This window comes from Abramis brama, assembly GCF_963993115.1.
Source record: "Abramis brama genome assembly, chromosome: 20".
Lineage (NCBI taxonomy): Eukaryota > Metazoa > Chordata > Actinopteri > Cypriniformes > Leuciscidae > Abramis > Abramis brama.
The window spans coordinates 17,846,487-17,977,711 of record NC_139982.1 but is presented as its reverse complement, the minus strand read 5'-3'; the positions used below and the strand labels follow the sequence as shown (position 1 = coordinate 17,977,711).

At 37.6% G+C, this 131,225-nt stretch overlaps 5 protein-coding genes, 4 long non-coding RNA genes and 1 pseudogene across 14 annotated transcripts in view; 6 read left to right on the top strand and 4 right to left on the bottom strand.

Moving 5' to 3' along the window:
• The first annotated feature begins 22,784 nt into the window (after nt 1-22,784).
• LOC311071237 (beta-1,3-galactosyl-O-glycosyl-glycoprotein beta-1,6-N-acetylglucosaminyltransferase 3-like) lies at nt 22,785-24,822 on the top strand. Its single transcript, XM_084095521.1, has one exon. It carries the CDS (start codon nt 22,879-22,881, stop codon nt 24,181-24,183), a length of 1,305 nt encoding a protein of 434 aa, XP_083951647.1. The 5' UTR covers nt 22,785-22,878; the 3' UTR covers nt 24,184-24,822.
• Nucleotides 24,176-67,562, bottom strand: LOC311071236 (beta-1,3-galactosyl-O-glycosyl-glycoprotein beta-1,6-N-acetylglucosaminyltransferase 3-like). The gene is made up of 2 exons (XM_084095520.1): nt 66,162-67,562; nt 24,176-24,198 (listed from the first exon to the last, which is right to left on the bottom strand). Coding segments are annotated over exons 1-2 (1,311 nt in total). The 5' UTR covers nt 67,472-67,562; the 3' UTR covers nt 24,176-24,197.
• On the bottom strand, nt 33,572-36,354 carry LOC311070301. Of its 4 annotated transcripts, none has more exons than XR_014603651.1 (5): nt 35,161-36,354; nt 34,998-35,062; nt 34,836-34,897; nt 34,656-34,752; nt 33,572-34,409 (listed from the first exon to the last, which is right to left on the bottom strand). It is a non-coding gene; the product is annotated as an uncharacterized lncRNA (long non-coding RNA). The 4 variants fall into 4 exon arrangements; XR_014603652.1 differs by having other exon boundaries at nt 35,705-36,354; XR_014603649.1 differs by having other exon boundaries at nt 34,656-34,756; nt 34,998-36,354.
• On the top strand, nt 45,578-47,074 carry LOC311070793 (beta-1,3-galactosyl-O-glycosyl-glycoprotein beta-1,6-N-acetylglucosaminyltransferase 3-like). The gene has a single exon (XM_084094849.1). It carries the CDS (start codon nt 45,773-45,775, stop codon nt 47,057-47,059), a length of 1,287 nt encoding a protein of 428 aa, XP_083950975.1. The 5' UTR covers nt 45,578-45,772; the 3' UTR covers nt 47,060-47,074.
• On the top strand, nt 51,022-65,820 carry LOC311071238. Its single transcript, XR_014603797.1, has 4 exons — nt 51,022-51,251; nt 51,360-51,458; nt 51,730-51,765; nt 64,653-65,820. It is a non-coding gene; the product is annotated as an uncharacterized lncRNA (long non-coding RNA).
• LOC311071239 lies at nt 52,719-55,359 on the bottom strand. Its single transcript, XR_014603798.1, has 3 exons — nt 54,928-55,359; nt 53,998-54,163; nt 52,719-52,760 (listed from the first exon to the last, which is right to left on the bottom strand). It is a non-coding gene; the product is annotated as an uncharacterized lncRNA (long non-coding RNA).
• A 29,302-nt stretch (nt 67,563-96,864) lies between the features above and the next one.
• LOC311070995 (beta-1,3-galactosyl-O-glycosyl-glycoprotein beta-1,6-N-acetylglucosaminyltransferase 3-like) lies at nt 96,865-97,373 on the top strand (annotated as a pseudogene). Its single transcript has one exon. The product of its transcript is annotated as a beta-1,3-galactosyl-O-glycosyl-glycoprotein beta-1,6-N-acetylglucosaminyltransferase 3-like (transcript).
• Nucleotides 97,374-98,368: 995 nt separating this feature from the next.
• On the top strand, nt 98,369-106,554 carry LOC311071118. The gene is made up of 3 exons (XR_014603757.1): nt 98,369-98,758; nt 103,646-103,699; nt 106,273-106,554. It is a non-coding gene; the product is annotated as an uncharacterized lncRNA (long non-coding RNA).
• A 2,044-nt stretch (nt 106,555-108,598) lies between these two features.
• Nucleotides 108,599-110,151, top strand: LOC311070478 (beta-1,3-galactosyl-O-glycosyl-glycoprotein beta-1,6-N-acetylglucosaminyltransferase 3-like). The gene has a single exon (XM_084094345.1). It carries the CDS (start codon nt 108,706-108,708, stop codon nt 110,008-110,010), a length of 1,305 nt encoding a protein of 434 aa, XP_083950471.1. The 5' UTR covers nt 108,599-108,705; the 3' UTR covers nt 110,011-110,151.
• Nucleotides 110,152-110,505: 354 nt separating this feature from the next.
• bnip2 (BCL2 interacting protein 2) overlaps nt 110,506-131,225 on the bottom strand; it is a 24,855-nt gene continuing 4,135 nt past the window's right edge. Inside the window, exons 2-11 of one of the 2 annotated variants that reach the window (XM_084094343.1) lie at nt 124,260-124,355; nt 123,763-123,836; nt 123,454-123,639; nt 117,714-117,896; nt 117,177-117,279; nt 115,179-115,310; nt 114,252-114,338; nt 114,045-114,143; nt 113,738-113,773; nt 110,506-111,513 (exon numbers count right to left, since the gene is read on the bottom strand). In XM_084094343.1, the coding sequence (XP_083950469.1) occupies nt 111,456-111,513; nt 113,738-113,773; nt 114,045-114,143; nt 114,252-114,338; nt 115,179-115,310; nt 117,177-117,279; nt 117,714-117,896; nt 123,454-123,639; nt 123,763-123,836; nt 124,260-124,355 (1,054 nt within the window). In that variant the 3' untranslated portion in view covers nt 110,506-111,455. The remainder of the gene's footprint in view (nt 111,514-113,737; nt 113,774-114,044; nt 114,144-114,251; nt 114,339-115,178; nt 115,311-117,176; nt 117,280-117,713; nt 117,897-123,453; nt 123,640-123,762; nt 123,837-124,259; nt 124,356-131,225) is intronic. The other variant, XM_084094344.1, reaches the window with a different exon arrangement.

The following is a 131,225-nucleotide window of genomic DNA, read 5'->3' as shown; positions in this document are numbered from 1 at the left end:
TATCTAGCGAATGTGTTAGGTGTCACCCAGCCCGCAGCTCTACAGATATCTGTTATTGAGGAGCCATGTGCCAGCGCCCAGGAGGATGCAACGCCTCTCGTGGAGTGAGCATGCAACCTGAGCGGGCAGGGCACGCCTTGAGCTTGGAAAAGCCAAGGCGATGGCATCCACTATCCAGTGAGCCATCCTTTGCTTGGAGACAGCCTTTCCCTTCTGCTGGCCTCCGTAACAGACAAAGAGCTGGTCTGAGGTCCTGACGCTTTGAGTTCTGTCCACGTACATACGCAGAGCGTGAACGGGACAGAGCAAAGCCAGGGCTGGGTCTGCCTCCTCCAGGGGCAGCGCTTGCAGGTTCATCACCTGGTCTCTAAAGGGAGTCGTAGGAACCTTGGGCACATAGCCAGGCCCGGGTCTCAGTACAACGTGGTTGTCACCCGGCCTGAACTCTAGGCACGATTCGTCGACTGAAAATGCTTGCAGGTCCCCTACCCTCTTGATCGAGGCCAGTGCAATCAGCAGCAAAGACTTCAAGGAGAGAGGCTTTAAGTCTGCTGACTGCAGAGGCTCAAGGGGAGCATCCTGAAGTGCTCGAAGCACCAGGGAAAGGTCCCAAGAGGGTATGGAGGGGGGTCGAGGAGGGTTTAACCCCTGACACTGCATGCCCATTGTGCATGGCACACCAGCCGGTGGCAGAGGCATCTGTGGATACAAGAGCATGCCTGGACACCTGTTCCAAGGGGACTCCTGCCCGCAGGAATGAGGGGTCTGACCATGGGCTGAAGGTCTGGCGGCACGCCGGTGTGATTGCCGTGATGCCACGCCCATCTCGGGACTCGGCCGTGAAGCCAGTGCTGAAGCGGTCTCACATGGAGCAGCCCGAGCGGAGTTACCGCTGCTGCCGCTGCCATATGCCCCAGGAGCCTCTGAAAGAATTTCAGTGGGACCGCTGTCCTACCTTTGAACGTGTTCAAGCAGTTCAGCACCGACGGAGCACGTTGCTCTGTGAGCGCGCCTGTGAGCGTGTGTGCGACCGAATCCAACTCCATACCGAGAAAAGAGATCCTCTGCATGGGGGCGAGTTTGCTCTTTTCCCAGTTGACCTGAAGGCCCAGCTGGCTGAGGTGCCTGAGCATGAGGTCCCTGTGTTCGCATAACTGTTCTCGAGAGTGTGCTAGTATGAGCCAGTCGTCGAGATAGTTGAGAATGCGAACGCCCTGTTTTCTCATGGGAACAAGGGCCCCTTCCGTGACTTTCGTGAAGACACGGGGAGACAGGGACAGCCCAAAGGGCAGGACCCTTTACTGATATGCTCGACCCTCGAACGCAAAGCACAGAAACGGCCTGTGTCGAGGAAGAATCGGAACATGAAAGTACGTGTCCTTCAGGTCAATCGCTGCAAACCAATCTTGAGGATGGATGCATTCGAAAATGAGTTTTTGCGTGAGCATTATGAACGGTAGCTTGTGGAGGCTCCGATTCAAAACTCGCAGGTCCAAGATCGGTCGTAACCCACCACCTTTCTTGGGTACAATGAAGTAGGGACTGTAGTGCCCTGACCTCATATCGGCTGGAGGGACCAGCTCTATTGCGTCCTTTGCCAGTAGGACTGTGATCTCCGCTCGCAAGACATGGGCATCGGCTGCTCCCACTGTAGTGGAGTGGATGGCCCGAAACTTGGGGGGACGCGGGGCGAACTGAATCGCATAGCCGAGCCTGACGGTCCGAATGAGCCAGCGAGACGGACTGGGGAGCACTAACCAGGGTCGCAGAGACCGTACAAGCGGGACCAAAAGGACCGTTGGCATACCCGGAGTGGGGCAGCGAGGTGGAACACAGGGACTTGACTCGGGAGGCTCTCTCTGGGAGGCGCCCGGTAGCGGAGTCTGAGTGTGCTGTGCAACACTTAGCTGGTTCCACGAGGCAGGAGGTGCAGGAGGCAGCTTGGTTGCGTTCTCGAACTGCACACTGCTGCCTGCTGGCGATAGAAGAGGCGGATGAGAGTGGTGAGGATTCAGAGGGTGATTGTATGCCAATGTGTATTGGCTCATTTTAGTTTCACTCGAAGTAGATTGGCCTCTCTAGCGAGATTCCTATCCGTTGGTCGTTGACGTGGCGACAATGCAACAATTTAGGAAAGAGTTTTTTGTTTTGTTTTTCAGCTCACTCGACTTCAAATCTGTGTGTTAACTACCTGCTGGGGAAAAACACCTGTTAGTGGAAAACAACATTGTATTCCAAACAACAGTCATCTGTCAAGCTACAAAACTGTATCTTGAAAAGTCATAAAATGTTTGATGTGAATCTGAACAGACGTTAATGCCAAGAAATTGTTCACACCCCACATGCCAAACACTGTTAATTTGCTCTGATGTACAAACATTGTATTACAGTTGATACGATGACAGTGGGTATTGCGAGGAAATGAATTAATCCGAAACCAACTGTTAAATTACAGTAGGGAGTGTCAGAGCAAGATAAATTTTATGGATTACATAGATCTCTGATAACTGTTCAGATCTGATATATTTAAATTGTCATAAAGTGCTCATCCTTGGGTTGTTACAAAACTTTATAAGATAAGATAAGATAAGATAAGATAAGATAAGATAAATCTTTATTCGTCCCACAGTGGGGAAATTTCTGTGTTAAGAAAAAAATTAAGAAATAAAAATAAATGCAAATAAAATAAAAAAGAGAATATACACATACTATAATAACAGTATATACAGTATATACACAGTACAATGTATAAATACAAAAGGGAGGGGGGGGGGGGGGGTAAATTAAAATACGCATTTCAGGTAATATTTTAAAGTGGTATTGCCCTTAATTGTGGGTACTATGGCACATAATATTGCATGTTACATGTAATATTTCACACAGGTAATGTTTATTGCACAGCTACAAAGGAATAACAGTGTATTTTGGTGACTGGTCTACTGGGAACAGCTTTGGTTGTAAAGTCTAACAGCAGCAGGGAGAAAAGACCTTCTGTAACGCTCCTTCAGACACTTAGGATGTAACAGTCTGTGACTGAAGGAGCTGCTCAGTGATGTAACAGTTACATACAGGGGGTGAGAGGCGTTCTGTTATCTTGTTACCTTGTTAAGCTTGTTTGCCTCTGTTAAAAAAAAATCACAAAATTCTAACCTTTCATTTAAGTAAAACAATTGAAAGTAGGGGGAAACTCACATTATGAAATAAATGTTTTTCTCTAGTTCACGTTGGTCATAATTATTGTTACCCAAGTTTTCTTCTATAATGTCTGATGAGTTTGGAGAACTCATGACAAAAGACCAGAGAGCATTCCTTCATACAGAATATCTCCAGATCATTCAGATTCCCAGCTCCATGTTGGTGCTTCTTCTCTTCAGTTTACCCCTTTCATTTTCTATAGGGTTCAGGTCAGGGAACTGGGACGGCCAAGGCAGAAGCTTCATTTTGTGCTCAGTGACACATTTTTGTGTTGATTTTTATGTTTGTTTTGGATCATTGTTATGGTGGAAGATCCAACTATGGCTCATTATAAGATTTCTAACAGAGGCGGTCAGGTTTTGATTTTTTAACTTTTGGTATTTGCAAGAATCCATGATACCATGTATCTGAATAAGATGACAACAAACAAAAAAATAGGCCCACATCATTAAAGATCCAGCAGTATATTTAACTGTGGGCACGGGGTCTGTTTTAACCCTGTTTGCACCAAAACAGTCTGGTGGGTGTGCTGCCAAAAAGCACTTTTTGTTTCATCTGACAATAGAACCAGGCCCCTTTTTAAGTTCCAGTAGTGTCTGACAACTGAATATAAAGGCGTTTTTTTTTTTTTTTTTTTTTCTTTGGATGAGCGAAGAGATTTTTTCTTGAGTTTTCTGGGGTGCCTCAGGGCTCAGTGCTTGGACCACTTCTCTTCTCCATCTACATGTCATCACTAGGATCTGTCATCCTGAAACATGTTTTTTCCTATCACTGCAGACAGAGCTGACAGAGCTGCTTGTGGTCCTGGCCAACCCAGCACTCCATCACAACTTCTCCATTCAGCTAGGTTCATCAACCATAACTCCATCCAAGACAGCCAGGAACCTTGGAGTTGTGATTGATGATCAGTTGAACTTCACAGACCACATTGCTAGAACTGCCCGGTCCTGCAGATTTGCTATATACAACATTGGGAGGATTAGGCCCTTCCTGTCAGAGTATGCTACACAACTCCATATCCAAGCTCTTGTTCTATCCAGACTGGACTGTAATGCTCCCTTGGCAGGCCTTCCAGCATGCACTGTAAAACCTCTACAAATAATCCAGAATGCTGCAGCTAGAGTGGTCTTTAATGAGCCGAAGAGAGCGCACGTCACACCTTTCCTAAAAAACTTGCAATGGTTGCCAATCGCTGCTCGCATTAAATTCAAGGCACTGATGTTTGCCTACAGAACAACCACTGGCTCTGCACCCCTATACCTAAACTCACTACTTCAGACCTATGTACCCTCCAGAAGCTTGCGTTCTGCAAGTGAATGGCGCCTTGTAGTGCCATCCCAAAGAGGCACAAATCACTTTCACCGGACTTTACCTTGACTGTTCCATGTCATTATATGTCATGACATAAGGATGTCTTCACTGGAATTACTGGACTAGCCACACCTGTTAATTAGAAGAGAGTTTAGTAAGACTAAAAGCCTTTTAGATAATAAATAAATAATTATATAAAAAATTAGAATTACAATAATAATTATATATATAATAACCTAATGTAGGCCTACCTGAAACCTTAAACCCTGTGGTTTAGACAGATGTTAAAATAACACTTGTGCTACAGTAAAACACTGCTGTTGTAAGACTGGAAAAACTGGAAGAGAGAGATACTCTCTGAGAAGGAAATTAACATTTGAACTCACCCTTGTGCACTATCTCACCTGAAAGTCTCACCTCCGAATCATTCTAAGCTACATTTCTTCTCCTCATCCCCTACTCCTCCTCCCTTGTTGGAAACTCAGAAGCAAAGACCGGTTGCATAAACATAGCCACAATGTTAAGACAGTGTCTTAAGTTCTAGTATGACCTACTAGCAGTTAGTCAGGGGCAGTCAGTCTTAGTTTTCATTATCAAAGTAGGCTTATCTACATTTTTATGTAACTGATTTAAAAACCATCTTAAAGAAAATAAATTTATGTCTAACTTGTAAGACTAGTCTTAGAGGTTTATGCAACCGGCCCCAGGAGACTTGGTTCTTTCTTCAGCAGGATTCTTTATTGAGAACACGAGCTGTCGCAGCTGCAGTCATCAAGTCTAACTAAGGGAACTTTACATGGTATCTTATGGGCATTCAGTGGGTTGTCCTTAAAGGTGCTGACATTCTTTGAAAGTGTTGACCTTAAACACAGCCTTAGAGATGACCACTAAATCTAATCATCTAAAGACAATAGAGGCAATTACCCCCGACTGATAATAATGATACCCCCCAAATTGTATAAACATCACATGGTCACAAGAACTAAGACTAAGACTATGTAAACATTCACACATAGTTTGACTCTCAATAAAAAGATCAAAGACTAACAAAACCCCTTCAATGGAAACTATATTGAATCTAATCAGTAAATTGATGCCATCATGTTCACCTTGAATGCCCAATGCAGTGTAGTTCACCTTAGTTTTTCATGTGATGTTTTGTAAGGAAGTAGGATCAGCAAAACATAAATCTTAAATTTGTAATCCTACAGTCTCCTCTTTGACAGTTCTAATAACTCTCACATAATATACAAATTTAAACCTTCATAAGTCCATTATGTGGTGTATGTTTGTTAGCATAAACCCATCTTCCAGTCATGTAACTTGAAAAAGTTACAGGCACATATAATCATATAATATGAGTTTCATAGTTCTTCTCAAAACCATAACTGTTGACATATACGACACAGGTGGTAAAATGTCGTATAAACTACATGATTACACAGAAAACCATGTAGCCTAAGAGTGAAAGTCTTGAAAATCCATGGCGGATGAATAGCTGTGAAGTCTGTTTCCTGTAGAGTCCATTTCCCACGTAGAGATCTTCATGATTTGAAGATGTGGCACATCATTTTATTTCAGTTGTATTAAGTGATATACTAAAAACAGGGCCTATGAGACGATTTCTGAAACAAACATAAGGTCACGTAATCTGAGTAATAATGTAATAACCATCCATTGTGTTATGTACTGTATTGTATTCTCCTTTCAAGAAAACTTGAAAAAAAAAAGCCAGTGACAAAAGTAAGCAAAAGAAAAACCTTACAGGGACCCCCGTAGTTTTCAGTTTAACAACATATCAAAAGCAAAGAAGTCACACAACAATCCTGTGCAATCAAACGCATCTGCCAGCAATTATCAAGTAATTGAAGACTTTGATTAGCTTGTTCAGGTGATTATCTTACTTTGTACAAAGTAACATTAGCTGACAAAATCCAGTACAAACGTTACTGTCGCTAGTCAAAGGCAGCTGTCACAGTTGCTAAGCGACAAGTACAGAAGTCTGTAGACTAAACCGCCCCATTTAACAACACTGAGTCTGACTTTCGGAGCCTTCAAGGGATGCAGCCTCTGAATTGGGACACAGCTATTGTCATGCCAGAAAAAGGTCCCATCCCAAAATGTCACAAACCCTACAGCAAACAATTCTTTATAATGTCATTATATGTCATGACATAAGGATGTCTTCACTGGAATTACTGGACTAGCCACACCTGTTAATTAGAAGAGAGTTTAGTAAGACCAAAAGCCTTTTAGATAATAAATAAATAATTATATAAAAAATTAGAATTATAATAATTATATATATATAATAACCTAATGTAGGCCTACCTGAAACCTTAAACCCTGTGGTTTAGACAGATGTTAAAATAACACTTGTGCTACAGTAAAACACTGCTGTTGTAAGACTGGAAAAACTGGAAGAGAGAGATACTCTCTGAGAAGGAAATTAACATTTGAACTCACCCTTGTGCACTATCTCACCTGAAAGTCTCACCTCCGAATCATTCTAAGCTACATTTCTTCTCCTCATCCCCTACTCCTCCTCCCTTGTTGGAAACTCAGAAGCAAAGCCTGGTTGCATAAACATAGCCACAATGTTAAGACAGTGTCTTAAGTTCTAGTATGACCTACTAGCAGTTAGTCAGGGGCAGTCAGTCTTAGTTTTCATTATCAAAGTAGGCTTATCTACATTTTTATGTAACTGATTTAAAAACCATCTTAAAGAAAATAAATGTATGTCTAACTTGTAAGACTAGTCTTAGAGGTTTATGCAACCGGCCCCAGGAGACTTGGTTCTTTCTTCAGCAGGATTCTTTATTGAGAACACGAGCTGTCGCAGCTGCAGTCATCAAGTCTAACTAAGGGAACTTTACATGGTATCTTATAGGCATTCAGTGGGTTGTCCTTAAAGGTGCTGACATTCTTTGAAAGTGTTGACCTTAAACACAGCCTTAGAGATGACCACTAAATCTAATCATCTAAAGACAATAGAGGCAATTACCCCCGACTGATAATAATGATACCCCCCAAATTGTATAAACATCACATGGTCACAAGAACGAAGACTAAGACTATGTAAACATTCACACATAGTTTGACTCTCAGTAAAAAGATCAAAGACTAACAAAACCCCTTCAATGGAAACTATATTGAATCTAATCAGTAAATTGATGCCATCATGTTCACCTTGAATGCCCAGTGCAGTGTAGTTCACCTTAGTTTTTCATGTGATGTTATGTAAGGAAGTAGGATCAGCAAAACATAAATCTTAAATTTGTAATCCTACAGTCTCCTCTTTGACAGTTCTAATAACTCTCACATAATATACAAATTTAAACCTTCATAAGTCCATTATGTGGTGTATGTTTGTTAGCATAAACCCATCTTCCAGTCATGTAACTTGAAAAAGTTACAGGCACATATAATCATATAATATGAGTTTCATAGTTCTTCTCAAAACCATAACTGTTGACATATACGACACAGGTGGTAAAATGTCGTATAAACTACATGATTACACAGAAAACCATGTAGCCTAAGAGTGAAAGTCTTGAAAATCCATGGCGGATGAATAGCTGTGAAGTCTGTTTCCTGTAGAGTCCATTTCCCACGTAGAGATCTTCATGATTTGAAGATCTGGCACTTCATTTTATTTCAGTTGTATTAAGTGATATACCAAAAACAGGGCCCATGAGACGATTTCTGAAACAAACATAAGGTCACGTAATCTCAGTAATAATGTAATAACCATCCATTGTGTTATGTACTGTATTGTATTCTCCTTTCAAGAAAACTTGAAAAAAAAAAGCCAGTGACAAAAGTAAGCAAAAGAAAAACCTTACAGGGACCCCCGTAGTTTTCAGTTTAACAACATATCAAAAGCAAAGAAGTCACACAACAATCCTGTGCAATCAAACGCATCTGCCAGCAATTATCAAGTAATTGAAGACTTTGATTAGCTTGTTCAGGTGATTATCTTACTTTGTACAAAGTAACATTAGCTGACAAAATCCAGTACAAACGTTACTGTCGCTAGTCAAAGGCAGCTGTCACAGTTGCTAAGCGACAAGTACAGAAGTCTGTAGACTAAACCGCCCCATTTAACAACGCTGAGTCTGACTTTCGGAGCCTTCAAGGGATGCAGCCTCTGAATTGGGACACAGCTATTGTCATGCCAGAAAAAGGTCCTATCCCAAACTGTCACAAACCCTACAGCAAACAATTCTTTATAATGTCATTATATGTCATGACATAAGGATGTCTTCACTGGAATTACTGGACTAGCCACACCTGTTAATTAGAAGAGAGTTTAGTAAGACTAAAAGCCTTTTAGATAATAAATAAATAATTATATAAAAAATTAGAATTAAAATAATTATATATATATAATAACCTAATGTAGGCCTACCTGAAACCTTAAACCCTGTGGTTTAGACAGATGTTAAAATAACACTTGTGCTACAGTAAAACACTGCTGTTGTAAGACTGGAAAAACTGGAAGAGAGAGATACTCTCTGAGAAGGAAATTAACATTTGAACTCACCCTTGTGCACTATCTCACCTGAAAGTCTCACCTCCGAATCATTCTAAGCTACATTTCTTCTCCTCATCCCCTACTCCTCCTCCCTTGTTGGAAACTCAGAAGCAAAGCCTGGTTGCATAAACATAGCCACAATGTTAAGACAGTGTCTTAAGTTCTAGTATGACCTACTAGCAGGGCCGGCGCGTGCACTTCTGCCGCTCTAGGCGAAAAACATTTGTGCCGCCCCTAGGGCTGGTCCGAATACCATTTTTTGAGCTTCGAAGCTGCGGTAGTAATGAACATCACAAATATATTCAAAGCTTCGAGAGGGTGCTGAACATATTCTTCTCTCTAATAAAGGCAGGAATCTCTATGTGTCTATATGTCCGTTTGCATTTTGATTATTTCGAGAACCGTTCATCCAATCGACTTAAGGGAGTGCAGTGTAGCATTTGGTGGTGCAATATAGATGGACACGCGAGACACGACACGTTCAGAATTAATAAACTTTTAGTAAACTACAGAACACCGCGAGCGGGAAGCGGCGCACCTCAAGCGGGCAGGGCTTATATACTTGACGCACGCTGCACTAGCAATATAAAACGCACACACACATGTCTGTTAAATTAAGCAATACTTTAAGGTAGTCTATATTTTTCTGACTAAGGGACCGTTCGGTATTTATGGAAGGGGCCACCGGAGGAAAATAGGGGAGGGTCTATATAAAATAGGGGAGGGATTACTAAAACAAAATATGTTTTAGTAATTCTTCTATAAATTACACTGTGCAAACCAAAAGATATATACCCACCGGATGAATAAAGATCGGCCTCCACAGAACATAAAATATTATTTTTATTTTATTTTTCGTGTTCGCATTTATGTGAAAAAAAATATATATATAGGCTATATATAATGTTACGGGCGTGACAGTTCTCCATTACGGACATGACTGCTCTGAAAGCGACTTTAAAAATTTCACAGAGACCTCAAACAGAAAGCACAAAGCCTTTCTTTAAAGTGAATTTCGTTTTTTTATTAATTGTATCTTAATTTTAATCAATGTTTCATCTGGATTTAATAAATAAGAAGTAAATATAGTAGAAAATAGATAATCACGGAGGCGCGGGCGAGTGAACTGGACTATTGTCTCATAAATGAACCGAAACTCAGCGTAAGGTATGCTACTTGCCTCACAGACCTGAGAAATATATAGAAAGCTTGAAATGTCTACTTTTAAACAGAACAATTAAAAAAAACAGACTGCTTTCTGCTTATGAAATGTGCATTTCTCTCTGGCGCGTTCTGAGAAGATCGCGACGCATCGTCAACTTCATCTTTGCAGTCGACACAGAAAACACTTGTTTATTAATAAACAATAAAAATGTTTCCTTGCTATATTTGACATATTAATAATAATTACTTTTGCTGGTTCTTTGTGACAGCTTTTAGATGCTTTATTGGCAGCGCCACCCACATGTTCACCATCAGCACCGAAAACATGATTTTTTTCAAATCTAAAATCAAAAATCGTGATACGAACCGAATCGTAGGTTTGGTCTATCGTTACAGCCCTAGTAAGATGAGAAAGCAAGAGTTTATGGTTTATAAAAAAAAAAAAAAATAAATAAAAAAAAAATAGCTATCTGAACATCTTTGCCAAGCGCAAACCAGTACAGAAGTAGGCTAATCAATAAATTATCGGGGAGGGTCATGCCTTTTTTCACAAACATTTTGGAGGGTCATAGAAAAATGTATTGCTGGCGAAGGGAGGGTCATGTCTTTTTGACAACAGATCTCAAAACTCCTCCGGTGGCCCCTTAAATAAAAAACGAACAGTCCCTAACAAATTACTGACACAGTAAAGGGTAGATTTAAATTAAGAAAAACAAAATTTCAATAAAGAAAAACAAAATTTAAATTAAGAAAAAAACGAAATGTAAAATTTAAATAAAGAAAAAACGAAATTTAAATAAAGAAAAAAAACATTTAAATAAAGAAAAAAAAAATAAAAAATTAAATAAAGAAAAAACGAAATTTAAATAAAGTAAAACGAAATTTAAATAAAGAAAAACGAAATTTACATAAAGAAAAACGAAATTAAGTTAAATTAAAATCGAGATTAATTTAGATTGATAATAATGGGTAAAAAGGCTAATAGCCTATATTTTGTTTCTATTGTTATATTTTCCACAATGTCAAAGCAACGCAGCTTAACCCAAAACACAAGCTCAGGCATGCACTTCTGTCCATACAAACTCCGCTGTTCTGCGCTCTAGCCAGAGAACACTCCCGTTGCAGGGAACACTTTAGGCCAAGAGGAAGCAAATATATACATATAGCCTACTATATGCGTAGGTGGATGTGATCGGGGATTTTGGCTGTGTAACATTTAAAGCCACTTAAATGAACGAAATGACTCAAATAAAGATTCGTTCATTTTTATGAACGAGATCGAACAAGAGATTCAGTAAAATTATCCGAACTTCCCATCACTCAGTCATGAGTCATGACTCGTGAGAGCAGGGGGCGGCGCAGCGGCAGCTCAGCAAATCATATAGCCTATTTTGTGAATTGTTCATTCCCGATTGGTACACATTTTGCCGCCCTTACAAAAGTGCCGCTCTAGGCAATTGCCTAGTTCGCCTATATGGACGCGCCGGCCCTGCCTACTAGCAGTTAGTCAGGGGCAGTCAGTCTTAGTTTTCATTATCAAAGTAGGCTTATCTACATTTTTATGTAACTGATTTAAAAACCATCTTAAAGAAAATAAATGTATGTCTAACTTGTAAGACTAGTCTTAGAGGTTTATGCAACCGGCCCCAGGAGACTTGGTTCTTTCTTCAGCAGGATTCTTTATTGAGAACACGAGCTGTCGCAGCTGCAGTCATCAAGTCTAACTAAGGGAACTTTACATGGTATCTTATAGGCATTCAGTGGGTTGTCCTTAAAGGTGCTGACATTCTTTGAAAGTGTTGACCTTAAACACAGCCTTAGAGATGACCACTAAATCTAATCATCTAAAGACAATAGAGGCAATTACCCCCGACTGATAATAATGATACCCCCCAAATTGTATAAACATCACATGGTCACAAGAACGAAGACTAAGACTATGTAAACATTCACACATAGTTTGACTCTCAGTAAAAAGATCAAAGACTAACAAAACCCCTTCAATGGAAACTATATTGAATCTAATCAGTAAATTGATGCCATCATGTTCACCTTGAATGCCCAGTGCAGTGTAGTTCACCTTAGTTTTTCATGTGATGTTATGTAAGGAAGTAGGATCAGCAAAACATAAATCTTAAATTTGTAATCCTACAGTCTCCTCTTTGACAGTTCTAATAACTCTCACATAATATACAAATTTAAACCTTCATAAGTCCATTATGTGGTGTATGTTTGTTAGCATAAACCCATCTTCCAGTCATGTAACTTGAAAAAGTTACAGGCACATATAATCATATAATATGAGTTTCATAGTTCTTCTCAAAACCATAACTGTTGACATATACGACACAGGTGGTAAAATGTCGTATAAACTACATGATTACACAGAAAACCATGTAGCCTAAGAGTGAAAGTCTTGAAAATCCATGGCGGATGAATAGCTGTGAAGTCTGTTTCCTGTAGAGTCCATTTCCCACGTAGAGATCTTCATGATTTGAAGATCTGGCACTTCATTTTATTTCAGTTGTATTAAGTGATATACCAAAAACAGGGCCCATGAGACGATTTCTGAAACAAACATAAGGTCACGTAATCTCAGTAATAATGTAATAACCATCCATTGTGTTATGTACTGTATTGTATTCTCCTTTCAAGAAAACTTGAAAAAAAAAAGCCAGTGACAAAAGTAAGCAAAAGAAAAACCTTACAGGGACCCCCGTAGTTTTCAGTTTAACAACATATCAAAAGCAAAGAAGTCACACAACAATCCTGTGCAATCAAACGCATCTGCCAGCAATTATCAAGTAATTGAAGACTTTGATTAGCTTGTTCAGGTGATTATCTTACTTTGTACAAAGTAACATTAGCTGACAAAATCCAGTACAAACGTTACTGTCGCTAGTCAAAGGCAGCTGTCACAGTTGCTAAGCGACAAGTACAGAAGTCTGTAGACTAAACCGCCCCATTTAACAACGCTGAGTCTGACTTTCGGAGCCTTCAAGGGATGCAGCCTCTGAATTGGGACACAGCTATTGTCATGCCAGAAAAAGGTCCTATCCCAAACTGTCACAAACCCTACAGCAAACAATTCTTTATAATGTCATTATATGTCATGACATAAGGATGTCTTCACTGGAATTACTGGACTAGCCACACCTGTTAATTAGAAGAGAGTTTAGTAAGACTAAAAGCCTTTTAGATAATAAATAAATAATTATATAAAAAATTAGAATTAAAATAATTATATATATATAATAACCTAATGTAGGCCTACCTGAAACCCTAAACCCTGTGGTTTAGACAGATGTTAAAATAACACTTGTGCTACAGTAAAGCACTGCTGTTGTAAGACTGGAAAAACTGGAAGAGAGAGATACTCTCTGAGAAGGAAATTAACATTTGAACTCACCCTTGTGCACTATCTCACCTGAAAGTCTCACCTCCGAATCATTCTAAGCTACATTTCTTCTCCTCATCCCCTACTCCTCCTCCCTTGTTGGAAACTCAGAAGCAAAGACCGGTTGCATAAACATAGCCACAATGTTAAGACAGTGTCTTAAGTTCTAGTATGACCTACTAGCAGTTAGTCAGGGGCAGTCAGTCTTAGTTTTCATTATCAAAGTAGGCTTATCTACATTTTTATGTAACTGATTTAAAAACCATCTTAAAGAAAATAAATTTATGTCTAACTTGTAAGACTAGTCTTAGAGGTTTATGCAACCGGCCCCAGGAGACTTGGTTCTTTCTTCAGCAGGATTCTTTATTGAGAACACGAGCTGTCGTAGCTGCAGTCATCAAGTCTAACTAAGGGAACTTTACATGGTATCTTATAGGCATTCAGTGGGTTGTCCTTAAAGGTGCTGACATTCTTTGAAAGTGTTGACCTTAAACACAGCCTTAGAGATGACCACTAAATCTAATCATCTAAAGACAATAGAGGCAATTACCCCCGACTGATAATAATGATACCCCCCAAATTGTATAAACATCACATGGTCACAAGAACGAAGACTAAGACTATGTAAACATTCACACATAGTTTGACTCTCAGTAAAAAGATCAAAGACTAACAAAACCCCTTCAATGGAAACTATATTGAATCTAATCAGTAAATTGATGCCATCATGTTCACCTTGAATGCCCAGTGCAGTGTAGTTCACCTTAGTTTTTCATGTGATGTTATGTAAGGAAGTAGGATCAGCAAAACATAAATCTTAAATTTGTAATCCTACAGTCTCCTCTTTGACAGTTCTAATAACTCTCACATAATATACAAATTTAAACCTTCATAAGTCCATTATGTGGTGTATGTTTGTTAGCATAAACCCATCTTCCAGTCATGTAACTTGAAAAAGTTACAGGCACATATAATCATATAATATGAGTTTCATAGTTCTTCTCAAAACCATAACTGTTGACATATACGACACAGGTGGTAAAATGTCGTATAAACTACATGATTACACAGAAAACCATGTAGCCTAAGAGTGAAAGTCTTGAAAATCCATGGCGGATGAATAGCTGTGAAGTCTGTTTCCTGTAGAGTCCATTTCCCACGTAGAGATCTTCATGATTTGAAGATCTGGCACTTCATTTTATTTCAGTTGTATTAAGTGATATACTAAAAACAGGGCCCATGAGACTATTTCTGAAACAAACATAAGGTCACGTAATCTCAGTAATAATGTAATAACCATCCATTGTGTTATGTACTGTATTGTATTCTCCTTTCAAGAAAACTTGAAAAAAAAAAGCCAGTGACAAAAGTAAGCAAAAGAAAAACCTTACAGGGACCCCCGTAGTTTTCAGTTTAACAACATATCAAAAGCAAAGAAGTCACACAACAATCCTGTGCAATCAAACGCATCTGCCAGCAATTATCAAGTAATTGAAGACTTTGATTAGCTTGTTCAGGTGATTATCTTACTTTGTACAAAGTAACATTAGCTGACAAAATCCAGTACAAACGTTACTGTCGCTAGTCAAAGGCAGCTGTCACAGTTGCTAAGCGACAAGTACAGAAGTCTGTAGACTAAACCGCCCCATTTAACAACGCTGAGTCTGACTTTCGGAGCCTTCAAGGGATGCAGCCTCTGAATTTGGACACAGCTATTGTCATGCCAGAAAAAGGTCCCATCCCAAAATGTCACAAACCCTACAGCAAACAATTCTTTATAATGTCATTATATGTCATGACATAAGGATGTCTTCACTGGAATTACTGGACTAGCCACACCTGTTAATTAGAAGAGAGTTTAGTAAGACCAAAAGCCTTTTAGATAATAAATAAATAATTATATAAAAAATTAGAATTATAATAATTATATATATATAATAACCTAATGTAGGCCTACCTGAAACCTTAAACCCTGTGGTTTAGACAGATGTTAAAATAACACTTGTGCTACAGTAAAACACTGCTGTTGTAAGACTGGAAAAACTGGAAGAGAGAGATACTCTCTGAGAAGGAAATTAACATTTGAACTCACCCTTGTGCACTATCTCACCTGAAAGTCTCACCTCCGAATCATTCTAAGCTACATTTCTTCTCCTCATCCCCTACTCCTCCTCCCTTGTTGGAAACTCAGAAGCAAAGCCTGGTTGCATAAACATAGCCACAATGTTAAGACAGTGTCTTAAGTTCTAGTATGACCTACTAGCAGTTAGTCAGGGGCAGTCAGTCTTAGTTTTCATTATCAAAGTAGGCTTATCTACATTTTTATGTAACTGATTTAAAAACCATCTTAAAGAAAATAAATGTATGTCTAACTTGTAAGACTAGTTTTAGAGGTTTATGCAACCAGCCCCAGGAGACTTGGTTCTTTCTTCAGCAGGATTCTTTATTGAGAACACGAGCTGTCGTAGCTGCAGTCATCAAGTCTAACTAAGGGAACTTTACATGGTATCTTATAGGCATTCAGTGGGTTGTCCTTAAAGGTGCTGACATTCTTTGAAAGTGTTGACCTTAAACACAGCCTTAGAGATGACCACTAAATCTAATCATCTAAAGACAATAGAGGCAATTACCCCCGACTGATAATAATGATACCCCCCAAATTGTATAAACATCACATGGTCACAAGAACTAAGACTAAGACTATGTAAACATTCACACATAGTTTGACTCTCAGTAAAAAGATCAAAGACTAACAAAACCCCTTCAATGGAAACTATATTGAATCTAATCAGTAAATTGATGCCATCATGTTCACCTTGAATGCCCAATGCAGTGTAGTTCACCTTAGTTTTTCATGTGATGTTATGTAAGGAAGTAGGATCAGCAAAACATAAATCTTAAATTTGTAATCCTACAGTCTCCTCTTTGACAGTTCTAATAACTCTCACATAATATACAAATTTAAACCTTCATAAGTCCATTATGTGGTGTATGTTTGTTAGCATAAACCCATCTTCCAGTCATGTAACTTGAAAAAGTTACAGGCACATATACAGTAAGGAAAATAAGTATTTGAACACCCTGCTATTTTGCAAGTTCTCCCACTTGGAAATCATGGAGGGGTCTGAAATTGTCATCGTAGGTGCATGTCCACTGTGAGAGACATAATCTAAAAAAAAAAAATCCCGAAATCACAATATATGATTTTTTAACTATTTATTTGTATGATACAGCTACAAATAAGTATTTGAACACCTGTCTATCAGCTAGAATTCTGACCCTCAAAGACCTGTTAGTCTGCCTTTAAAATGTCCACCTCCACTCCATTTATTATCCTAAATTAGATGCACCTGTTTGAGGTCGTTAGCTGCATAAAGACACCTGTCCACCCCATACAATCAGTAAGAATCCAACTACTAACATGGCCAAGACCAAAGAGCTGTCCAAAGACACTAGAGACAAAATTGTACACCTCCACAAGGCTGGAAAGGGCTACGGGGAAATTGCCAAGCAGCTTGGTGAAAAAAGGTCCACTGTTGGAGCAATCATTAGAAAATGGAAGAAGCTAAACATGACTGTCAATCTCCCTCGGACTGGGGCTCCATGCAAGATCTCACCTCGTGGGGTCTCAATGATCCTAAGAAAGGTGAGAAATCAGCCCAGAACTACACGGGAGGAGCTGGTCAATGACCTGAAAAGAGCTGGGACCACCGTTTCCAAGGTTACTGTTGGTAATACACTAAGACGTCATGGTTTGAAATCATGCATGGCACGGAAGGTTCCCCTGCTTAAACCAGCACATGTCAAGGCCCGTCTTAAGTTTGCCAATGACCATTTGGATGATCCAGAGGAGTCATGGGAGAAAGTCATGTGGTCAGATGAGACCAAAATATAACTTTTTGGTCATAATTCCACTAAACGTGTTTGGAGGAAGAAGAATGATGATGAGTACCATCCCAAGAACACCATCCCTACTGTGAAGCATGGGGGTGGTAGCATCATGCTTTGGGGGTGTTTTTCTGCACATGGGACAGGGCGACTGCACTGTATTAAGGAAAGGATGACCGGGGCCATGTATTGCAAGATTTTGGGGAACAAACCTCCTTCCCTCAGTTAGAGCATTGAAGATGGGTCGAGGCTGGGTCTTCCAACATGACAATGACCCGAAGCACACAGCCAGGATAACCAAGGAGTGGCTCTGTAAGAAGCATATCAAGGTTCTGGCGTGGCCTAGCCAGTCTCCAGACCTAAACCCAATAGAGAATCTTTGGAGGGATCTCAAACTCCGTGTTTCTCAGCGACAGCCCAGAAACCTGACTGATCTAGAGAAGATCTGTGTGGAGGAGTGGGCCAAAATCCCTCCTGCAGTGTGTGCAAACCTGGTGAAAAACTACAGGAAACGTTTGACCTCTGTAATTGCAAACAAAGGCTACTGTACCAAATATTAACATTGATTTTCTCAGGTGTTCAAATACTTATTTGCAGCTGTATCATACAAATAAATAGTTAAAAAATCATACATTGTGATTTCTGGATTATTTTTTTTTTAGATTATGTCTCTCACAGTGGACATGCACCTACGATGACAATTTCAGACCCCTCCATGATTTCTAAGTGGGAGAACTTGCAAAATAGTAGGGTGTTCAAATACTTATTTTCCTCACTGTAACTTATTCTGTGTCATGTCCTTGATTTACATGAGTTTCATAGTTCTTCTCAAAACCATAACTGTTGACATATACGACACAGGTGGTAAAATGTTGTATAAACTACATGATTACACAGAAAACCATGTAGCGTAAGAGTGAAAGTCTTGAAAATCCATGGCGGATGAATAGCTGTGAAGTCTGTTTCCTGTAGAGTCCATTTCCCACGTAGAGATCTTCATGATTTGAAGATCTGGCACATCATTTTATTTCAGTTGTATTAAGTGATATACCAAAAACAGGGCCCATGAGACGATTTCTGAAAGAAACATAAGGTCACGTAATCTCAGTAATAATGTAATAACCATCCATTGTGTTATGTACTGTATTGTATTCTCCTTTCAAGAAAACTTGAAAAAAAAAAAAAGCCAGTGACAAAAGTAAGCAAAAGAAAAACCTTACAGGGACCCCCGTAGTTTTCAGTTTAACAACATATCAAAAGCAAAGAAGTCACACAACAATCCTGTGCAATCAAACGCATCTGCCAGCAATTATCAAGTAATTGAAGACTTTGATTAGCTTGTTCAGGTGATTATCTTACTTTGTACAATGTAACATTAGCTGACAAAATCCAGTACAAACGTTACTGTCGCTAGTCAAAGGCAGCTGTCACAGTTGCTAAGCGACAAGTACAGAAGTCTGTAGACTAAACCGCCCCATTTAACAACGCTGAGTCTGACTTTCGGAGCCTTCAAGGGATGCAGCCTCTGAATTGGGACACAGCTATTGTCATGCCAGAAAAAGGTCCCATCCCAAACTGTCACAAACCCTACAGCAAACAATTCTTTATAATGTGCCACACCCGTTAATTTGAAGAGAGTACGGTAACACTAAAAACCTTTATGATAGATAGATAGATAGATAGATAGATAGATAGATAGATAGATAGATAGATAGATAGATAGATAGATAGATAGATAGATAGATAGATAGATAGATAGATAGAGAAGGAAAGTAAAAAAAAAGGCTGAAACTAACCAACCTGATGGCAAATCTAGTTATGCAAATACGATCACAGTACATTACAGGTCTCAGAACACAAGAGCTTTCTTCCTTGTCACACAGGTTTTTCCCGGTCTCTGTGATTCAGGCTCAGGCATTAGCCTCAGGATAAACTCTCCGCTAAATAAAGATGCGTCAGTTGAGTGCATGAAGTGACCAACATTCCACACTTCGTTTTTTCGGTTAATTAAGTAAATCATCTGTGTATTTATGGTGCTTATTTAAAGTATTTTTTCCTTTTGGAATTTTTTGTTTAAACACGTCATAGTGCACAAGTACCTGAATTGGGACACACCTTTAAAAGTGTACTATGTAAGCAATAAGGTACAAAAGGCTGTGCTGTAAGTCATGGCTGAAGGGCCTGCAACCCCTTCAGGTGTGACTTATTCATGATACAGCACTAGCCTCGAGTACCTTATTGCTTTCTACAGTTAAACAAAGACAAAACTGAAATCATTGTGTTTGGAAACAAAGATGAAGTTCTCAAGGTGAACGCATACCTTCACTCTAAAGGTCAAACAACTAAAAATCAGGTCAAGAATCTTGGTGTGTCTTTAGAGTCAGACCTTAGTTTCAATAGTCATGTCAAAGCAATAACTAAATCAGCATACTATCATCTGAAAAATATTGCAAGAATTAGATGCTTTGTTTCCAATCAAGACTTAGAAAAACTAGTGCATGCTTTCATCACCAGCAGGGTGGATTATTGTAATGGACTCCTCACTGGCCTTCCCAAAAAGACCATAAGACATTTGCAGCTCATACAGAACGCTGCAGCCAGGATTCTTAGCAGAACCAGAAAATATGATCATATCACACCAGTCCTCAGGTCATTACACTGGCTGCCAGTTACTTATAGGATTGATTTTAAAGTATTATTACTAGTATATAAATCATTCAATGGCCTAGGACCTCAATACATTGCAGATATGCTCACGGAATACAAACCCAACAGATTACTCAGATCATTAGGATCACATCAGCTAGAAGTTCCAAGAGTTTACTCTAAGCAAGGAGAGTCTGCTTTTAGCTATTATGCCAGCCGCAGCTGGAACCAGCTTCCAGAGGAGATCAGATGTGCTCCTACATTAGTCACATTCAAATCCAGACTCAAAACACATCTGTTTAACTTTGCATTTAATGAATGAGCACTGTGTCACTGTTTGTCCGACTGTTTATACTGTGTCTTATTTTAGTCTTTATTCTAAACTGTTTTAATTATTTTTAGTTCTTTCTCGTTTCTTTATTTTAAACTGTTCTTTATTCTAAACTGTTTTAATTATTTTTAGTTCTTTCTTGTTTCTTTATTTTAAACTGTTTTGTATATTCTTATTTCTTCTGATTATTTTTAATAGTATGTAAAGCACTTTGAATTACCATTGTGTATGAAATGTGCTATATAAATAAACTTGCCTTGCCTTGCCTTGCCTTTTATAAAACGGTTACCACACAATACAAATGTGACCCCTAGGGGGCGCTACAACGCACAATTTGGATATTTAGAATAGAGACCCCAAAAACCCACGCTCCCCTTTTAGATAATTAGGCAGGTTGCGTCCAATGAAGGAACAGAAATGGGACTGATGTACTCAATTATAAATTTATTAAACACTCATAAATATAAGAATTGGCAATCAGGGCAGACAAATAGTCCCCCCAGGTAACAGTAAACAATTTTACAATAAATAGGTCACAGTGAATAAAAGCCTCATAGTAAATGAGTTACAGGGTATAAAGTCTAACAATATCAAAACTACAGTGCATAAAGTCGAATAAATAGGTACTGTTCACAAAACACTGCAAAAACACTTCAAACCAATTCGGCCGTGCAAACATACACTAACACAGCATTTCACACTTCACTAGTGAACATTTCATCACAAAATAGACGCTGTTCCTAAAGGAGATATTGCTCGATGCCCATCGGCCGAATGTTGGGAGTATGACTGCCAAACAGAAAATAAACAAGGAAATAAAACAAACACAACATTTAAATGAATAGGCTACCACAAGCAGGGATCAATCCTAAGACCAACTAGGTCCGGGTCATCCAGAGAGTAGCCGCTCCAAACACACACACACACACACACACACACACACAGGAGATACAAAATACAACAGAATGATTAAGCTCAGGAAAAACAGTGGCTAGTGACCGACGTAGGCAATCCTCGTTTTTCTTTGAATCAACGCCGTATGCCCCGTAGCAATACAATTAAGTGGTGTGGATGACTAATAACTGTGCGCACTCTCATCAGTGTTGTTTATTGCTGCAACTCTTATAGGATCACTACTCCCTATTATAAAAGCAAGTTTCTGTAAGCTCGTCACTGCTGGTACCATTGACTGGACACCATAAACGCAGACGCTGGTACCATTGACTGGACACCATAAGCGCAGACACCAGACCGAGGTTGCTGCAAGACCTATGCAAGATCACTACTCGCTATTATGAAAGCAAGTTTCTGAAGGCTCGTCACTGCCGGTACCATTTACTGGACACCGTAACCGCAGGCGCTGGTACCATTTACTGGACACCATAAGCACAGACGCCCAACCGAGGTTCTCCCCCTCGCACAGCCGATACACCAAGAGACTCACTCTTCCCTCACGCCGCACCATTTTTCTGTTCCTCTCAACACCTTTAAAGGGGTGCGTCGCTTATGCCACCTGATCCCAATAATCAGCCGGCCTTAAAGATACACTTCCCAACTCAACCACTTGACCCGCTACACAAATATTAAAGCCAAAATATATATATCAAATATGTATCAATGCAACTTTCATGAAGTAAAATCACTAAAAACCTTTACTTACGCTGGAAAAATTTGATCGATATTAGATAGCGGTAAAGACCGTCTTTATGAGTGAGTCGTCAGAAGAGAAGACATTATTGATGCTATAAAAACAGGGTTTTTTATAATAAACAATAATACTTATTAAATACAGTGGTTAAATTAACCTTTTTTCTACTGGTCTTTGTTTAAAAAAAGGTTATAAAAATGTCCAATAATTATCAATACCAAATGATATGAAACATTATATCATGATACATTTTTTAGCTGTATCGCCCAGCCATATGCAAAGGTATGAAAAGAAGAGTAAATGCAGCTGATTACACATATTTAGGGCATGAGGTCGTTTTGCATGTTCAGCAACATTACTTCAGCCCCAGTTATGTGACAGCAACACTGCCAACTCAAGAAGTTTAACAAGTGCAAACATAATCCATTCACCAATAGGTAAGATAACCAGCTTCCTCAACGAGACCACTGTTAGTTTCAAAATCAAAGACACATATTTGTTACTTTAAATTTTCCTTAATGTTTAAAAAAGTGTCTCTTTTTTTCAAAACATATTGACAATCAGACCTTCCAGGAAAATAATAGTCACACCTCTGCTGAGTAATAATTACTATGTCTAAAATTTCAGCCCTTCCCCTTTGTATGATTTGCTGGCTTTCGCTTCCTGCCACATTGTTCTGGTATGTTAACCAGAGAGACTGTTTTATACCTCACTGACACAGGTCTCCTCTCCTGGCAGGTTATAATCTTAAAGAAATTAACATGGCATTTAACAATCAGAGGATTTTGAAAATTATCTCCATTCTTTCTGTGAGTACAACCTTGACCGTCCTCTTGATGAACCATCCAGAACAAAGGACAAATTGTTCAAATAAAGAAGAGCCGGTCTTGAATCACTTACTAAAGCAGGATGTTGGAGAACTACAGGCTTGTTCTGCTATTATCCAAGGAGACATGGATGGAGTGGACAAGGACAATTTCAGGAATCTCATGACCTCGAAAAAGAAAACATCCCTGCTATCAGAGTCATTTTATCTCAACGCAACCAAGGATTGTCCATCCTACATCCGAGACAGAGGGTTTCTGACACTTTCTCTCAGTAAAGAGGAGAGAGATTTCCCCATTGCTTACTCCATGGTGATCCATGAGAAGATTGAGATGTTTGAAAGGCTCTTAAGAGCCATTTACACTCCTGACAATGTGTACTGTGTTCATGTGGACCAGAGGTCTCCTGAGATCTTTAAAGAAGCAGTTAGGGCCATTGCGTCCTGTCTGACCAACGTGTTTGTGGCCAGCAAACTGGAGAATGTGATCTATGCCTCCTGGTCTCGAGTTCAAGCGGACATCAACTGCATGCAGGATCTGCTCAAGTCACCCGTCCAGTGGAGGTATCTGCTCAACACCTGTGGCACTGATTTCCCCATTAAAACCAATGCTGAAATGGTTCAGATCCTAAAACAAATGAACGGAAAGAACAGTTTGGAGTCTGAGACTGTAGAGTCTAAAAATTGGCGCTGGCAGTATCATCACAATGTTATGAACGATGTGATTCGGACCGATGTTAGAAAGTCACCCCCACCAATACAGAGCCCTATGTTCTCAGGAAATGCTTACTTTGTGGTTTCAAGAGAGTTTGTGGATCACATCATTAAAAGAAAAGAGATTCAAGATTTCATGGAATGGGAGAAAGACACATACAGTCCAGATGAGCACATGTGGGCTACGTTACAGCGGATGCCTTCAGTACCAGGATCAAACCCTCCAAACATAAAGTACGAGCAATCGGACATGAACGCAATTGCTCGTCTAGTGAAGTGGAGCTACCATGAAGGAGATCTAAAGAGTGGGGCTCCCTACCCACCATGCACTGGGACGCACAGACGGGCGGTGTGTATTTATGGAGCTGGGGACTTGAAATGGATTGTGAAGCAACACCATCTTTTGGCAAACAAGTTTGATCCAGAAGTAGATGATGTGGCAATCAAATGTATGGAGGCTTTTTTAAGGTACAAAGCTATTTATGGTCGATCATTACTAACAGTTAATAAATCTGACATTATTTTATGATGTTTTTAAAAACATGTTTGTAAATATTGGGGAAATGGATGTTGATATGTAATTGTTTAATACAACATGTTCTATGCTGGTCATATTGCAATGCAAACTATCAAATAAAATGTAAATTAAATTAATAGTTTGGCTTCATAAAATATTTGATATCGCTTTCTTTGTGTTTGTAATGGAAATTTTTATTCTAGCCAGCTTATACCATACATGGTGTTAAAGAAACTGCAAGTTGCATGTCATCTTCTTCCTTACTGCTGAAGAACGAGGTCAAAATGACATTTGCAGAAAGGACAGTTTGTTCTTTCTAAATACAGATAAGCTCGCTTCCACTAAGAGCAAAGGTGTTGCATTGGAAAATATATATTCAATTGTTTTAATGACATATGTGTGTAAGTGTGTGCATATAACCATGGGGTGTTAGAATAAGTGTGATGAGTTTTGTGTATATAAGCTGGGCAAAAAGGAGAAGTCAGTGCGCTTCTCATATCAGACTCTGTTCATTAACAGTACAAAAAAGAAAAGGTAAAGGCTGGGTCGATGATCTGGCCATTTTTGAGCTTCTGTCAGCTTTTTCAGTGTGTTATAATAATGAACATGCAGTGATTACTTAAATAAAATGCATTCTAGAGATATTTCATAGATGACGAATCCTTGTTTTTAATGATAAATGGCAAAGATAATCATATCCATCTCTCTTCCAAAGCTGTGACCACTTTTTTGCTGTGACTTCACACACTTGCATCTATGCAGCAGTTTAAGCAAGTAATTTAAGAAAGGAAATTCTTCTGTCTGTGCTTACATTGACTGCTCTTCTTGGCACATTTTAACCACACATCCTGTGTTTGCTTAATTTCATTTATCATATCTTCTATGTCAAGATTCATTTGCATAGAATAAATGAAGTTAATTTGCAAAAACCGATAAACGCCACATTTTAAACAAATAAACATTGTCACAAAAGCCAGTTTTGCCCACTGTCAAGGCATCGGGAGTTCACGTTTTACAGCAGAAACCAACAAGCAGCCTTGTTTGTGAACACAACACGATAAGTCCGTTTTAGTGACTCAATGCGTGGTATTCAGATCAGGTGACAAGGGTGTTAGTCACTTCGAAAAGACACGCTAGCTTTTTTCGCTGGTAGTTCTTTGACATCAGTTAGGTCCTGGGTTTAAGAGATTATTTATAATTTAGATGTGTGTGTGACACAATGTGCATGACCAAATACAAGCATATCAATTTATAATAAACCAACTACTCTATATTGTGCTGAATTTACATTTATTATTTGCAAATGAATCTTAACATAGAAGATATGATTCGAAACAGAAAATGGTGCATACACAGGATGTGTGACCACAAAAAAAAGTCAACACAAGCAGAGATAATCCTACACCTACATAATGTCTTACAAAACGCCTCTGAATATCCGTGTCTGAATATAAACTAATGTTTGTTATGCTGTAACAAATCCTGAAACAAGGAAACAAGCAGCAGGAAAATTCTCCATGTTTAGATCAAACATTAAGCAGAACCAAGAACATGCAAAATGTTTGATAAAATCTCTTCCTACACAGAACTAATTTGACTACACATGAATGTTATTATAGCAGGTTTACAGAATGTCTGGATAATTATACACTCTTGGAAGTTAATGTAGCACTTGAGTTCACACAATTAATCGAAATAACATTGAATAAATTATCTTCTTTTTTTTTTTTGGTTGAGTGTTTGTAGTTCAAATCGAGTCCTCGTCCAACACACAATGGGTTGTGGGCAATATTAGCCGTTGAGTGTGCCGGAAAAAGAAGACCATCCAGGTGTCTTTGGAATACTCATTTCAACATACTAGGATTTGGGTCACACTAATTTCCAAAAGGAAACACAATGCATTAAGAGCCTGGGAGTGAAAACTTTTTGGTTAATTTGGTTACAGTTAATTTTACTTAATTTGTTTTCCGGGAAACATGCAAGTATCTTCTGTTGCTTCTGATGGGCAGTACTAAATATATATATTTTTATATTTAAACAAAATAAGAAAAAATTGGATATCTTTATTCTGTTCAAAAGTTTCCACACTCCGGCTAGGGTTAGTTCCCCCAAAAAATGACAATTCTTTCATTAATTACTCACCCTCATGTCGTTCCAAACCGGTAAGACCTTCGTTTATCTTTCGAACACAAATGAAGTTATTTTTGATGAAGTCTGAGAGCTCTCTGATCCCCCATAGACTACAACCTTATTACCACTTTTAAGGCCCAGAAAGTTAGTAAAGACATTGTTAAAATAGTCCATGCTCCAGAGGTTCAACCTTAACGAGAATACTTTTTTGTGTGCAAATTCTTTTTAAAATAAATAAAGGCTTTATTCAACAATTCGGAGAATGAGAAGTCCATCGTCACATGGACTTTTTTAACAATTTCTTTACTACATTTCTGGGCCTTGAAAGTGGTAATTGCATTGCAGTCTTTGGGGGATCAGAGAGCTCTCGGATCTCATAAAAAATATCTTCATTTTTTGACAGTAATTAATGACAGAATTTTCATTTTTGGGTGAACTAACCTTTTAATACACAGTGTTTCCTTCCAAAGCATCAGTGAATGTTTGAATCTTTTTAATAGTTGTGTTAGAGTCCCTATATTGTCCTCTGTATGATTTTTTGATTCACGTTTTCACACTGTCACTGCTGGAAAGGGTTTAAATATGCAAAAGATGCTGGAAAACTGAAGAATTTGCAGGACTTGGAGGATTTTTCTGAAGAGCATTGGGCAGTTTAACTGCTCAGGACAAACAAGGGACTCAAGAACAACCATCACAAAAAAAAACTAAAAAAACAAACAGTCGTGGATCATCCAGGTAACGACACACAGTATTGAGAATTAAGGGTATGTAAACTTTTGAACAGGGTCGTTTTTATAAATTCAGCTATTTTTTTGTCTTGTGGACTATATGTAAACATATTTTATGTAAAATATCGTATTCAGGACAGTACTAAATAAAAAATAACAGGCATTTTGTATGATCCCTCTTATTTTGCTAAAATACGTAACATTTTTCAGATTCTACACGGTGTATGTAAACTTTTGAAATGTATAAACATTTTAGTTGTGGAAAAAACATAACATTTTAATTAAACATTAAAAAAACATTTAATTTTGAATTCCTATTGAAATAAATGGATTTCATGAAATTCCACCAAACAATCCTTCAACCCTGTATTTTACTCAATATTAACTTTAGATGATGTCATTGAACGTTGAAATGGTGCCAGTAATGGCGTAGTAAAAACAAATGGTATCATTTTGGTTTACAAGAAATTGATTATGTTCAAAGTGTAGTTATAGTTGATTTAATAGTGAACTAAAATGATTGCCGTAATAGGGGATATGTTTTGGCGCCAAGGTAACAAATTAGATAAATTTGTTAACTTAATGTAAAAATGGCATGGACAGCTAAATGTGCAAGATTGTAATAGCATAAAAGTTCATTTAATTACTTGTGTGGGGGCTCACGACCTATCGACTGTCAGTACAGCACAATGCACACCTGGCCTAAGATGTAGCTTATATGGCCATGGCTAGTAGGGCTGTGCTCGAAATACACTGCTCAAAAAAATAAAGGGAACACTTAAACAACACAATGTAACTCCAAGTCAATCACACTTCTGTGAAATCAAACTGTCCACTTAGGAAGCAACACTGATTGACAATCAATTTCACATGCTCTTGTGCAAATGGAATAGACAACAGGTGGAAATTATAGGCAATTAGCAAGACACCCCCAATAAAGGAGTGGTTCTGCAGGTGGTGACCACAGACCACTTCTCAGTTCCTATATGCTTCCTGCTGATGTTTTGGTCACTTTTGAATGCTGGCGGTGCTTTCACTCTAGTGGTAGCATGAGACGGAGTCTACAACCCACACAAGTGGCTCAGGTAGTGCAGCTCATCCAGGATGGCACATCAATGCGAGCTGTGGCAAGAAGGTTTGCTGTGTCTGTCAGCGTAGTGTCCAGAGCATGGAGGCGCTACCAAACATGTTACTCGCACTTCTATGTGTTGCGAAATTACTGTCAGATTCAGTCGGCACTGCATCATCTATTATTTTTAGTCTCTATGGAAAGCCTGTTGTCTTGTTTAAAAGTGAATCTGCAGTACAATAAAGCAAACAACTGAACAGTGTCTTACTGATGCAATCTTGAACTTTGTTAAAAAATAAAGTTCATCCATGCTTTCTTAAAGGGTTAGTTCACCCAAAAATTAAAATTCTGTCAGTAATTACTCACCCTCATGTTGTTCCAACCCCGTAAGACCTTCGTTCATCTTCGGAACACAAATTAAGATATTTTTGATTAAATCTGAGAGCTGGATCACTCCTCCATAGGCTTCTAAGACATTATAACTTGCTGGCCCAGAAAATGCATTAAAGACATGGTTAATATAGTCCAAGTGACTACAGTGGCTCAATCTTAAGTTTATAAAGCGACGAGAATACTTTTTGTGCGCAAAAAACCCCCAAAATAACGACTTTATTCCACTATTCATTTCCTTCTCTCTGGGCCTCGAGTTTTCACGTAGTGTAACTGCGTAGCGCTTCTGTGTTATACGTCACACGCATCACACACATGACCAGCGTCGGACAATAGTGAGCCTACGTGTGACGTACAACACAGACGCTCTGCGCAGTTATACTACATGAAAAAACTCGAGGCCCAGAGAGAAGGAAATTAATAGTGGAATAAAGTCGTTATTTTTGTTTGTTTTTTCGCACAAAAAGTATTCTCGTCGCTTTATAAACGTAAGATTGAGTAATAATAATATAATAATCATTTCAAACTGTAAACTGGCAGCTCCAGTATATGAATACAAATATTTATCTTGAACTCTGCCATGGAAACTAGCATTAACCTTAATCAATCAATTAGCAAATTTGAGCGCTGACATAAGAGGCTTGTTTGAGATGAGCAAAATCTGCGCAGAACCGATCACCGGTGATCAGCGCGAGATGCATGCCGGTTAGAAATGTGTCCGAGTGCGGTCCGCCTTGCTCTGATGTCATGCTGACGTATGTCAAAAATCTCTCGCGAGCGCAAGGCGGATGTGTCGGTCAGAATTCTCTCACATATTCAGTGAAAATATAGCTCCTTTCTTATTAAATGTCTTTAAGGAAAGCATAAACAAATCATCTCTCCCTCCTACATTATGCCAAGGGCTGATCACTTAATTCCCAAACCAAATAAATATATTAATTTAATAGATAATAATATTGGCGTTGTCACGTACTGCTCAGAGACACGAAGTAGGAGATCCAAATGCAGCTTTATTTTGTGGGGCAATCCAGAGGCGTAATCCAACATACAGGCTAGGGTCATACACAGGAAAGCAGTCCAAAACAAAAACAAACAAACAAAACAGGCAGGGACCAGAGGCAAGAGAGTAATCCAGGGACCAGAGGCAAGAGAGTAATCCAGGAAACAGGGCAAGATATCCAAAAACAAGAAACAAGACAACCAGGGAAACGCTCAGAATAGCAGTGTAACACTTAACAAGACTTCGCGGTGTGAACAAGGTATATATAGACAGACTAACAGGATGAGACAGGTGAATGCAATCAGTGAATGAGGTACAGGTGAATGTGATCAGTGATAATGAGTCCGGGCAGTGAGTTATGGGAAATGTAGTTAGTGAGTGAATATGATAGTCTGATGTGGACTGCCCTCTGGTGGCTCACAAGGGCAGCTTCAGCTGGTGATCGTTACATAGCCCCCCCTTTAAGGAGCGGATTCCAGACGCTCCTAAAAGTGTCCAGGAGGGAGGTGGAGCGGAGGCGGACCCGGGGGCGGGACGGAGGGCCAGGCCCGTGCAGCGGAAGGGGACCTGAAGACTCCGGCAGGGCGGAAGGCCAGGGCGGAGCAGGCTGTGCAGGCGACCAGGGCGGAGCAGGCTGTGCAGGCGTCCAGGGCGGAGCAGGCTGTGCAGGCGTCCAGGGCGGAGCAGGCGTAGCAGGCTGTGCAGGCGGCCAGGGCGGAGCAGGCTGTGCAGGCGGCCAGGGCGGAGCAGGCTGTGCAGGCGGCCAGGGAGGAGACGACCCTTCAGGCGACCAGGGAGGAGACGACCCTTCAGGCGACCAGGGAGGAGACGACCCTTCAGGCGACCAGGGAGGAGACGACCCTTCAGGCGACCAGGGAGGAGACGACCCTTCAGGCGACCAGGGAGGAGACGACCCTTCAGGCGGCCAGGGAGGAGACGACCCTTCAGGCGGCCAGGGAGGAGACGACCCTTCAGGCGGCCAGGGAGGAGACGACCCTTCAGGCGGCCAGGGAGGAGACGACCCTTCAGGCGGCCAGGGCACAGGAACAGACACCGGCTCAGGAACAGGAACAGACACAGGGACAGGAACAGACACCGGCTCAAGGACAGGAACAGACACCGGCTCAGGTACAGGAACAGACACAGGGACAGGAACAGACACCGGCTCAGCGGAGACCATCTTGTCCTGAAACACTGGCTCGGCGGTGGCCATCTTGTCCGAAGACACAGGCGTGGAGTCGGCCATCTTGTCCGAAGACACAGGCGTGGAGTCGGCCATCTTGTCCGAAGACACAGGCGTGGAGTCGGCCATCTTGTCCGAAGACACAGGCGTGGAGTCGGCCATCTTGTCCGAAGACACAGGCGTGGAGTCGGCCATCTTGTCCGAAGACACAGGCGTGGAGTCGGCCATCTTGTCCGAAGACACAGGCGTGGCGTCTGCCACCTTGTCCGAAGACACAGGCGTGGAGTCGGCCATCTTGTCCGAAGACACAGGCGTGGCGTCTGCCACCTTGTCCGAAGACACAGGCGTGGAGTCGGCCATCTTGTCCGAAGACACAGGCGTGGAGTCGGACATCTTGTCCTGAGACACTGGTTCGGTGGCGGAGGTCATCGTGTCTGGAGACACAGGCGCAGAAAGAGGAAGAGGAACAGATTCAAGCTCAGTATCCGGATCAGTTTCAGGCTCAGGAACAGATTCAGTCTCGGCGGGACGAGACACTTGACGGGTGGACGTGACGTGAAGCTCAGTCTCTGGATCGGCAGAAGTGACGTGAAGCTCAGTCTCTGGATCGGCAGAAGTGACGTGAAGCTCACTCTCTGGATCGGCAGAAGCGACGTGAACAGTCTCTGGATCAGCAGAAGCGACGTGAACAGTCTCTGGATCAGCAGAAGCGCACTCTGAGCTTGACGGGACCAGCGGCGGCGAGGGCTTTGAGCTGGGTAGGACCAGCGGCGAAGAGGACTCTGAGCTGGTTAGGACCAGCGAAGAAGAAGGCTTTGAGCTGGACAGAACCAGCGGCGAAGAGGGCTCTGAGCTGGACGGGACCAGCGGCGAAGAGGGCTCTGAGCTGGGCGGGACCAGCGGCGAAGAGGGCTCTGAGCTGGACGGGACCAGCGGTGAAGGCTCTGTGCTGGACGGGACCAGCGGTGAAGAGGGCTCTGTGCTGGACGGGACCAGCGGTGAAGAGGGCTCTGTGCTGGACGGGACCAGCGGTGAAGAGGGCTCTGTGCTGGACGGGACCAGCGGTGAAGAGGGCTCTGTGCTGGACGGGACCAGCGGTGAAGAGGGCTCTGTGCTGGACGGGACCAGCGGTGAAGAGGGCTCTGTGCTGGACGGGACCAGCGGTGAAGAGGGCTCTGTGCTGAACGGGACCAGCGGTGAAGACTCTAGCTTGGCGGGCATGTCGCTTGCTGTCTTGGCTTCGGCAGATCTGGCGTGAAGTGCGGGCTCGGCTGGACTGGCGTGAAGTGCAGGCTCGGCTGGACGGGGGTGCCACGGAAGGAAGCTCTCCAGACATCTGGAGAGTGCCTCTCTCCAATCCAGACCAGAGAGATCGGGGAGCTCCCTCGGGTCGACCTCCTTAGCCCCCAGCCGGTAACATAACTTAATAGCCTCGTCACCCAGAGAGCAAGAGGCAGCGAGAGGAAAAAAACCCCAGGTGTACTGGAACAGATCGAGGCTATCCAGGGCTAAGGCCGCGATCTGTCCAGCGAACTCCCGGCTCATGCTGGGAAGATCAGGTGAGATCCGTACTGCTGTATTACAGGAGGTCATAGCTGCTGGATCTGAAGTGTGGCGAAGTCTTCTGTCACGTACTGCTCAGAGACACAAAGTAGGAGATCCAAATGCAGCTTTATTTTGTGGGGCAATCCAGAGGCGTAATCCAACATACAGGCTAGGGTCATACACAGGAAAGCAGTCCAAAACAAAGAAACAAACAAACAAACAAAACAGGCAGGGACCAGAGGCAAGAGAGTAATCCAGGGACCAGAGGCAAGAGAGTAATCCAGGAAACAGGGCAAGATATCCAAAAACAAGAAACAAGACAACCAGGGAAACGCTCAGAATAGCAGTGTAACACTTAACAAGACTTCGCGGTGAGTGAATGAATGAACAAGGTATATATAGACAGACTAACAGGATGAGACAGGTGAATGCAATCAGTGAATGAGGTACAGGTGAATGTGATCAGTGATAAGTGATGATGAGTCCGGGCAGTGAGTTATGGGAAATGTAGTTAGTGAGTGAATATGATAGTCTGATGTGGACTGCCCTCTGGTGGCTCACAAGGGCAGCTTCAGCTGGTGATCGTTACAGGCGTCCTATAACGTTACTAAACAATGATTATAAAATAATTGCTTTAGTAACTGTATTAGCCAAAAGATTAAAAGGAGTATTACATTCTATTATTGCTGAAGCACAGTCTGGCTTTATGCAAAATAGACACATATCTAACAATATAAGATTAATATTAGATATTTTAGATTATTCTGATATAATTAATAATGACAGCTTAATTTTTTTCTTAGATTATTACAAAGCTTTTGATACTTTAGAACACAGCTTTTTATTTCAAGCTCTTAAAAAAATAGGATTTGGTGTTTTTTTTCTGTAAGATGGTTAAAATGTTATATGTAAATGGAAATAGTTCTATTCCGGTACCTCTCCCAGATTTGTCCTTAATCGTGGTGTTCGACAGGGTTGTCCAGTGTCCCCTTATTTATTTTTAATTGCAGTGCAATTTCTTAATTTGCATATTACAAGGAGCAACCTAAAAGGCATCACTGTAGGAACTAAAAAATTAATCATAAGTCAATTACACTGTTAGACTTTTCAAGGGTTTTTTACAGTAACTTACTGGCAACACTGTTACAGTACATTACCGTTTTCAGTTTTACAGTATGGTACTGTAATTGTGTAATACAGTGCATTACTGTAAAAACGAAGCTAATCAGTACACTACTGTAATTGTTTTTTATTTGTACTAAATTAGATTTCATAATTTTTATATATAATTAATTTTATTTTTATCCTACATAAATACTACTAACATACAAACCAATTAGACAAAGTTATTACAAAATACCATATTTTTATTTAAAACATTTCATATATATCACAAAATATACAGTCTGCCAATGCTGGAAATGATGTGTGGAATTTTTACACATTAATGGGTGAGTTTAGGGACAACGTTTTTTGTGTTAATTTTAACTCATTCATTGTGTTAATGATTTTAACAAAGTAAATATGTCAGAAAGGTTAGCACAAAGATGTGTAGACGTGTTAAATTAACACATTATGTGCTGTCCTTCACTGCACACATTGTTAAAAACATACATAAAATCATAAACAAAACGTTAGCATTTGACAAAATGAATGTAGAGTCATTGGTTGTTTAGCTTATACAAGTATTATAATGAAATATCAACCATTACATTCATAAAACTGCAGAATATAAATACATTTTTAAGCAGTCAAAAAGAAAATGTCCAACACAGGACAAAACACAGTTCTTTTCACAATACAGGACACATAACCCCTCCTTCAAAATAATTTCACTTATTTACAAAAATGTGTTGGATTCGTGTACACTGGTGGCCAAAAGAAGTATTTAAGTGTCTTAATGTTTTTGAAGTCTATTTGATTCTCAAGAAACATTTCTTATTATTATCAATGTCTGACTGTCTACCCCTCAGTCTACTTCTACTTCTACGAGTAAAAATCATCATCAAAATAATCTTTAAAAAGTCAACACAATGTTTTTGTCCACCTTTGCGAATAAATGAACTTCTCCAAAGATTGGTTCCTGTTCAGAACTTGACTGACAACATCAGAATGTTCCCTGATCTGTGTGCGTGTCCACAAACACAAATGTACTTAGTCCTTCAGAGGAGAGCCTGGTTCCAACACTATATACTGTGAGAGAGAGAGAGAGAGAGAGAGAGAGAGAGAGAGAGAGAGAGAGAGAGAGAGAGAAATAAATATTAGTGTCAACATATTTTTAATATTAATATTTAATTTAATATTTAATATTTTTACATTTTTATTATTATGTTTACAATAACTTAAGAATATATATTTGTAAACAGCTTTGGCAATAGCATATTCAAACATTTCAACTGAACTAAATTAAATTATTCCAGATTCAATTTTAATACTTACAAATCCTAAATTCTGTCCAAAAATGCTGAGATCCATAGAGAGAAAGACTGACATCGATGATTTAGCCCATTTCAGCTCATCTGCAGTGAAGGGGTCCCTGTCTGAGACAAATATACATTAAGACACATGCAAGAAATCACTGAGTGATGACCGTTCTCCTTCCTACAGTAGTTAACCCACCTGTGCGCTGATGTTAGGACCTTCCTGTTCAGGTGGGACTGCAATGGTAGAGAGTCTTCTGCCTAATAAAATATCAAAATAATGCAAAAATATAAACTTAAGTTGTTTAGAATGCTAGATTTGGTATGAATGAATTAGTGAGAGTTTTAGTGCAGTGCTTACCTGGATACATTTAATCTGGTGAGACTGAACATAGAAAATGGTCCATCTTCTGATTGGTTAATTTGCTGTGTAATAAATATAAAGTTAGACATGATGCAAAGGTCACTTATTTGATATAAAGTTAGCCAATTTTATAGAGATTTTATAAGATATTGTATGCTACCTAGTCTGCACCAGTGGCTCCAAAGCACTTATGACATATTGCTAATCATTTCAGCAAACTTATGTCAAAATATATCACAAATGGCCTAACGTTAACTTATCTCCGGAATCTTGCTAGATGTCACTGGCGCGAATTGGCGCTTTGTTGCAGTTGCCTTTAAACACATACAAAAATGGAAGTAAATATTAAATTCTATAAAAAAAAATTAAAAAAATATAATATGTTATAGTTGCAACTAATGCTAAAACTAGAAAGGTGGCAGCTAGCCAAATAAAACTTAACGTTAGCTAACATAACGTTACAATGTTATTTTCTCATCAGTAGGCCAACATTATCTACAACCAAAACAGAATTTCACATAGTTAATTTATTGTTAATGTAAACTAAGCGTTGCTTGTTGGCGTATTTTAACTCGACAACAAAGTGTGTAAAATGAAACGTTAGCGCAGTTTACTGTGGTAAAGTTCGTTACCGCCATGTTGACGAGTATAACAGGTTAAACTGGGCACATTCCTGTCAACACACACAGAATGTTTTTTTTTACCTTGCTTGCTGGTCTCTCTCTCGGTGAAGTGAATTCCGTCTCTTCCCCGGGCCAGACACGAACAGCGCGGTCCAGCAAAAGACAGTCCCAGACCAGTGATATTACACTGGATGCTCCGGCGAGACACGACAAATCCCAGACAGTGTATAGTGATGCGCCGTTATATTTCGGACGTACGGACGGTAACGTTACGAGTCCAAGCGCTCGCGCTATTTCTGGCAAGGGACAAACAGGTTTACATTTTGCATGAATGGTCCGGCCCGGTCGCTTCAATGTTTCCAATATCCTCTGACTGTTATAGCGTTGTAGACACGTGGTGTAAGGCAAAAATTAGGAAATAAAAAGCACGATGGAATAGTGCCAGCCAGAGAGGCCGTTACGTCAAATACAGTAGTATACAGCAAATTTAAAAAATACAGTAAGTCTCTGTATGTGGTGTTAGACAAATACAGTATATAGCAAATTTAAAAAATACAGTAAGTCTCTGTATGTGGTGTTAGACGTCACAGAAAATTCCCATGATGCAATGGGAAACACAGTTATTTACTGTAAAGAGAAATAGCAGTATAATACTGGGGGATTTAAAGTAAATAACTGTAGAAATTACAGAAAAGTCTAACAGTGTAGCTGATGACACAGCGTTGTTTTTAGAAGACTCCTCTCAACTCCCCGTAGCCTTAAATATCCTTCAGTCATTCTCTAGAGCTTCTGGTCTAAGTCTGAATAATGATAAATGTGAATTATTGCCCATTAAAAATTGTAATGTTTCTTCAATATGTGGCATAGCTGTAAAAAGTACTGTAAAATATCTTGGCATAGAAATAACTAAAGATAAAAATAGATGTGCAACAAACTTTAATCCGATTATTGCTAAAACAAAGAAAAAACTTAATTGTTGGCTTCAAAGGGATCTATCTATTAAAGGAAGAGTTTTGCTCACTAAGGCTGAGGGACTTTCACGTCTCTCTTATGCGGCCCAATCTCTTTATGTTGATAAGATAAGACCACATGTAAATTGATTGATAGAGGTCTGACAGATTTTGTCTGGAAAAATAAGAACCACTATATGAAGAAATCGGTTATTCTAAACAATTATAACAAAGGTGGTTTAAATTTGATTGATTTTAGTTCTTTAAATTATACTTTTAAAATAAACTGGCTTCATCGGTATTTGAAAAATTAAGACTCCATCTGGAATATCTTCCCACAACAAGCATTTTCAAAAATTGGGGGTATAAGATTTTTATTAATGTGCAATTACAACATATCTAAAATTCCCATCAAACTTTCAAATTTCCACCAACAGGTACTTTTGGCATGGGCTTTAATATATAAACACAATTTCACCCCCCATAAATTCTTTATTTGGAATAATCAAAATATTTTATACAAAAATAGATCTTTATTTTTTAATAAATGGTTTAATAACGGCTTACTTTTAGTATGTCAACTATTTAACAACCAAGGTTTTTTAATGACTTACACTGAATTTCTTTCTGAATACAATATGCCAGTTACCCCCAAAGAGTTTGCCATAGTCATGGGAGCAATACCAACAGGAATCTGTGTCCTCTTTAAAAACTGCATTCACTCTCCTGCTATAATTGCTACTTTTCCTGAGCCAACTGAAACTCCAATAGGTAAAATATGTTTTTCAGGAAAAAAAGATAGAAATAATAAAGTTAGATCCCTTTTTCTTGAAAATATAATTTCTGTTTCTCCTGCAATCTCTTATTGGAGTAATTTATTTAAAAACTTAAATTGGAAAAAGATTTGGTCCTTACAACAGAAATATTTTCTAACTAATAAAGTAAAAGAAGCGTCCTTTAAAATAATAAATAAATTCTACCCTGTTAAATATTTTATGATTAAATATAAAAGTAATATTGACACAAGATGCTCATTTTGCCAAGTTCACACAGAAACTGTTTATCATTTATTTTGGTCATGTTTCTATACTGAACAACTATGGAAAAATATTGAAATATTTATTAAAGATAATATCCAGCAAGATATATCAGTAATCTTTAAAGACATTATTTTTGGATACTTTGAGTCTGACCCCAATAAAAATAAAAGCCTGCTTTGTTATTAATTTATTTTATTTTATTGGCAAATTTTACATTCATAAATGTAAATTCACCAATAACAAACCAATTTTTATTGTTTTTTTGAAATAATTTAAAATGTACCTTAACACTATTTCATCCTCAGTAAATAAGAAAGCTATTAAAACTATTTCAAATTGTAATGACTTTAATTTGTGTACACTAAATGATGTATAAGATGTCTTACCCTCATGATTCTTTTTTTTCCTTCTTCATTTCTCTTTATTTTTATTTGTCTTAGTTATGCACTGATATTTTGTATGTTCAGATGACATTGTAGGCTACATATTATTATATTTTGTATTGACATTTTTGTAATTGTGATACAAAATTGTATATCATGTTTGTCATCTCTGTATTGTTTGCAAGCATAATAATAAAAAAAATAATTAAAAAAAAGGCGGACGTGTCGGATTCTGCAGTCGAGCGCAGTTGCTCTCCACTGACTGCGCTGATCAAAAGCACGATGGGAAACGACTTGCTTGACGACACAGCTTAATGCTCATTGGTTTAAACAACTGTGATGTATTGTTCTCTTTTAAAATGTTTGATTTTAAAACTCTGATATCATGTTTTATGTGTATATGTTATGTGTGAATATTCCCAAACTATCTGACAGTGCGATCTCTTTGGGTTATGCAATTTAATTTTTATAAAAAATAAATAAATAAAAATAAAAATAAATACATAAAAACACATATGTGTGTATTAAAGAAAAATTGATTGATAAACATGTATTTGGAATGGAATTTAATAACAAGTACTTTGGGTGTCTTGTTCATTTTATTTATTTTCATATAAAAGCAACAGAACAGAACTTGAATTGCATCCAGTTTATTAGCAACACTGTGCACGAGCGTGAATCCCGCGATATCCATCTTTGATCTCGCAGATGTCTGATCCACTACGAGAAGAGAGAACTGTCCGTCAAGCCTGCGCTTTTTTCACTGCTCCTCTCACTGCAGCCGCCTACTCTCGCATACATTTCAGGCGAGGCAAGGCGCATCTCAAACAAGCCTATTATTACAGGGTGCCAGAGGGCATGTTTAAAAAAATAACGAAAACACATCAGCCTAAATTTGTATAGCCTATTTAAATAATAAGAATTATGCCGATTTTAGGCTACTTTGTAGGCTAACCATACAAACGCACTTTGTCAGATTTGATGTTTCAGGTTTATGTGTTCTCTCAAATTTAAATTGAGCAAACAATGATAGGCAATAAAATAACATACAAATGCAGGGCAAAACCTAAAAATAACCTGCAGGGAACTTTCTGGGAAGGTTCTCTTTGGGTTATTAAATAAACTAGTGGCGCTTTTCCACTGCATGGTACGGTACGGCTCGGTTCGGTACGGCACGCTTTGGCGCTTTTCCACTGCATGGTACGGTACGGCTCGGTTCGGTACGGCTCACTTATGGCGCATTTCCACTGCATGGTACGGTACGGTACGGCTCGCTTCGGCTCACTTTAAATGGTACCACCTCTGTTGAGGTTCCAAGCGTACCGTACCGATACTAAAATGTGACGTGAAAACACTGAAGATCACTGATTGGTCAGACAGAATCGTCACTACCAGTGTCATTGTATTTGCGACACGAGACCATGCACGAGACAAACCCGCTAGATTTAAATAGCCAGTAGACAACAGCCAACGCTGTAGTTTCTTGCAGTTAAAAAGTTTCTTCCAAACGGCGCCGGATAATTTTTAACGCATGTGCTGAGGGCACACACACACATATATATATATTATTAATAAATGAGCAAAACTTGCCCACAAAATATTTAATATTCAATTATTTTAATGATCACAATTAAAGTTTTAATTTTATTAAATTGAACAAGCGCAAAATTCAGGAATCAAATATTCAAAAAGACTTAATAATAATGTTATTTCTCTCTATAGGCGCGTTTACTACGAATATGGCGATCGTCAACTTCATCTTTGCCAGACACTGACAGAAAACACTATTTTATAAATAAAAATCAATGCACGCATACCCGGATTTACAAATGCACATCTTGCTTGTTGCACGCACATTATGTCGAAATAACGAGATATTATGTTGAAATAACATTATTATTAAGTCTTTTTGAATATTTGATTGAATGCTGAATTTTGCGCTTGTTCAATTTAATAAAATTACGCCTATATATAGCCTATATATATACTATTAATAAATGAGCAAAACTTGGCCACAAAATATTTAATATTCAATTATTTTAATGATCACAATTAAAGTTTTAATTTTATTAAAACGCGTGCACTGATTTTTATTTATAGTGTTTTCTGTCAGTGTCTGTGCATGGCAAAGATGAAGTTGACGATCGCCATATTCGTAGTAAACGCGCCTATAGAGAGAAATGCACATAATGGATTACATAAGAGAGTAGCCTATTTCTTTTTGTTTTGAATTATTTCGTTTAAAGACATTTCAAGCTTTGTGTATTTGAGGATGAGATGCGCTCCAGTTAACGTACAATGCAAGTGACCGCTCGGGCGCCTCAATGATTAAATTGTCTATTTTGCTCTTATTTATTCAATCCAGGTAATTGTTTGATGAAAAAAATATTAAAATTAAGATACAATTTATACAAAACGAAATTCACTTTAAAGAAAGGCTTTCTACAAAACAAAACTTAATGAAGTGGTCAAAATTATGTCTGACTCGCTCCATGTCTCTCTACTCGTGCTGTTCACTTTTCATAATCAACATAGGCAGATGGAAAAAAATAACATAACATTAACTAAATGCGCTTTTTTAATGGCAGTAGGCTAGTTTAAAACAGTACATTAGGCCTAGACTCTCTATTTGTAAAGATTGCTGCACATTCATTTAATTCTGAATTTTGCACACACAAGTTGAAAGGCATTTGTTCAAATCAAGTTCACGGATAATTGTGCGTGCATTTATTAATCATTATGATACTAAAATCATAACAAAGTAGGCTATGCCATGTACAAAAAATCAGATGAGCCCAGAATATGAACGCAACGTTTAATTACACGTTAAGAATTTTCCTTCCATATAGTAAACCATTATAAGAACGTTTAATTTAATTTAAAAACATCCACATGCCGAGAATCAAGAGCGTTTGTGTTGTGCGTTTGAAATGTGGCGCGTTTAGGATGATGTCATGGCAGTAGAGGCGGCAACTATAACGATCAGTCCCACCCAGTTTGAAGCGGTACTAACTGCAAGGGAAAAGCAACCGAGCTAAAGCGAACCGAACCGTGCCGTACCGAGTCGAGTCGTACCACGCAGTGGAAAAGCGAAGCGAGCCGAACCGTTCCGCGCCGAGTCGAACCGTACCGAGCCGAACCGTGCCGTACCATGCAGTGGAAAAGCGCCATTAGACTCATGAACAATAATCACGTTGTTTGCATTCGCCAAAATTGATTAGCCAAAATCAAAACGTGGACAGTGAAAGGAAATTACCGTTAGCGCGAGACGAGTCCGGCTTGAAGCGGAAGCGACCAAACGGCAGAGGATGTTCGCAAATCAAACAATGATTTGTCTCAAAACAGTGATTAAAAAAGCTGTGATTGGATGATGACAGGTGTCGGTGATCATTCTCAAGTGTCGTGGTCAGCACTGCTGCTGTTGCTGTTGTATCAGTCAGTGGTTTATCAGCTTGTCAAAAAACGGGACACGGGAGGTCACGCAAGGGACAAATAAATTAGGCCCAAAATGCGGGACGTCCCGCCTAATTCGGGACAGTTGGCAACCTTAGTGACAGTATCATCCTAAACCAGCAACCCTTCGCTCAACACCACCATCTACAGGCCGATGAGTGTACAGTCACTAAATGTGCACATAAATTAATTTATTTTATACCCCCCCCATGGATGAAATTCTACGAAACTTAGCATACCCCCAGAGGATGTCAAGTTAATCATACACATGAAATATGGTGCAGTTCTGAACATCTCAACTGAAGATAGGGGCGATTAAAGCAGAATAATATTGCATTTTCATTTTTTATGGGAGGGGCGCAAATCACAAATGAGTGATTATGGGCTAGGTTGATGTGGGCCCTTAAGAGCAACATACCATAAAAATTTCTTCATCCTCGGTGCCACGGTTCAGGTAGTTATTTATATTTTATTTTTTATATATTTTGGGTTTGGGGGGGCCCAGCGAGGGGGGGGGAGTGGCCCCCGGGGACCAAACGAAATTTTTCCGTAAAAGTCTAGTGGGGCTACATGCCCACCAAATTTCATGTTCCCCGGTGTTTCGGTGTCCCTGGTATCGTTGACGAAAAATTCAGTAGATGACAAAAAAAAAAAAAAAAAAAAACTTTGACAATCCCTATATGACCGCTTTCGCTAGCTATGCTAGCGGCGGTCATAATAACCTACAAGGAACGTTCTGAGAAGGTTAAGGTTATAAAAATAAAACCTAAAAACAACCTGCAGGGATCATTCTGGAGGCTCTCTTTTGGTTATAAAATAAATAACCTGCAGGGAATGTTTCAAAGTTATCTTTAGGTTAGAATAAATAACCTGCTTGGAACAATCTGGGAATATTCTTTTGGTTGCAAAAAAATAACCTACAGAGAACGTTCAACATTCTTATTTGGTTCCCAAAAAATTAACCAAATGGGAAACATATGGGAATGTTAGGGGGACATTCTGTGTTTGCTGGTGTAACGGAGTAAGAGGCACTGGCCTCAAGAGGCACTAGCGAGTAGGACTGGTCTTTAGTGTCCTTGTTAGCGTGCCCGACTCCCACGCCAGAGACCCCGGTTGGAATTTAAATAATTTTTTGTATCTTGTGTGTGTCTATACAAAAATATACTTCACATCTTCATTGAATCAATCGCTTGTCAAAAGCAGGTTAATTGTATAAATGAAGATAAAGAATACTGTAATGGATCAGTATTCTTTATCTTCATTTATACAACTAGATGTAGCCTACCGCATGGCGGTACAAAATATGACCGCCGCTCAGGCCTGCACTGGCTTTCCACAAAAATAAATGACGTGGAGATTTTTGGCTGTATTGCGTGTTTATGTATATAAGTTGTATATTTTAAAAGACTGTCTGGAGTATTCCTGTGGATCATGGATAATTTAGAGTTTTGTAATTATTTGCCATTACTATTTAAGTTTTATATCAAAAGTCATTAGTTTAGACACTTAACATCCATAATGTGAAAACGTCACATCCATAACAGTGGTTAACAGTAAAAAGCGACTGAAGTGCCCTTGAGCAAGGCACCTAACCCCTCACTGCTCCCCGAGCGCCGCTGTTGTTGCAGGCAGCTCACTGCGCCGAGATTAGTGTGTGCTTCACCTCACTGTGTGTTCACTGTGTGCTGAGTGTGTTTCACTAATTCACGGATTGGGATAAATGCAGAGACCAAATTTCCCTCACGGGATCAAAATAGTATATATACTTATACTTATACATACTAAGTATGAAAAATCTGTGTTTTTTTTTTTTCAAAGGACCCTCCCATTCAATTTATACAAACCTCTACCAAACGGTTGAGGTGCCTGTTGATGGTAAAAGTCTGTTATCTGACTTTGGCATGGGTTTGTTGTGTTTTACTGAAATAAAAAACATTTTTTCCCCAAAAAAATGGTTTTATCTTGTAGCCCTGGTCCCAGAGTTTTAAAAAAACAATGTTAACAAAATTAAACTCATTCCCACTGTACCTAGTAGAACACTTAAGTAAATGTCCCATTGAAATTAATGGGATTTTATGGATTTAGGTGAAGAAAGTGTACACATAATACATTTTGGTCTGTACCATGAAGAGAAAACTGATTCAACTATATAAACTATATATTTTCTGAAAGCGTAGACTCTCAGGATGTGATCTAACATGGCATGAAACATGTCCCACCCACGTCATTAGTATACTGCCCAAGCATAACACATTGGGTATTGGTAAATCGGGTATATGGCTGATACCTAAAAAAAGTAGTAGTATGTGCATGTCTGTCTGTGTGTGTGTGTGTATGTGTGTGTGTTTGTGTATGTGTGTGTCTGTGTGTGTCTGTGCGTGTATGTGTGCGTGCGTACATGTGTGTGCGCGTGTGTGTGTGTTTGTGTGTGTGTGTCTGTGCATGTGGATTTGTATGTGTGTGTATGGGTGTGTGTCTGTGCCTGTGGATGTCAGTGTGTGTGCATGCTTGTGTTTGTTTGTATTCCTGCATGTGTGTGTGTGACAGTATCATCCTAAACCAGCAACCCTTCGCTCAACAGCACCATCTACAGGCCGATGAGTGTACAGTCACTAAATGTGCACATAAATGAATTTATTTTATACCCCCCCATGGATGAAATTCTACGAAACTTAGCATACCCCCAGAGGATGTCAATTTAATCATACACATGAAATATGGTGCAGTTCTGAACATCTCCCAACATCACTGAAGATAGGGGCGATTAAAGCAGAATAATATTGCATTTTAATTTTTTATGGGAGGGGCGCAAATCACAAATGACTGATTATGCGCTAGGTTGATGTGGGCCCTTAAGAGCAACATACCATCAAAATTTCTTCATCCTCGGTGCCACGGTTCAGGTAGTTATTTAGGAAAAACTGCATTTTTTGGGTTTGGGGGGGCCCAGCGCGGGGGGGGAGGGGCCCCCGGAGACCAAACGAAATTTTTCCGTAAAAGTCTAGTGGGGTTACATGCCCACCAAATTTCATGTTCCCCGGTGTTTCGGTGTCCCTGGTATCGTTGACGAAAAATTCAGATGACGAAAAAAAAAAAAAAAAAAACTTTGACAATCGATTATGGGCTAGGTTGATGTGGGCCCTTAAGACCAACATACCATAAAAATGTCTTCATCCTCGGTGCCACGGTTCAGGTAGTTATTTAGGAAAAACTGAATTTTTTGGGTTTGGGGGGGCCCAGCGAGGGGGGGGGAGTGGCCCCCGGGGACCAAACGAAATTTTTCCGTAAAAGTCTAGTGGGGCTACATGCCCACCAAATTTCATGTTCCCCGGTGTTTCGGTGTCCCTGGTATCGTTGACGAAAAATTCACGGGGGAAGTGGCCCCCGGGGACCAAACGAAATTTTTCCGTAAAAGTCTAGTAGACCAACATACCATAAAAAATTCTTCATCCTCGGTGCCACGGTTCAGGTAGTTATTTAGGAAAAACTGCATTTTTTGGGTTTGGGGGGGCCCAGCGCGGGGGGGAGTGGCCCCCGGGACCAAATGAAATTTTTCCGTAAAAGTCTAGTGGGGCTACATGCCCACCAAATTTCATGTTCCCCGGTGTTTCGGTGTCCCTGGTATCGTTGACGAAAAATTCACGGGGGCCCCAGCGCGGGGGGGGAAGTGGCCCCCGGGGACCAAACGAAATTTTTCCGTAAAAGTCTAGTAGACCAACATACCATAAAAAATTCTTCATCCTCGGTGCCACGGTTCAGGTAGTTATTTAGGAAAAACTGCATTTTTTGGGTTTGGGGGGGCCCAGCGCGAGGGGGGAGTGGCCCCCGGGGACCAAACGAAATTTTTCCGTAAAAGTCTAGTGGGGCTACATGCCCACCAAATTTCATGTTCCCCGGTGTTTCGGTGTCCCTGGTATCGTTGACGAAAAAATTCAGTAGATGACAAAAAAAAAAAAAAACTTTGACAATCCCTATATGACCGCTTTCGCTAGCTACGCTAGCGGCGGTCATAATTAACCTGCTTTTGACTACAGACAACATCTTATAATCATGTTTTTGTAGAATATAGTTCTAAATATATACCTCTAAATATAGTTAAGATCCAAGGAAATGTCACTTAATTGACCCCATAGAAATGAATCTGTGGCTGGTAACCAGAGATTTCTCCATGGATGAGCGGTCCCTACCTTGCCTACCATTTCCACCTGCCTTAGTTATTGCCACATCTCTGTGGCATATGAACCTGAGAAGCTGTTTCATACCTTAGTGGCACATTGGCAGTAGTTTCTGGAAGGTCTGGTTTAAAAATGATAAAGAACTGAAATGGCATTTAACAAACATAGGATTCTAAAAAGAATTTCCATTTTTTCACTGAGTACAACACTGTCCCTCTATCTGCTGAACTGCATAAGGAAGAATTGTCCTTCTAATGGCAAACAGGACCTGAATCACTTACTAAAGCAGGATGTTGGAGAACTACAGGCTTGTTCTGCTATTATCCAAGGAGACATGGACAGAGTGGACAAGGACATTTTTTGGAAACTAATGACCTTGAAAAAAAAAACATCCCTGCTATCAGAGTCATTTTATCTCAACGCAACCAAGGATTGTCCATCCTACATCCGAGACAGAGGGTTTCTGATGCTTTCTCTCAGTAAAGAGGAGAAAGATTTCCCCATTGCTTACTCCATGGTGATCCATGAGAAGATTGAGATGTTTGAAAGGCTCTTAAGAGCCATTTACACTCTTGACAATGTGTACTGTGTTCATGTGGACCAGAGGTCTCCTGAGATCTTTAAAGAAGCAGTTAGGGCCATTGCGTCCTGTCTGACCAACGTGTTTGTGGCCAGCAAACTGGAGAATGTGATCTACGCCTCCTGGTCTCGAGTTCAAGCGGACATCAACTGCATGCAGGATCTGCTCAAGTCACGCGTCCAGTGGAGGTATCTGCTCAACACCTGTGGCACTGATTTCCTCATTAAAACCAATGCTGAAATGGTTCAGATCCTAAAACAACTGAATGGAAAGAACAGTTTGGAGTCTGAGGCTGTAGAGTCTAAAAATTGGCGCTGGCAGTATCATCACAATGTTACGAACGATGTGATTCGGACCGATGTTAGAAAGTCACCCCCGCCAATACAGAGCCCTATGTTCTCAGGAAATGCTTACTTTGTGGTTTCAAGAGAGTTTGTGGATCACATCATTAAAAGAAAAGAGATTCAAGATTTCATGGAATGGGAGAAAGACACATACAGTCCAGATGAGCACATGTGGGCTACGTTACAGCGGATGCCTTCAGTACCAGGATCAAACCCTCCAAACAGAAAGTACGAGCAATCGGACATGAACGCAATTGCTCGTCTAGTAAAGTGGAGCTACCATGAAGGAGATCTAAAGAGTGGGGCTCCCTACCCACCATGCACTGGGACGCACAGACGGGCGGTGTGTATTTATGGAGCTGGGGACTTGAAATGGATTGTGAAGCAACACCATCTTTTGGCAAACAAGTTTGATCCAGAAGTAGATGATGTGGCGATCAAATGTATGGAGGCTTTTTTAAGGTACAAAGCTATTTATGGTCGATCATTACTAACAGTTAAAACAATCTGACATTATTTTATGATGCCAGTAGTGATGTGTTCAATAACTGTCTAGCATTTTTTCTAAATATTGTCAGTATGATTTTTTTTATTTATTTAATTAGTACTGTGCATGAATATGAAGGACAAGCAAATATAAATATACGGCCATTCACTGCCATTATCAAGCTTGGAGGAGACAGGACATTTTTTAATATAACTCTGATTGTATTTATCTGAAAGTAGAATGTCATATACACCAAGGATGACTTGAGGGTGAGTTAATCATGGGGTAATTTTAACTTTTAAAGTTAAACTATCCCTTTAAGTATGCAAGGTATTGAATTAAAGCCACAGTACAAATAATTTTGTTAAAGGGTTACTTCACCCAAAGATTTAAATTCTGTCAATAATTACTCACCCTCATGTCATTCCATACCTGTGAGACTTTTGTTCATCTTCAGAACACAGATGAAGTTATTTTTAATGAACTCCCTCCATAGGCAGCCTAGGCATCTAGCATCTAGCAAGGTAAGAAAGACAAAGTAATCCATGCAAGTCTAATGGTATAATCTTAATTTTATGACACAATGCGAGTACTTTGTTTGTGCAAATACACAATATTCCACTTCATTTACAAAATAACTGCCCTGCAATGCATTCATGAGGACATCACGAAGTATGTGTGTTTTGCTAATGCATGAGCAGCCAGTTGTTGTTCTGTGAACATTCCATAAGATTTAGTAATTTTTTTTTATTTTATTTTTTTACAAAAAGCACTCATGTTGCTTCATGAAATGAGGTTAAACCACTGTAGTCACATGAGCTTTAATGATTTATTTCATTGCTGCCTATGGAGGAACAGAAAGGACTTGGATTTCATTAAAAGTATCTTCATTTTTTGTTGTGAAGATGAAAAAAAAGTGTCATTACCGTTATGCCTTTAAGTGGAGAAGTGACTATTAAGATTACAGTCCACAGTTAAAGGGTTTATCACCCCACAACACTTTAGACAACAGCTAGATAGATTGTAAGCAAAACCATGATCAACTCAGAATAATAATAAAAAATTAAGGCTGCAGTAAACTCACACCTGTATTAATTTGCTGCATAAGCTCATCCAATTTCTTTCCAATGCTTCTTGAAGACTTGAAGATTGTGACAAAGCGTGGTCTGTAGCAATCCACAGAGCCATAAAAGTTACTCTGCAATCTGTAGATCTGTGGTGACTACCCTGTTAAACTCAAAAAAAAAAAGGTATGGGACAGTGTGGACATTTGTCAATGCATGGTCAGGCCTACAAGGCCAATTCTAAAGCCAAACCTAAACAGAATGTGGTTTCAAATGGTGGAAAAAGGGATATGTACTTGCTTGTCTCTCTGTAAAAAGAGCTGGCCACTGCTCCATCTGCATGCACAATCTCATGTCTTCGCATTGAGAAGGTCTGGTCCATCTTTGATGCAATAAGAGTTCCACTAGGGTTACATCACTTGGGATAGCGCTTTAATGCGCTACTGCCTCTCACTGGTTTAGTAACATAATTACATCCTTTGTTGCTGCTCGTTTCAAGTAAGCGTCACTCAAACGATTGAGTATAACTTGTTATTTTCACCCTGCAATTGACTGTAACTCAACAAAACCTAGTAAGAAGTATGTATTTTATATTACTGGGTAAAGTTAACTAAGTATATGTGAGTCAGGAAAGCTATTGGATTTTACAGTGATCCTTTATCTTTGAAGTTAAATAAAGTTTAAGCATGTGAAGTATCTCAGTGTGCGTTTATGTTCATATTTTAATTTTAAAACAATTAAACCTTTATCTAACAAGACACATACAAAATGACAGTTCACCCAAAAAATTTTAAATATGCCATAATGTATTCATCCTTGTGTTGTTACAAAACCTTTTGACTTATTGCACAAAATTTTAGACAGCTGTTTTCTATTCTTTAACATTTTAGTGGCCACATCTGCCAGACCACATCAGGCAGGCAGGTGGAAAATGGCTAATGGAAGAATACAACAAATCTAGAAAACATTGTGGAATATATTTTAGTACATTTACATTGTGCCTTATATACAGATTACAAGTCATTCTCAGCTGAAGCTAACCTGATAGGCCTACCAAACCTATGCAAATATGACCATCACAATACACCGCAGGTGTCAAACAGAACAAAAGGGTCACACCACATGTGTCTCTCTCGTTCAATGGTGTTAGGGAGTGAATCTGATTATGTAATCCATTATCTGCATTTCTCTCTATAGGCGCGTTCACCATATACGGCGATCGTCAGCTTCATCTTTGCAGTCGAAATTAATTTTCAGAAGTTTGTTTCTATCCAGTTGGTTATTGGCTTTTACCGATAAAACAGACACTTTAGGCTACTCTTGTTCTGAGGACAGTTTAACCTGCTGTCTTATTTGATTTTTATTTTTATTTGTTTACACAACACCTCTGAAAAAATATGATAATAAAAGGTTTTGGGTTGAACACCAAATTACAAAAACATTATTATGTTAAGTGAATAAAGTTCTCTCTCTCTCTCTCTCTCTCTTTAATTCATTAACATTAATTAATTTACTCTAGCAGTTAAGATATACCAGTCAAAAAAAAGGCCACAATAAACTAAAGGATTAAAATGTGGGTAAATCTAAAAGTAAGTCTGCTTTAAAAACATATTACAAGTTCGAACATGGCTATAATGTGCGCGTTGAGAAACACGTTCAAATTGGTCGTTTTAACATGGTAAAACTGTGCGTCTTTACACGTACTAAAGTAACGTGACCATAACTGACGCCTTAACACGACCAGAATGGGCGTGTCTACACGTACAAAAGAAACGTGTTGACCAGGTCAAAAATCACGCGTTTCGTTTAAAGACTTTTGGCCCCGTGCGCTTTCCATAGAACAGGAGGACAGTTAAGATGACAGAACAGGACGACAGTTAAGACGACAGAACAGGACGACAGTTAAGACGACAGAACAGGACGACAGTTAATATGACTGAACAGGACGACAGTAGGCTATAGGACTAACTTACAGTTCAAGTACGGAAGACAGAACAAGATGACAGGACAACAGAACAAATCGACATAAACAGAGAACACACACATCAACATATACCAATTTTTTCGAACAACTAGACAATGACTGTTGACAAGGACAAATGTGTAGTACAAAGCACAAAGCAGTCGACTCATTTTTGGCACAAATGGAACCCCATAAGTTTCCAAAAAATGTCCTTGTCCACTCTGTCCATGTCTCCTTGGATAATAGCAGAACAAGCCTGTAGTTCTCCAACATCCTGCTTTAGTAAGTGATTCAGGTCCTGTTTGCCATTAGAAGGACAATTCTTCCTTATGTAATTCAGCATATAGAGGGACAGTGTTGTACTCAGTGAAAAAATGGAAATTCTTTTTATAATCCTATAGCAATTGTTACACAGCAGAGGTGTGGCTAGAAGGTGTGATTGTCTGATGTTACAGTCAATAAGAGCATTGTCAAAAAGTAAACTTTGCACATCAAGATATTAATAAATTAAATAAATAAAAATGTTTTGAAGCATTAAGGAATATTTAAAGTAACAAGTGTCAAGTGTCAATTAAATAATTCTTACTGACACCAAATTTTTGAACGGTAGTGTTTAATGTTACAAAAGCTTTAGTTCAGATAAATGCTGTTCTTTTGAACTTTCTATTCATCAAATAATCCTGAAATAAAAATGTAAATAACTGTTTTCAACATTGATAATAATGAGAAATGTTTCTTGAGCATCAAATCATCATATTAGAATGATTTCTGAAGAATGTAATGTAATGCAGTGTAAGAAGTAATGATGCTGTTTTCAGGAATTTGCTTTGATCACAGGAATAAATTACACTTTACTATATATTCACATAGAAATTTGTAAATATTCTGAATTAAACCATTTTTAATAATATTTCACAATATTACTGTTTTTTTTTTTTGTATTTATAATCAAATAAATGCAGCCTTGGTAAGCAGAAGAAACTTATTTTAAAAACATTAAAAATCTTACCGTTCCAATATATATAAACTTTTAATATATACAATCTCTGAACCCTGAAAACAAAATAAAAATTTATGTTCGCACGACATTGTTCTGTTAAAGGTTAAGGAAGAATTTGAAGTCTTTGATAATCGTGCACCCGTCCTGGTTTATTTGCACCCCCTTGGCCCCCACGAAACCTTTTATAAGGTCAGTCCTTTTCTAGTTATCTTCAGATATGTTTGGATATGAATTGTTTTTCTGCAATGACCTGATATCTTAACGCTGCCTTATTCAATGCAAAATGTCCAATTACAGCTCAAAATTTAGCCAGAAAATCAAGTATGTGTTCAGCCTGACAGACCTGGCTGAGCTTGTTCCGATGGAGTATGTTTCCATACCAGGCTGTATTAAAGAGTAAGTATCCCTCTAGTATGCTCCTTCTGCCTGTTAGAGCACTACTTCCTGTTTTTTATAGGAAAAATCTGTTTCTACTGTGCATGCATTTCACTGGACAATGCTAAATACCTAAATTACCTTCCATACTGTTTTCTTCTCTCAGCAGTATTCCAGCTTTGTAATTATTTTATTGAAAGTCTGATCTGCTGCTAAGTACTAGCTGCTGTTGGCTGTGGTATCTTCAGAAACTCTCTATGCCCTAACCCCTTCTCCCTGCCTTTCTTCTAAGGTTTGACAAAGAAAAAAATAGGAAAAAACGTAAAAGGTATCTGTATTTTCATTCCAGAGATCCCTGCCAGATCTCTGTAGACTTCATCTGAATTGCACGAAACTAACAATTAAGCGTTTGGCTTTATTACACTGTAAAAAGAATACTGTGAAATTTACAGCAACTTGCTGGCAGCAATTAGCAAGTAAGTTGCTGTAGTTCATTTCACAGTACGCTTACTGTAAACTTAATCACAGTAACTTTAAAAAATACTGTAAACTTTTTTACAGTAATAATCACAGTACTGTGTTTCATCACCCCACATATTTTACTACTGTAATAGGGATTACTGCATTAATTTTGTGTGCTGTAAAATGAAGACACTGTTTTTGTCACAAAAATGCCATTTATTGACAACTTTTCACAATTTAAATTTCGAAATTCATAAAATAAAAATAGCATAGTAAAAAAACATTTTTTTTTTTCAATTAGAAGGTATAAAAGACAAATTAAATGATTTAAAAACAGCAGGATTTTGAACAATAGAATTTGGTCCCTGAATGTTGTTTTCTCCCAGAACTTTATTTTTCCTTAAAAAACAGGGCCTGAACTAGTCAACATCATAGGCTGGAGTCTTTTACCCGGCCTGAACTAGTCAACATCATGGGCTGGAGTCTTTTACCCGGCCTGAACTAGTCAACATCATGGGCTGGAGTCTTTTACCCGGCCTGAACTAGTCAACATCATGGGCTGGAGTCTTTTACCCAGCCTGAACTAGTCAACATCATGGGCTGGAGTCTTTTACCCAGCCTGAACTAGTCAACATCATGGGCTGGAGTCTTTTACCCGGCCTGAACTAGTCAACATCATGGGCTGGAGTCTTTTACCCGGCCTGAACTAGTCAACATCATGGGCTGGAGTCTTTTACCCGGCCTGAACTAGTCAACATCATGGGCTGGAGTCTTTTACCCAGCCTGAACTAGTCAACATCATGGGCTGGAGTCTTTTACCCGGCCTGAACTAGTCAACATCATGGGCTGGAGTCTTCTACCCTGCAGTGGAAGAAATTAATTATTAATGGAAAAGTTTATAAGCAAGACAGATGGGTTGATGACAATATATATAAAAGTTTGATTGGATCATTTAATTAAGCCAATCAACATGTAATACAATGTCCACTTCTCTATAAACCAAAACTAGGGTTGCAAATTATCGATTAATTCATTAATCATTAGTTGATAGACCTTATCGATCGATTAACGATTAACTGATAAGCGGCTATTTTCCTGAGAATGTAAATTTCTCACGGTATCAATAGTGTCTTTAACATAAAAAGCAAAATATTGCTTATATACTGAATAAAAATGCATGTTATATTGCTCAACTGATGTTTTATTGTAACAGTTGGGATACGGTACAGATAATGGCATTTATGTAGTTTAACAAAATAAATTATGCACAGAAAATTAAAATACATAAAAAAAATTATTGTAAAAAAAAATGGCATCACAATAAGTGTATGTGATTGTCACTAACATTTTAGTAACTAAACTGAATTTTATTAGGTTTAGTGACAACATGTTACAATGTTTACATGGTACAATATCTGGTAAGCTACGATTTTTTATTATTTCAATTCAATTATTGTGATTTTATTTAATATTGACTCATTTGGATAAATATTAGGTAGGCTACACACAAGATAGGCCTTAATTTTTCTCAAGAAAAAAACCCCAACTCACCTAATGCTGTAAACATACAGAAAGCCCTATCAGCTGGTAGTAGGCTATTATTTAAAGGTATAGCAGAGGATCTTTCCGAATTTTAGATAAGACCCGCCCTCTCCACTTTTTGAAAAGTTTGATTGATTCACCAGAATGATTGACAATTAGGAGGACCAATAGTATAGGTCACCCACCCGGAAGTAAAAAATCCTCCGCTATACCTATAAGGTTAAAAATAATTAAATATAATGCGTTTTTTTTTTATAATAACAACTTTATTTAATGATATAAGTAAAAATATAATAAATATGTAATATAGAACACATATTTAGCTAAAGTTTTTGACAAGATGTATATGTTTTCGTAAAAGCCTTGAATTATTGTGATAGCTACTCCATGCTTTTTCTATTTTAGATACACAGCACAACACGCAGCCCCTGGTAAAAAGCGCTGATAACCCAATTTCTAAATTACAATTTTTTAAATGTTCCTTTACCTGGGGTTAAAAGTGGGATTTAGAATGACAATAACTCAGAGTATTCAAGTTAACAATTAACAGTCTCACCTGGTATTAGTTGTTCTTCCAGTCATACTCAATGAAGTCCCTGATGAACGATGCCACGTGTGGATTGAGGGACTCGTTTTTTCTTTGGACCACCTTCCCAGTTCTTCTGCTAATCTGGACCTTCGAATTGCACTTGCTGTGCTCCGGATTTATCCTGATGAAGAATCTGTAAATAAAAACATCATGCATTACTCTATCCAAGAAAAAAAAAAAAAAACCTGTCATAAGAATGTGAACGGCCTCTGGCGAGCTACCTCAAATCAGGCCATGAGCTATTGGTAGCACGCAAGCGACGTGTTGGAGACCCCTGCTCTAGAGCTCCGCTTTGTAGGCTACAACTCGATACTTTTTTGCTACTTTTTTGCTACTTTGTAATAACTTTCTGCGGCCAGCATTTCTGGAAATGAACGAGGGTAAAACCTTTTTAAGACCTGACTAAATTAAATTTAAGACTGCGGATGACAATCTGGCCGGTTTTTAAGTGGTTTTAAGGACTTAAATTTAAAGTTCAGAATTTTTTACTTTTTAAGACCCCGCGGGGAACCCTGATAGAGGGACTTGCTGCAGCATTGGAGTGTACTACAGATTACAGTGAGCACATTTATAGAAGTGTGAAGAGTAGAGATGGGAACTTTGAGTAATTTAGAAGTCAAGTACTCTAAAAACCAAGTACTTTAGTATTAAAGTTAAGAAAAGAAAATGTGATGTCCATGAAATTTTGACTGTAGACTAGCTGTGCTTACTTTTCTACCATTTGCATGGTGAGTTAAAATAAAAGTTTGATGTTTAACAATTACACAACAGTCCATATAAACCAAATAAACACTTTGAGAAGTATTTTACTAGTCGGGTAGGTGGTTAAAGAATGAGTACTCAAATATTTGTTCCCATTCCTAGTCAAAAATATATCAACAACAAATAAGTGCTTACCTCTGGATAAATTCTAATGTAGTGGCTGCCTCCTCAGGATATTCCATGTTAAATACATAGTATGATGCAAAAAGGACAGCAAGAGCAGAAGTGAATTCGGAACAGTCACTCAGTTGGAGGACAACTCTGCCCTCGATGGAAAGCATCCACTTTTTTGCCCCCAGAATGGACTCTCCTGAAAAAATTAAGTTGACATTGCACATCATTCAATCTGATATGGTTTACTGTTTGGCAAAAAAACTTTGCTACACAGATCACTTTCATAACATCCTCTAATGAACAGCCAGGTAGTGTGCCTGCACATGTATGCACAGTGTAGAATTTGTAGACTATCTCGTATAGTGTGCCATAGTGGGCGACAACCTACGTCACGTCTGCGATGCTTCACGACATCACGACAGAAAGACTAGAATGTTTTATTTTTTAACGGTCCTCCACAATGGGTTGAGTATGTGCGCGAGTGAGTGAGTGAGAGTGCGAGCAACAGTGAGTGTGTGTGTGTGTGTGTGTGTGTGTGTGTGTGTGTGTGTGTGTGTGTGTGTGTGTGTGCGCGCGAGTGAGTGAGAGTGCGAGCAACAGTGAGTGTGTGTGCGCGAGTGAGTGAGAGTGCCAGCAACAGTGTGTGTGTGTGTGTGTGTGTGTGTGCGCGAGTGAGTGAGAGTGCGAGCAACAGTGAGTGTGTGTGCGCGCCAGTGAGCGAGTGTGTGTGAGCGTGAGTGAGCGAGGGACAGTGAGTGTGTGTACGCGAGTGTGTGCGTGCAATTGAGTAAGTGAGCGAGGGACAGTGAGTGTGTGTGTGCGAGTGTGTGTGTGCGAGTGTGTGTGTGTGCGAGTGAGTGAGAGTGCGAGCAACAGTGAGTGTGTGTGCGCGCCAGTGAGCGAGTGTGTGTGAGCGTGAGTGAGCGAGGGACAGTGAGTGTGTGTGAGCGAGGGACAGTGAGTGTGCGGGAGTGTGTGTGTGTGCAAGTGAGTAAGTGAGCGAGGAACAGTGAGTGTGTGTGTGCGAGTGTTTGCGTGCTCGAGTGAGTGTGTGTGTGTGTGTGTGTGTGTGCGAGTGAGTGAGAGTGCGAGCAACAGTGAGTGTGAGTGTGTGTGCGCGTCAGTGAGCGAGTGTGTGTGAGCGTGAGTGAGCGAGGGACAGTGAGTGTGTGTGCGCGAGTGTGTGTGTGTGCAAGTGAGTAAGTGAGCGAGGGACAGTGAGTGTGTGTGTGCGAGTGTGTGCATGCTCGAGTGAGTGTGTGTGTGTGTGTGTGTGCGAGTGAGTGAGAGTGCGAGCAACAGTGAGTGTGTGTGCGCGTCAGTGAGCGAGTGTGTGTGAGCGTGAGTGAGCGAGGGACAGTGAGTGTGTGTGAGCGAGGGACAGTGAGTGTGCGGGAGTGTGTGTGTGTGCAAGTGAGTAAGTGAGCGAGGAACAGTGAGTGTGTGTGTGCGAGTGTGTGCGTGCTCGAGTGAGTGAGTGTGTGTGTGTGTGCGCAAGTGAGTGAGCGCTAGTGAGTGAGCGAGGGACAGTGTGTGTGTGTGCGCGCCAGTGAGCGAGTGTGTGTGAGCACGAGTGAGCGAGGGACAGTGAGTGTGTGCTCGAGTGTGTGTGTGTGTGCAAGTGAGTAAGTGAGCGAGGGACAGTGTGTGTGTGTGCGCGCCAGTGAGCGAGTGTGTGTGAGCACGAGTGAGCGAGGGACAGTGAGTGTGTGCTCGAGTGTGTGTGTGTGTGCAAGTGAGTAAGTGAGCGAGGGACAGTGAGTGTGTGTGTGCGAGTGTGTGCATGCTCGAGTGAGTGTGTGTGTGTGTGTGTGTGTGTGTGCGAGAGTGAGCACAAGTAAGTGAGTGAGTGTATGTGTGTGCACGAATGAGTGAGCGCTAGTGAGTGAGCGAGGGACAGTGTGTGTGTGTGTGCGTGCGTGCGCGCGCGAGTGAGTGCGAGCAACAGTGAGTGTGTGTGCGCGCCAGTGAGCGAGTGTGTGTGAGCGTGAGTGAGCGAGGGACAGTGAGTGTGTGTGTGTGCAAGTGAGTAAGTGAGCGAGGGACAGTGAGTGTGTGTGTGTGCGCGAGTGTGTGCGTGCTCGAGTGAGTGTGTGTGTGCGCGAGTGAGTGTGTGTGCGCGAGTGAGTGAGCGAGGGACAGTGTGTGTGTGTGCGCGCGAGTGAGTGAGAGTGCGAGCAACAGTGAGTGTGTGTGCGCGCCAGTGAGCGAGGGACAGTGAGTGTGTGTGAGCGAGGGACAGTGAGTGTGCGGGAGTGTGTGTGTGTGTGTGTGCAAGTGAGTAAGTGAGCGAGGAACAGTGAGTGTGTGTGTGCAAGTGTGTGCGTGCTCGAGTGAGTGAGTGTGTGTGCGCGCGCGCGAGTGAGTGAGCGCAAGTAAGTGAGTGAGTGTATGTGTGTGTGCACGAGTGAGTGAGCGCTAGTGAGTGAGCGAGGGACAGTGTGTGTGTGCGCGCGAGTGAGTGAGAGTGCGAGCAACAGTGAGTGTGTGTGCGCGCCAGTGAGCGAGGGACAGTGAGTGTGTGTGAGCGTGAGTGAGCGAAGGACAGTGAGTGTGTGTGCGCGAGTGTGTGTGTGCAAGTGAGTAAGTGAGCGAGGGACAGTGAGTGTGTGTGTGTGAGTGAGTGCAAGTAAGTGAGCGAGGGACAGTGAGTGTGTGTGTGCGAGTGTGTGCGTGCTCAAGTGTGTCCGTGCTCGAGTGAGTGTGTGTGCGCGAGTGAGTGAGCGGAAGTAAGTGAGTGAGAGTGCGAGCAACAGTGAGTGTGTGTGCGCGCCAGTGAGCGAGTGTGTGTGAGCGTGAGTGAGCGAGGGACAGTGAGTGTGTGTGCGCGAGTGTGTGTGTGCAAGTGAGTAAGTGAGCGAGGGACAGTGAGTGTGTGTGTGTGTGTGTGTGAGTGAGTGCAAGTAAGTGAGCGAGGGACAGTGAGTGTGTGTGTGCGCGCCAGTGAGCGAGTGTGTGTGCGCGAGTGTGTGTGTGTGTGTGTGTGTGCGAGAGTGAGCACAAGTAAGTGAGTGAGTGTATGTGATAGGGCAAACAATCTTTTCCCCATCCCTAATATGCATATTTAAATGCTCACAGAGACTTGAAAGATGTGAAGATTTGAAAGTGCATTCCTCAACCTGACAATTCAAATTCACACACTTCTGAGATCTAGCTGGTTTATGTTTTGAGTGATTTCGGTACATGTGTGTCTGTAACGCACAAAATGTCTTGAAATTACAAGGACATTTCGAAATCCCACATGGATACCTGAAGTTTGCACGGTTTCTGTGCACTTTAACGTGTTTGACATATCTAGGGATTGTGTCCGAAGAGAAACAACATTGTTTGCATTTGAAAAACATTGTATGCATGCTAGTTCATGTCACTTATGTACCTGGAACGATTGCTGAGGCCTTGTCTTTGCTGCAACCTGAAAGAAAAGAACCAAATGGTAAATAAAAGAAAGAGTAAGATCTCGAAAAATCTTAATACAGTGCGAGTATATTATTATGCTTTCACGAGTCATTAATAAAACTCTCGAATGAATAAAACTTTCGAATCAGCCGTCCCGCTTAAATGTCTGATTCTTTAGGCGCCAAGTTTAGCAAGCAAAAAAAAAAAAAAAACCGAGTGATTTTTCAAACGGCTTCCGCGCCAACACATACATTAATACACAATTTCAAATAAATTTTTATTCAACAAAGCTAACGTTACTCCTTAACAAACTTGAAGACGTTATAAATGTAATGTTGCCAGATAAGAACAATATTAATACATACAGTATTCTCCCACAAATCGAGAATGGCACTTCAAATTAGGCTACCAACAATGTAAGTTAGGCTAACTTTACCCTCTGCAAGCGATGAAGTTGATGAAGGTTGGGGGAGGAAATAATTTTAAAGTTATCCTTTAAAATGTCGTGTTTTAATTAAAAGTTTTGTGGCTGCGTTTTCTTTTGACTCGGCCCGCTTAAATGTCTGATTCCTCTGGCGGCAACGTTAGCAGCAGGCAAAAAAAAAAAAAAAAAAAAAAAAAAAAAACGAGTGAGATTATTCAAACGGCTAACGTTACCGCACCAACATATACATACATAATTACAAATTCATTTTATTCAACAATGCTAAACGTACTCTTTAATCAAACTGAAGACGTTATAAATGTAATGTTGCCAGATAAGAACAATATTAATACATACAGTATTCTCCCACAAGTCGAGAATGGCACTTCAAATTAGGCTACCAACAGTGTAAGTTAGGCTAACTTTACCCTCTGCAAGCGATGAAGTTGGTGAAGGTTGGGGGAGGAAATAACTTTAAAGTTATCCTTTAAAATGTCGTATTTTAATTAAGTTTTGTGGCTGCGTTTTCTTTTGACTCGGCCCGCTTAAATGTCTGATTCCTCTGGCGGCAACGTTAGCAGCAGGCAAAAAAAAAAAAAAAAACGAGTGAGATTATTCAAATAGCTAACGTTACCGCACCAACACATACATAATTACAAATTAATTTTATTCAACAATGCTAAACGTACTCTTTAATCAAACTGAAGACGTTATAAATGTAATGTTGCAGATAAGACAAATCTTTTGTAGCAGCTAACGTAATATGCTCACACATGTCGGGAATGGCGCTTCAAATTAGGCTATCAACAATCTCTTTTCTGCAATGCGATGAGGTTCAGAAAAATCATAATCCTATGAAAAATGTGTTAAGTCTTACCTCTAGCTGCGTTTTCTGTCGGGAGTCGGCTGGCTTCAGTGCTTCACGCGCACGCAGTGTCGTCGACTCGTCGGCGGTGACAGTTGACTTCAGCAAGCAAGAGAAAAATTATCCAAGTGTACGGGATCATATTTCCGGCTAGCGCACCAACAGATAACGTTACATCACAACAGATTAATTCCAATTTAATTTTTATTCATGATGACGTTATCGAATGTTGCCAGATTAGAAAATCTATCGAAATTATGCGCAAATATATATAGATTTTTTTTTTTTGGTAATAAAATGCACACAAGACACGAGTTTACTAGGAAGTGGGCCGCTCGGTACTTCTCTCTCTCTCGGTGCACTCTTAAAGTTAAACAAATAGGTAACTTAACAAGAGTAAACTGTGGAAATAAATCATCAAAGTTACCTTTCTGAAGTTAAAATTCCGATAAAAATGTGTAATCTCGTAGCTTTTCAGCTTTCCATGGCTGAAAAAAAAAAAAATCCTCTAGAAATTGCTGTATTGTGATTCACAGAAAAAATATGTTTACTGTAGAATTTACCCGCCATTGAAAATTGACCATGATGCTTTGCAGATCTACAGTAACATGCTGTATACAGATTCTACAGTAAGCTTTTGCTGATTTTACAGTAATAATGCTGTGAAAACTACAGAAATTTGTTACAGTGTAAGTGTCCACCTATACTTGGTCATTGGCCCAAAAGTTGCTTTTTGAGTTTCTTTTCATCCTTGATTGTCATCAAGATGCTAAATTTCTTCTGTGTGCCATCTAACTATAATTATTTTGATTAATGCAGCTGTTTTGCACTTTTTAATTTTACATTGAGCACAATTTGTCACATTTCCTAAGCAAAAAGTTTTGACTTGCATGAAAAAATCCAGTGAGGCAAGCAATATTTCCTGTAGTTTTTGTCCTATCGCTGTTACAGTTTCAGATTCCTTGCTGTGTTCACCATAAAAAATTTTTTTTTTAAAAATAAAAACATCTGAGGCAGTTAATTTCTTTATAAGGTTATTGATTTATTAGAATATTTTATTTTTCTTTATTTTATTTTGGTAGACTCATTTAGTTGTATGCTAAAAACAACTACTTTTTTATGCATATACTATACACTCACCGGCCACTTTATTGGGTACACCTGTTCAGCTGCTTGTCAACGCTGATATCTAATCAGCCAATCACATGGCAGCAACTCAAAGCATTATGGCATACAGTCATGGTCAAGACGATCTGCAGACGTTCAAACTGAGGCTATGTTTACACGGAAACGATCTGAAGAGAAAACGCAAAAGTGGCGTTGCGTTATCACTTTTTATTCTGCGTTTAGACGAGCGTTATGGGGGGGAAATCTGCGTGCATATGGTGACGCAAAAGTGTGTGAAATTCGATGTAGTATGCACTCCAGGCGGCTAGGTGGCAATGTGAAGTAAGTTACGCGCGACGAGAGCCACCGTTAGCAGATCGGTGCCTTCACTGTCTAGCAGACTTTTGCATTTTTACCCTTTAGACGGGTGGAGCTTTTTTAAGATTTCCATTCTGGAGGTTGGTTTCACTTTTTTGCTTTAAGCCCCAAAAACGCCATCGGTGTCTAAACGAAAGGCACATCTGATCAAATATTTTTACGTTTTCACCCACGAGCGAGTGCCTGAGCATCAGAATGAGGAAGAAAGATGATTTGCGTGACTTTAAATGTGGTTGAACTGGTTGGTGCCAGACGGACTGGTTTGAGTATTTCAGAAACTGGTAATCTACTGGAATTTTCACACAGAACCATCTCTAGGGTTTACAGAGATTGGTCTGAAAAGAGAAAATATCCAGTGAGTGGCAGTTCACCTTGTTGAATCTATGTTATGAAGAATAGGCTATGTGCACAAGCGTCGCGACGAAGCATCCGCTGTAAACAAACAAGATGAGTGCTGCTGTTGTACGAAATAAAGAGATACTATGTGCGTGACACATCTAAGTTTCTAAGAACTGTAGGTGGATCTTACGGCCGTTTCCCACATACTCCGTGTGTGTGTGTGTGTGTGTGTGTGCGGTGCAGGAGCAGCACGCGCTATAGTGCTTCACATATGATGCCTTTGCAGTGAATAACTGATTCACGGCTGTACCACAAACACTTACTATTTTTATTTAAAATCCAGAAGTTACGCTGCAACTTTTATTTAATAAAATGTTTTTTCAGCATTGCGATTCTCTTTGTACACATAACCTACACTCTTTAAAGAGCATCTTGCAGGTTAGAAGACCCAACAAGTCAATGTATAGAAAAATAATGTAGGAACTAGATTTTCTTTAAAAAAAAATTATAAATGCGCTACAGTAGCTTCTGGAGTCGTTTTTGTGAGAAAATTTTACTTCCGCATCTGAAAATGGGCGTGACGGGCGTGACGTAGCACGAGGGAGAGCGGTCGATTCAAACAACAAGGAAAAGTGGATCGCAATGACATTTCGGACGCTTGAGGAAATTGTTGACGGACCACAGCCATACAATTATGAGCCTGCTAGGCTGCCAAGAGAGCAGGGACAGGCCAGGATTAATGTTAGACAGAACATATTGGAACTTACAATAACAGAAACTAAGCTTTGATCAGGCGTTTGTCATGCTCATTAATATCCGCCCAGACTAACGTTAGGTGATATAACTTAGCGGTTTCTCATCGAGAGACAGAGATATTTATTCCGGATACATTTTTTGTTCCATAGGTGCTTGTGTGGGAAATGCGAGGCAATGTTTACAGCTGAGGAAAGTCAGTGTTGCAGGGAAGTGGATGCATACTGGGCCTTAGTGGAAAATGCCAAACTTCCATGGTTGCAGTTAGTGTTACTACTACAGTAAAGACATGGTGATGTTGCTGATCTGTGGACACTGGATAGTTCGTTCATTCATTGCATGTTCATGTTTATTCCTGGTTTCCACGTCAGCGCTGTTTGATCCGTTAAAAATGGAGAAATGTGAATATTTCTCACTAGATCTTGCAGCGATGTTATTACTAATGTGGCGAATTCAAATGCTTTATTTACTGGATCTCGCAGTTACAGTGTTGCTTGATCAGGCTCGCGCTGCACTGGTCCAAACTGATAAACGGTCCACACAAACACAATAACGAGTAGCTCAGTTTCGTTCCGCTTACATTGCGTTTGCCAGTTGATGTTCGCGCCTACATCTGGCGGGAGAACCCGAAGATGCGTGCACTGAAGGAACCGCACCAGCTCTGAGTCTCACCCGGTTCTTACTTCGGTATCCCATGTTGAACTCCATCATATCGCCGGGACGATAATCCTCCGATCTGAAGTGAACGCTACACACGACCGCGTTTTCCGAAGCGACGCGGAAGAGAAATCCCGTCTCTTCACCTGCACAAACCCACGCACGAAAGATAGCACCGTCCTTTTTCTTGTTAGGAAACCGGTGTACTCGATGTCCTGACAGGCTGGAGTTTTTGCAAGCTCCACAAACACATAAATTTACCATGACGATGATAAATTGAAATACAAAAACTAGTGAAAACACACTGACTCACGACCGCTCTTACTGAATACCAACCTATTCTGCACTGAGCTGCAGCAGAGCACAGCACACGTCTCCCTCGTGTGACGTAAAATGACGCGATGTTGAAAAAAAGCGGTTTGTACGAGCAGTCAACTTTATCTACTAAATTGGTGTCTTTATGTCGTTTTAAAACATTTTAAATCCTGCATTATCTTTTCATATGGTATTTTCATACACGGTTATATATTCATTTAGATTTTTTTTTTACCTGCAAGATGCTCTTTAATGGACGCATGCACGTTTAAACAATTTAAACAACGTAGGGCTATTATTCCATGCATTACTTATATTAAGTTGCTCAAGCAAGTGGTCAAATATTTAACTGTAAATTGACAAAAACAGCCGACTCTCATGCCTTTTCTTTACCATTTAAATTTTAATAAAATAAATATTGCATGTCACAAAAAACTTGTTTTTCCACCTACAGTTCTTAGAAACTTAGATGTGTCACGCACATAGTATCTCTATATTTCGTACAACAGCAGCACTTATCTTGTTTGTTTACAGCGGATGCCGATGAAGACAGCCGGAAACTGATATGCCGACTTCTGACAATAGCGGAAGTTCGTCGCGACGCTTGTGCAAATGGGGTTCAACCCAGAACTAGCAAGGTGTACCTAATAAAGTGGCCATATATTAATAATAATAATAAAGTGGGGTGCGGGGGACAGAAGTGTTGTTTAGATGGGAGTCAAACACCAAATCTGAGTCATCCAATTAGCCTACTGTTATTAATTCCATTCAGGTCTTTGGCCAAATGCACTAACTTGCTTATGTTTGCAATGAACGTCTCACAGATTTAGATTCTGACGTTCTGTCCTCTCAGTTCTGCCACTGTTAGTATGGTATGTATGAACATGCCAGTGAATCATATTTTATGGTGAAGGATTTGAACAGTTAAATCACGGGTGCTTTACTTTTTTTTTTTTCAAATGCATGCCTGGCTGATGGACATTCTCACTGCTCACTGCATGTCCCACTGTACACGTCGCAGGAAGCAATGTGTAAAACTCAAAGTAAGGACAATACAGAGAGTTAAGAGTCAGAGTACACTTACAGACATTGTTTTCCATATCATATCGTGCTAAAAACACTCAGAACTTTTTAGCAGCCTTATGGCAAAACCTTGAAAACCACCCACACCAGTTTAACATGTGTACAAGCTTCATAAATTTCATTATATTTTTTTATTTATTTTTTTAGCCAGTTTGTGCAGAATCAACTGACTCAAGTTGCACATGAATTGATTTAAATGCTTGTTTTGCTTGTATAACAATGTTTTTAACCTCAATCGAAAAGTTGTCTTTGTGATCAAACTAAACCTTTGAGTGTAAAGTCATGAGACCATCTTTTTGTTCTCTCTGTATTGAATTATGTGGAGGAAAAAATCCTCCTGTTCTTTTCTAATCAAATTGAAGTGTTGGTATAGTTTTTATTCTTATCCCTTACTGTTATCATTTTTCTTTTTCTTCTCTTTCTTTGTAGGATTGACAAGGACATGCATGGAAAAGTGGAGATAGCAACTGCTGCAGTGCCAGAGTGAGTTAGAAGAAGAGTTGAAGAAGCTGGAAGAATAAGAGAATGTATTGGGTTTCTTTTAACTGGAGAACGCAAGATCTTGATGTCAGAAAAGTGCCTTTTAAAGGAATATTTCAACCCAAAATGAAAATTGTCCTTATCTACTCAGCCTCATGGCATTTCAAACCCACATTACTTTTTCCCCCTGTGGTACACAAAAGTAGACATTTAGCAGAATGTCTAAGCTGCTCTTTTCAATAGCCGTGGTCCCCATTCACTTTCATTGAATGGAATAGATCATCTTGTACATTCTGCTAAATATCTCCTTTTGTCTTCACAAGAGTCATATTTAGATATTGCAGAGGTTTGGAACAACATGAGGGTGAGTAAATTATGTCAGTTTTTTATTTTTATTTTTGAGTGATCTATCCCTTCAAAGCTTTGATTGCCTGTTACTTTGTTACCTTTTTTCTCCCTGTTGCATTTGTGTGCCAAACACCTGTAAGATGATATCTGGTTTCTGTGCGTTAAACATTTTAGTAACCTTTTATGTATCATTTCAATAAGTAGATACTGTCAACATGTTCTAGTTCCTATATCTTGCCCTTAGTTAAGGCACTCTGTTTTTGAACTAGTCGATGCATGTTTTTCATTACATTTAAATGTCTATATTTATATCAAAAGGCGATAAAGGAGAAAGATTAATATATTTTTATGACTGAAATGTTTTTTTTAGGGCCACAATCTGGCATTGTTTGTCATTGCTCACTGAACATCTCATAGTTATACCACATATTGTTTACTGCTTTGTCTTATTTGATTTGAGAACGTGGAGAAATGTGGAAAGGAGACAGTAAGGAAACAATCAAAAATGAATTGAACCAGTAACATTTTTCCAATTCACCTTCATTAATGGTTTGGGAGGGTGGGGTACTTGTATGTTATGTTTTTGCAAGTAAACTTCCACACAAAAATCACATTGTCATCGTGAATATTATACAACACTGCAATATTTATTCACTATTGCGTCAGCATTTCCCTTACAGAGAACAGGACATGATGGAGTGTTTTTTTTTTTTTTTTAACTGTACTGCTATTATGAGCTCCTTTAGAATAAAAAAAAGAAAACTGCAAATTGTATTTGCTTGTCCTTAATATTGCACAGTACTGACTTTATAATGTCAAAGACACATTTTTTGCAAAAATTTTGACATAAATATATACACACACACAGGCTTTTATGGATAGAATGACACAAATTTAGATAATTTTATATGTGTGGAAAAAAATATCTAATACATTTGTGGTAGTATAGATCAATTCGTATCCTGCCAATAACTTAAAAAGAGTTTAAAAACTAAATAATAAACATTCATGATATTTTCTTACATCATTTCTATCCAATTAAATTAATAGAAAATCATATTGACAATATTTAGAAAAAATGCTAGACAGTTATTGAACACATACTGGCATCATAAAATAATGTCAGATTTATTAACTGTTAGTAATGATCGACCATAAATAGCTTTGTACCTTAAAAAAGCCTCCATACATTTGATCGCCACATCATCTACTTCTGGATCAAACTTGTTTGCCAAAAGATGGTGTTGCTTCACAATCCATTTCAAGTCCCCAGCTCCATAAATACACACCGCCCGTCTGTACGTCCCAGTGCATGGTGGGTAGGGAGCCCCACTCTTTAGATCTCCTTCATGGTAGCTCCACTTTACTAGACGAGCAATTGCGTTCATGTCCGATTGCTCGTACTTTCTGTTTGGAGGGTTTGATCCTGGTACTGAAGGCATCCGCTGTAACGTAGCCCACATGTGCTCATCTGGACTGTATGTGTCTTTCTCCCATTCCATGAAATCTTGAATCTCTTTTCTTTTAATGATGTGATCCACAAACTCTCTTGAAACCACAAAGTAAGCATTTCCTGAGAACATAGGGCTCTGTATTGGCGGGGGTGACTTTCTAACATCGGTCCGAATCACATCGTTCGTAACATTGTGATGATACTGCCAGCGCCAATTTTTAGACTCTACAGTCTCAGACTCCAAACTGTTCTTTCCATTCAGTTGTTTTAGGATCTGAACCATTTCAGCATTGGTTTTAATGGGGAAATCAGTGCCACAGGTGTTGAGCAGATACCTCCACTGGACGGGTGACTTGAGCAGATCCTGCATGCAGTTGATGTCTGCTTGAACTCGAGACCAGGAGGCGTAGATCACATTCTCCAGTTTGCTGGCTACAAACACGTTGGTCAGACAGGACGCAATGGCCCTAACTGCTTCTTTAAAGATCTCAGGAGACCTCTGGTCCACATGAACACAGTACACATTGTCAGGAGTGTAAATGGCTCTTAAGAGCCTTTCAAACATCTCAATCTTCTCATGGATCACCATGGAGTAAGCAATGGGGAAATCTCGCTCCTCTTTACTGAGAGAAAGCGTCAGAAACCCTCTGTCTCGGATGTAGGATGGACAATCCTTGGTTGCGTTGAGATAAAATGACTCTGATAGCAGGGATGTTTTCTTTTTCGAGGTCATGAGATTCCTGAAATTGTCCTTGTCCACTCCATCCATGTCTCCTTGGATAATAGCAGAACAAGCCTGTAGTTCTCCAACATCCTGCTTTAGTAAGTGATTCAAGACTGGCTCTTCTTTATTTGAACAATTTGTCCTTTGTTCTGGACGGTTCATCAAGAGGACGGTCAAGGTTGTACTCACAGAAAGAATGGAGATCATTTTCAAAATCCTCTGATTCTTAAACGCCATGTTCATTTCTTTAAGATTATAACCTGCCAGGAGAGGAGACCTGTGTCAGTGAGGTATAAAACAGTCTCTCTTGTTAATATACCAGAAAGGTGTGGTAGGAAGCCAGCAAAGCATATACAAAGGGGAAGGACTAACGTCTGCAGGAAAGGGTATAGCAATTGTTACACAGCAGAGGTGTGACTAGAATGTGTGACTGTCTGATCTTACAGTCAATAAGAGCATTGTCAAAAAGTAAATTTGGCACAACAAGATATTAATAAATTAAATAAATGAAAATGTTTTGAAGCATTAAGGAATATTTAAAGTAACAAGTGTCATGTGTCTTTGATTTTGAACTAAGGGTGGCCTCTTTGAGGAAGCTGATTATTTTATATTTTGGTTACCAGATCTGTAGCTTTTCTGACAAGTATGTGTTAACTATGTTTATATAGCCTATTGCCACTCTTTTAGCTTATCTAGTAATCTGTTTGCAGTTATAAGCATTTCTGCACCGATTTTTTTATATATATTTCTACAGAGGAATTATAACCTTGATGCCTAACTTGAGTTAATTAATTTAGTGTTGTTCTCTATACTACTTTTGCTGTACATGATGCAAGATGCTAAAACTAAAACTAATGAATATTTTGGGTAGGTTAAAAGAAAGAGTATAATGCTAACAGAAAGAGATGAATGGATTATGTACTTGTTAAATTTGTAAGTGCACAAGGGCAGGGCAGGGGCTGAAGGAATGTTGCTGAACATGCAAAACAGCCTTATGAGACGTTTGTGAGACATTCTGTAGTGAAATCTGAAACCACAGTGGAAATGATAAAGTGCACTCATTCAATCCCATAATGTACTGCAATAGGAAGTGTCCAACTCATACACTCAATGACTAGAGCATATGCATAATGGACTGTTAGGGTCACATCAAATTAAATTATGTATCTGAAATGTTTATGTGAGAGCTCTGGAGCTCACTGTCTTTCTTGAGCTGTGACATCAAAGGCAACAGAGAACAGACATTCCATTGTCCTTTTGCTTATGTGTTTCATTGTTGTCCGTTTAATATACTGCCTTTTTGAAACAATATTTACTTAAAGGGACAATGTGTAGGAATTTCACCCATCTAGTGGTGAAATTGTATTTTGAATTCAAACGAATATTGCTCTCCAGCTCCTCGCTTTTTCAAATGCGTGTTGCATCTACGGTAGCCGTTACGTACCATAAAGCTATGACAGGATGTCTTTTAATAGCACTTCATCGAGTTCTGCTGTCTGTCTATATAATAAAGTACACAACCAAGCAATGAAAAAAAGCTTGTAATTAAGACCGTAACATTGACTTACCTGTCGAGAAGAAAGCAGGCAACTTCAGCGTCTCTTTTGAAAGCTTTCTCCTGCATTAGCTCTTTCCACCTGGAAAAAGCTATCCCAACATTAACCCTTGTTTTTTGTAATCTCCAGTCACGTTTCGTTTTTACGGTCTTTTACTTACTTTTTCGACGACGAGGACTCCTTATCCTGTGACTAACCGTACAGTGCAGCCTTTTAAACTTGCCGGGGCAGTGACAAGCGCCTCTCACTGCTTTGCTCCTCCATTTCTGCTGGTTTCAGAACGAAAACGCGTTGTGGAAACGCGTTGGCCTAGTACTTTTTGTCCCTCTCTGCTATTATAGTTTTTCAAGATGGCGGAACTACATGGAAGCCTCCGTGGACCTACCCGTCCCATATAAAGATAATAAATTCTTCGTTTACAAGGATAAGTCAGATCATTGGCAGAGGTATTTGTACACCTTTGAGGACATATTTAAGAATAAAAATATTGATTTTAGATAATAAAATGCCTAAAAAACTACACATTGTCCCTTTAAAGATGATCGGCGACACTATATCACCTCACAATCACAGCGGCAGTGAACAGCTGCCCACTGCTCCGGGTGTGTATGTCCACGGTTTGTAGTGTGTGTGTTCACTACTCACTGCTCCTAATGTTTGTGCACTAACTTGGATGGGTTAAATGCAGAGGACAAATTCCAAGTGTGGGTTGCCTTACTTTGACTTCACTTCACTTAATTGAAGCGTCCAATTTAGCGTGTAGCTTCGACCTATTCACTTTGACATGTTCATGAGCCATTTAATCTTTGAAGGTCTAAGGGGCCTTATACAACACCATTTTCAACTAAAAACTGAAAAAAGTTTTTGAAAACGATACCGTTTTTGTCGCATGTAAGCAACAAAGACGCATATTGCGTGTTCAGTCTAAGTGAGTAGGCTAATGTTTGTTTCTTTACAAAGGGACATCGCCAACTACTATAGTACTATAGTAGTTGGCAGCATAGTACAGTGTTTTAAGACGTTTTCGCAGAATCTTGTGAACGGGGGATCGTTATGACAATGTTGTCTGTACGTGAAAAAAGCAAAGGAAAAACTTTTCTGTTTTTAGTACATCGCCATGTAAATGTACCATAAATGCAGGGAATTTTGTAAAAGATATCAAGAATCATGAAATAAATTCATGAATTGTCTTTCATTTGCTTACTTTTGTCTGGCTTTGTGTAGATTCTAAGAAGAATGCAATACAGTGCATAACATAGCCTAATAGATGGTTATTACATTACTGCACTGTAAAAACAAACTTTTTGGTATAGTAATATATATTAAATTAACCATCATAATTTTTACTTTATAAAATTAAAATTCAATGAGAACTAGAATTTTCTAAGTAAAATTTTAAATATCTACACATTTAATTCATGTAATAAATTAACTGGTTGGAAAGAGTAAATCTTATTATATATTTGCTTGTAATATTTAAACATTTTATAGTCACTTCACATAAACATAGTAATTTTAAGTAAATTTTAATCGAAAAGTATAGCGCGTTTGAATCCGCACATGCGTGTTTGGACAAGACAGTCTAACTGCCACTTTGGGTCAGACGGATTGGTGAGCTGCAGCGTGGCTGCTTTTTGTCGTGTTTGAGGTAAGTTTGTCTTTCTGTTTTACATTTAATAAAACATGGGTCTGTGTGGATTTTGATTGATGATTCTTGTTTACGTGACTCAATAAACATTAATGCTCATCTTATAACATGACCTCATATTAGTGTAACGCGTCTGGGTATCCACAGTACATTAACGTTATAACGTTAACCCTTACATTTCACTTCCTAAGTTACATTAGTTAACGTATATTTAATCGGAAAAGTTTTCAATAGTTTTATAGATAAAACACTGTTTTTCGTGTAAAAAATTCAAACTGATTGGATACCGTTGTAACTGCTAGTAGCTTGCTAACATGATTAGGCCTTAAAATTAACGTTAACCGCTTTCCTGCTGAAGTAGGCCTAACGTTACCGTTGACTGCAGTGTTGCCAGATTGGGACAGTGATTTCCAGCCCAAAAGCTCACCAAAACCCGCCCACTACAAGAAAAAACCGCCCAAAAATTTTACTGCCGCCAAAATAATATGATATATTTTCATTACCATGTCATTCAAGGTTGATAAGCACAATTTGTATCTCCTTAAAACAAAATAACAATGATAAAATAAAATAAAAAATAAAATTCCAGGAAAACAGATCAAAACAGGGCAATAATTAAGGAGAATTAGCCAATATGACTAAAATGTCCAGATGGACACTGTCAAAACGGCAATCAAGAAATGAACCGATGACTTTAACCCTCGGAAGTACACATTGCAGAACATAACGCAGAATTTAGCAGTCAAACTCATTCATCGTTGATTCAAACCTTTTTCAGCAGCTGTCAGGATCGAGTATTGCAATCTGGACGGTGTAAAAGTTGCCGATGTCTGGTAAGGTTAGGCTAGTGTGCACATGGCCATGGACATATTTCACGTCCCATATTTCATTTAATTTCAAGTCATTCAACTGTGCTCTCCTCAGAGTTATATTCACCATCTATCTCCCACCAGGTGTACGTTTTTAGAGTTGCTCACTATCTTACTCTTTACTGTGTAGATAAAACTTACTGTTTAGTAGGCTATATCACTTTGGCATTAGCGATCACTTGAATATACAGCTACAACTTCGCGCTCAATCACATCTGCCTGCTGATCACTGATTGGCTAAAAGTGCGTGCTCGTCGGTGATGTCAACACTAACGCCAGCTGACTCTGCATGGGCGTGTGTGTACAGTAATGTCATGATGACTGATTTTATGGACTACATGCACACTTTAGTTTAGTTTTTTAACCAATTAGACTTTAAAATGAAGATGTTTGAAAACCGCCGAACTGACCCCAAACCAGCCCAAATTTTGTCCACCCGCCCAAACCCTTTTTTACCCGCACAATCAAATTCAAAACCGCCCAATTGGGCGGGAACCCGCCCAATCTGGCAACACTGGTTGACTGTTGTATGGAAAAGTTTGAATTTTCTTACTGAATACGGTGAAGTGGGAGAAAAAAAGAGAGTAAACTTTATAGTTACCTACACAATGTGTGTGGTAACTATACTTAGGTGTAAAATGTTTAAAATGCCTGAAATGCACTATATAATCACACCGGTTTAATCGTACGCATCAAAGGGTTAACATACTAAAAAAGACCATATGGTTTCGATTATGTATGTGTTCATTCTGTTATGATAATGAAGTCACTTTATATTTTTGTTTCTCAAAATAATTATATTTTTTCTTTTTCTAAACTGTATGCAGGAGGACAGCTGCAGTGACATCACTCAGCACATCATTAAAATACTGGTTGTCCATGGTGCTGATGGGGAAAATCCAATCGATGTATCCAGCCTTCTTAAAGGACAAGTTCGGTATTTTACACTTAAAGGGTTAGTTCACCCAAAAATGAAAATTCTGTCAGTAATTACTCACCCTCATGTTGTTCCAACCCCATAAGAACTTCGCTCATCTTCCGAACACAAATTAAGATATTTTTGATTAAATCTGAGTGCTGGATCACTCCTCCATATAGGCTTCTAAGACACTATAACTTGCTGGCCCAGAAAATGTATTAAAGACATCGTTAATATAGTCCAAGTGACTACAGTGGCTCAATCTTAAGTTTATAAAGCGACAAGAATACTTTTTTTGTCACCACGTATCACACACATGACCAGCGTCGCCCAATAGTGAGCCTACGTGTGACGTACAACACAGACGCACTGCGCTTAAACACTACGTGAAAAGACCCGAGGCCCAGAGAGAAGGAAATGAAAAGTGGAATAAAGTCGTTATTTTTGTTTGTTTTTGCGCACAAAAAGTATTCTCGTCGCTTTATAAACTTAAGATTGAGCCACTGTAGTCACTTGGACTATATTAACGATGTCTTTAATACATTTTCTGGGCCAGCAAGTTATAGTGTCTTAGAAGCTTATGGAGGAGTGATCCAGCACTCAGATTTAATCAAAAATATCTTAATTTGTGTTCCGAAGATGAATGCATATGTGCACTGGAACAATCCTTCCTAAAATGCATTAAACTTTCGTTTACAAAGACGTGAAACTCACCGAGTGGTCAGGGGTGTTCACTGATGTGCTCACACAAAAATCGCTGTAAAATATGCTTTCCAACAGGTTTTATCATAGTTTTTGTCTAACTCCATTGACTTGTATTGGATGTGCTGTGAGGTACGGTATTACTCCGCCAACGGAAATGTTTTTTTTTTTTTTTTGCTACCACAGAAACCGAAAATTCTCGGGCCAGAAGCACAGTGGCGGAACTAGAGTTTTATACATGGGGTGGCCAGGGGGTGGCCACTGCTACTTGCGGGGGTACACACACACACACACACACACGCACACACACACACAATGGAAAAGCTTATGGAAGGAATTGGGTCACTCTGTTTGTGTCTATAATGTTGAACATCCAAAATATTTGCAGAAAACAAAGCTGAAGCACCAAGAAGATAAGATACCGTAGAATGTGTCTGTTATGAACTGCTGCATTTATTTACAAAAAAACCCTAACATTTACAACAAAAATTTTTTTTTTAATTAGATATAGCAGGCATCAAGCAGACATTGAAAAATTTAAACAATTTTATTGCCCATCAATATAAAATCTTATCCTAGGAAGATTTAATACAACATAATTATTTCATTATAATAATTTATAATTATTCTTTCTAATTCTAATTATTTAATTTATAATTTTTTTTGTGTTCATTTTTTGGTGAACTATCCTTTTAATCTGGCAAAATCTTCTCAACTTAAATTCCTGAATTTGGTATGTGATTGACTGCCTGTGTCTGGTAGATGCTCTGAACTGTTGCTGGTCCTGAAGTCTGACCACACTGACTCTGACTAGCCAGTGGTGATGCAAGGGCTGGGGTCTGTTTGCATCTGATCTGCCTGTTAGTCCAGTCATTTTAAGCCAAAATGGGGGTCAACCTTGAACAAATTGCAACAGAAGCAAACTCAACTGATTTTGAATCCTCAATATGTCCTAAGTAAGGAAAAACAAGTCCCGAAGAATCCCATTAGGGGAAAGTTTCAAAAAAGACCCAAATATATCCTATTCATACACCTATTCATTCTTTTTCTTACGTGAATAGGGTAAAAATTTTAACCTTTAGATATCACCATGAAAATTACTGAGTTGATTACTTGCATCAAGACAAACAAAAAATGTATTACAAGTTTTTTTTTTAATTGTTTGTTAACATGGACAAATGGTGCATAATCTAATTATGTATGTGCTAATTTGCACAACAGATCTAAACATTGGGTATAGCCAGGTGAAAATGTCTGGTTGAATCTTGTTATAACTGTAAAATACTTAATGTTAAGGTCTGAATGTAACTCATTTAGGCTACCCATGAGCATTAATACATAGAGGCAGGAAGAAGTACTTTAGAAACCAGCCTTTATTCATTTTTAAGAGACGGGGTTTGGGGCTGGGTCCGTGGGACTGTTTCTGGGGGACGAGTCTGAAGGAAGAACAGGAGACAATGGTAAGGAAAATGCTGAAGACTAAAGGTAAAATAAAAAGTGAATCCCCAGAAACAGTTTTCAAAACTTTCCCCTAATGGGATTCTTCTGGACTTTTTTTCCTTACTCAGGACATATGAGGATACAAAATTATTTGAGTTTGCTTCTGTTGCAATTTGTTAAACCTTTTTTCATAAAATGACTGGACTATGTTTGTGCTTATTAAAAAGAACTCTTAAAGCCTATCTCTCCCTTTCTTTTTAATTGACCCTGTTCAAAAATATGCCAAATTTAAAATATGATTCCAATTATATTCTAATCATCATCCAATTACCAACATTTTTATCTTAACTCTTTCCAGTAAAAAAAATGTATTGTATGAATATCTGAACATACCAAAAGAAAGAACAGACCCTGTGCTTTAAAAAAATAAAAAATCTGTTTTATTCTAGCTTTGTGCGTCTCTTTTATCACCACTTGAATGTTAGCAAGTTTCATAAAAAGCAACATGAGCAAAAAGCTGAGAAAATCGTATTTTTATCAAAGACTACATCTAGATCAGATTTAATGATGACCAAAACACAGTAGAACGAGTCCATCAACACCCTACACCCATAAAGCTTCACAGTCCTAGTGATCGCATTATGATATCGCTTGTTTCTGCTCTTCTTTGCCTGCGTTTTGATCTCCTATCCTCACATTAGCTAGAACATTTGTATACAACGTACACACGGCAAGGTAGCCTACTGTATGCGTGTATTAGGCCGAATGTGTTCGGAGCACACCCCCCTGATGCTAAACCTTAAAAACTTACTTCAAATAGGCTATGATGTTTTCTTATTCGGTGAAGTTCGGTATCTTGCAACTATCTCTCGTCCTCTGCTCGTCCGTTTGAAAACTGCGCGCGCGCCGCGCTGCCGGCGAACGTAATTTTTTTTTTTTTTAATCAGCATCAGCAACTGCCAGTAGCAAATACAATTTTGGGGTGGCACTCGGGGTGGCCAATCGCATGTCAGGGGTGTCCAGTGCCACCCCGGACCCCCCTCTGGCTCCGCCACTGCAGAAGCATGTGTCCAAATTTCAATCTTAACCGTTCTATTTAATCAGAAACGATCTGAAAACAGGGCTTTATGTGTAAAATACCAAACTCGTCCTTTAAACTCTCCCCAAAAGTTCAAAGATTGAAGATGAAGTTGTATTAAATGCTATGGTATGATAGAACTGTTTAAACTTTCATTTGTTGATGTTTTAATACATTAAAATTGTAATGGTATTCTTTAAAGTTCACTATTTCAGAGTGCTGTTTTGAATGTTGAATGTTTTGCATGAATTTTTTTTAAATACATTTTTATGTTTAAAACAAGGGTTACAGTATAATTCTGAAGTTTTACTGAATGCACCTGTGTCAAGAGATGACTGTGAATGTCCATTTTTGTATGAAGAATTTTTTGATGACTGAAAAATAAATAAACTGTTTAATTGTATTTTAATTGTGTGATTTGTGAAAAATATAGAGAAAATGTTAATTTATGTTCATGATTATTTATAAAAAAGAAATTAGCAATGTTTACATAATTGTAGGGAGTATTATAATTTCATAAAACTAAGTAAATGAAAACAAAAAAACTTAAATAAAATCTACTTATTTACTTCATTAAAGGAACACTCCGACTTTTTGGGACTTTAGCTTATTCACAGTATCCCCCAGAGTTAGATAAGTCCATACATACCTTTTTTATTTCTGTGCGTTCTGTAAGTGTTATTTGACGCACCCACCGCTAGCCTAGCTTAGCACAAAGACTGGATGTAAATGGATAATGGTAGCATACTAATCCCAATAAGTGACAAAATAATGCAAACATTTTCCTATTTACATGTTGTGATCTGATCTGTATAGTCACAGCGTGTACAAATAACAAGGCTATATGAGACAGAGACCATTTTTAATCGTATTTATACTGGGAACTATATTCTCACTAGGCGTAGGAGCACAGCTAACGTTACTTGGGCGGAGTGATTAGCGCAGCACACGAGACGCCCTGTGGTGAGGAGCAGAGAGTTCGCTCAGAGTTGGAGTAATAGAGTCAGCAATTACTAGATAGTAAATTTATAGTTTACAATCATGAGTGTTCGCTGTATTGTAAAGAGCTGCGACAATAAACAGGGGAGACCAGGTAATACTATGATGTTTCATAGAATTCCAACCAAAAACGCTGACCTGATGAATCGATGGCTACTAAACACACCTGTAAACAGCATCACGAAGTATTTCGTTTGCTCTGAACATTTTACTATAGACGACTATTTTGTAAAAATGCAAGTTGCCACACGGACCATGAAACGCGTGCTAAAGGATACAGCCATCCCATCGATAATAAAGACAGGACAAATTGGATCACCTGTTGCTGCGGTAAGTGTTCCGTTATGTTTTGAGATGACTAACATTAGCCATAGCCATACTGTAACAGTGCCATGCTAATGTAATGTAACCTTAGTGGTGAGTGACACTATTACGTGAATAGGGGCTCCATGTATCCCCTTTATTGTTATTATTGTGTTGTCATGACCACACTATATGCAATGGCTATACTACAATTTCATTGAACTATGAATGATCATTATAACAAAATCACTTACTTGGTGGACAGCTGACCATTAGGTCATGTTCGTTCTGATTCTCCCTTCGACATCAATCTGTTCGGCATCTTGTCTTACAGCTTCCAAAGTTTGTAACTCCTCGTCTGTGTATTCTGGCTCAAAACTATATGGTTCTGGATCTTGGTTTGATACACAGTAAAATTCCTCTGACAATTCCTCAAAATCAGCCATGATCACGAGTCACGTCTAGCTAGTTAGTCACGTTTGTTTTGTTTACGGAACCATCAACAGGGCGTCTCGTGTGCGGCGCTAATCACTCCGCCCAAGTAACGTTAGCTGTGCTCCTACGCCTAGTGAGAATATAGTTCCCAGTATAAATACGATTAAAAATGGTCTCTGTCTCATATAGCCTTGTTATTTGTACACGCTGTGACTATACAGATCACAACATGTAAATAGGAAAATGTTTGCATTATTTTGTCACTTATTGGGATTAGTATGCTACCATTATCCATTTACATCCAGTCTTTGTGCTAAGCTAGGCTAGCGGTGGGTGCGTCAAATAACACTTACAGAACGCACAGAAATGAAAAAGGTATGTATGGACTTATCTAACTCTGGGGGATACTGTGAATAAGCTAAAGTCCCAAAAAGTCGGAGTGTTCCTTTAAATGGTAAGATTTACTTCATAATTTCATAAAAGCAAGCTTCCTAATTATAAAACAATAAATAAACTTTACTTAATTACTTTAAATAAATATAGCTTCTAAATGAAATGTAAATAGGTAATTTTTACTTAATTTCTTCATGAGCGTTACGTTCAATACTAAGTAGATTTTACTTGATAATGACACGTAAGTTGTACTTGAAATTATGGCAGTAAAATTTACTTAAAATATACTTGTGCAAATTGTTACGAGGATTTTATTAAGTAAATCTTACAAGTAGTTTTTTTTCAGTGTGAGATTGCGTGACCTTGCCTGTGTTTGTTTTAGAACCCGTCTTATGGGCCGTATTTTGGTAGGTCACTTGCAGCTGAAATAAAATGATGTATACCAGATCATTAAATCATGGTAATTCCTCTGACAAAGTTGATCCAGGAACATGTTAAACTTGTTTAAATTGGGTTGTGCAGAACAGTGACATCAGCTTAGAACAACCTACCTGACAAACGGCTGTAAAAATATACCTATGGAAAAAGCTATTTATAAAGTAAAGGGTGATCACTCCAATATTCATGTAGTCCATGGAAATAAATTGGTGGGGCTCTTCAACGTTTTTGAGGGAAAGGAAAAGCTAGTGTTCATGTCAATTGCAATTTCGGAAGAGTGAATTTTGCAGTATTCAGTGATGTTCACAAGTCTTTCATCTGAAATCTAAGATGACCAATCAGATCAAAGAAGGCGGGGCTTTACTGTTCATAGTAGTGATGGGCGATACTGCAAATTTCGGTACCGATCCGATACCAAGTAAATACAGGGCCAGTATCGCCGATATCGATACCGATACCAATACTTTTTCATTTTAAAAGCATGCACTTTAATTTGTATGCACTTTCCTGTGCTAGAGCAGTGTGTCATGATTTATGAGGTGAATGCATCATTAATATGATAAATCTGAATACGTTTTCATGACTACTACGCCTAAATATTTTGTGATTTGTGCTCTCAACTCGCCTGTAATTAGTCAGTGACTTTTACAAAACGACCCTAATTACAGTACTAGCCTACTAGTACTAGCCTACTGTTCAAAAATTTGGGGTCTGTAAGATTTTTAATTCTCTTCTGCATTTATTTGATCAAAAATACAGTAAAAACTGTAATATTACAATTTAACATGGGCTATCTGTTTTCTATGCCATAGTAAACTGTAATTTATTCATGTGATCAAAGCTGAATTTTCGGCATCATTACTCCAGTCATGATGATATTTCATTTTAATATGCTGATTTGCTGCTCAGGAAACATTTCTTCTTATTATCAATGTTGAAAACAGTTTCATATTTTTGTGGAAACCATGATACATTTTATGCAGAATTATTTGATGAACAAAGTTGAAAGAACAATTTATATGAAGTAGGTTTTTTTTTAACAGTGTAAAACCCTTGACTGTCCCTTTTGATCAATTTAATGCATCGATCCTTGTTGAATAAAAATATTAATTTCATTTTTAAAAAAAACTTACTGACGTCAACATTTTGAACCGTTATGCACACTTTTGGTTTGTTTATTGCGAAATAACTCCCGATTGTTTCTCTGTGTCATCTAAGCAAGGCTTTGTTTCCCAAACGCACTGGGCCTGTGAGCTCAGTGAAGTACCAGCTAGTGATGGGCGGATCGATCCTGAAGTATCGATACTTCGATACTGACGTGGTATCAAAAAGGATCGATCCTCACATAAAAATATCGATCCAAATGGGTGTTTTTTTTTACCAGTAATTTTTTATTAATTTAGCACGCAATTCAGTGCGTAAAATAAGCTTCTAAGTGGAAAAAAGCGAATGTTAGCGGATAATTGTGTAGGATAGAACTTTTTCTCCTAGTCATCTGGATACAAGACAAAACCAATCAATCACAGAGAGCGTTCGATGCTGGTACTTCACTGAGCTCACAGGCCCAGTGCGTTTGGGAAACAAAGCCTTGCTTAGATGACACAGAGAAACAATCGGGAGTTATTTCGCAATAAACAAACCAAAAGTGTGCATAACGGTTCAAAATGTTGACGTCAGTAAGTTTTTTTTAAAAATGAAATTAATATTTTTATTCAACAAGGATCGATGCATTAAATTGATCAAAAGGGACAGTCAAGGGTTTTACACTGTTAAAAAAAACCTACTTCATATAAATTGTTCTTTCAACTTTGTTCATCAAATAATTCTGCATAAAATGTATCATGGTTTCCACAAAAATATGAAACTGTTTTCAACATTGATAATAAGAAGAAATGTTTCCTGAGCAGCAAATCAGCATATTAAAATGAAATATCATCATGACTGGAGTAATGATGCCGAAAATTCAGCTTTGATCACATGAATAAATTACAGTTTACTATGGCATAGAAAACAGATAGCCCATGTTAAATTGTAATATTACAGTTTTTACTGTATTTTTGATCAAATAAATGCAGAAGAGAATTAAAAATCTTACAGACCCCAAATTTTTGAACAGTAGGCTAGTACTAGTAGGCTAGTACTGTAATTAGGGTCGTTTTGTAAAAGTCACTGACTAATTACAGGCGAGTTGAGAGCACAAATCACAAAATATTTAGGCGTAGTAGTCATGAAAACGTATTCAGATTTATCATATTAATGATGCATTCACCTCATAAATCATGACACACTGCTCTAGCACAGGAAAGTGCATACAAATTAAAGTGCATGCTTTTAAAATGAAAAAGTATTGGTATCGGTATCGATATCGGCGATACTGGCCCTGTATTTACTTGGTATCGGATCGGTACCGAAATTTGCAGTATCGCCCATCACTAGTACCAGCATCGAACGCTCTCTGTGATTGATTGGTTTTGTCTTGTATCCAGATGACTAGGAGAAAAAGTTCTATCCTACACAATTATCCGCTAACATTCGCTTTTTTCCACTTAGAAGCTTATTTTACGCACTGAATTGCGTGCTAAATTAATAAAAAATTACTGGTAAAAAAAAACACCCATTTGGATCGATATTTTTATGTGAGGATCGATCCTTTTTGATACCACGTCAGTATCGAAGTATCGATACTTCAGGATCGATCCGCCCATCACTAGTTCATAGAAATGTCATCGTTTTGAACTGAAAATATGTTTGACATGATTCATGTAATTCATAGCTGAATATGGAGAGGCAAGAAACGTTTTGCATTTATTAGACAATGGAGATGAAATGCTTTAAGGAATAACTTAAGAAATACCTGATCCTGATTCGCAGAGATCGAGCAAACGTGACAAGTGAGACAGCTCCAGGGCATTAAACAGTGTTTATTGGGCTTGTCATAGCGTTTTTCTGTTCGTTTAGAATTATTTCGTTTAAAGACATTTCAAGCTGTGTGTATTTGATGTATTTCTCATGTCTGTGTGAGGCATACACTGAGTTTCGATGTTGCTAGGATTAGATGCGTTCCAGTTAACGTGCAATGCAAGTGACCGCGGGGGCGCCTCCATGATTATTGTCTGTTCCCAGCAAGCAATAGCCGTCATTTCAACGTCTCGGTTAAATATAGACCCGATATAGTCCGGCTATGTGTAACCCACTTTTAGCCCAAATAACATTTAATCTGGATAAATGTATTTTTTTCCAAAATAACTTGCGAGATGTATGATATTCCATCATGTAAGTGTGGCAGGGTAAAGGAGCTTGTTTATTGGTTTATTAGAGGATGGGGAGAGGACCAATGAGGTGAGAGCAGCGCGAGTATTTAAAGACCTTTATTTTGACATCTGTTTACGTGGCTTGCTGATTCCGGGCTTTCTCCCCCCTGGCATTTCCTGTCCCACTCCAGGTTATCTCCAGTTTGATTTGTAGCATTACTGGTGGTGTAGGCATTGAATGGTGGCTGTATGCAGTCTCAGCTAACATAGCAAATGTGTGTGTGTTGGCCGGCGGACTGAACTGCGGCGGATTGAGTACCCATATATCGGGCATTTGGGCGGTGTTTATCTGTTCATCTAAACGGAAAGAGATTTACTGCTCGTGCTAACGGTGTGTGAGTGTTGACTGGCAGATTGGTCTGCGCGCATTGTGAGTAACCATACACGGAGCGCGTGAGTGACGTCATCTAAAATTGAAACTTCCTCATCTGTAAACTCTATCTGGTGGGAGGACGTTAAGGAGATGCCGCTGCTGTTTTGCTTATTTGGTTTATTATTTTGATTCTTTATAGTTTCTTTTGTTTTTTGGGGTTACAGTTGTTTTGTCTCACTGTGTGGTATTAATTTTGTAACTACGGCGTGTGAACTATCACTAGTAGTCATTATGTCTAGTGATTTTCCTTAACATTATTTCAGACTAATCCGTGGTTTTCTTGCGTCATAATTCATTTATGTGTGGCGCTGGATTCTGTTCCGCCAACTAAGCACTGCTCCTCGTTAGCCTCACTTGTGAGGAGGTTGGAGTGCTCTTGATGTGACACCTTTGTGTATGTTATTGTGTGTTTTGGTATAAATGTTCTTTAATCAATTGACCATCTTTTGTGTGTCTCCAGGAGCCAGTGTAGTCGTGGTGGAGCAGGGGAGGCCGGTTGTCGTGATCTAGAGGCACGCATGTCACAGTGTGTGATTTACATTGACACGATTTCCTTGCAGTGCTTTGCAGTCTGATTTGGGGTGAGTTTAGGGAGGGTTGGATGGCCTCTCGATTGCGCCCGGCCTGCCTTGTCCCTGAGAAACCTGGCTCTGAAGAGAAATGTTCTATACCATGTGATTTTAAGAATAATTGTGATGTTTTAAATACAATAAAATATATTTTGTATTGTGACCCTGGTCTCACTGGTTTAAGTCTTTGCCCTCAGTGAGTAATACTTACCTGTGTGTCCTCCGTTGAGGTATTTCCCTGGTTCTCCACCAGGGTGCCGTAGTCTGGTACAAACTTATCGTGGTTTCTAAATCTCTTGCTTATAATAACGCCACATAAGCAAAGTCTACTGTGATTACAAGTTGTTTGGTTTGCTTTATTTTACATGTTATGTGTAGGCTGTGCGTAGCCACGATTTAGCTCGTATTCAGACCCGGCTATTGTAGCCCACTTTTAGTCAAAACTGATTAATTGTAGTTTTTTTGCCAGGCAGTGCATGAAATGGTTGATATTTCATCACGTTTGCATTGGTAATGATATCTACAAGGTTCAATGTGTCATTTCACGACATGGTCGATCTGTAGTCACTATTTAGCTCCGAATTGGACGGGCTATATGCGGTCTGCTTTAGCCCACCTGGCGAAATCAAGGCAATCTGGTCTACGGACGGCTTGGCTATAGCCCTGATTCAGACCAGCGATATAGTGTAAGAATATTAGTCTTAATGTTTTCGCTCACACAGTTTAATGTTTGCTGTCACACATAAACATAACATATACACAATCTACGATATGACTGTCTATCATTTCAAATTAAATCAAATGCAATGGCATTTCTCAACCGCTAGATGGCACAATCGAAACACTACTGAGACATGACTACTGGGACTACTGGCATTGCGCGACTATCACTTTAGCCAGATCTCGCGATACACATTTCCTCCATTTTCAATTTTATTTTACACGAGGCAGCTGTCGGAGAGCAACGGGCGAGCAACACTCTGAAAACCTTCAAATATCTATTTCGATGTTGTAAGTATGCGTGTTATTTTTGTTATGTTCATTGTTTAAATTAGTTAGTTGTTATAATGTGTAGAAACCGTGACATTTTAACATTAGGCTACCATTGCAGAGTACTATTTTTCTCCAACAACTTAACGTTACCTGCACACGTGTTATTGCAACTGTGTGCCCTTAATCTAAAATGTATCTAAATTCAAGGTGGCATGAAACTATGAATATTATCATTACTATTTTTTTATTATTATTAAAGATACCAATATATTTTTGTTTTTAGATTAGAGTAAGAAATAATAGTTTTTGATTTAATGCAAATTTTCAAAGTACTTTACATAAAACTTAACAGCAACATAGTGCAACATGAAAAGAAATTATAAAAAATAATAATTTTCCTTTCCAATTAATAAAAGGTAGTGGCAAACAGTAAAGTCTTTAAACTTGATTTAAAAGAATTAAAATATGCAGCATACATTCAGTTTTCAGTGAATTTGTTTCAGATATATGGTGCATAAAAACTGAATGCTGTTTCTCCATGTTTTGTTTTGACTTTGGGGATATAAAAGTAGCTGGCTACTGTCCCAGATGACCTGAGAGGTCTGCTCTGGATGGTTCATAATGCATCAGAAGATTAGAAATTTACTTTGGCCTTAAAATGTTAATTAATTTAATAACCAGCTGTAGTATTTTGATATGAATTCTTTGACAGACAGATAGCCAGTGTAAAAACCTCAGAACTGGAGTGATGTAATCCACTTTATTTGATTTAAAGACCCTGTTTATTGCAAATACTCCAGCAATCAGTCAACAAAGTACAGCAATTGAATATACAGAACACTTGTCACTGACTACCATTAAATGTCTTGTTACCAACATTCTTCAAAATATATTTTTTTTGTGTGTGTTCAACAGAAGAAAGCCATACAGGTTTGAAACCAAGTAAAAGTGAGTAAATGCTTACATGATTTTTTTTTTTTTTAAGTGAACTACCCCTATAAGTATCTTTTTATGTTCATTAGAGTTATATGAGTAAGTGATAAAGAATGATTTATAGAGAGAGTTCACTTTGAAATTAAATTTTGGTATGTTTTAGCTTACCTTAAGGGAATTTAAGATGTTAAGAATTTAAGAGGTCTTTGTTTCCGCAGTAGTTTCAATTTTGATATTTTTAAGTCAAACTGTTCTTGTCTGTCAGTCAGTCATATAATGCAGGTCTATATGGTCACTACCTGAAAGAGCACGATTTGTTATGATTTCTCTTACATTATGAGCGCGCTTTTTGACGTGCCTACATTTGTAATTAAAAAATTTTGGTCAGCAGGAAAAATTGTCTAACGAACAGTTCTGTTTAAAAATCCGTACTGAAATCGAACCGAAAGCCTCGTACAGAATGGTTCAGTACGTGTATCGTTACGCCCCTAAAATATATGTATGTGTATATGTATGTATATGTATGTATATGTATGTGTATGTATGTGTGTGTGTGTGTATGTGTGTATATATATATATATATATATATATATATATATATATATATATATATATATATATATATATATATATATATATATATAATTAATGCATCACCATTATGCAGGCAAAAATGTTCAATTATTTATATTAATTTATTAATAATATTGATATAAATTGTCTATATTGATATAAATTATATAGTCTCAATCTATCTTCCGTTAACTCTATATTGGCCAGCTCTAGTGTGCATCCTAGCAAAAGGGAATGACTGTAATTAGTTAAAAATGATTGTCAACAATGCTTTTCTTGAGCAATAATTTTTTTCTTTTTCTCATTTGGCAGACGCACTGATGACCAACTTTCCTTCGGCGACTGAATGGGAAATAAAAAATGCAATATCTGGTCATTTTAAACAAGCACCAGGGAGAGCAGGTGGTGGTTATGGATATAAAGCTAACAATTAATTCTTAAAAAAAATTTAGTATCTTAAGTTGTTTTACATATTTTCCAATATTTTATTTGTTCATTTTTATGTTTGAATGTTGTCTAAGTTGTTAATATAATTGTTCTAAATAAATCCCTTTATAATCAATTAGTTTGGATGGATTTTGCTTTATGAGAACCTGTTATATTTGAGTGAAAAGAATCCTTATGTCTCATTTTGTTGTCTATTACATGTATATGTAGTGTAATTGATGACTAGTCTATTCTTGGGCTATGGTTAGACGTCTATTAGATTTTCACTGACAGCCCAAAATCAGCCTTGTTTTAGCCTAGACCCATATTGGCTGTCTATTAGACGTATATATGTAGTCGTTTAATAGCTGTCTAATTGATGACTGGTCTATTTTTGGGCTATGGTTAGACGTCTATTAGACGTATAAATATAGTCATTCAATAGCTGTCTAATTGTCTATTTTTGGACTATGGTTAGACGTCTATTAGACGTATATATGTAGTCATTCAATAGCTGTCTATTCTTGGGCTATGTTTAGACGTCTATTAGATTTTCACTGACAGCCCAAAATTAGCCTCGTTTTAGCCTAGACGTCTGGGTTATGTTTTGACGGCTATTAGACGTCTATTAGATGCAAAATTGCTTGCTGGGTTATATTGGCCTCCTATTAAAATTGATTAAAATTAAGATACAATTTATACAAAACGAAATTCACTTTAAAGAAAGATTTTCTACAAAACAAAACTTAATGAAGTGGTCAAAATCATGTCTCAATCAACCTTTCCATGTCTCTCGATATATTGCGCATTCTATCTTACTCGTGCTGTTCACTTTTTTATAAATCAACATAAATGGAAACAAAATATGAATGGAGAAATGTTCTGCTATGACTATGAGTTTGTTTGTGCTGTTCTGTCTCTGTGTGTTGTACAGTAAACATCGTCTTGGATGCTGCAGGCTGATGAGTATGGAAGCAGATTAGTCTCAAATATAATTCACGCAAAAAACATGATTCACAAATGTGTAGACAATTTCACATGCATGAAACCTAATTCACGTACACACAAAAAAAATCCACGTGCGTGAAAAAAAAAATATATTCACAAAAGCGATTCACATGCGCAAAATAAAATTATATAATCATAAAATACATTTCACAAATGCAAACCACAATTCGTAGATATACAACTGTGCACAAAAACCTTTGAATGTTTAAAATGTACGAGTGTATCCTTGCATTTGAATGTGCAAATCGTCATTCACGTACGAATCGCCTTATATATGTGTGTGTGTGTTTTTGAGACTTTCCTGGCAGCATAACACTTGTAACACAGAGCAGTCGTACTCTTTAGCCAATCAGATTTAAGCTTATCAATCGACCAATCAGTATCACGTGAGGGCGGGCCTACCTACATGTTACATTATCAGCTTTCGACCAGTTCATGGCTGAGCTGAGCAGAGGTAAGTGCAGTTAATCGTTCATTTCTGTGTTAACTGAAGTTAAAGAAGTTTGAGATCAGTTGAAGCAATAGTTTATGAACTATTAACTGATGTAAGTAAGTGTTGTTGTAATCAGATGTCCCATATCGTGTCAAAAATGAAGAAGAATGATGCTTGTTTTTTTGTATTTTAGCTGAAGGTACAGACAGCTCTCACAGCTACAATCACACTAATGATTGCAAAACAATCATCTGTGGTCAATACCCATCGAGATTGTTCTTTAAATAGTGAATAGACCTATTTTAATGAGCAGCCAGTGTTTTTTGCCATTTGTGTATGATGTTAAATTATTATTAACACTTGTTTCCCTGCATTTTTCAGGATTACTCACCTTTGGTGTGACATCTGGATAGCAGTCACGAACATCTTAATTCATGTTGTTTCTTTATTCTCTTTTATACTTTTTTTTTTGTATTTATGTCTTAATTGGTAACACTTTATTAAAACGTTTCATTAGTTAACATGAACTAATAATGAACTGCACGTGAACAGCCATTATTATTTTTTGTTAATGTTAACATTTACTAATACTTCATTAAAATCTTGTTAACATTAGTAAATGCACTGTAAACTAACAATGAACAGCTGTATTTTTAACTAACGTTAACAAAGATTAAGAAACACAGCAACAAATGTATTGCTCATGGTTATTTAATACATGAACTAATGTTAACTTAGTTATTGTACCTTATTGTAGAGTGTTACCAATATATTCAACATGCATTTCCTTATGCTGTATTGTAATGTCAAGGTTTTTAAATAAGGTTTTTTATTGTCATCTTAACGTCTCACAGGACAATATTGTGAAGCATTAATTTTACTTTGCCTAGTACAATAGGCAAATCTGATTTTATGCTGATAAAACAAAGGTACTTATCATAGAGAGGCAATTAAGATTATGCGACTTAGATTACTCCGTAAACTCTATTCAAATACCATCACTTAATCTCCCTCGTCCTCCATCTGCACCTCTTGTACTATAGGGTTTTAGTACTTTAAATATCAGGACAAAATCTTATATGTCCTAACAGAGAGGTCTACTGATGACCGGACTGAACACAATTCATTTTTTAACTTTTCACTTGATGTATTGCACTTATATTTATATACTTTAAAAGCAAAGTACACTCTGACTGGATCTCACAACTCCTGAAGAGACGTATATTTCTCTGTACTGAATATTGTGCTTCACAGTTTAGACTGTCAGTTCATGATCTTCATATGTAACAGGAACATTAATCATGATCAAGTCATTTTATATATTTTATTTCCAAAGGATTCGGAAACTTTCAAATTAATAAAACGTGTACATCAAATTGAACTATGTCTGGATCTTTTAATTCTTACAAGAACATTTAATAATTCATGCATAGCAAGGCTTTATTCCTAAAGCGTGTACATATAGTCCGCAGGAGACAAATTAATACAGTAACAATGCATCACTTTCAACCACTTGTTGAAACAACTGTCAAAATGGATGGCTTGCAACATGACTGTTTTCAAAGAATTACAGTAGAAATGGTAAGATCACAGTACTGGTTGTCTGCAACTTCATACATCATCTGTCTTGGAAATCTGAAACAATAAAACTACATAATATATGCAGATCAAAACATGTCTCCTATATATGCACGTCATTACATACATTATCATCAGTTGAATGTGTGGTGGACAGGACATGAAAATCCATCAATACTAAAAATAAATGTTTATATTCACATGTGGACTAAACAGCAGTTAATAAACTATTGCTTCAACTGATCTCAAACTTCTTTAACTTCAGTTAACACAGAAATGAACGATTAACTTCACTTACCTCTGCTCAGCCATGAACTGGTCGAAAGCTGATGACGTAACATTCAGGTAGGCCCGCCCTCACGTGATACTGATTGGTCGATTGATAAGTTTAAATCTGATTGGCTAAAGAGTACGACTGCTCTGTGTTACAAGTATTATGCTGCCAGGAAAGTCTCAAAAACACACACACACATATCTAAGGCAATTCGTACGTGAATGACGATTTGCACATTCAAATGCAAGGATACACTCGTACATTTTAAACATTCAAAGGTTTTTGTGCACAGTTGTATATCTACGAATTGTGTTTTGCATTTGTGAAATGTATTTTATGAGTATATAATTTTATTTTGCGCATGTGAATTGCTTTTTGTGAATATATATTTTTTTTTCACGCACGTGGATTTTTTTTTTGTGTACGTGAATTAGGTTTCATGCATGTGAAATTGTCTACGCATTTGTGAATCATGTTTTTTGCGTGATTTATATTTGAGACTAATCTGCCTCCATAGATGAGTGCTATAATGAAATTAGTACATTATATTTAAAATATGTAGGCTAATATATATTTAAAATATGTAATATGTTTAATATGCTCGACATTTACGCGTGGTTGGGCCAAGTGGATTTTTGAAGGGGCAAGTGAAAGAGAATTTTTCAGTGTTTTGAATGAATCAGTTGAGTCAAAGATTAAATGAATTCCTATTCATTTACAACTGCCTAATCCCTGAATGAATCAGCCATTTGAATAAATGACTCACTCATTAAGTCGGTCGCCTGCCGCCTCCTACTGGCGGTTTATAATATTATTTCTATGTACAAATAATATTTATTATTTGTATATTCAAAAAATATTTTAAATAATCTCATTACATTATTTAATGCAGTTTGAACGTGTTGGACAAATGAAAAGGCTTAAATGTTGAGCCCTGGTATATATTTTATTATTATTATTCATTTATTTACCCATAAACATGTCTTTAGGAAGCCATAAGTTACAGTGGCAAAAATAACTTTGTGAAACCTTTGGGGGTGGTGGACAGGGTTTAAATTAAGACAGGAGTATGCCTTAATCTAGTTAAACGCGCATTTCTTTTCTTTAATTCCACAGCTGATGTGTGCAGTTTTTTATTGCTTACATTAAAATAATTGTCTCTTGTTTTGTTTTTTAATTGCAGTATTTTTCTTCTGCCATTCATGCTTATCAGTGCTGTGCAATCTTAAGCTTTTCTTAGTTCAGCTGCACACAGTCTGAAAAGTTTTTTTTGGCAGTTTGCTAAAATAAAAGAGCCATCATTTAAGCTGTTGACTTTTCTATCCTGAGAAAGAACGTTAAACGAACAACTTAAAAGGGCATGACAAATCATGACATAAGATTGACATCACTCACAACGTACCAATGCATTATCCCTCATGAACAAATAGAACGTCTGATGTTTGCATACGTGCATACCAGTATACCATTATGATATCCTTCATGAATAAACATGACGTCTGATGTTTGTATACGTATATACCAACGTACCATCGCGTCACATATGCAAATATAGTCTCAAATACAGCAATTTCATTGGCTGTTGTGCGTATTGTCGCGTTAACGCGGACAAACGGTGCGTGTTGACGCGGCCGAAAATCACGCGTTTCGTTTAAAGACTTTTGTCCTCGTTCGCCTTCCATACTGTTCTGTCGTCTTAACTGTCGTCCTGTTCTGTCGTCCTGTTCTGTCATCTTAACTGTCGTCCTGTTCTGTCGTCTTAACTGTCCTCCTGTTCTGTCGTCTTGTTCTGTCGTCTTAACTGTTGTCTTGTTCGAACTTCCTGGATTAATAATTTTATACACTGTACACTGTACTGTCGCCAAATTCAGTTCACACATCACTGCTGTCCTTTTGGTTATACTACTACACCTATTTAAAAAAAAGAAGAAGAAGAAAAAAAAAAAGATTATATATATATATATATATATATATATATATATATATATATATATATATATATATATAGGCTATATTATTATTATTGTATAGACAATTGTAAATGTATCATTTTGATTATTTTTATTATGAAAAATAAAATTTACAATTGTCTATACAATAATAATAATAATAAAAAAAATATATATATATATATATATATATATATATATATATATATTGTATAGACAATTGTAAATGTATAATTTTGATGATTTTTATTATGAAAAATATTCAATAACTTCACTGTAATTCACTGTATTGTTGCCAAATTCAGTTCACACATCACTGCTGTCCTATTGGTTATACTACAACACTTATTTTGGGAAAAATATATTTTTTTATTTCTATATACAATTTTGAATGTATAATTTTGATGATTTTTATTATGAAAAATATTCAATAACTTCACTGTAATACACTGTACTGTCGCCAAATTCAGTTTACACATCACTGCTGTCCTTTTGGTTATACGGTGACGCATTGCTGCCACATACATATTATTTTTTCCCCTCAATTATGTCGTAATAACGAGATCTTATGTCGTTAAAACGACATCTTTTCTCATAACAACGAGATGTTATGTCGTTAAAACGACATATTTTCTTGGCCTTATAAGGACATGTGTAGTAGTCATGTACAAAATATGCCTTTATATCCACATAAAATTGATAGCCTATCACGCCTTTATCACACTTCTACGTTCAAAAAGCTTAAGCAAATAGTAGCAGCCCTTAATCAGACAAAAATAAATCAATCAATTTAAATATATTTTATATAGGCCTATAAGTTTTTTTTAATATAATATATTATATATAAGATTTATTTTTGTTAATGGGCTATCTTCATTACCTAGAGATATAATTAAACAAAAAGTAGTCAAAACACATCTAACAGAACATAGCCTAAGTTGTTTATTTTTTACAACATTGTGTTCTTATTTTGACCGGTGAGTCTGAATGTAGTGTTTACATGAACGCTAATCAAGTGATCGGTTGATGTGCGTTTTAAACATTGCTAAGAAAATTCCTGCACCTCCGTTGCGAGACCGGCGCGTCTCAGTAATGACGCCACCGGCCTCGCGCCGTTCTCCCGCGGCCGTCAGCCTCGTCCTGCTCGCCACAGTAAACATGATGAATGAATGGCGACTGTAGAACGTAAAAGCCGAATCCCGGACATTTTGGGCGATCCCGAAATCCCAGGCAGACTCGTCACGGAGACTCACTGGTAGCCCCATAGGGTAGCCTAACCTTGTTTTCAACTGCGCTGTCTTACCGGTAGGCGTGGCCTCCTAGGGCAGTGAAGCAAGTGCATTCTGGGAGTTGTTGTCTTTCATCCACATAAGCCAAAAATACATTTTCTGGCTTTTCTCAGTCTAGAAAGCTCCAAATTAAAAAAAATCTTCACATTTCTTCTACATAAATGACCTATTTTAAATACACATTCATCTTCCCAGAGGTGAAGGATCCCTTTAATTAACGAAATGTCAATCTTCGTCTTTATAACAGAAGATACAATACAATACAAAAATCTTAAAGATACAGCCTAAAATCTTCACATGTATAACGGATTGTCACCTTATAAACAGTCATTTGTGTGGTGGAATAAGCAATGCTATATATAAATATATGGTTAGTATCTTAATTTAAACTTTATTTTATGATTTTATTAGTTCATGAACTAATTATGCTAACTCAATTTAATGTAAAGAGCTGGATAATAATTAAATAATGTAAAATATGAAATGTAGGCTATTGATTAGAGTTGCCATATGATTTTCCTAGGCTAGTAGTCATTCAAGCAATTAGGACTAATCGCACGTTTATATTCTATCCTGGGTGCATGTATAGCTTATTCCGCGCTCAAGCGCATACATAAAACTTGCCGCAAAGCACCGGCAAAAGTAGGCTAATGATAATAAATGTGTCTGAAAAAAATAACGAAGCATTTTAATTGTTTATTAATAAACTAGTCTTTTCTAAATCAGTGTAGGCTGCCTGCAAACATATCTCCATACATCTCCGCACTCCGCAGTGTGCGGAGTGTAGCCTATGCGCCTTTCATACGGACAGGATTACATAATCAGATGGTAGGCTACCCCATACGTATTTGCTTTCGATTGGATTTTTTCGTTGGATTTTTTTATAAGCTTTATATAGGCCTAGATAGCTATATTTCTCATGTCTGTGAGGCTTGTCTATACACTGTTTTTCAGTTCATTTTTGAGACGCTCTCAAATTCATAGAGATCATGAAAGCGCGCCCTGTTCGTTTTCTTTTATTTTACAAAAGCACAACGTTTTCTTGTTGTTGTGAGTTTACACAAATAAAAGTAGTTGCGACTGATGTATTATTATTTTCTGTATGACCAGAAATGATGGAGAATTTTAAGTTGTTTCCACTGTTGATAGGAAAATGCGAGTGATGGCACCGGCGCCTCCATGTCATGCAGTGCGCGCTCCACAAACACTCGGATATGCGCTTAACAATAGCGAACATTTATCCAGGTTAACGTTAGAGCGAGCGGCCATGCCAGACGGATAAGTCCTCTTCATGTTTAACAAATCAAATTCTGTTGCATTTTCTTGCGCCATTTGAAAAGGACGACTGAAACACTTAGCCATATACAGATAAACGCCCAACGCTGGTGTTTTTCTTTAAATAAATTCGTTTAGACTTTAAAATAAATATTGTTTGTAGGCTAATTAATGCCACAATAATTTGTTTATTTTATTGGCTAGTTATATTTTTAATTTTTGTTTTGCATTGAATACCATTTAAAGGATTTGCTGTGCACCGCAATGCCATCCTCCCATAGAAAGACAAGATTTTCTTTATAATAAAGGGTTGCTATAAAGGTGCTTTATTGTAGGTGCTTTATTTTATTTTAAATGCTTTATTAATAAGGTGTGTACAGAATTTGATCTTTTAACATTAATGTCTATTGGGGGCTGCTATTTCTTCAGCTTTTTGAAAGTAGATGTATGATAAAGACATGATTGGCTATCAATTTTATGTGGATAAAGGCATATTTTGTACATGACTACACATGTCCTTATAAGGCCAAGCAAATATGTCGTTTTAATGGCATAACATCTCGTTATTACGAGAAAAATATGTCGTTTTAACGACATAACATCTCGTTATTTCGACATAAGATCTCGTTATTACGACATAATTGAGTGGAAAAAATAATATGTATGTGGCAGCAATGCGTCACCGTACTACGACAACACTTATTTTGGGAAAAATATATTTTTAATTGTGTAAACAATTAAAAATATACAATAACTTTACTGTAATTCACTGTACTGTCGCCAAATTCAGTTCACACATCACTGCTGTCCTGATGGTTATTCTACAACACTTATTTTGTATAAGTATCTTTTTGCATCATTTTTATGATTTTTATTTATGAAAAATATTCAAGAACTTCACTGTAATTCACTGTACGGTCGCCAAATTCAGTTCACACATCACTGCTGTCCGTTTGGTTATACTACAATTTTTTTTTTAATTGTATAGACAATTGTAAATGTATGATTTTGATGATTTTTATTATTAAAAATATTCAATAACTTCTTGTTGGTTATACTACAACACTTATTTTGGTAAAAATGTATTTTTGGATATTTTTTATGATTTTTATTTATGACAAATATTCAATGACTTCACTGTAATTCACTGTATTGTTGCCAAATTCAGTTCACACATCAGTGCTGTCCTGTTGGTTATACTACAACACTTATTTTGGTAAAAATGTATTTTTGCATAATTTTGATGTTTTTTATTATTAAAAATATCCAATAACTTCACCGTAATTCACTTTATTGTTGCCAAATTCAGTTCACACATCACTGCTGTCCTGTTTGGATAAATATATTTTTGCATAATTTGTATGATTATTATTTATGAAAAATATTCAATAACTTCACTGTAATTCACTGTAGAGCTTAGATCGGGCCCAAAAAAATCAAGTCCGATCCTACCCGAGCCCGTATGAGCCCGAGCCTGATTTAAACCTGACCATTTTTTAATACGTGGGCCATTATAAATGCAGGGGCGGCGCCAGATTTTTTTTTTTTTAACGCAGGTGCTGAGGGGGTGCTAGATATAGGCCTATTATACCGGTATATAAATACTATTAATAAATGAGCAACATTGGCCACTTAATATTTAATATTCAATTATTTTAATTATCACAATTAAAGTATTCATTTTATTAAATTGAACAAGCACAACATTCAACATCACTGTAAAAAAAAATTACATCCCCAAGTCAAAAATTTCAAGTGACCGATAACATCTAAATTTTTCAATTAGTCTGACATATTATTTCTCATTGAGCTAATGTTAACAGACTATTGCAACAAGAATTTCACTTGGGCCAATTGAAAAATTTAGATGTTATCGGTCACTTGAAATTTTTGATTTGGGAGGGTTAGAATTTTTTTTACAGTGATTCAATCCAATATTATTAAAGATTTATTATTAATAATAATGTTATTTCAACATAATATTTCGTTATTTCGACATAATATGTGTGCGTGCAACAAGCAAGATGTGCATTTGTACATCCGGTGAGGCATGCATTGATTTTTATTAATAAACTAGTGTTTTCTGTCAGTGTGACTCGGCTGCAAAGATGAAGTTCACGATCGCCATCTCCTTAGTGAACGCGCCCATATGGAGAAATGCACATCACATAATCATAGAGTAGCCTATTTCTGTTCCTTTTGAATTGTTTCGTTTAAATTTCGAGCTTTCTTTAGATAAATGTATCATGTCTGTGAGGCATACACTGAGTGTCGGTTTATTTATGATGAGATGCGCTCCAGTTCAAGTGCAATGCAAGTGACCGCGGCGCAGCGGCGCCTCCATGTCATGATTACATTGTCTGCTATATTTGATTCTTATTTAATAAATACAGGCAATTGGTTGATGAAAAATTGATTAAAATTAAAATAAAATTTATACAAAACGAAATTCACTTTAAAGAAAGGCTTTCTTTAAAACAAAACTTAATGAAGTGGTCAAATCATGTCTAACCCACTCATCTCCCGATATATTGCGCATCCTTACTTGTGCTGTTCACTTTTCATAATCAACATAGATGGGAAAAAATAACATTATAATATTTTAACAAATATGAAACTAAATGCGCTTAATTAAAGGCTATAGCACATATTTGTTATATGACAAATATGTATAACATTTGTTATATATGTATAACAAATACGAATAACTCTATATATAGAGGCTATAGCCTCTCTATTTGTACAAATTGCTTCACATTCATTTAATTCTTAAGGACGAAATGTAAACACATGCGTTGGTTGTTTATTCAAAATGGAATGGATTGCAAATGGATCCGAATGAAGAAACATGAATGACAATGATGTTCACAGAAAATGAACAAGAATGAACTTTGGATGGCCCAGGAGGAGTAGGCCTACTAGGCTACTCTAATATAATTCAACAAGAATATTTTTAGAATATAGAATATTTTTTTAAACAAAATAAATATTTGTAAAGTCTATCCCGGGCCCCGGTGTATGCGTGCGAGCGGAGAAGATGCTGCGCGTGACAAGTAATGTGTTGCATTTTGTAACACAAATGCTTGATCAAGGGCGGCCCGAGGATAGTGGAGGGAAATATCGGCCCTTCCCGGCCCGCGGGGTTTAATAAAAATCATACAAATTATGTAAAAATATATTTATCCAAAATAAGTGTTGCAGTATAACCATCAGGACAGCACTGATGTGTGAACTGAATTTGGCAACAATACAGTGATTTACAGTGAAGTTATTGAATATTTTTCATAATAAAAATCATCAAAATGATACATTTACAATTGTCTATACAATATATATATATATATATATATATATATATATATATATATATATAATTATATATTTTTTATTATTATTATTATTATTATTATTATTATAGTAAAGACAATTGTACATTTTATTTTTCATAATAATAAAAATCATCAAAATGATACATTTACAATTGTCTATACAATTTTTAATATATATATTAAATATATAATAGTTAATATGACTGAACAGGACGACAGTAGGCTATAGGTCTAACTTACAGTTCAAGTAGGCTACGGAAGACAGAACAAGATGACAGGACAACAGATCAAATCGACATAAACAAAGGACATACACATCAACATAGGCTACTCATTTTTCTGAAAAAGGAGGATCAATACAGTAAGGACGACAGAACAAATCGACATAAACAGAGCACACACATCAACATATACCAATTTTTTCGAACAACTAGACGATGACTGTTGACAAGGACAAATGTAGCCTATAGTACAAAGCACAAAGCAGTCGACTCATTTTTGGCACAAATGGAACCCCATAGAAACTAATGACCTTGAAAAAAAAAAACATCCCTGCTATCAGAGTCATTTTATCTCAACGCAACCAAGGATTGTCCATCCTACATCCGAGACAGAGGGTTTCTGACGCTTTCTCTCAGTAAAGAGGAGAGAGATTTCCCCATTGCTTACTCCATGTTGATCCATGAGAAGATTGAGATGTTTGAAAGGCTCTTAAGAGCCATTTACACTCCTGACAATGTGTACTGTGTTCATGTGGAGGTCCTGAGATCTTTAAAGAAGCAGTTAGGGCCATTGCGTCCTGTCTGACCAACGTGTTTGTGGCCAGCAAACTGGAGAATGTGATCTACGCCTCCTGGTCTCGAGTTCAAGCGGACATCAACTGCATGCAGGATCTGCTCAAGTCACCCGTCCAGTGGAGGTATCTGCTCAACACCTGTGGCACTGATTTCCCCATTAAAACCAATGCTGAAATGGTTCAGATCCTAAAACAACTGAATGGAAAGAACAGTTTGGACCTGGACTGGTTGGCCAAGCACAAAGTAAAGTTATAACATCTGAACATACCAGATGCTATATTCAGCTTTTATCACAGTTAACTATATAACGTTAGTTAACTTACAGAATTAAATGAAGATACCAACATTGTCATTTAATTAAAGCCCATATTTCAATCTCGTTATTTGAAATATTAATTAAATTAAAATCCTGGTATCTTCATTTAATTCTGTAAGTTAACGTTATTCAGTGACCGTAAAATCTACAAGCTATAACTTACGTTTATGCTAGTGTGCAAACCCCCACGACTTCAAGACGCCCGATTACAAGACAGCAAAACAGAAGTCCTAGCAGCTAATAACATTACAATAGCCTGTCCGGTAGCAAGTGCAATCAATGCAATAATAACCTGAGCTAAGGAAGCTTACCGGGCTAACGTTACTATTTTTACATTCTGGGCTAACGTTATTTGAGCTATCGTCATTGTGGTGGTTTCCCATTAACGTTACGTTACAAGCTCAGCTCGACTCGATTATACTCACCATGTTTGTGTTTCCATCGTGAATATCGATCCGTTGAGGAGCTATATTATGCCCGAACAAAAATTGTTCGGACCAAATTGTCAGGGCGGGCTCTATACAATGATGGACAGATGAGCAACGGTAATGTAATCATCAAATGACTGCCGCTGGAGAATTGAGATTTCACGAGTTCACGCCAAGCGACAACATTCTAATCTGAAAAATGAAGCCTACCCGGAAGTGCGAAAAACTGCAATACATCGAAAATCCGCTAGAGGGAGGTCCCAAAAGGGAGCAAATGGCCATAGCCCCCATGTTAAAATGTCCGTTTTCACAGCATAAATTCATGTTTTTACAGGTTGGTCCCATGGACTTTTATTGTATTTTTCGATAGCTTCCGAGTGCCTGCAGTATATATATATATATATAAATGTATACACTGTTAGCAATTTATGTAATTTTTACAATAAATTTTACAACAACATATTGTATTCATGTTTTTATTGTAAATGCAAATTCATGATGGGAAATTTATGGACAGTCCTGTAATTTTATTGTAACTAACTACACTGTAGACGCATTATTTTACAGGCACCGCATAGCATTGTGGGATAGCTGCTGTTTGAATTTTGAAATTGCGCGGCCAACGGTAACGTTACCAGAGAATCAACATTTTTGGAAGAAGAACACATCTCAGGTATGAAACGTTAACATTAAATCTATTATATAAGTATATGGATATATTAATACCGTTGATATGAGTGAGTGCTGCTGATTGTTTCGTTTGGTATATTTCAGTGACATTAGCTTCAGTGACGTTCGCCCCGAGTCGACTAAAAACAACAACCTGAACTGACCGCGGTGAAATGCCGTCTTCTTTCTCAATCCACACGGAAAAGGAACTACATGCAGGTGTAAAGGTACGAGATATTGACAATTTTTCGTTTGGTATATTTCAGTGACATTAGCTAGACACGTTAGATCCCTATAACGTTAGCTCAACTCGCCCCGACTCGACTCGCTCACTCCCGGTAAACAACCTAAACTGACCCCGGTGAAGTGGCGGCGTCTTCAGTCCATAAGGAAAAAGGTAAGTTACCACATCAGGTACAAGACAATATATATTCACGATGGAAACACAAACATGGTGAGTATAATCGAGTCGAGCTGAGCTTGTAACGTAACGTTAATGGAAAACCACCACAATGACGATAGCTCAAATAATGTCATTCCATACCTGTGAGACTTTTGTTCATCTTCAGAACACAGATGAAGTTATTTTTAATGAACTCCCTCCATAGGCAGCCTAGGCATCTAGCACTTAAGCCCCAGAAAGGTAAGAAAGACAAAGTAATCCATGCAAGTCTAATGGTATAATCTTAATTTTATGATGCAATGCGAGTACTTTGTTTGAGCAAATAAACAATATTCCACTTCATTTACAAAATAACTGCCCTGCAATGCGTGTTCACGAGGACATCACAAAGTATGTGTGTTTTGCTAATGCATGAGCAGCCAGTTGTTGTTCTGTGAACATTCCATAAGATTTAGTAAATCAAGTTTTTTTTTTTTTTTACAAAAAGCACTCATGTTGCTTCATGAAATGAGGTTAAACCACTGTAGTCACATGAGCTTTAATGATTTCTTTCATTGCTGCCTATGGAGGAACAGAAAGGACTCGGATTTAGTGTTGCTTTCGTCAACGAAAATTATGACGAAATATTGTCGTCAACGAACCGTTATCACCTGACGAAAACGAGACGAGACGTAAATGCTGGTCATGTGACGATGACTAAAATACATGTATAATGCAATATCGTTGACGAATAAAAACGAGACTAAATGTGATTTACACAATAAAAACTATGCTAAAATGTTTCTTCATTTTCGTTGACCAAAACGAGACGAGACGAAATGTTATAACGTCACGACGAATGAGAACGTTGTGCGTGAACCCAGCTTTGTCAGCTTTAAATTCTGGTTTGCGATCTGGTCACCCGACCCGATTATCAGCGAATTTAACAATATAAGTTAGTTAACTTAACTTAGTTAGTTATTCCATTAAAATGTCTCATTGGTATATTTGACACATTCATAATCATTACTTTTGCCGGTTCTTTGTGACAGCTGTTATGTGCGTTATTAGCAGTGTCTCTGGTTACATGAACGCGTCACCGCATCAGCAACAGAACATGGAGATTTTATTTTAGAGAATAATCGCACAACCTATTCAATATTCTAGAATTAAATAAACTAATCGAATATCCAAAAATCGTGACTCATCCCTGCATGGAATCTCTTGTTTCTTTTCCCAAATCTTCACTCACGTCTCACCCATTTTCTAAAGGGATTATAAACGTGTCTTCATTGGTTTGCTTTTAATTAGGCCTATTATATTCGTATTCTTTACTGTGGTAAAGTAGAAAAACACTGTAGGACAGATAGCCTACATTTGTACTTGCATGTCAAATTATTTTTAACACAGTTTGTGCTTGTTATATTAGACATAGGGCGCGTCAAGTTTAGTTGTAAAGCGCGTTTCACACGCGCGGGTGATTTTTAGTTTCACTTTCTCTGGCAGCGCAATCTCAAACATAGCCTAAATATCTCGCCCTTGTGGAGAATAAAATTCGCTCTTCAGACCAAGACTCTTCAGACTCTTTTTATTTTTTTAAATAACCCCCAACCACCGCCGGTAGTTGGTCCATTACCGCGGTGGTAAAAAAAACTGCCACCGTCACAGCCCTATACTAAATATAATAAGATAACCTTGTTTGAAATTCTATATTGACTGGGTTAAATAGAATTACATTACTAAAAAGAAACTAAAATACAATTTTCATTGACTAAAACTAGACTATAATGTCATCAGTTTTCGTCGACTAAAACTAGACTAAAATGTCATCAGTTTTCGTTGACTAAAACTAGACTAAAATGTCATCAGTTTTCGTCGACTAAAACTTGACTAGACTAAAAAGAGTATGAACGTGACTAAAACTAATAAAAACTAAAACGAAAGCTTGACACAAAGACTAGACTAAAACTAAAATTAAAACAGGCCGCCAAAAACAACACTACTCGGATTTCATTAAAAGTATCTTCATTTTTTGTTCTGAAGATGAAAAAAAAAAAGTGTCATTACCGTTATACCTTTAAGTGGAGAAGTGACTAGATTACAGTCCACAGTTAAAGGGTTTATCACCCCACAACACTTTAGACAACAGCTAGATAGATTGTAAGCAAAACCATGATCAATTCAGAATAATAATAAAAAATTAAGGCTGCAGTAAACTCACCCCTGTATTAATTTGCTGCATAAGCTCATCCAATTTCTCTCCAATGCTTCTTCACTCAAAAAATGATTTTTTGCCTCTTGTTAAATTTAATTAATTAAAATAAGCAAAAGTAACACAATTGTTTAATATTTTGTCACAACTTAATTTAATTGTGTTCAATCAACCTAATATATTTAAAACTGAAGTTTACTTAATTTGTGTGAAAACTACATGAATCATTTTTGTTGACAACTAACTGGGCAGTGGATCTGTAGTTCCCAGCATGCTTTGCAAGGGACTGCATTAGAAGGGTAAATTTAGGGATTAAAGTGTTATTTTATGTGTTTTTCTGTAAATGGAAAGATGTTGTTAGTTAATGTTAGTGTTTAATATTCACTAATGTTAGAAACTTAGAGGACTTTCTGTAATGTTTTTAAATTTTGTGGTTGCCATTATGCAGAAGAGTGGCGACTGTGTTTAGCTTAGGGCTGTGGGCCTCATTATATTCTATACATGCATTGAACCTCTTTCGCAGACCCGCACAAGTAATATTCAATATTATTCTGTGAAAGGTGGTTTTAATTAAACTGAACACTAGTAGCTCCTATCATTGGAAATAACTGTAGAGTCAAATTAACTAAAATTATAGTGTTGGCGATTTTAGGCAGGGCAAAAAATAAATGTAGTCAACCTGACAAAACTTTATCTAGCAGGAATGACTAAATGAATTTAAGTTCATACAACAAGATTACAACAAATCATTTCAAACAAATTAGATTTTGTTGGAAAAATGTAATTCATTTTCATGGAAAAGCTTTCCTTAATTTAATTAAGTTCGTTCAACAGCTTCTTTTTTTGAGTGTTGAAGACTTGAAGATTGTGACAAAGCGTGGTCTGTAGCAATCCACTGAGCCATAAAAGTTACTCTGCAATCTGTAGATCTGTGGTGACTATCCTGTTAAACTCTGCAAACACCTACAACACAGGCAAAAAAAAAAAAAAAAAAAATGTATGGGACAGTGTGGACATTTGTCAATGCATGGTCAGGCCTACAGGCCAATTCTAAAGCCAAACCTAAACAGAATGTGGTTTCAAATGGTGGAAAAAGGGATATGAATAAGTACTTGCTTGTCTCTCTGTAAAAAGAGCTGGCCACTGCTCCATCTGCATCCACAATCTCATGTCTTCGCATTGAGAAGGTCTGGTCCATCTCTCACTGGTTTAGTGACATAATTACATCCTTTGTTGCTGCTTGTTTCAAGTAAGCGTCACTCAAACGATTGAGTAGAACTTGTTATTTTCACCCTGCAATTGACTGTAACTCAACAAAACCTAGTAAGAAGTATGTATTTTATATTACTGGGTAAAGTTAACTAAGTATATGCGAGTCAGGAGAGCTATTGGAGAGTTATCTTTGAATTTAAATAAAGTTTAAGCATGTGAAGTATCTCAGTGTGCGTTAATATTCATATTTTAATTTTAAAACAATTAAACCTTTATCTAACAAGACACATACAAAATGACAGTTCACCCCAAACAAATTAAATATGCCATAATGTATTCATCCTTGTGTTGTTACAAAACCTTATGACTTGTAGCACAAAATTTTAGACAGCTGTTTTCTATTCTTTAACATTTTAGTGGCCACATCTGCCAGACCACATCAGGCAGGCAGGTGGAAAATGGCTAATGGAAGAATACAACAAATCTAGAAAACATTGTGGGATATATTTTAGTACATTTACATTGTGCCTTATATACAGATTACAAGTCATTCTCAGCTGAAGCTAACCTGATAGGCCTACCAAACCTATGCAAATATGACCATCACAATACACCGCAGGTGTCAAACAGAACAAAAGGGTCACACCACATGTGTCTCTCGTTCAACGGTGTTAGGGAGTGAACCGTATGACAAGACCAGTAACACTGTTTAATGCCCTGGAGCTGTCTCACTTGTCACGTTTGCTCGATCTCTGCGAATTATTTATTAACTTATTCCTTAAAAGCATTTCATCTCCATTGTCTAATAAATGCAAAACGTTTCTTGCCTCTCCATATTCAGCTATGAATTACATGAATCATGTCAAACATATTTTCAGTTCAAAATGATGACATTTCTATAAACAGTAAAGCCCCGCCTTCTTTGATCTGATTGGTCATCTCAGATTTCAGATGAAAGACTTGTGAACATCAGTTCCAGTCCAGGGTGAAAAAGCACATGTAAGCTATCTTTATCTAAAATAAACTGCGCGTGCGCAACTTAAACCAACCAGCATCGTCATTAAATATTTTTTCAGAGCCTGGGTTCTGTTGAAAGGCTTTCAGAGCTCTCTTTGTCTTCAGAGAAGGCAGCACATTATCAGTAGTATTAAAATCAAGTTAACCATTTTGTTTGTCTCAAATTATATGTGGCTGCCTGGCAGACTGTATGGAATATTAAAATAATAAATAATAGATTTGTAATTGGTATTTGTTGTGTAATACATTTGGTAATGTTTACATTTTTTATTCCCTAACCCTCTGCCACAGCTGCTGATATCCAGAGAGAGACCCTACAAGGCACACCTTGCTTAATTGTACAAGGTAAATTCTTCCCTAAATGAAAATTACCCAATGATTTACTTACCTCCAAGCCATTCTTTCAGACAAATACAATCTGAGTTATAAAAAAAAAAAAAAACCCTGACACTTCCCAGCTTTATAATGGCAGTGGATCAGTTTGAAGCTCAAAAAAGTGCATTTATCCATCATAAAAGAGCTCTACGCGGCTCTGAGCGGTTAAAATAGGCCTCCTGAAGTGAAGAGTTTGTGTAAGAAAAATATCCATATTTTAACACATCACAAAGTAAAATTCTAGCTTACGGCCGAACGGCCATGCAGTCTACTTGCATTCAAAGTGCAACTTACGCAACTTATGACGTCAGAACTAGCGTAGTGTGTCATGGCGTAGTAAATATCAGCAGTACGTTGCATAAGTTGCGCTTTAGAGTAAAATCTGTATGTTATTGTTCTTTTGGCCGGAAGCTAGTAATTTTACTTCATGTAAGAAAAATATTAATATTTAAACCTTTACAAACTCATTGCTTTGCTTCAGAAGGCCTTTATTAACCCCTCAGAACTGTGTGAAGTACTTTTATGATGGATAGACTTTTGAGCTTCAAACTGATGTTGCAATCCACTGCCATTATAAAGCTCGGAAGCATCAGGTTGTTTATTAATATAACTCCGCTTGTAAATATATTGTGAATTTTATCCGTTTCAGGTCAGGATTTCTTTTTCAAATGGTTAAAATGTGCATTAAAAAGTTGGATGGAGACCCAGCTATTACTGTTAAGTGTCTTTTCTACCTAGAGTTGGTATTCCCATGCAGGACATTTATGTGTAAACAGAAGAGTCTGACGGACAGCAGTTTAACATTACGACTTTCATTAATTAATTAAATAAAAAACATTTTGAAGTGTGGTTAAGGTATTTAGCAGATGCTTTTGTCCAAAGCGTCATTCGATATACAGTGCATACATGCATACATTGGGTCTCATTCATGAAACATTCGTAAATATACAAGTAAATATGTGAGTGATTTGCGCGTAAAGAGACATTCCCGAAAATTCTTCTCCTGATTCACAAATACTTCGTAAATGTCAGATTTGATAGTGAAATGTGTGTGTGGGTTAATGAATTCCAATCAGTCGTAAATGGGACGCGCGTGCACGCTCATTCTTAATTACCATAAATCCCGCCCATTAAAACCGACTGACAACTAAATATGGGCATCATATTATGACACGAAACGAAGGATTTCAACGTGTCTTCTCAAAAGCGAATGAAAAAGAGAAATTTCTTGGATGCAGAAATTGATGTTTTATTATCAGAAGTTCATTCAAAACGCCACATTTTATTTTCAAGCGTACATAGTGGCGTATCAGGTCCTAAAAAAAAGAAGGATTTTTTAGGTAATACCTAAATGCTTTAGGTAAAAATGCTTGGCAGCATACAGATGCAGTTATTGGAGTTTCATCTGTTAATCGAACAGTCCCAGAAGAAGTGAAAAGAAAATGGTTCGACATGAAGCTTGACTGCAACACTTGTAACTTGTAAAAAAAAAAAAAAAGACTTGTGGACTTGTGTTCCGTTTGCAGATGCTATTACTGTCTCTCGTAATAAAAGTAAAAAGAAAACCCGTATGTAATTACTATATAATATTTTTTCAAAATGCTGTGTAAATATGTACCCGATTACGGTGAATTAAAAGGCAGCCTTATTAATGAGCAAAACGTTCGGATGTTAAACGCACTATTTACGCGTGGCTGGGACCAGGTGTAGATTTCTTTCGTACCAACTAACATTTGGGAAATACGACCATTTTAATGAATCCGAAAATTTACGCCAGAACCACTTTACACACGATTTACACAAAAATTCATTCTGCTCGTGTTTCATGAATGAGAGCCACTGACATTATATATTTACAAAAAAACAATGTAAAAGCCAATGTAATTCTAAATGTTATAGGGATACTCCACCGTTTTTGACTGCAGTAGATGTGAAAGATATGAATAAAAATTATGTTATTCAGCCAGCGCTCATACCTGTATTTACATCCTGTTTTCGGTCGAAGTCCATAGTAATCGATTGTCGAGTTCACGCGCGTGATCATACGTGATAAACCTATGCGCGTGAACTCGACAATCGATTACTGTGGACTTCGACCGAAAACAGGATGTAAATACAGGTATGAGCGCTAGCTGAATTAACCATTTTTATCCATATCTTTCACATCTACTGCAGTCAGATTCACTCGTGTTCACTCTGAAGGAATCACTCATATGGCTGTGCACTTGTAATGACACATCAAGGATGTTAAGAGGCTAAAAGCAGGTTTAAAACTTGCCCCATTGAAGTCAACAGGGTGAAAATTTTAAAAAGAGGATAACACGGTGTAGGCAACACCGATTTTTGTCGTTGTTCTCTGTATTGACAGCACTCCAAATTTAAAAAAAAAATAGCTCAATGTTAAAATTGACCGGAGTTCTCCTTTAACTTAAAGGCCTAAATTAAATTTAAGTTTAAATGGCTTTGCCTGTCTTTACTTTGTCTTTAAGTCTTATATTAAAACTCTGAAACCTGCCATGATATCTTTATTTGTTTGTGTCTAGAAGCCATTCGGAGAAATCCTGGATACAGAGAATCCACGAACCAGGAGGTGGAGCGATGGTTGAGGCGTTGGTTGTATTTGGCTGGCGATCGAGAGGGGGGTAGGAGGAGGAGAAGCACAGTCCTCCACCACCAGCCACCCACCAACACATAACACATTAACACAAAGTCAGGCACACACACATATACGTTCCACTTTGGCCCGTTTCTGGCCACACTTTAACATACACTACCGTTCATAAGTTTGTGGTCTTTCATGGTTTACACATGGTTTCAAGGTTTTACTAGTGTGATTTCTAAAACCATGCTTTGTATTATAAATGTTTTTAGATTTCATTTTCTTAAATTTTATTTGTATAAAAAAAATGAATAATTGTAAATGTTAACCTATTTAGGTCATATGTTTATGTTGATTGAAAATAAACACTAATTTTCAGCAGTTATGGTTTCCTGGTTTGATTTATCTTTGAATTGCATGGTTGCTGTTGGGCGCAGATATTAAATATGGGCCAAATTAGTTGTTTAATATAATCTGGCAGAGTTGTGGCCTGTGCTCGGGAGACATCTGGCTTTTCAATGGCGATATTATGGCATGAATATGGGCCAATTTCGGGTCTTCTGGCTCTCGTCTGGTAAGGCATTGGCATTTTTCTGGCAGCTTTCTGGCATGCTTTTGGCAAAACTGTTTGGGCCGGTTTTGGGCCTGCATTCCGCGCGGTATGTTTGCCAAAACTAAGAACAGTGTTTGGGCCATAAAAGGCCCGTAACAATTTTGCTATCTGGGAGATAACTTGCTATAGCCAAGATTCCCTGCATTTAGGGAACATTTACATGGTGATGTACTAAAAACAGAAAAGTTTTTCCTTTGCTTTTTTCACGTACAGACAACATTGTCATAACGATCCCCCGTTCACAAGATTCTGCGAAAACGTCTTACAACGCTGTACTATGCTGCCAACTACTATAGTACTACAAACAAACATTACTCACCTAGACTGAACACGCAATATGCGTCTTTGTTGTTTACATGGCGACAAAAACGGTATCGTTTTCAAAAACTTTTTTCAGTTTTTAGTTGAAAATGGTGTTGTATAAAAGGCCTCTTAGACCTTCAAAGATTAAATGGCTCATGAACATGTCAAAGTGAATAGGTCGAAGCTACACGCTAAATGGACGCTTCAATTAAGTGAAGTGAAGTCAAAGTAAGGCAACCCACACTTGGAATTTGTCCTCTGCATTTAACCCGTTAGTGCACACACATTAGGAGCAGTGAACACACACATACTACAAACCGTGGACATACACATCCGGAGCAGTGGGCAGCCGTTCACTGCGGCTGTGATTGTGAGGTGATATAGTGTCGCCGATCATCTTTAAGTAAATATTGTTTCAAAAAGGCAGTATATTAAACGGACAACAATGAAACACATAAGCAAAAGGACAATGGAATGTCTGTTCTCTGTTGCCTTTGATGTCACAGCTCAAGAAAGATAGTGAGCTCCAGAGCTCTCACATAAACTATTCAGATACATAATTTAATTTGATGTGACCCTAACAGTCCATTATGCATATGCTCTAGTCATTGAGTGTATGAGTTGGACACTTCCTATTACAGTACATTATGGGATTGAATGAGTGCACTTTATCATTTCCACTGTGGTTTCAGACTTCACAACAGAATGTCTCACAAGGCCGTTTTGCATGTTCAGCAACATTCCTTCAGCCCCTGCCCTGGTATGTGACCGCAGCACTTACAAGTTTAACAAGTACATAATCCATTAATCTCTTTCTGTTAGCATTATGCTCTTTCTTTTAACCTACCTAAAATATTCATTAGTTTTAATTTTAGCATATTTGTACAGCAAAAGTAGTATAGAGAACAACACTAAATTAATTAACTCAAGTTAGGCATCAAGGTTATAATTCCTCTGTAGAAATATATATAAAAAAATCAGTGCAGAAATGCTTATAACTGCAAACAGATTACTAGATAAGCTAAAAGAGTGGCAATAGGCTATATAAACATAGTTAACACATACTTGTCAGAAAAGCTACAGATCTGGTAACCAAAATATAAAATAATCAGCTTCCTCAAAGAGGCCACCCTTAGTTCAAAATCAAAGACACTTGACACTTGTTACTTTAAATATTCCTTAATGCTTCAAAACATTTTTATTTATTTAATTTATTAATATCTTGGTGTGCAAAGTTGACTAAAAAGTTAAAGTTTAAGATCAGACAATCACACCTTCTAGTCACACCTCTGCTGTGTAACAATTGCTATACCCTTTCCTGCAGACGTTAGTCCTTCCCCTTTGTATATGCTTTGCTGGCTTCCTACCACACCTTTCTGGTATATTAACAAGAGAGACTGTTTTATACCTCACTGACACAGGTCTCCTCTCCTGGCAGGTTATAATCTTAAAGAAATTAACATGGTGTTTAAGAATCGGAGGATTTTGAAAATTATCTTCATTCTTTCTGTGAGTACAACCTTGACCGTCCTCTTGATGAACCGTCCAGAACAAAGGACAAATTGTTCAAATAAAGAAGAGCCGGTCTTGAATCACTTACTAAAGCAGGATGTTGGAGAACTACAGGCTTGTTCTGCTATTATCCAAGGAGACATGGATGTAGTGAACAAGGACAATTTCAGGAATCTCATGACCTCGAAAAAGAAAACATCCCTGCTATCAGAGTCATTTTATCTCAACGCAACCAAGGATTGTCCATCCTACATCCGAGACAGAGGGTTTCTGACGCTTTCTCTCAGTAAAGAGGAGCGAGATTTCCCCATTGCTTACTCCATGGTGATCCATGAGAAGATTGAGATGTTTGAAAGGCTCTTAAGAGCCATTTACACTCCTGACAATGTGTACTGTGTTCATGTGGACCAGAGGTCTCCTGAGATCTTTAAAGAAGCAGTTAGGGCCATTGCGTCCTGTCTGACCAACGTGTTTGTGGCCAGCAAACTGGAGAATGTGATCTACGCCTCCTGGTCTCGAGTTCAAGCGGACATCAACTGCATGCAGGATCTGCTCAAGTCACGCGTCCAGTGGAGGTATCTGCTCAACACCTGTGGCACTGATTTCCCCATTAAAACCAATGCTGAAATGGTTCAGATCCTAAAACAACTGAATGGAAAGAACAGTTTGGAGTCTGAGACTGTAAAGTCTAAAAATTGGCGCTGGCAGTATCATCACAATGTTACGAACGATGTGATTCGGACCGATGTTAGAAAGTCACCCCCACCAATACAGAGCCCTATGTTCTCAGGAAATGCTTACTTTGTGGTTTCAAGAGAGTTTGTGGATCACATCATTAAAAGAAAAGAGATTCAAGATTTCATGGAATGGGAGAAAGACACATACAGTCCAGATGAGCACATGTGGGCTACGTTACAGCGGATGCCTTCAGTACCAGGATCAAACCCTCCAAACATAAAGTACGAGCAATCGGACATGAACGCAATTGCTCGTCTAGTGAAGTGGAGCTACCATGAAGGAGATCTAAAGAGTGGGGCTCCCTACCCACCATGCACTGGGACGTACAGACGGGCGGTGTGTATTTATGGAGCTGGGGACTTGAAATGGATTGTGAAGCAACACCATCTTTTGGCAAACAAGTTTGATCCAGAAGTAGATGATGTGGCGATCAAATGTATGGAGGCTTTTTTAAGGTACAAAGCTATTTATGGTCGATCATTACTAACAGTTAATAAATTTGACATTATTTTATGATGCCAGTACGTGTTCAATAACTGTCTAGCATTTTTTCTAAATATTGTCAATATGATTTTCTATTAATTTAATTGGATAGAAATGATGTAAGAAAATATCATGAATGTTTATTATTTAGTTTTTAAACTCTTTTTAAGTTATTGGCAGGATACGAATTGATCTATACTACCACAAATGTATTAGATATTTTTTTCCACACATATAAAATTATCTAAATTTGTGTCATTCTATCCATAAAAGCCTGTGTGTGTGTATATATTTATGTCAAAATTTGTGCAAAAAATGTGTCTGACATTATAAAGTCAGTACTGTGCAATATTAAGGACAAGCAAATACAATTTGCAGTTTTCTTTTTTTATTCTAAAGGAGCTCATAATAGCAGTACAGTTAAAAAAAAAAAAAAAACACTCCATCATGTCCTGTTCTCTGTAAGGGAAATGCTGACGCAATAGTGAATAAATATTGCAGTGTTGTATAATATTCAAGATGACAATGTGATTTTTGTGTGGAAGTTTACTTGCAAAAACATAACATACAAGTACCCCACCCTCCCAAACCATTAATAAAGGTGAATTGGAAAAATGTTACTGGTTCAATTCATTTTTGATTGTTTCCTTACTGTCTCCTTTCCACATTTCTCCACATTCTCAAATCAAACAAGACAAAGCAGTAAACAATATGTGGTATAACTATGAGATGTTCAGTGAGCAGATGACAAACAATGCCAGATTGTGGCCCTAAAAAAACCATTTCAGTCATAAAAATATATTAATCTTTCTCCTTTATCGCCTTTTGATATAAATATAGACATTTAAATGTAATGAAGAACATGCATCGACTAGTTCAAAAACAGAGTGCCTTAACTAAGGGCAAGATATAGGAACTAGAACATGTTGACAGTATCTACTTATTGAAATGATACATAAAAGGTTACTAAAATGTTTAACGCACAGAAACCAGATATCATCTTACAGGTGTTTGGCACACAAATGCAACAGGGAGAAAAAAGGTAACAAAGTAACAGGCAATCAAAGCTTTAAAGGGATAGATCACTCAAAAATAAAAATAAATTTACATAATTTACTCACCCTCATGTTGTTCCAAACCTCTGCAATATCTAAATATGACTCTTGTGAAGACAAAAGGAGATATTTAGCAGAATGTACAAGCTGATCTATTCCATTCAATGAAAGTGAATGGGGACCACGGCTATTGAAAAGAGCAGCTTGGACATTCTGCTAAATGTCTACTTTTGTGTACCACAGGGGGAAAAAGTAATGTGGGTTTGAAATGCCATGAGGCTGAGTAGATAAGGACAATTTTCATTTTGGGTTGAAATATTCCTTTAAAAGGCACTTTTCTGACATCAAGATCTTGCGTTCTCCAGTTAAAAGAAACCCAATACATTCTCTTATTCTTCCAGCTTCTTCAACTCTTCTTCTAACTCACTCTGGCACTGCAGCAGTTGCTATCTCCACTTTTCCATGCATGTCCTTGTCAATCCTACAAAGAAAGAGAAGAAAAAGAAAAATGATAACAGTATAAGGGATAAGAATAAAAACTATACCAACACTTCAATTTGATTAGAAAAGAACAGCTTTTGATTTTTTCCTCCACATAATTCAATACAGAGAGAACAAAAAGATGGTCTCATGACTTTACACTCAAAGGTTTAGTTTGATCACAAAGACAACTTTTCGATTGAGGTTAAAAACATTGTTATACAAGCAAAACAAGCATTTAAATCAATTCATGTGCAACTTGAGTCAGTTGATTATGCACAAACTGGCTAAAAAAAAAAAAAAAAAAAAAAAAAAAGAAATTTATGAAGCTTGTACACATGTTAAACTGGTGTGGGTGGTTTTCAAGGTTTTGCCATAAGGCTGCTAAAAAGTTCTGAGTGTTTTTAGCACGATATGATATGGAAAACAATGTCTGTAAGTGTACTCTGACTCTTAACTCTCTGTATTGTCCCTACTTTGAGTTTTACACATTGCTTCCTGCGACGTGTACAGTGGGACATGCAGTGAGCAGTGAGAATGTCCATCAGCCAGGCATGCATTTGAAAAAAAAAAAGTAAAGCACCCGTGATTTAACTGTTCAAATCCTTCACCATAAAATATGATTTACTGGCATGGTCATACATACCATACTAACAGTGGCAGAACTGAGAGGACAGAACGTCAGAATCTAAATCTGTGAGACGTTCATTGCAAACATAAGCAAGTTAGTGCATTTGGCCAAAGACCTGAATGGAATTAATAACAGTAATTGGATGACTCAGATTTGGTGTTTGACTCAGATGTTCCATCTAAACAACACTTCTGTCCCCCGCACCCCACTTTATTATTATTATTATTTTTATTTATATATGGCCACTTTATTAGGTACACCTTGCTAGTTCTGGGTTGAACCCCATTTGCATTCAGATCTGCCTTAATTCTTCATAACATAGATTCAACAAGGTGAACTGCCACTCACTGGATATTTTCTCTTTTCAGACCAATCTCTGTAAACCCTAGAGATGATTGTGTGTGAAAATTCCTGTAGATTACCAGTTTCTAAAATACTCAAACCAGTCCGTCTGGCACCAACCAGTTCAACCACATTTAAAGTCACGCAAATCATCTTTCTTCCTCATTCTGATGCTCAGGCACTCGCTCGCGGGTGAAAACGTAAAAATATTTGATCAGATGTGCCTTTCGTTTAGACACCGACGGCGTTTTTGGGGCTTAAAAACGCAAAAAAGTGAAACCACCCTCCAGAGTGGAAATCTTAAAAAAGCTCCACCCGTCTAAAGGGTAAAAATGCAAAAGTCTGCTAGACAGTGAAGGCACCGATCTGCTAACGGTGGCTCTCGTCGCGCGTAACTTACTTCACATTGCCACCTAGCCGCCTGGAGTGCATACTACATCGAATTTCACACACTTTTGCGTCACCATATGCATGCAGATTTCCCCCCCATAACGCTCGTCTAAACGCAGAATAAAAAGTGATAACGCAACGCCACTTTTGCGTTTTCTCTTCAGATCGTTTCCGTGTAAACATAGCCTCAGTTTGAACGTCTGCAGATCGTCTTGACCATGACTGTATGCCATAATGCTTTGAGTTGCTGCTATGTGATTGGCTGATTAGATATCAGTGTTGACAAGCAGCTGAACAGGTGTACCCAATAAAGTGGCCGGTGAGTGTATAGTATATGCATAAAAAAAGTAGTTGTTTTTAGCATACAACTAAATGAGTCTACCAAAATAAAATAAAGAAAAAAATATATATTCTAATAAATCAATAACCTTATAAAGAAATTAACTGCCTCAGATGTTTTTATTTTAAAAAAAAAAATGTTTTATGGTGAACACAGCAAGGAATCTGAAACTGTAACAGCGATAGGACAAAAACTACAGGAAATATTGCTTGCCTCACTGGATTTTTTCATGCAAGTCAAAACTTTTTGCTTAGGAAATGTGACAAATTGTGCTCAAAGTAAAATTAAAAAGTGCAAAACAGCTGCATTAATCAAAATAATTATAGTTAGATGGCACACAGAAGAAATTTAGCATCTTGATGACAATCAAGGATGAAAAGAAACTCAAAAAGCAACTTTTGGGCCAATGACCAAGTATAGGTGGACACTTAATAAAGCCAAACGCTTAATTGTTAGTTTCGTGCAATTCAGATGAAGTCTACAGAGATCTGGCAGGGATCTCTGGAATGAAAATACAGATACCTTTTACGTTTTTTCCTATTTTTTTCTTTGTCAAACCTTAGAAGAAAGGCAGGGAGAAGGGGTTAGGGCATAGAGAGTTTCTGAAGATACCACAGCCAACAGCAGCTAGTACTTAGCAGCAGATCAGACTTTCAATAAAATAATTACAAAGCTGGAATACTGCTGAGAGAAGAAAACAGTATGGAAGGTAATTTAGGTATTTAGCATTGTCCAGTGAAATGCATGCACAGTAGAAACAGATTTTTCCTATAAAAAACAGGAAGTAGTGCTCTAACAGGCAGAAGGAGCATACTAGAGGGATACTTACTCTTTAATACAGTCTGGTATGGAAACATACTCCATCGGAACAAGCTCAGCCAGGTCTGTCAGGCTGAACACATACTTGATTTTCTGGCTAAATTTTGAGCTGTAATTGGACATTTTGCATTGAATAAGGCAGCGTTAAGATATCAGGTCATTGCAGAAAATCAATTCATATCCAAACATATCTGAAGATAACTAGAAAAGGACTGACCTTATAAAAGGTTTCGTGAGGGCCAAGAGGGTGCGAATAAACCAGGACGGGTGCACGATTATCAAAGACTTCAAATTCTTCCTTAACCTTTAATAGAACATTTTATTTTGTTTTCAGGGTTCAGAGATTGTATATATTAATAGTTTGAGAAAATGTTCACACACACACACACACACACACACATATACATATACATATATATATTTTTTTTTTGGAACAGTAAGATTTTAAATGTTTTTAAAAGAAGTGAAGTTTCTTCTGCTCACCAAGGCTGCATTTATTTGATAAAAACACACACAAAAAAAAACAGTAATATTGTGAAATATTATTAAAAATGGTTTAATTCAGAATATTTACAAATTTCTATGTGAATATATAGTAAAGTGTAATTTATTCCTGTGATCAAAGCAATTTTTCAGCATCATTACTTCTTACATTGCATTACATTACATTCTTCAGAAATCATTCTAATATGATGATTTGATGCTCAAGAAACATTTCTCATTATTATCAATGTTGAAAACAGTTATTTACATTTTTATTTCAGGATTATTTGACGAATAGAAAGTTCAAAAGAACAGCATTTATCTGAACTAAAGCTTTTGTAACATTAAACACTACCGTTCAAAAGTTTGGTGTCAGTAAGAATTATTTTATTTTATTTTTTTGGGCGAAAGAAACAAAAGAAATCAATCCTTTTATTCATCAAGGATGAATTAAATTGATCAAAAGTTACTAGTAATCATTATTATTAAAATGTTTTTACACATTACTGACATTATTTTACAGCTGAACAGGTTTAAAGGGTGATCCATGTTTGAAACAAAATGAGAGTGAGGATAAAGTTCAGTTTTGGGTGAACTATCCCTTTAAATTACTCAAATGAAATTAAAGTCTGTTAGTAAATACTGTCAAAGAGCCTCTCACCTTCGATCTATTTGCTGATAGCACTTCCTGAGCCAGCCCACACTGGGCATCTTTCGGCGCGAGGTGGCTCCGTTCAGGTATACAATCATATAGTTCTCAGCTACAAGCAGTTCTAGAGTTCCTATGACATACCTGAATGATACAAAAAAACGTTAGTTGCAAAACTACCTGAGGTTTGAGGCATCTGGTGAGGACTTGTCTACAACACTTTCAGTGTGTCTAAGAAACAGTTATTCAAGAGACTAAAGGTGCGGTCACATTAGCGAAATTTCGGCAAATTTTTAAGGACAAAAAAGGCACATTGTCTATTTTATTAATCAATGGTTTGAAAGTCACTTTTAAACAAAACAGCTTTCTGTTGGTCAACAAGCCAAATCCACATAACCCACTTGGAAATTTTAAAAATTTGCGTGAGTAAACATTTCACCCTCACGCCAACTTCTCAATTGCGTGGAATCCTATTGAAATGACTGGATTTCTGTCGTGAAAATTCGCCAAACAATGGTAAATGTGACTGCACCTTCAAATATGTCTAGACATGTTAAGTAGTTCAAAAGAAAGGCTTAAATTATTGGTCTCCAAAACATATGTATGGACTGTGGAGACAAAAATCATGATGCATATTGTTGAGGGGAAAAGACAATACTGCAAAAGGAAAAGGCTTTGCATAAAGTATGCTGTGACTGTAACCCAAGAATTTCTGGAAATAACATTGATTGTAGTTGATAACATTGATAATTTTTTTTAAAAATTGATAAAAAAACAGGTTCTTATCAGTCCAAAGGGGAAGTGACTAGACTGCATTTCCGAGGAAATAAATAGTGGCTCAATTCGCCCGGGTTTCACAGTCCTTGAAATACATTCACAAATTGAAATTAATGGCAACACATTTTTGCCTTAATTTCATCATTATGTTGCAGAGACTAGGGGAGACCGGGGACAGTTGCAACATGGGGATGGTTGCAACCTTTTATTTTTTCTCCAATCATAAACAAGCTAGAGTGATGACACTCATACTGCACATGCACAGTTAGACCCTCCCCCCACCAAGAAGACAGTAGACATATTCAGCATCTGCATTTATTGAACAAAATTTGTTTTGGAGGTATGAAAGTACATTTTTTCATGAGATATATTTTTGTCATACTGTCCTGAAATTGTGTATGAATTAATCAAAACTTACTTAGTTTGAATTATTGTTGTGTTGACTTCTAAGTGACATGGTTAGCATGTGTCAAAGTCAGTGTGTCTAGCAGGCATATGATTTCTGTCATGGCTGATAGTGTTGGGGACGGTTGCAACAAGTTATAAATTTCATGTTTAATAAAAGTTTGTTGCATTGCAAATTGTTCAATTCTTCCTGTCTGACACTGAAATATGGAGAGATTGAATAGCATCTGTAACACCTGCACACTGAATCTATGTAGGCCTATGTTCTACACATAAACAACAAAACTCAACTGTTATTTGATAAATATGACTAAATAAATAAATAATAGGCTACAATAATATTATTGAAATAAATAATACTATAATATTATAGTAGGCCTAAAACAGTTAATATTTTCAGAATTCTATGCTCATTGAGACAAAAAGCTTAAGTTAATTAATGAAATTTAAGGTATTTTTAACATGTTGCAACCGTCCCTGGGTTGTGTTGCAACTGTCCCCTGGGTCGGGGTCAGTTGCAACATCTGTCTTCTTCCATTCAAATAAATACTGTGAACGATATGTCATATATAATCATCTTTAAATGGTATGGGTAATTAGCAGACAGATGCAAGTTTAATATATACAAATTTGGTTGGTCTAGTCCAAATAGTCTCTGAGTAATTGAGAGAAATGCAAAAAGTGTTGCAACTGTCCCCGGTCTCCCCTACTGGAGAACTATTTGACTGTAATTGGACGCTTTAAATGTCAGTTTTCTCTTACTATTTTGAAGGGTTCTTGACAAGAATAAGTCATGTGGAACCACTAGAAACAACATCTAGAACTTACTTGAAAAGATTGTCCATGATGTATCTGTAGTTTGGTTGATTGCTCTCAGGCATAAAGCAAACAGCAAACACGATGATGGCATTCAATCCATCGCCATAGTAACCTGTGAAAAAGGGGAACATGTTTGAAAGTGGCCACTGGCAAACGTTTGAACACTAGTTTGCACTTTTACAGCTATTAAACAACTTGACTAATCCAATCTATCTAAATCAACAGCACAATGTAGAGTCTGTGTAATTATTCATTAAATAACAGCATGCAAAAGAGGCATTTAGAATGAAAGCAACAGCTGGTGGTTTGCAAAAAGGAGGAAGTGGAAAAAGAGGAGTGACAGACAGTAACAGGCTCTTCTGGCTGAAAAGGTAATCAAGAAAAGTGAGAAAGCTGCTAACTGCCATGAGAACGCTCTGAATGTATTCATCTAATAATGACAGTTTTGAATTACATGGAATTCACTTCCTGAATGGTGCAAAAAGAAAACATGCTTGTATGAATAACGCACAGGACACACTGGCATGGAAATGTGTGGTCACTGACCTCCATGGCTGATAACCCTCTTGTAGGGCTCAATGGCCTTCATGTCCACTTTGTGCTCCTGCTCTCCAAAGCGGAAAACTCTCCAGCGACGTCCCTCCTCCCGTTCCTCTGTGTTGGTGTACTCCTGCACCGACTCCACTCCTTTACGCAGCAGGTCTGTGTTTTTGGGTTTTGGAAGATCATCTGACAAGGGAAATAATGGGATGTTATCTATTTAATACTTGTACGTGCGCCGTTTTCTTTCAGGGTTCAGTTCAGTGACTGTATGTGTGCATTTATGTGATTGGGAATGATGCTTTACCGACTTACAGTTCAAATGAAAAAAAAAAAAAAAAAAATGAAAAAAAAACAAAACATTTACCCTCTTTTTATCTCTCAATTTTGACTTTTTTTATACCTCGCAATTCAGACTTTATAACTCGCGATTATCTGAATTGCGATTAAGTATCTCACAATTGTATCTCTCAAAAAAGAAATAAGTCAGAATTATCATATATATATATATATATATATATATATATATATATATATATATATATATATATATATAAAAAGAAAATTCAGTCGTTGTGAGAAGTCGCAATTCACGTTACTTTTTTAATTTATTCAGTGGCGGAAACAAGCTTCCATTTAAACTTCCTAGGAGCACAAAGCAAGGTTGAAAACACTTCTGTGTGCCAGAAAACACAGGCAAATGAATGAGTATTAAACAATAAACATAACTATGATAAAATAAACTCTTTTATGCGTGTTCATGTCTCTGATATTCTTAAATCGCAGCAAGTCTGTAGTACGAACGTTGGCCAAAAATCTCACCCCAGATTTCCACCAACTGCGGAACGGCTGCGGATCGGCTCCGTGCTCCGCCGTCCATCAATACCCACCAGGTCCGGATTTGTTGCGGAATGGCTACGGCCATGACTGACAGCTGAAGTCACGAGGACCCACGAGATCTCGCGAATTCACGGATGATCGCGCGATATTACAGGATGTAGTTTCTATAAACAGAACCACAAAACCAGCAGCAGTTTGTTTCCATCCAGAGGAGTAGCCCTTCAGGTCTGTCTCCGCCCATTATGACATTTTCAAGGTGTAGTGCAGGGAAATATGATCCGCCATGAGCATGGTGTATTTTATTTTGATAATTAACTGGATGTTTTATTTTGTTTCTGTGCTCGACTTCCTGTCCCGCACAATCTGCCCTGTGCTGAATTGTTGCGGAGCTCTACGGCATCCGGCAAAAATGGAAACCTATTGACTCCGCCGCCGTTCCGGAGTGGATCCACAGCCGTTCCGCAGTTGGTGGAAATCAGGTCAGTCAGGTAGCATCGTCACATAATATATCTTTCTTCAAAGAGGAATAATCCAGAATACATTTCAAGACGCTCCATGAAAATGTCCCAAGATGGTAGATTCAAGGGAATACACATATATTTTATTCAAGCATGACAGAAACAGGGTGGCAGTGATGTGATGTGGTCGCCAGGGTGGGCAAAGCAAGGGCGGTGTTCATCATGCTCAAAAACATCTGGGCCTCCAAAGAGATAGGTGAAGCAACCAAAATTAGGATTTTCAACTCCAGAAGTCGGTTCTCCTATATGGGTCGAAGACATGGAGAATGACCAAGCGCACACTGCAGAAGATCCAGACTTTCACCAATGGATGCCTAAGGCGCATACTCAAGATCTGGTGGCCTGACCGTACCAACAATGAGGAGCTCTGGCAAAGAGCCAATCAAGAAGCCATCACCCAGCAGATAGGGAGGACAAAGTGGGGCTGGATTGGACACACATTATGTAAAACAACTAGTAATGTGATAAGCCAGTCCCTCACTTGGAACTCTCAAGGAAGACGAAAGAGGGGAGCTTTTCAAATCAGTCACTTCAAATTCGATTGGTACACTGCCTTAGAGAGCTGCCTATGTAGACAGCGAGGCAGCTAGCTAGGGTTCGGAACAGAGCTAATGAGAAAAAGAAGTGTGCTTAAAGATAGGGTAGGTCATTTTTTTATGAACACTTTTTGTTATACTGGTTGAAACTCCTCACATCCTTTTAGTAATCAATAATAGAAGTGGTCTATGTAGAGCCTACATATATCATCTGTGGAAGTCCAAAACTTTTTCGTCCAATCATTGCATTCGGTCCGACTGATGTCCTACCTGCCTGTCAACATATGTATTTCCATACCTCTGCACACCTGCTCACGCAGACATCACATGTCATCAGTGCGTTCAATGAAGCTATGTAGAGTTGTAGACAGAGGTCACTCACAAGCACCACAAACAACAGCCACCTTTTACAGTTCCCCCTGAACCAAAACAACAAGCTTATGCTGCGTTCACGCCATGTTGTAACCGTAATTACGAGAGGTCAGCCCATGACGTTCCACTCGGAGCTGTTCACGTCTTCAGACTTGGATGTATGCATTTCCATGTCAAGACTATCAATGCTGAAATGAATCTGCAGCAGTCAGTAGGTACAACTAGAGCTCTGTAAGTTGTTTACGTTCAATTATTATCATTATGTGCTTTGATACATGAGGTAATTTAATGCCGTATCTCATGACGCTTTTCAGACTCTGCTGTGTGTGTTCATGTGTTTTGAAGGAGGCGTGGCTTTGGAGACGCTCTGAAGGGAGGGCGGGATCTAATGCTTTCAAAGCTAGCTTGCTATTGCTAGCCGCTCCGAAATTGCCTACTTTATCTTTAACTGTATTTAATATGCACTAGTAGCATACTTCAAATGTTAATAGTAATATTATATATATATATATATATATATATATATATATATATATATATATATATATAGATATAGAGATATAGATATAGATATATTAGGGCTGGGAATCGATTAAAAAAAATTAACTAATTAATTGCACAATTTGCTGTAATTAATTGCAATTAATTGCATTTCCCCCAAGCTTGTAATCATCAATATTTAAACTTAGAATCACCTAATTAAATTAAACAACACAGGAAAAAAAAAGGAACAGAACATAGCCCTATATTAAAATAATATTAATCATCAATATATCAATATATTATTGTTTTTCAATAATCAATCAACATAATCAATTTAACAGATTTTAATTTTTTTTTTTTTTTTACTAATTATCAAAATAAAATATAGTCCTACAAAGCTATTATTACCAGAGCATGTGATCAGAGCAGGTAATTTTACCATTGTTGCCTAGCATGGCTATACCAGCTCAGCAAACAGAAGTCTACTACAGAGAAATTTCACATTATTTGAGCGGACTTTGCTTTTCCAGTGCGTGATCGGCACATGATTCGAGGGTTTGGGCCGTTAACGACAGAGCAGAACGCGCAGCGCAAACATGGAGTGGAACATTGAGCAGAGAGCCTGATCGCCGAACACGGAGAGGGCGGGACGGCATATTTTCGGCCTTTTCAATAGCAGCCGTAACAGGAAATCAATCAAGTGCTGCGTTAATTGCGTTATTTTTTTTTACGCGTTAAAACATCTCAAATTAATCGCAAAGAATCGTTAATTCCCCCAGCCCTAATATATATATATATATATATATATATATATATATATATATTAAATTGTACTAAGAAAATATAATATTAATGAACTAAATGGCTGCTAAAGTGTACCTAGAGGGTACACTTTCATTACAGTTTCTTTAAACACTTAAGTACATTTCAAATTAAAAGTTTGACTTTAAAGTACATTTGAAATCATGATGTTGCAATAATCTTTTTTTCCCATTTTGGATTTTTAATTTTTTCATTTCAATACTAAACCACGTGTAAAGAACTTGATTATAATTTTAACTGTAGTGTTCTCACACTTTATCTAAGTGTCAAAAATTGCATTTAATACAAATTTAAACTAGAATACATTTTAATTCAATTGTAAATAACATGCAATTAAGTGTCTAAAAACATACAAAAGTATATTCTTTAAAAACTTTAATTATTTTCAAAATAAGTACACTTTTTAAAAGTATGCTAAATGTACTTCTTTTTTCAGGAGGGAAATCTGCAGTGATTTAACAAAAATGATCAGGACACCAAAATGAGGCTGATTAACAAAATCAGATTTGATGAGATTGGAGCGAAAAACCATGCACAAATCAAAATCCAACCATCAAAATTTTCAAACAAAAACAATGGATAACCTCTGATTTGCAGTGTCATTCAAAACCAAACTAAAAGGGTGATATCTCATAAAGAAAAAGAAATCAATGCTGTAGGACTTGATCGGGGAGTAAACATCCAGTCAGGTAACCTTACCACAAACCGCAGGCCTGCGGCCTGTCGCAAACGAATGAGAAGAAACAATCCTTCCAGGAAAGAGAGAAGAGAGCAGCGGGACAGAAAAACAAAACAAAAACACATAACACTGTTTAACTAAGAGTTATTGCACAAAAGCTGGTCCATGAAAAGATCTCTGTACTGTTAGTAAGGAACATTTCTACAGGATCAGAAAGACATGAGCTTGAATGGCTGCGAAATGATTTATTAATTAGATTAGTCGCTGTTAGGGATTATGTTAAAGGGGTCATGAACTGGATTCTTTTATTATTTTATAATGTTTCCTGGGTTGCCCTTTTAATGTTAGTATGATTTTTACATCAAAAATTGTCAAAGGCATTTTTCCAAGCCTGATTTTAGCCTCTGATTTGAACGCTCTGTTTGAAGGGGCGTGTCTGTGTGAGACTTCTGTGTAAACGCCCACTGCTGTGATTGGCTGACATCTTTGCATATGAAATAGCTAGTATTAAAAGTTGAACACTCTCAAAATCTTTTACTACGATTTTACTATTACAGCTATCGAGATTAACGAATCGTGAAAAGTTAGATGTATTCCCATCATATCGCATTGAGCAGATGACAGACAGGCTTCTGATCGCGTGAATGAAGAGATCTCATCATTGCAACACAATTTCTGCACTCTCACAAATGCTTTCACCCATTAACAATGCAAACACAATGTAAATACAGTAAGAGCTTTGTTTGTGCAGTATAACAGCGTCATTGATTACATAACAGGAGTTTTGACAAGTGTCCAGATAAACTCGCGCTGTGCGATTGACAGCTTGGGCGATTGGAAAGGGAACGTTCTTTGATCGCTTTCTGAATGTAGTTTAATCATAGTTTAAAGAAACAACGTGAAGTTGATCGTTTAGTCACATGCTTGATTTACTGATGCATAAACAGTATTGAACAATTTTGAGAGATAATCTGTCTGAACTTGAATAATTATACATCAGAAATCACTGATCACAGATCAGCTATTAGAATAAACATGATTACCTACATGTTTGTGGCACTGCTGGCCGATCCATATCGTAAAAGTCTGTTTGCAAAGCCTGCGCCGAAATGTACCTAATAATTCACAGTGAAATGTACCGAATACAAACAAATAATGCACTGCTGAGACTTTGACATTGTTGAAAAAAAAACAAAAAACACTATCCTAGCATTAGGATCCTTTGGAATGTAATGGTATTGATCCTGTGTCGTTCTTTTCTCGTTCTCATGTCACTATTCACTAACGCTCCAGTGGCCTTGGTTTCAATTAAAGCCGTTTTTGGAATAACAAGTTTTGAGTTTTGAACTCAAACTATACATTTAACATGAGCTGAAACTATATTTTTATAGTATAACGAACTCTTAACTGTCATAAGATCAAGGAAAATTTGAATTCTCAGTTCATGACCCCTTATGTTAAACTGTTAACATTTACAGGTTTAACCACCATCATACCTTCCCACTCAAACTCATTGCTGTTGTCTGAAGGAGTGTCTATATCATCCAAGTCCAGTTCTGTACTCTCATCCAGCTCATCAGACAGGACTGAGCCTTCACTGTGGTCTAGGTTTAGGCTGATGTCCGGAGCCAAAAGTTTCTTTTTAGATTTCTTTGCACTGTTTAGTCCATAAGACTGTGGAGCTGCAATTTAAGTCAAAAGAACAAAAGCTATCACAATGTTTCCTGACTATAGTAACAAATTAATAATTGTCTTTAATTGTCTTTACATATTATATATATTGGGAATATATCATTACGGCTTACCAGGTGCTCCTTCACCAGAAGACCCAGTGAAAAGCTCCTCATCAAGCTGAATATCTTCCTCCTCTGGGAGTGGCCTGGAAACCCAAATAAAAAACACACTCAAATTTATTGTAATATAATTTAGATGTTACTATAGGCTTTGGCAGTATGACTGTGTATATATTAGTTCTGTTCAAATTGACAATTATTTATTTTCTGTTATTATCAATGTTGAAAACAGTTGTGCTGCTTAATATTTTTGTGGAAACTAATTTACAGGTTTTCAGGATTCTTTGATTTAAAAAAGTATACATTTGTATCAATGTGAAAGTCTTTAGTCTTTATACTGTCACTTTTGATCAATTTAATGAGTCCTTCCTGAATAAAAGTAATAATTTCTTTCAAAACCTTTTCTGACCCTAAACTTTCGAATGGAAATGTATCTTGCAATATATAGCCTACATCATAAAAAACAAAACAAAAAAAAACCCATACCATACACACACATAACAGCATACCTGGGGAAATCCTCATCTTGCCACTCCTCCTTTAGCTCAACCCCTTCCATTCTCAGCCGAGCCTCTGTGGTCGCCACTGACTCCTGGTGCTCAAAACTGAAGGCAAAGACAATAAAAAAATTAATCCATTAGCCAACTGTTTTGACTTTAAAACAACTGTAATTCATATTCTGTTATTCACTCACTAAAAAAACCAATACATTCGAGTTGAAAGAGTCCAGAAGTCAAAATCCGATATTTGCTGATAGTCATTCATCACAGAGCTCAAACTGCTGTAGTTACTGAGAAATGGTTGAAAAGGCTTAGTGGTTGAAAAGGCCTAATAAGACCACTGCACATTAAGACGCAGTGTATCGCAGCTTACGGCATAAAAAAAATCCATGTGGGCTTCTTTGGTGCGTTAATCTCAAATCCAAAGGTATGTAAACTCTTGAGGACTTCAAACACAACAAATTCTGTTACATACGAGAAAGCTCTTTTACAAATGGAAGTAGGCGAAAGAGTTTCACCTTCTTTGGGGAAAGATTTAAGTGACTTTGAAAAAGCCTGAAATTCTTGGATAGTGTTCAAAGTTCAATGTGTTGATGTAAAGAACAAACCCGCTTTAATTTCTTGGAAACAGAGCAGGTTCAGATGCCCTATTTACTAGAACTAAAGTCATTTCACAACGAGATCATTGGTGGGACAGGACGCTCCTCAAGGGTTGATTTTTTGATATCTAATTAACAAACACTAGATCCAATGTTTGAATACATTTATGATTTAGACTGTAACAGAAGAGCAAAAACCATAGAAAAACAAATTCATTCTCATGAGATGTGTTCAGGCTGAAACTTAAACTAAAACCATAAAAACATTTTTGTTTCTTGAAATAAAATAAACCATAAAAACACATTTGTTACTAATACTAATAAATACTAATAAAATAAAATGTTAACTGAAATAAAATAAAATATGCATTTTAAAAATGTATTTTATTTCAGCTAGATGCCAAGGCATTTTTTTTTCTTGATCTAGAAAAAAAAAAACTAAAACTAAAATTAATTAAAAAAATATAGGCTTTTTTTTTTTCTCAAAACACTACAAAAATAATACTAAACACTTGACTGGAATAGTGTACTGCTTAGCATGCAAAAAATGCAAAACAGTATGTAGTACGCAATTTCAAACAGTAGTAGGCCAATATAAAGTAACACTATAGTAACGTTCATTTTCTATTGGGGTTTCAACCCTGTCTAAATACATTAGTCAACATTTGAAGTGGATCAAAAAAGTTCATCAAAATTGAACGGGTATTGTTCAAAATTCATAACTTTGATCCACTTCAAATGTTGATTAACATTTGTTGAAAACCTTATTTGGGTGATTTTGCAAAAAACTTTGAACAAGCATCCAAATTAAACAAAAAAAAGTACAGAAAAATAATATAAAAACTATGGCAGAATTAGTAACGGGGTTGCAAATAACAGGTGGTAGCTAGTTTGGGAGTGAATGTTTGTTTGAAGCAGTGTTATTTTAGTATTATTTATATACTATTATGGCAGTTAGCTTTTTTCATTTTTTTTTAGTTATAGTTTTTTAACTATTTCTATTTAGCTTCAACTTATTTTATTTAAGTTGCCAAGACAAATTTTTAAAAAGTTTTTCTAACATTTCTAACCTAAAGTTATGTTCAGGTTTTTCGTGTAATACTTGCATTTTAGTTTATTTTCATTTAGTAAAATGAATATGATGAACTAAATTTTTAAAGCATTTATAAATTTAAATTTGACAATAAAAAAAAAATCATGTTTGTTTATAATAGCGTTATTATTTAACTTTAAATATTAATAAATGAATGAATTTTAAAAATTTAAATGTTGTAAAAATGTTGTTCATTAGTTAACACAATAGCTAACATAAAATTTTAACTTAGAGAACTTTATTATAAAGTGTCACCATAATTTTAAAAATGTAAATTATTATTATTTTTTTTTTAAATGTATAATAGTCAGATTAACAATGAAGAGGTAAGGATAAGACATTCAAAATTTCTGCTTGTGTTGCTTCCAGTTCATTTGTCACACAGGAAACGGAGACAAGATTGAGTGCATTGCATTGTGGGATATAGTATTCTATACAGTGCACTCTTTGCATACTGCATATTTTGGCGAATGCATACGTATAAATGAACAAGATATTCCATGCATTCAGAAAATATTCACACTACTCAATATATACTGCAAAAACAGCAGTTTACAAGTATACTACTGTGAACATAGTCAAACGTCCTGAGTCGTGTTCAATCAAATATAAGTTCCATGTATAAAAACCTAAGATATCTCATCGATTCCATCAACTATGCCCTGTTATTTGTGTGTGTGTGTGTGTGGTCCTGGCAAACCCTAAATTATGGAGACAAAATGTCCCCACTAAGATGGCAATATCCAAAATCCTTGTGGGTAAATGTTTTGGTCCCGCTGAAGAAAACAGCTTATAAATCATCCCAAGTGATGTAAAAAAAAAAAAAAAAAAAAAAAACTGCAGAAAGTTTTCTGTGATGGGTAGGTTTAGGTTTAGAGGATAGAATATACAGTTTGTACAGTATAAAATCATTATGTCTATGGAAAGACCCTATAAAACATGAAAACACAATGTGTGTGCATGTGTGTGTTTTGCGAGTCCAGGTTGTTATGTCTTCCGATTTTAATGAATGAGGCACAGCAAAGGAGTCATTCATCCACCAGCTGTTTAGTCATTTGAAAGAGAAGCTGGCGCTCAGATGTGAGGGGGAGACGTGGACACTGGTTAACTGTGGACGGGAGCTAATTGCCATGCCATCCATGTGGTGTCCGTCATACTCCTCCAGGGGGAATGTCTGCTACTCTTTATGCCACCCCTCCTAGAAGAGATCTGCAACATTTCACACTGTTGTAATGGAACACAACGCCGCATGCTTTCTCACGTCACTTTGCTAAAACTAGTACGACCTAAATAGGAACACACAAAAATATGTTTTTCAAAGGGGTCCAAAACAACTCTGGACTCCACTGACTTTCACTGTATGGATGAAAACTACATTGTGAATTATTTTTTTTTAAAATATCTTCTTTTCTGTTTATGACATACAGCAGCTCCTAACCGTAAATTTAGGTAGAGCAGATTCTGGTTCTTAGCACTAGTTTATGTTTAACATTTTGTAACTTTATATTAGGGATGCACGATATATCGGCCACCATATCGGTATCGGCCGATACACCTATGTTCATTTTTAGCGTTGTTGTTATCCGTTCGATAAGAAAATTTAGCCGATATAATAAAGCCGATAAATAATGGATTATTTCCTTCAGCTGAGACACTTCAGATGCGCACTGTATGATTGGAATCACTTCAAAAAAGGAAAATATGGTTAAGTGCAACATGTGCAGCGCAAGTCTGTCATATAGGCTACATAAAATTAGAATGAGAACGTTATAATTGTGCGCTTGGGACGTGGATTTTATTAGTGAGACTTTTTTGTAATCAGGCTCTCAAAAATTATATAAAAATTTGGATTTAGATTTATCGGCCAATGTATCGGTTATCGGTAAATATAAAGAATTATCGGTGTCAGCCAAAATGTTCATTTCGGTGCATCCCTACTTTATATTCTAATCACTGAACACCCAAAAAATAAAAATTTGCTGTTCATTTATTCACCCTCAGACCATCCAAGATGTAGGTGACTTTTTTTTCTTCAGTAGAACAGTAACAAAGACTTTTAGCTGAAACTGTAGTCCTTGGGTGATTCGTATAATGCAAGTCAATGGCTTACAGTCACTTTGAGAGTAAAAAAGAAAAAAAAGAAAAGAAAAAAAGACAAGGGCAAAACAAAATTAATACCTGTGGCTCCTAAAGATACATTGAGATCTTATGAAGCGAAACGATCGGTCTGTGCAAGAAACAGATTTTTTTTTTTTACAACATTATTACCTGTAATCCGCTTTGCAAACGGTCCATAGCGTGTTCACAACAGTCTTTATTACAGGTAATAATGTTGTAATGTTCAGTTTCTTGCACAGGCCGATCGTTTCGCTTCATAAGACCTCAATGTATCTTCAGGAGCAATGGGTATTCATTTTGTTTTGCCTTTATCTGTTTGTTTTTTTTCACTCTTGAAGTGACGGCAGCCATTGACTTGCATTATACGAATCACCAATGACCAGTTTCTGCTAAAAGTCTTTGTTACTGTTCTACTGAAGAAGAAAAGACACCTACATCTTGTATAACCAGAGGGTGAGTAAAGTACCAGCAAATTTGAATTTCTGGTTGAACTATCCATTTAAATCAAACCTGTTAAGTAGAATCACAGATTAGAGTATGATTAATACTAGTGGCACACAGATAATTAATTACAAGTACACACTTGGCACAAAGAACATGATTGAATAGACTGAACACACCTAGAGATTGTTAAGAGGAAATAACCTGCAGGCACTCCTTTTGCATGTAACCCAGGGTTCCCACGGGTCCTTGAAATCCTTGAAAGTTTGTGAATCTGAAAAAATGTTTTCAAGGCCCTGGAAAGTTTTTGAAAATAAACATACATAGAGACAGGTGCTTGAAAGTGCTTGAATTTATTTTGTGCAAGAAGTTTTCTGGAAATAATTCCATATTCACTCCAGTCCCCTAATGTGTTATTTCGCCAACACTTCATGGCCTTTGCATACTAGTTTGCTTGATTTGCACTAGTTAAGCGCATTTACGCGTTACGTTACCAGGGTTTTTCCTGCATAGAGAATTATGAGGCGGCCGCCTCCGTCTCTCGACAATAAAAAATAACTAGGGAATCACCGAAAACGTGAGGATGATTCTGTTTTATTTCATTTAAAGTAAGTGGTGATTGATAGCCTATGGTTGATAATAATATAGTCCTACCTAATGTACTGACGGTAACAATGTAGCGCTGTTGAGGCTCGCGCAGTTATTTATAACATATTATAGTTAAGAAACAATATATAGCCTAGGCTACACGCGACCAGAGAGCTGTTTGAAACCGAGACTGATTTCATAACAGTTCAATAAACAAATAGTTAAAATTAAGTCACTTACATTTTAGACGCAATGACGGTTTTTGTTCTGTTTCAGCAGCGAAAATAGTTCCAAACAAAGATCACCGCAGAACCATCGCGCATGGCATGCAACAGTTGTTGCATTACTGAATGATTCAGCGTTTTGAAAGAATCGGTTGAGTCAAAGATTCAATTACCCATTCATAAACTGCCTCATTCTGAATAAATCAGCCTTTTGAACGAATCGTTTGAATGAATGACTCAATGACTCGCTCATTAAGACGGTCGCCTGCCGCCTCCTGCTGGCGGTTTAGTTTCATAAAGTATCATTCTTTTCAACATTCCTTATTTGTATATTCAAAAATATTTAAAAGAATCTAATTTAATACAGTTATTATTTTTCAATGTAAAGTATTTAATTGAATTGGTAACAGCCTAGTGTCTTATTATTTTAATTTAATATATTGATCAAATTTAAGAATTTGAAATGAAAGATGGAGCATACATTTAATAAAATTAGGGGAAAAATGCCCTTTATAAAAGGTACAAAAAAGTAGTGTATTCAAACAGTAATGTAATGAAAGATTGAAACAACAAGGAAATTAAACAATTTAAGTTTGAAGGGAGTAAAGCCTCTGTTTAGCCTATTAAGGAATTATGTAATTTTGCCAAAAGAAGAACTTTTATTTTAAATAAATGTTCATTTTAAATCAGCCTACTTCAGTGTGATATGTTACCATACTATCATGCTTAACAGTGAGAATCTGAATAATTGTAATGTGATGATCAGATGCAGATATCTAAATCAGAGAATATAGGCGGTTTGCGGGTGGATTATCTATTTTTAACAGTGGATTTGGGTGACTCAAAGTGCACCAGATTAATGAATTTATCTTTAAAATGTACAAAATTTTCTTACGGGGGGGCATGCCCCCGTACCCCCCTAGAGGTACCAATCTCTACCCACAAAAACAATGTGGGAAACACAATAGACTATGTGATGATCTACAAAAAATACAATTTTTATTATCTTATTATTAAAATACATTAATAGGATTTTACCTCCGCCTCATTTTGAGCCAGGAAAAACCCTGAGTTATGTTAAGTGTTTCCCGCATGAGGTACTTGCCATGAAGTTCACGTGCGCATGAAACTACGATGGTACCTCATCGTTTGTTGTTGGACACAACAAATGTGTCCCCGCATTAAGTCCTTGAATTTGAGGGTATTGGACCTGGAAAGTCCTTGAAAGGTCCTTGAATTTGAAGTCAACCAAGGTGTGGGAACCCTGGTAACCACTCTTAAGTGACAATAACAGCACAGAAAGAAAAGGCCCTCCACGAATAGGGTGCAAAATAAAGTCTGAAACTCAAAAATAAAAAGTTTTTTTAACCTTCAGAAAATGCTGATCATCATTGTTTTTCTAGGGTTTTAAACCCTGTTACCACAATTTGGTCTAAATAGTTTTTAAAAAAAGATTTGGGGGATTCTGCAATGTTCTAACAATAATCATGGGAAAAAATGACATAAAATAAAATAAAAACTAGTTCAGAATTGGTAACGGGTTTGCAAATAACCGAGAGTAGCTACACAACCTTTTTTTTCCCCTCAGATTTACGCATTTCAATTAATAGTAAAATTCCATCAAATTTTTTCAGATTCACAAACTTTCAAGGATTTCAAGGACGCGTGGGAACCCTGGCTGTAAAACAGGTCAACGCTTTTACTTAGCTTTTCTTTTTTATTCAAAATATTCACAAACTAGGCTATATCATGAACTATCTGATTTTAAGCTTCTCAAATATGTGTAAGTGAATGTGTTTTGTTTAAACACCTTTAATGATCTGATTCTGATCTAATGTTAGCTGATTATTAGATCTTAAAATAAATAACAGCAAATTCAAATATTGAGAAAATTTTGAGATCACTTACTCCC

What these genes read in the sequence shown, in the direction of transcription:
- LOC311071237 (XM_084095521.1), top strand. Translation starts at nt 22,879, where the DNA reads ATGGCATTTAACAATCAGAGGATTTTGAAAATTATCTCCATTCTTTCT.
- LOC311070793 (XM_084094849.1), top strand. Translation starts at nt 45,773, where the DNA reads ATGGCATTTAACAAACATAGGATTCTAAAAAGAATTTCCATTTTTTCA.
- LOC311071236 (XM_084095520.1), bottom strand. Translation starts at nt 67,471, where the DNA reads ATGAACATGGCGTTTAAGAATCAGAGGATTTTGAAAATGATCTCCATT.
- LOC311070478 (XM_084094345.1), top strand. Translation starts at nt 108,706, where the DNA reads ATGGTGTTTAAGAATCGGAGGATTTTGAAAATTATCTTCATTCTTTCT.